Source organism: Jaculus jaculus, chromosome 5 (genome assembly GCF_020740685.1).
Source record: "Jaculus jaculus isolate mJacJac1 chromosome 5, mJacJac1.mat.Y.cur, whole genome shotgun sequence".
Lineage (NCBI taxonomy): Eukaryota > Metazoa > Chordata > Mammalia > Rodentia > Dipodidae > Jaculus > Jaculus jaculus.
The window spans coordinates 80,392,058-80,510,416 of record NC_059106.1 but is presented as its reverse complement, the minus strand read 5'-3'; the positions used below and the strand labels follow the sequence as shown (position 1 = coordinate 80,510,416).

General features: G+C 42.8%; 2 protein-coding genes across 2 annotated transcripts; both read right to left on the bottom strand.

Annotated features, from left to right (window-relative positions):
* Positions 1-14,278: 14,278 nt before the first annotated feature.
* Eif2b3 (eukaryotic translation initiation factor 2B subunit gamma) lies at positions 14,279-115,937 on the bottom strand. Its single transcript, XM_045150152.1, has 12 exons — positions 115,845-115,937; positions 102,551-102,707; positions 95,089-95,234; positions 71,476-71,635; positions 61,081-61,192; positions 53,059-53,148; positions 43,201-43,328; positions 38,094-38,284; positions 35,598-35,675; positions 34,245-34,393; positions 15,184-15,287; positions 14,279-14,431 (listed from the first exon to the last, which is right to left on the bottom strand). The coding sequence occupies exons 2-12, from the start codon at positions 102,696-102,698 to the stop codon at positions 14,379-14,381; spliced, it is 1,359 nt and encodes a 452-aa protein (XP_045006087.1). The 5' UTR covers positions 102,699-102,707; positions 115,845-115,937; the 3' UTR covers positions 14,279-14,378.
* Positions 39,495-41,985, bottom strand: LOC123460789 (histone-lysine N-methyltransferase EZH2-like). Its single transcript, XM_045150151.1, is given in 2 exon segments — positions 39,495-40,787; positions 40,789-41,985. Coding segments are annotated over 2 exon segments (2,256 nt in total). The 5' UTR covers positions 41,979-41,985; the 3' UTR covers positions 39,495-39,721.
* Positions 115,938-118,359: the final 2,422 nt, after the last annotated feature.

The window sequence follows — 118,359 nt, the reverse complement described above, 5'->3', positions numbered from 1 at the left end:
CCTTAAAGCATCAAACCCTGTAGGTCCTAGCCAAAGATTTCTCTCTCATAGGTCCCTCACACCCACTCAAATGCCTTCCAGCCCTGAAGAGCTGTCAGTAATTTCCCACCAGACACACTATGTTGTTCGCGTCTGCCTTTGTGCATGTTGGGGCCTTTGGCTTGGCAGATAATCTTCAAACCTGAGCTTGAGTCAATCACCCCTCTTTTTGAAACCTTCCTTCTTGGCAGATAATTGCTTCTTTGGGATTCTTATTAACAGTCTCTGTATATGTGGTAGTTTTAGTTTCAGGTTTTTTTTTGTTTTTTTTTTTTTGAGGTAAGGTCTTGCTCTAGCCCAGGCTGACCTGGAATTCACTATGCTGTCTCAGGTTGGCCTCAAACTCACTGCAGTCCTCCAACTTCTGCCTCCCAAGTGCAAGGGTTAAAAAAGTGCACCTTTAATGGGCACACCAGGGCCTTCAGCCACTACAAATCCAGATGGCATTTGCTACTTGGCACATTTGGCTTTACATGGATCCTGGAAATCCAGCTCAGGACGTTAGACTTTTCATGCCATTTCCCCAGCACTCCCTTTTTTCTTTTTCTTTCATTTTTTTTTGAGGCAGGGTGTCACTGTACAGCCATGGCCTCTGCCTCTGGGATTTCAGATGCAAGTCATTATACCCGAGCATTCTTGAGGATGCTTCTAAGGTAGGGCCTGCCTACTGAGAAAATCTCTTGTTAATCAGTCTAAAAATGGTAGCCTTTCATCCCAGCACTTGGGAGGCTGAGTGAAAAGTAGGAGGATTGACATGAGTACCAGACCAGCCTGAGACTAACAGTGAATTCCAGGATTCCAGATCAGCTTGGGCTTGGAAAATGGAATGTAAAGGGACACAATATACCTGGTTAGACATCCTCCTGTGCTGCACTTGCCTTTAGGCACACATAATGGAGACCACCAACCAAGCTGATCTTCCTGACAAATAAAGAAGTACTAGGAATCACAGGCCTTACTGCAAAATGCAGGTGTTTTCTGTTATCTAAGAAGTGGGATGACCCCTCTGTACAATGTATCATGACCTTCCTGCACCTCTCTGTTTCTAAATACCTTTGTGATTACATAGCATAGAATGTTTTTTGCTTCAGTTCCACCTATATGATCTATGTAATTAATACCTTGTGACTTCTTATAATAACCCCACCACCCATTTAACATAACTTTATGGTTTAACTCCCATCCTGTTTTTTCTATAAACATCATGTGGTTATTTCCAACAAAAGCTGACACTCCAAACAGTTTGGGGCTGCATCCTGAGATCCTGACCGCTGGGGTGCAGACCTGGTGTGCCAGTCTATCTTCTTTTTTTTTTCAGTCTATCTTCTTTTTCTTTTTTACCCGATAGAATTTTGCCTCACATTCTGTGTGACACTGGACCACATAACAGGCTAGCAAGACCCTACCTCGAAAATCAAAAAACGAAAAGAAAACAAACAAACAACAATAAAGAAATGAGGATGAAAGACAGGCATGGTGGTGCATGCCTTTAATCCCTTTAATCCCAGCACTCAGGAGGCATAGGTAGGAGGATCGCCATGAGTTCAAGGCCACCCAGAAACTACATAGTGAATTCTAGGTCAGCCTGGGCTAGAGCGAGACCCTACCTCAAGAAAAAAAAAAAAAGGGGATGAATAAAATGGGTCTATAATTCCTAGTCTTCCCAATTTAGGATTTGGTGTCCTCTGGCAACCCTAATCTCCAATACAGCATTTTTTTTTTTCCTCAAGAAAATGATTTCCTGAGCACAGGGTTGGAGGTAAAACCATAGACCCCAAGTAATTAACAAGAAAAGGATAGAAAGCAACCTTTAATCCCAGCACTCAGGAGGCAGAGGCAAGAGGATCTCTGGGACTATATAGTGAATTCCAGGTCAGCCTGGACTAGAGTGAGACCCTGCCTTGAAAAAAACAAGAAATAAAGAGGCCACTCTTTCTCTCTACAAGCAGCCTGCTTCCTCTTGCAGAACAGTTTGCTGAAGCTTGGCACGTCTAACTGGATGAGGATGTAGGTTTTCGGTAAGAAATCAGAGGCATTCATTCCCCAAAGAATAACAAAGGAGAAAAGCAACAATTGCCAAGGATTAAATCTAATCACTGATTCATGAGCTAAACAAGTCCAAATCTTTGCCTTTGTTGAACTCTGGAGGTTGCACAGTACCTGTCTTTTCTTCTTTTTTTTGTGTAGCTTTTTTTCTCATTTTTTATTGACATTTTCCATGATTATAAAAAATATCCCATAGTACTATCCTCTCTCCCCCACACTTTCCCCTTTGAAATTCCATTCTCCATCATATCCCCTCCCCATCTCAATCAGTCTCTCTTTTATTTTGATGTCGTGATCTTTCCCTCCTCTTATGATGGTCTTGTGTAGAGTGTCAGGCACTATGAGGTCATGAATATCCAGGCCATTTTATGTCTGGAGGGAGCATGTTGTAAGGAGTCCTACCCTTCTTTGGCTCTTACATGCTTTTTGCCACCTCTTCCACATTAGACCCTGAGCCTTGGAAGATGTGATCGAGATGTTACTCAGTACTTCAGTTACTTCTTTCCAGCACTATGATACCTTCTGAGTCATGCCAAGGTCACTGCCATCTGAAAAGAGAATATTCTCTACCCAAAGTGAGAGTAGCGTTAATATAAGGGTATAAATATTAAGAGAAGTGCTTACTGGGCAGTTTGATAAGCATAGTATATACATTTTTCCAGACATCAGCAGATTTTACAACCCTAGGGCTCATGACTATCCATTTTAAGTTTTTAGTGTCAGGGCTGTATTCCCTCCCATGGAGTGGGCCTCCAGTCCAATTGGAGGGCAATTGGTTTCCACCATGACAGATGTGCCACTATTGTACCTGTTGGCTCATTTGGGCTGGCTGGCCAATTATAAGGCTTGCAGTGTCTACTGTTTGAGTATCTTCACTGGTGGTATCTCTTTCTCCCATTGAACTACATGTAGAATGGCTTCTTCCAGCTTTCTGTCAGCTGGTCTACATGGAGGAGGTTATTAGCTCAGTTCCAGCAGGATTTCTCAGTGGCTTTGCAGCCCAAGTATGTGGAGTCTTCAGCAATAGGGTCTTACCATCTATTCCTGGTGGGAAACCAAGGGCCTTAGCAATGGCCTATAATGTTTTGGGAGCATCAGGGACCTCCCTTCCTTCTTCTTCTTTTAAAGGAGGTTATAGCCTGAAGAGTTCAGAGAACCCAGGGGAAACAACCATTAGTTTGGATATTCATGGGATATTCAGGCATGCTTAGGGAGGAACAAGACAGTAAATGGGAGCAGGTGACAAGATATAAAAGGATACAGCTAGGCGTGGTGGCACATGCCTTTAATCCCAGAATTGGAGGCAGAGGTAGGAGGATTGCCATGAGTTTGAGGCCACTTTGGGACTACATAGTGCATTCCAGGTCAGCCTGAGCTAGAGGAAGAACAAAAATCAAATATATATATATATATATATATTTAAAAGTAGGGTCTTGCACTAGTCCAGGATGACTTGGAATTCACTCTGAGGCTGGCCTTGAAGCTCAGCCTCCCAAGTGCTCGGATTAAAGGCATGCCTGGCTCCTGAATTATTTTTTAACTTAAAAAAAAAAAAACAACACCTCTTTAGGGCTGGAGAGATGGCTTAGCAGTTAAGGTGCTTACCTGTGAAGCCTAAGGATCCATGTTCAATACCCCAATACCCACATAAGCCAACTGCACAAAGTGGTGCATGCATCTGAAGTTCATTTGCAGTGGCTAGAGGTCCTGGCATGCCTGTTCTGTCTCTCTCTCAAATAAGTAAAAAAAAAAAAAATTTTTTTAAAAAGAAAGCAAGAGAGATAGAGGGAGAGAGAATTGGGGCACCAGCGCCTTCGCCACTGAAATCAAACCCTAGACACACCACCTAGTGGACATGTGTGACCTTGAGCTTGCCTCTATTTTGTGCATCTGGCTTACATGGGACCTGGAGAGTTGAACATGGGTCCTTAAGCTTTCGCAGGCAAGCACCTTAACTGCTAAGCCATCTCTCCAGCCCAAAACTTTTTTTCCTTTTCGAGGTATAGCCTCACTCTAGCTCATGCTGAACTGGACATACTCTGTAGTCCCAGGCTGACCTTAAACTCATAGCAATCCTCCTACCTCTGCTTCCTTAGTGCTGATATTAAAGGCATGCACCACCATGCCCAGCAAGAATTATTATTTTTTGGGGGGGTTTTCAAGGTAGGGTCTCACTCTAGCCCAGGCTGACCTAGAATTTACTATGAAGTCTCAGGGTGGCCTTGAACTCACGGCAATCCTCCTACCTCTGCCTCCTGGGTGCTGGGATTAAAGGCATGAGCCACCACGCCTGGTCCAAGAATTATTTTTTTAAAATTTACTCACTGTGTGTGTATACATGCATATATAAAGTTATCTTGCTGCTGCAAAGGAATGCCAGACACATGCACAATGTTTTGTGTCTAATTTACATGGGCTATTTGGTAATTCAACCTGGGAGGGCAGACTTTGCAAGCAAGAGCCTTTCACCACTGAGCTACCTTCTCATTCCTCAAACATCCTATGTAGCTATTTGTGACCTTGAACTTCTGACCCTTCTCCCTCCACCTCCCACATGATGGAATTATAGTCATGTGCCACCATGCCCAACAACGTCTGAATCTTTCATTTGCTGGCTATGAGATCTTGGGCAAGTCACATAATCTTCATAGAGTTAAAAAAATTTTTTTTTTGAGACAAGAACCTCATGTATCCCACGCTGGCCTCAAACTCCCTATGTATCAGAAGATGACCCCGAATTTATCCTTCTGCCTCTACTTCCTAAATACAGGTATGAACTAGTATCCTGTCTATGTAGTACTGGGGATAAAATGCAGGGCTTTGTGCATGCTAGGCAAGCACTCTTCCCAAGCCCCTGACAAAAGACTCAATGATACTATATGTTGATTGCTGAGGAACAAGGCCAGGCAAGAGATGGCACACACTCACATGCACTGTGTTCAGGAATGGGATCAGTGTGGCTTAAGTATTCATGTGAGAATTAAAGGGAGTCAAGACAGGACTGCTTTTTCTGGTATTTCCCAAATTTTCTTATTTGTCATATCATGCTTTTTTGCTGGCCTCTGTTATCTGAATCAGGCAGAATCAATGACCATGATATATGGAGGAGAGGCCCTGGACAGCTCATTATGTTTTAGGGCCAAGCCTGATATGTGTCCCATCCCTGTAGGCATCTTCAGAGCAATAGCATCCATCAAGTTTGGAGCCTGCTAGACATCAGTGAAAGGCCCTTAACTTGAGCACAGGGGAAGAGTTGAGGAACCAGAGCAGCACCTTCTAATTTTCCACAGAAGAAGGAACCCTGATGGAATACCTCTGGGTGGTGCTCAGGCCAAGGACAGCAATCCTGGTCTCCAACACAATGTGTTCTGCCCAGCCTCTTTTCCTCAGGGTCAGCTCCATCACAGCTGAGCTTTCTAGACCCTCTATCTGGGTGGTCCTTTTTTTTTTTTTGCCTGTATGTTTCTATGCAAGTCCCTCAGAGACATTTAACTATTTAATGTCTCATTTTTGTTTGTAGAAAAGGGGTCTTCCTAAGTTACCCAAGCTGATTTGCAACTTCTCAGCTCAAGCCATCCTCTCACTTCAAGTGCTGGGATTCCAAGTATCTAGCTTACATTCAACCACTTAGAGGGAAGCACATAAAGGCTTGGTTTATGTATCTCCTTAGGGATAGAGAAATAATTTCCAGAGAAATTACTCCTGCAATTTTCTGGAAATAGAAACAACTTATAAATAAGGCTGTGCAGGCCACTAGGATTGCTTCTGGGGCTAGTTTCAACACAATTTTCCTTCCTCTCCACTGGAGATGGGAATGCAGCAAAGGATGGGGAAGACATTCAGCATTTGGCCTTAGGAAAGAACTTGCAGGGCCATGTTAGTAATGTTGTTTAGAGAGCACTTGCCAGTAGATAGGCATGAAATGCTGAGGAAGGGGGTTCCTGCAGTAGTAGCCTTGAACTTTTTTGGTCTGAACTGGCAAGCTCTGAGAAGGTATTTCCGTTTTTCCCTTTAAAAAATTATTTATTTGCAAGGAGAGAAAGAGAGAGAGAGAGGGGGGGGGGGGAGGGAGGGAGGGAGGGAGGGAGGGAGAGAGGGAGAGAAATTGAATGAGAAGGTATATGGGTGTGCCACGGCCTCTACGTGCTGCAAACAAACTCCAGATACATGTGATTCTTTGTACATCTGGCTTTACGTGGGTACCAAGGAATTGAACCCTGGTTGTTACTCTTTGCAGGCAAGTGCCTTAACCACTAAACCATCTTCCCAGCTCTTCTTTTTTCTTTTTGAGAGGGTCTTGCTCTAGCCCAGACTGACCTGGAATTCACGATATAGTCTCAGGCTGGCCTCAAACTCACAGTGATCCTGCTACCTCTGCCTGGCTTTTTTTTTTTTTTTTTTTTAACATCTTCTCAGAGACCTCCTTGAATTGGCACTGAAGGCTGTTTTGATCTTTTCTTCCTTCACCTTCTTCTTCAAGCCATCTCTGGAAATAGCAGGGCAGACTCTATTAAAACTCTTCAGCCTTTCTGGCTGGCCATTCAGGTGCTCACTACATTGTAGCTATAACCCCTCTGCATCTACCCAGCAATAGGAAATAAAAACTATTTCTGGGGCTAAGCGTGGTGGCACATGCCTTTAATCCCTGCACTTGGGAGGCAGAGGTAGGAGGATCGCTGTTCAAGGCTACCCTGAGACTACATAGTGAATTCCAGGTCAGCCTGAGCTATATTGAGACCCAACCTTGAAAAACAAAAACAAACACAAAAAACCCCCAAACAAACAAACCAACAACAACAAAACTGCTTCTACCAGCTAGTAGACAAATCAAGCATGGAGAAGAAAAGTCAAATCATGTTGAACATCCAGCAGTGGCTAGGACAATGGCTACAGTGTCCTGAGCTGGGGCCCGCTCCTAGCTCAGCAAGGAATTCCTCTGGGGAGTCCTACCTTATTTGCTCTAGGTTCCTTCTTCCCTTAGTGCAAGGGTGGTGTGATGGAGTAGGCAGGGGAGACCTTAAATAATTTCCCCTCCTCTTCACCCTACTTTTCCGCCAAACCTATCCAGCTTTGTTCCCTTCTTGTGGTCAAAAAACACCTTTTGAGCCGGGCATGGTGGTGCATGCCTTTAATCCCAGCACTCAAGAGGCAGAGGTAGGAGGATTGCCGTGAGTTCGAGGCCACCCTGAGACTCCATAGTGAATTCCAGGTCAGCCTGGGCTGGAGTAAGACCCTACCTTGAAAAACCAAAAAAAAAAAAAAAAAAAAAAAAAAAAAAAAAAAAAAAAAATCAACAAAAAACACCTTTTTGGGGCTGGGCATGGTGATGCACATCTTTAATTCCAGCACTTGGAAGATAAAGGTAGGAGGATCACTGTGAGTTTGAGGACACTCTGAGACTACATAGTTAATTCCAGGTCAGCCTGGGCCAGAATGAGACCCTACCTTGAGAAACCAAAATAAAATTACTCAATCCGGACTGGTGAGATGGCTTCATAGTTAAGGCACTTGTCTGCAAAGCCAAAGAACCAACATTCAATTCCCCAGGACCCACATAAGCCAGATACACAAGGTGGCACATGCATGTGGAGTTCATTTGTAGCAGCCAAAGGCCCTAGCGTGCTCATTCTCTCTCTTACTTGCCTCTTTTGCTTTCCCTCTCAAAATAATACTAGCACCCAATGAGCAGGACATGGTGACACGTACCTTTAATCCCAGCAGCACCCAGGAGGTTAAAGTAAGAGGATCACTATGAGAGGCCAACCTGAAACTACATAGTGAATTGCAGTTCAGCCTGGGCTAGAGAAACCCTTCCTCGAAAAACCCAAAAGGGCTGGAGAGATGGCTTAACGGCTAAGGCACCTGCCTGCAAACCAAAGGACCCAGTTTCAAATTCCCCAGGACCCACGTAAGCCAGATATACATGGCATATGCATCTGAGTTTGTTTGCAGTGGCTGGATGCCCCAGTGTGCCTGTTTGCTCTCTCTCTTTCAAATGAATAAAATAAAGTATTTTTAAAAGGAAAAAGAAACAGAAAGACATCTGGACTGATGACATAGGTGTCTGAAAAAAAAAAAAAAAGCAGGGCTGGAGAGATGGCTTAGTGGTTAAGCGCTTGCCTGTGAAGCCTAAGGACCCCGGTTCAAGGCTCAGTTCCCCAGGTCCCACGTTAGCCAGATGCACAAGGGGGTGCACGCGTCTGGAGTTCGTTTGCAGAGGCTGGAAGCCCTGGCACGCCCATTCTCTCCCTCTCCCTCTATCTGTCTTTCTCTCTGTGTCTGTCACTCTCAAATAAATTAAAAAAAAAAAAATGAACAAAACAAAAAAAAAAAAGCAAACAAACCACACACACACACACACACACACACACACACACACACACACACACAAACCCAGTACTTGGGAGGCTAAGGCAGGGGATCAATGTGAGTTTGAGGCTAACTTGGACTACAGAGTGAATTCTAGGTCAGCCTGGGCTATAGTGAGACCCTACCTAAAAAACAAAACAAAACAAAACCCCATATTACAAAGGCCACACCTTCTTCTCCCCCGGCTTAGGACACTCTCTAGCACCCCTCGGGCCCCACAGTTTGTTTTTCTGGGACAAGGGTTTCACGTAGCCCAGGCTGGCCTCAAACTTGCTATGAAGCTGAGGATGACCTTGAACTTCTGATCACCCTGTCTCTACCTGCCACCTCCCAAGTGCTAGAATTATAGGTGTGAACCACCACCCCTGGCAAGGACCCCTGTAAATTTAATTTCAGTTCCAAAGGGGACCATATTGGGCACAACATTATCTAGCTTTATCCCCATCTCTCCCTCAGTCCTATTGGTTCAACCACTCAGCTTCTGGCTGATTAGGGCAAACTTTTAGGAACCTTGTCTGAATCACTGGGAGGAATACGGAGCCAAAGCTCCCAAGAAGGCTGGTGAAGGTGGAGCTCCCCCAGGCTAGGAATGCTCAGCTAGTCTCTCACAAGTTCAATGAGAACAACGCTAAGATCAGGCAAGATTACTTAAGTTAACTTGAGAGCCTTGAGATTTCTGAAGCAACTTAGAAACTAGTATTTCAAACCATTCTTTATAATTACTGCCACCCACAGTGAGGACATCAAGAGAAACCTTTACTTTGATAATTCTAGGAGGTGAAATCTTACCCCAGGAATCACTTTTATCTTCCACCAAACACCTGCAGGTTGTAAAAGCAGTGCAGAGAAGACAAGAGCACAGAGCATGGGTGGCAACTGGAAGGTAGCTAGGACTCCAGAAGGGCTGTGAATATATAGAAATCTGATTCTTCAACAACCTGAAGCAGGAGTGTCTATATAATTAGGACATAAAGAAGTACAGCTGGAGAAGAGTCAGGAAGAATTCCAAACCTTCAATACTGGCTCCTGGCTCTTCTTTACCACACTAAGCAGACCCCAATAGTGTGGTAGAAAGCTCTGAGAAAGGTCATAAAACCTGAGAATGGAAATGGCTTGGCTCAGATCATGGTCTTAAGATTATGGGTCTTGTTTCCATGAAAACCTGGTGGGGACAGGTTTGTTTGTGACCCAGGGGCTTCCTTTTGCTTGCCCTAAGCGCCTTTAAAGGTTAATAGTTGAGTTGGAGAAATGGGCTAGAGACTGGAATATGAATGGCTGGGTGAAGACAGGAAGGCAGCAGGTGCTGCAGTGAACACTGGGCTTATGCTCAGGGGTGGCACTGCCAGCTGCTAGGGCTGTGTGTCTAGAAAGCCTGGTTAGGGCAGGGGGACTGAAGTACTTCTATGTCCTTATATGTTTTATTTTTTAGGTTTTTTTTTTGAGGTAGGGTCTCACTCTAGCGCAGGCTGACCTGGATCTCACTCTGAAATCTCAGGCTGGCCTCAAACTCACAGAGATCCTCCTACCTTTGCCTTCCAAATGCTGGGATTAAAAGCATGCACCACCATTGTTGGCTTCTTTGTCCTTCTAAATGGGAAATACTTTTTTTTGGGGGGGGTGGTGGTATTGAGGTAGGGTTTCACTCTAGCCCAAGCTGACCTGGAATTCACTATGTAGTCTCAGGGTGGCCTTGAACTCACTGCAATCCTACCTCTGCATGGCGAGTACTGGGATTAAAGGCTTGTGCTGAAGGAAAACACCCCAGCAGGGGGTCCCCCACGCTCTGCCCGGATATGGCGACACCCCAAATCACTCACGAGAAGCGGTCTTGATGCAAACTGCAAGAGGATTTTATTCCAAGCGCGCTGGGGCCCACAGTCGTACACCTCACAGGGGTAGAGGACTGCAGAGCCCCGAATGCAGGAACAGGACAGTTTTTATAGGGTTTCTAACAAAGCCTGTGCATTAGACCAATCATTTTTTAATATCAGGAGCCCGCAGGGTGTTAGCCAGTCAGTTTGTGCCACCCCATAATTTCTGAGCCAATTAGTTTAATTTGTTCAAGCCCCTCGTGGACCAATCAGTCTCTTATGACCTTGGTGGTCAGCATTTGCGCAGGTCCTTGGGTGGGAGTAGCAGAGTGTGGTACCAGTCTCCTATGACCTTGGAGGTCAGCCTTTGCACAATTCCTTAGGTGGGGGTAGCAGAGTATGGTATCAGCCTCCTATGACCTTGGTGGTCTGAGGCAGGCTGCTACAGCTTATGGTGTGAGCTACTAAGCCTTACAGTGTGGGCTATTAAGGCTTATAGTGTAAGGCGTATAGTGCAGGCTATTTACAGAAACCAAATAAGTGGTTCACTTCATTACTCATTTCCCATCCTTGAGGGCTATCTCATGCCCTTTTTACCTAGTTTTATATTAGGAGCGGGCTCTGATATAATGAGAAGAGGGATTCTTCACTTGCTTCCAACAGAGAGTAAAGCCTGGGGTTTGAGGTATGCAGGGAGCCCGCTTAAGCTCCCCTTGGAGCGTGATAGTATTTCTGAGCTTCTGAATTCTTGGGCCTTTCAGTGCTACCACATCCGGCTTTTTTTTTTAAAGATTTATTTTCATTTATTTATTTGGGACAGAGAGAGGGGTGGGAGGGAGAGAGAGAAAGAATGGGTGTGCCAGGGCCTCTAGCCACTGCAAACAAACTCCAGATGCATGTGCTACCATGTGCATCTGGCTTATGTGAGACCTGGAGAATCGAACCTGGGTCCCTAAGACTTCGCAAACAAGTGCTTAACTGCTAAACCATTTCTCTAGCCTGGAGATACTTTTTTTTTTTTTTCTGAGATAGGGTCTTGCTGTAGTCCAGGCTGACCTAGAATTCACTATGTTGTCTAGGGTAGCCTCGAACTCACAGCAATTCTCCCAACTCTGTCTCCCAAGTGCTGGGATTAAAAGGCGTGCGCCACCATGCCCGGCTTAGGAGATACTTTTTTTAAAAAAATGTTTTATTTATTTGAGAGGCACATATAGAGAGAATGGGCACACCATGGCCTCTAGCCACTGCAAACAAACTCCAGACACATGCGCCACTTTGTGCAGCTGGCTTCTGTGGGTACTGGGAAATTGAACCTGGGTCCTTAGGCTTTGCAGGCAAGCTCCTTAAGCTATCTCTCCAGCCCCCTTCTTTTTTGTTTTTTTTTCAAGGTAGGATCTTGCTCTAGCCTACCACTCCAAACTGAAAAAGTAGAGACTGATTAAGAAGGGGAAGGGATATGATAGACAGTGGAGTGTCAAAGGGGAAAGTAGGGGGAGGGAGAAAATTACCATGGGATATTGTTTATAATTGTGGAAGTTGACAATAAAAAAAGAAAAGAATCACTGGCCAGGCATGGTGGTGCATGCATTTAATCCTGGCACTGGGGAGGCAGAGGTAGGAGGATGGTGGTGAGTTTGAGGCCACCCTGAGAATACATAGTGAATTCCTGGTCAGTCAGGGCTAGAGTGAGATCCTGCCTTAAAAAACCACCCACCCACCACACAAGAATCATTGAGCCGGGCATGGTGGCTCAAGCCTTTAATTCCAACACTCAGGAGGCAGAGGTAGGAGTATCACTGTGAGTTCCAGGCCACCCTGAGACTACACAGTAGATTACAGGTCAGCCTGGGCTACAGCAAGACCCTACCCTGAAAGGGTAGGCAAAGCCTAATAACTTGGGTTCCATTCCCTAGTACCCACAAAAGCCAGACGCACCAAGTGGTACATGCATCTGGAGTTCATTTGCAGAAGTTGGAGGTCCTGGCATGCCCATTCTCTCTCTTTCTTCTCTGCTTCTCTCACTGCATGCAAATAAATAAGACACAAAAAGTATATAAAAAACTGAGTGTGGTGGCACACTCCCTTAATCCCAGCAATTGGGAGGCAGAGGTAGGAGGATCACCGTGAGTTCGAGGCCACCCTGAGAATAGAGTGAGTTCCAGATCAGCCTGGGAAAACACACACACACACACACACACACACACACACACACACACACACACACACGATATTTTTGGGCTGGACAGATCGCTTAGCAGTTAAGGTGCTCATCTGCAAAGCCAAAGGACCCAGGTTCAATTTGTCAGGACCCACATAAGCCAGATGCACAGGTGGTACATGCATCTGGGGTTCATTTGCAGTAGCAGGAGGGCCTGGCACACTCATTCCCTCTCATCTTATCTGCATCTTTCTCTCTCTCAAGTAAATAAATAAAAATTAAAATAAAAAAAATTTTTAGGGCTGGAGAGATGGCTTAGTGGTTACGGTGCTTGCCTACGAAGCCCAAGGATCCAGGTTTGACTCCCTAGAACCTACATAAACCAGATGCACAAAGTGACACATGCACAAAGGGGCAAGTTTAATTGCAGTCGCTAGAGGCCCTGGCATACCAATTCTTTCTCTCATAAAAAACTTTTTTTTTTTCCCAAGGTAGCGTCTCACTCTAGCCCAGGCTGACCTGGAATTCACTATGTAGTCTCAGGGTGCCTCGATCTCATGGTGATCCTCCTACCTCTGCCTCCCGAGCGCTGGGATCAAAGGCATGTGCCACCATGCCTGGCTATAATAAAACTTATTTTTAGGAGGTGGAGAGATGACTCATTAGTAAAGGTATTTGCCTGCAAAGCCTAATGACCTGGGTTTGATTCTCCAGTACCCACATAAAGCCAGAAGCACAAAGTGGTACATGTGTCTGGAGTTTGTTTGCAGTGGATAGAGGACCTGGTACACCTATACTTTCTCTCTGTATCTCTCTGCTTGCAAATAAAAATTTAAAAATTTATTTATTTATTTGCAAGCAGAGGGAGACAGAGAAAATGGGTGTGCCAGGGCCTCTGCCACTGCAAACAAACTTCAGATTGTATACACCACATTGTGCATCTGTCTTTACATGGGTACTGGGAAGTGGAATCAGGGTCATTAAGCTTTGCAAGTAAGCGCCTTAGCTGCTGAGCCATTTCTCTAGCCCAGAAGATGATATTTTTATTTATTTGAGAGAGAGAGAGAAAGAGGCAGAGAGAGAATAGGCGCACCAGGGCCTCCAGCCACTACAAATGAACTTCAGATGCATGCGCACCTGTGCATTTAGCTTAAATGGGTCCTGGGGAATCGAACCTGGGTCCTTTGCCTTTGCAGGCAAGTGCCTTTAACCACTAAGCCATCTCTCAAGCCCTTTTATTTTTTATTGTTATTATTATTATTTTTTTAAATATGTTTTTATTCATTTTTCATTTATTTATTTGAGAGTGACAGACACAGAAAGAAAGACAGATAGAGGGAGAGAGAGAGAATGGGTGCGCCAGGGCTTCCAGCCTCTGCAAACGAACTCCAGACGCATGCGCCCCCTTGTGCATCTGGCTAACGTGGGTCCTGGGGAATCGAGCCTCGAACCAGGGTCCTTAGGCTTCACAGGCAAGTGCTTAACTGCTAAGCCATCTCTCCAGCCTATTGTTATTATTTTTATGTATAAGATAATTCTTTATATGGATTGGCCAGCCAGAAAGTAGCTCTCATAGGAACTTTACAACTGGACAGCTGCTTCTCCAGCCTGTTAACTTTGGTATACAAAAGCTAGGACACTGTATTCTGTTCCCTACACTTGATCTCTCAACAGTCTTTACTACATAACCCATGAACACACATGGTGTATACCTGGAGCCCAGTGACATGGGGCCTGGGACTGCTTCATAAATCCCCAGCATGCCTTTGGAAGTCCATTTCTCTCCCCCGCCCGCCAAGGCTGAGGTATGTACCCAAGGCCTTGCACATGCTAGGCAAGCACTCTACCACTGAGCTTCACCCCCAGCCTGGAAGTCCTTTATTGAAAAATAAATACAGAGTCAAACAGGTGGTCCAGCCAACATCTGGAAGGAAGGGGTCAAACTTGTTCAGAATTCAGATCTCCATGAGCTGGTCATTTCCCACAATCACCTCATTGATTCGTTTAGCTAAAAAATAAAAATAAACAAGGTTTTCAGAGACTTGGCAGCGAAATATGTCATTTCAAATCTCATTGTGTATTGGAGAGATGGCTCAGTGGTTAAAGGCACTTGGTTAAAGACCCTGATGGGTCAGCATGGGCTAGAGGGAGACCCTACCTTGAAAAACAAAGCAAAATAAAACAAACAAACAAACAGAAACAGCCCAATGACCCAGATTCAATTCCTCGGTAACCACTAAAGCCAGATGTACTAAGTGGCACATGTATCTGGAGTTTGTTTTCAGTGGCAGAAAGCCATGGGATATCCATACTCACTTTATCTCTCTCTTAAATTGATTTTTTCTTTGCAAGCAAATAGGTGGGGGTGAGGGGGATGAGAATGGCATGCTAGGGCCTCTAACTGCTGTAAACAAATTCCAGATGCATGTGCCACTTTGTACATCTGGCTTTACATGGACACTGGAGATTTGAACTTGGGTCATTTGGCTTAATTGCTGAGCCATCCCTCCAATCTACTTTCTTTCTCAAATAAATGTGGTCTCTCAAAGAAAAAGAAAAAAAAAAAACAGGCATGGTGGCACATGCCTTTAATCCTAGCACTCAGTAGGCAGACACTTAGGAGGATAGCTGTGAGTTCAAGGCCATCCTAGGATGACATAGTGAATTCTAGGTCAGCATGGGCTACAGCAAGGCCCTACCTCAAAGCAAACAAATAGAAAAGAATAGCATCAGTGACTGTAATTTGGATTATTGTTTTACCTTTGGCGTCAATCCTCTGACCACTTCCAATCAAACAGTCCTTGATGTCTGCACCTTTCTCAATCACAGCATTATTGCAGATAACACTGCCCTGAATGTTGCACCTGTAATACAGTAGCCAAGTTAGTGTGCTTTCATCACCAAACTATTGGATGGGGGCTTAGGCTAAGAACTGCTGTTCAGTTCTATTTTTGTTATTGTTGTTGTTTTTCTGAGGTAGATTCTCACTCTAGCCCAGGCCAACCTGGAACTCATTTTGTAGCCCCAGGGTGGTCTTGAACTCATGGTGCTCATTCTACCTCAGCCTCCCCAGTGCTATGGCTAAAGATGTGTGCCACTACACCCAGCTTCTATTCATTAAAAGACAGGATGAAGGACTGGAGAGATGGCTTTGTGGTTAAGGCGCTTGCCTGTGAAGCCAAAGGACCCAGGTTTAATTTCCCAGGATCCATGTAAGTCAGATGCACAAGGTGGTGCATACATCTGGAGTTCATTTGCAGTGGCTGGAGGCCCTGGCATGCCTATTCTCTCTCTCAAATAAATTAATAAAAAAAATTAAAGCTGGAAGCGGTGGCGCATGCCTTTAATCCCAGCACTAGGGAGGCAGAGGTAGGAGAACCGCCATGTGTCTGAGGACACCCTGAGAATGTCTATAATGTATTCCAGGTCAGCCTGGACAAGAGCAAGACACTACCTTGGGGTGGGGGGGAAATACACACACACACACACACACACACACACACATATATGTATATATATAGAGGGGGGGAGGAATGAGGCCTGGAGGGTTGGCTCAGCATTTCAGCATTTAAGGAACTTGCTTGCAAAGCCTAACAACCTGAGTTTGATTCCCCAGGACCCACATAAAGCCATATGCACAAAGTGGTGCATGTATCTGGAATTCATTTGCAGTGGCTAGAAACTCTTGTATGCACCCATTCTTTCTCTTTCTAAATAAATTACTAAAATTTTTGAGGTAGGAGTCTCACTCTCTAGTCCAGGTTGACCTGAAATTTATTATGTAGTCTCAAGGTGGCCTCAAACTCATGGCAATCCTCCTGGCTCTAAAAAAATATATTTTTTAAAAGATGGAATGAAGCCAGGCATGGTGGCACACACCTTTAATTCCAGCACTCAGGCGGCAGAGGTAGGTGGATCACCGTGAGTTTGAGTTGAGAATACATAGTGAATTCCAGGACAGCCTGAGCTAGAGTGAGACCCTGCCTCGAAAAAACAAAAACAAAAACAAAATGATGGGGCATGGTGGTACACACTTTTTTTTTTTTTTTTTTTTTTTGTGGTAGGGTATCACTCTAGTTCAGGCTGACCTGGAATTCACTCTGAGGTCTCAGGATGGCCTTGAACTCACAGTGATCCTCCTGCCTCTGTTTGGGAGTGTTGGGATTAAAGACATGAGCCACCACACTGGCTGTTGCACACTTTTAATCTCAGCACTTGGGAGGCAGAGATAGGAGGATTGCTGGGTTCAAGGACAGCCTTGTTGTAGTACCAGGTCAGCCTGGGCTAGGGTAAAATCCTACTTTGAAAGCTGCCTTCTTAACAAAACAAAACAAAACAAAACAAAACAAAACAAAACAAAACAAAACAATCAAAACAAAACAAAACAAAACAAAACAAAAAAATGATGGAATGGTGGACCAAGGGAGGAGTTGGCTTTGGCTTTGGAGAATTCCAGAGTTGGGACATGCTCTCATAACCATCTTTCTCCAAGGCCTGAAGAGATTTTCAAAAAAATTTTATTTACTTTATTTTGTGTGTGGTATTAGGGATTGAACCCAGGACCTTGTACATGTGAGGCAAGCACTTTATCACTTGCCACTAAGCTATATCCCCAGCCCAAGTTTTTTTTAATCTTTTTTTCCTTTTTAATATTTGCATTTATTGGCAAGCAGAGAGATATAAAGAAAAGAGAGACAGAACAGATGTGCCAGGATCTCCAGCCACTGCAAATGAGCTCTGAACTCCAGATTCATGTGCTTCTTTGTGCACCTGGCTTTATATGGACTTCTAGCCACTGCAAAGGAATTCCCAATGAATGTGTCACTTTGTGTACCTGGCTCCACAAGGGTACTAGGGAATCAAACTCGGGTCATAAGGCTTTGTAGGCAAGTACCATAACTGCTGAGCAATCTCTATGCCCTTTTTTCTTTTTCTTTAAATACAGTTTTTATTTTTGTTTTTTGAAATTTATTTTTTATTTTTATTTTATTTTGTTTGTTTGTTTGTTTTTTTGAGGTAGGGTTTCACTCTAGCTCAGGCTGACCTGCATTTCACTCTGTATTCTCAGGGTGGCCTCGAACTCATGACAATCCTCCTACCTCTGCCTCCCGAGCGCTGGGATTAAAGGTGTGTGCCATCACACCTGGCTTGAAATTTATTTTTATTGGCACTTTCCAAAATTGTAAACAATATCCCATGGTAATTCCCTCCCTCCCCGACTTTCCCCTTTGAAACTACACTCTCCATCATATCCCCCCCACTCAATCCATTTCTCCTTTATTTTGATGTCATGATTTTTTCTTACTATTATGATGGTCTTGTGTAGGTAGTGTCAGGCACTGTGAGGTCATGGATATTCCAAGCAAATGGAAATAAGAAGTAACAGGTGTAACTATACTTATATTGGATAAAATAGACTTCAAACCAAAAGTAATAAAAAAAAGACAAAGAAAGCCACTTCTTAGTTATAAGGGAACAATCCAACAAGAGGATATCATAATCATTAATCTTCATGCACCACACACAGGTGTACCACAATTCCTAAAACAAAACCTACTTGACAAAAAACAGAAATAAACACCAACACCATCATAGTTGGGGACTTCAATACTCCACTATCAGCAATAGATTGATCATCCAAATGAAAATTAACAGGGAAGTACGAGAGTGCAACAACATCACAGATCAATTAGACCTAATGGACATCTACAGAACATTCTACCCAAAATCCACAGATTACACATTCTTCTCAGCAGCCCATGGAACCTTCTCTAAAATAGATCATATACTGGGTCATAAAGCCTGCCTCCATATATTTAGGAGGATTGACATAATTTCCTGCGTGATATCAGATCACAATGCTGTACTATTAGAAATTAAGAACAAGCTGGGCGTGGTAGCTCATGCCTTTAATTCTAGCACTAGGGAGGCAGAGATAGGAATATTGCCATGAGTTCGAGGCCACCCTGAGAAAACATAGTGTATTCCAGGTCAGCCTGAGCTAGAGTGAGACCCTACCTTGAAAAACTGGGGAAAAAAAAAAAAAAGAAATTAAGTACAAAAGAAGCGCCAGGAACCAACTCCTAGAAACTGAACAACACACTCTTAAACAATAAATGGGTAGTGGGCAAAATAAAAAATAAAACTGCAAAATTTCTAGAAATGAGTGACAATAAGACACAATGAAGTCGGCCCTCAGGAAAATTCATTGTACTAAATGCCTTTGTAACAAAGCCAAAGAAATCCCAAATCAATAACCTAACCATCCACCTAAAGGCATTGGAAAAACAAGAAGTATCCAACCCAAAAAGCTCTAGATGGAAAGAAATTATTAAAACAAGAGCAGAAATTAATGAATTGGAAACTAAGAAAACAATTAAGAAAATTGATCAAAGAGTTAGTTCTTTGAAAAATTAAACAAGATTGATAAACCCCAGGCCAATTTGAACAAGAGAAAAAAAGAGACAACTTTAATTAACAAAATTAGAAATGAAAAAGGAGAGATCACAACAGACATAAGTAAAATTGGGAGAACCATCAGGACTTACTTCAAAAACCTCTTCTCCACAAAACTGGTTAATATGGAGGAACTGGATAAATTCCTAGACACATACCACCTACCAAAGCTAACCTCAAGCAATTAATCTCCTAAACAAACCTATCACAAGCACCATGATTGAAAGGGTAATCAAAAACCTCCCTAAAAAGAAGAGTCCAGGACCAGATGTCTTCTCAGCTGAATTCTATCAGACCTTCATGGAAGAACTAAAACCAATTTTTCTCAAATTGAGCCACACAATCGGAGAACAAGAAAAGCTTGGGCTGGAGAAATGGCTTAGTGGTTAAGCGCTTGCCTGTGAAGCCTAAGGACCCTGGTTCGAGGCTCGGTTCCCCAGGTCCCACATTAGCCAGATGCACAAGGGGGCGCATGCGTCTGGAGTTCGTTTGCAGAGGCTGGAAGCCCTGGCGCTCTCTCCCTCTCTCTGTCTTTCTCTCTGTGTCTGTCGCTCTCAAGTAAATAAATAAATAAGTAAAAATGAAAAAAAAAAAAAAAAGAAAAGCTCTCCAACTCCTTCTATGAAACTAGTATCATCCTAATACCAAAAACTAGGCAGAAATGCCACAAGAAAACTACAGACCTATTTCCCTGATGAACTTAGATGCAAAGACCCTAAACAAAATCCTTGCAAACTGAATTCAACAACACATTAAAAGCATTATCCACCTTGGTCAAGTCAGCTTCATCCCAGGAATGCAGGCATAGTTAAACATATGGAAATCTGTCAATGTAATATACCACATACATAAGCTTAAACATAAAAACCACATGATCATTTTGATAGATGCAGAAAAGGCCTTTGACAAAATACAACATCACTTCATGATAAAACATTGGAGAGAATAGGCATGGACGGTTTATATCTCAACATAATAAAGGCAGTATATAAAGCTCCTAAAGCCCAAATAATAATTAATGGGGAGAGACTGAAGGAATTCCTACTAAGATCAGGAACAAGACAGGGGTGTCCACTACACCTCTGCTCTTCAACATAGTACTGGAAGTCCTAGCTCAAGCAATAAAACAGGAGAAAGAAATTAAAGGGATAAAGGAAGAAGTTAAGTTAGCCCTATTTGCAGACAACATGATTTTATATACAAGTGACCCAAAAACTTCCATCTCAAAACTCTTAAAAAGTGATTAACTCCTGCAGTAAAGTAGCAGGATACAAAGTCAATGCACAAAAATCAGTAGCCTTTCTATATGCAAAAGACAAAGATACAAAGAAAGAAATAAGTGACACTGTCCCATTTTCAATAGCATCAAAAAAAAAAAAAAAACCTTGGAATAATATTAACCAAGGAGGTGAAAGACCTTTACAATGAAAACATAAAAACACTCAAGAAAGAAATTGAGGAGGACTTGAGAAAATGGAAAGACCTCCCATGCTCCTGAATAGGCAGAATTAACATTGTGAAAATGGCAATCTTACCAAAAGCAATATGTAGATTTAATGCAATACCAATAAAAACTCTAACATCTTTCTTCACAGAGATAGAAAAAATGATCTCAAAATTCATATGGGATGGCAGAAGGCCTTGGATATCCAAGCATATCCTCAAGCCGGGCGTGGTGGCGCACGCCTTTAATCCCAGCACTCGGGAGGCAGAGGTAGGAGGATCGCCAAGAGTTCAAGGCCATCCTGAGACTACATAGTGAATTCCAGGTCAGCCTGAGCCAGAGTGAGACCCTACCTCAAAAAAAAAAACAACAAAAAAAACAAAACAAAAAAAAAACAAAACCAAGCATATCCTCAGCCAACGAAATACCACTGGAGGCATCACTGTACTTGATCTAAAGCTATATAGAACAAAGCCATTATAATAAAAATAACATAGTACAGGCATAAAAACTGGGTTATAGACCAATAGAACAGAATCAAGGACGCGGACTTTGGGTCAAGTAACTATAGCTACTTGATTATTTGACAAAGGCCCTAACGATGTAGACCAGAAAAAAGAGCATCTTCAACAAATAGTGCTGGACAAACTGGATAACCATATGCAGGAAAATGAAACTCAATCCACACATTTTGCCATGCACAAAAATCACGTCCAAATGGATCAAAGACCTCCATATAAGACCAGAAACTGCTACAACTGGAAGAACAAAATAGGAGGAACTTTCCATGATATAGGAGTGGGAAAAGACTTCCTGAACAAAACCCCAGTAGCTTAGGAAATTAAACAATCACTCAATCATTGGGATCTCAGGAAGCTGAAAAGGTTTTCCACAGACAAACATACAACAAGCAGAGCCAATAGATTACCCACAGAATAGGAGAAAATTTTTTGCCAGATATATGTCAGACAGAGATCTAATTTCTAGAATCTACAAAGAACTCAAAAACCTAAACCATAAAAAGTCAAACAACCCACTCACAAGATGGGTCAGAGAACTACACAGGGAGTTTTCAGAGGAAGAAATACAAATGGCAAACACACACTTAAATGCTCAACATCCCTAATCATTAGGGAAATGCAAATTAAAATAACTTTGAGATTCTATCTTACCCCAGTAAGGATAGCAAACATTAAGCTGGTTGGGGGCTTGCTTCTGTTCTTAGCTTAAAAAAAAAAAAATCTCATGATAACAATTGCTGGTGAGGTTGTGGAGAAATGGGAACCCTCATTCACTATTGGTGGGAATGTAAGCTGGTACAACCACTATGGAAAGCAATATGGAGACTCCTAAAAAGGATGACTATGGAGGTACCAACAGACCCAGTTATTCCCTTACTGGGCATTTACCCTAAAAGCTTCAAACCTCAGCTCAGAGATATTTGCTCAACCATGGTTATAGCTGCTCAATTCATAATAGCTAAGAGCTGGAATCAACCCAGATGTCTATCATTAGATGAATGGATAACTAAGATATAGAAATGGTACCATAAAAATCCTACATCTTGGGCTAGACAGATGGCTTAATGGTTAAGGCACTTGCCTGCAAAGCCAAAGGACCTAGGTTCAATTTCCCAGGACTCATGTAAGCCAGATGCACAAGATGGCATATGCATGTGGAATTCTTTTGCAGCAGCTTGAGGCTCTGGCATGCCTATTCTCTCTCTGTCTATCTCCCCTCACCCCTGCTTCTTTCTCTCAGTCACAAATAAATAAATAAATAAATGAATAAATAAAATATAAAAAAAAAATCCTACATCTTAAGCCAGGCGTGGCAGCACACACCTTTAATCCCAGCACTTGGGAGGTAGAGGTAGGAGGATCGCCGGGAGTTCGAGGCCACGCTGAGACTCCAAAGTGAATTCCAGGTCAGCCTGGGCTAGAGTGAAACCCTACCTTGAAAAACAAAAAACAAAAATCCTACATCTTGAAAGACATACTAAAAAGTTGAAACTTCATCAGGTGCTTAGAGAGAACACCTGAATCATCCCTTGGAGAGGGGATGATAAAGGCTATCTTCAATCTTCTCTTGTTTTCTCACCCCCTTCTTTCTCTTCTCTCTCTCTCTCTCTCTCTCTCTCTCTTTTTCTTCATTTATTTATTTGAGACAGAGAGGTAGATAGAAAGAGAGAATGGGCACACCAGGGCCTCCAGCCACTACAAATGAACCCCAGATGCATGTGCCCCCTTATGCATCTGGCTTACGTGGGTCCTAAGGAATTGAACCAGGGTCCTTAGGCTTTACAGGCAAATGCCTTAACTGCTAAGCCATTTTCCCAGCCCTCTCTTTCTTTTATATTACCTATATTTTTCCCTTGGCACTGACCTGTAACACCCAGTTCCAGCATGTAGGTAATCACCCACAATGAGCTGTCAATCAGAGAGATCTACAAGGCTTCCCATAAGAAGACAGAATTCTGTCAGAGTACTTGATGACCCACCAAAGGTTAATGGTAAAACCCTACTGCCAAAGACACCATATGCTGTTGGGGTAGAACACAGAGTGATCTGGCTAGAAAATGGAAAAGAGTCAATCCCCAGAGAGTTAGCTTGTCTAATGCCAGAAGGTGTTACATGAGCTACTGGGGGAAAATGACCAACATTTGTCTAAGCAACTCGTGGTCTAAACTACTCAGCAGCAATCAACCTGACATGATGCTCACACAAGTGCAATAGTGGCACACAGTGAATTATCAACTGCTCTTGATTTGGCTAACGGATCTGCTCAGTGGAACGGAACCCACACCTGGAACGGGGAGAAAAGTCAGAACCATATCCAAAAGTGAGTCCACTCTCCAATATCAAGCTCCCACCAATAGTGGGTTACAACACGGCCTACACCTATTAAATTCTCTGTAAAGATGCACATGGTGGTGCATGTGTCTTGAGTTTGTTTGCAGTGGCTAGAGACCCTGGCATGTCCATTCTTACTCTATTTCTCTCTTTCCCTCTCTCTGTCTCAAATAAATAAATAAAATCAGAAAAAAATTCTCTGTAAAATAATAATGGGTAACAACTTTATCTTGCACTGACCTCATTTTCTATTGGAGAATTTGCTTCTCTTTTTCAGATGGACGCAGAACCTGAGGGAGAGAATTAGCCCGTCATACCTCACCAGGGCACAAGCTGAAGCCATAGACTTGGAGGGGAAATGAGCAAGAGTGCTGCTTTCTTGGTGAATCTGGTATCAGCACAAGGGTGAAGGAGATAGACACAGAGAACACTCAACTCCTACCAAATCAGATATCCAGAGAGACAGAGAGTCCCAAGACCTTGTCACTGAAACAGACCTAAAATGAACCCAACATGGCTCAGGGAAATTTGTGGAAGAGGGGGCAGAAAGATTGTTAGAGCCATAAGATGGGTCATTATGCACAGAGACATTGCCTCTCCCCCATAACTGACGGCCATCCCTACAATGCAAGACCCATAATCCCCATGGGGGGACGACAGGGAGAAGGCTAACGATGGTACCATCCACAGTATATTTTTTGGCTAGGCATGGTGGTACATCCTTGATCCCAGCACTCAGGAGAGGTAGAGTTCAAGGCTAGCTCGAGACTACATATTGCATTCTAGGTCAGCCTGGGCTAGAGCAATACCCTACCATGATTAAAAAAACAAAAAAACAAAAACAACACTTGGGAGGCAGAGGAGAGTTAGGAGGATCACCAAGAGTTTGAGGCCACCCTGAGACTACACAGTGAATTCCAGGTTAGACTGGGATAGAGTGAGACTCTACTTCAAAAAAAAACAACATAAACAACAACAACAACAAATATATATATATATATATATATATATATATATATATATATATTTTTTTTTTTTTTCCCATTTATTTGCAAGCAGAGAGAGACAGAGAAAGAATGGGTCTGCCAGGGCTTCAAGCCACTGCAAATGACCTCCAGATGCATGCACCATTTTGTACATCTGGCTTTATGTGGGTACTGGGGAACGGAATCTTGGTCATTAGACTTTGCAGGCAAGCACCTTAACTGCTGAGCCATCTCTCCAGCCCTTTTAAAGCATTTTTATGTCTATTTATTTTTAAAATTTTATTTATTTATTTGTGAGCAAAGAGAGATGGAGAGAAGAGAGACAGACACATTGACAATGGGCATGCCAGGGCCTCTAGCCACTGCAAACAAACTCCAGACGCATGTGCCCCTTGTGCATCTGGCTTACGTGGGTCCTAGGGAAATAAACCTGGGTCCTTTGGCTTTGCAGGCAAACGCCTTAACTGCTAAGCAATCTCTCTAGCTCTAAAATATTTTTATTTATTTATTTGAGACAGAGGCAGACAGTGAGAGGGAGAGAGAGCGAGTCAGTGAGCATAGGTGTGCCAGATCCTCTGCTATTGCAAATGAATTCCAAATGCATGCTCAACTTTGTGCATGTGGCTTTATGTGGCTACTGGGAATTGAACCCAGCCATCATACTTCGTAAGCAAGCACCTTAACCTCTGAGCCATTGCTCCAGCCCATGAAGCTCTTTTCTGATGACGTACATCAAATGCTCTCCAGTATCACTGCAGTTTTTATGAATCACTTGTGATAGCAAGGTTTGGGGTACTTAGGAAAGAAACTAACACAATAAAGCTTCCTCCCCCCAACTTTTTTCTTAGACAGCATCTTCTGTAGCATAGGCTAGCTTCCAACTCCCTCTGTAGCCGAGAATGACCCTTGGTGCTAGGATTATAGTCATGTCACCATGCCTGGTTTAGTAGTGCTAGGAACTGGACCCAGTGCTCTATGCAGGTACTCTGTCAACTGAACTGTAGTCCTAGCCCCAGCACAGCTCTCTTCAATCAAGAAAGTTCAGGGACTACAGAGATGGCTTAGCAGGTAAGTCATTTGCCTGCAAAATCAAAGAACCCAGGTTTGATTCCCCAGAACTCATGTAAGTCAGTTGCACAAGATGGCACATGTGTCTGGAGTTCATTTGCAGCAGCTGTTGGACCTGGTGCACCCATATTCATATTCTCTCAAATAAATAAGTAAATGTTGTGCAAGCATGAGGGTCTGATTCAGAGTTGGATTACCCAGCACTTAAAAACAAACAAAAAAACAAAAGTCGCATGTTTTCTCTTATATGTGGAACCTCATTACAAATGTTCAGACCTGTGTGTGAGTTGAAGTAAAACTTGGTAGCAGAGGCCAGTAAACTAGAAAAAGCCTATAAGGGAGGAAGGAGAGGGGTGGCCTTAAGGGGATGTTACTGTATATATATAAGTAGATGGACAGATTACTGCAGATAGAATGGCCTAAGGAGGTCAGAGAAAGAGACTGAGTAAAAGGAATGTGGGTGAGGGGTAATCAAAATCCAGGATATTGTGAATTAGGCACATGATAAACTTTTTTTTTTTTTTTGATAATGGCACACCCTAAAGCCATAGACTAGAAAAATTTCAGTGCCAGGGATAGAATTATCTTCCAGTAAGTTGTTGGCCAGGGAGATTCTTGATGCCCCCAAGTTATTACAGGCTATTGCCAAGGCTCTTGGTTTCCCACCAGGAATAGATGAGAAGACCCTACTGCTGAAGACTCCACATACTGGGGCTGCAAGGTCACTGAGAAATCAAACTGGGGCTGAGCTAAAAACCTTCTCTTGGTAGACCAGCTGACAGGAAGTTGGAAACAGCTGCACTACATGAAGCCCTATGGGAGACAGAAGCCATCAGTGGTGAAAACAGCAGACACTGTAAATCTCAAGTTTGGCTAGCCAGGCCAAGCGAGCCAATGGGAGCAATAGTGGTATGTGTGATATGGGGGAAACCAAATGCTCTCTAATTGGACTGGAGGCTTATTCCATGGGAAGGAATACATGCCTGGTACTGAAAACCTACTCAAAAGCCTATGGTGGGGGAGGTCATGAGCATTAGGAGTGTAATGCCTGCTCTTGTCTGGCTACATGCATATGTTTTGCTCACCAAACTGCCCTGTAAGCACTTTGCTTAATATTCACACCCATATATTAATGTTACTCTACTTTTGGTTAGAGAAGCTTCTCTTTTCAAATGGTGGTGACCACTGGGATGACCCAAAAGGCACCATAGTGTTGAGAAGACGTGATGAAGGAATGTTCCGCACTAAACATCTCTTATCACACCTTCCAAGGCTCAGGGTCCATGTGGAATAGGTGGCAGAAAGAATGTAAGAATTGAAGGAAGGGTAGGACTGCTTACAATCCCATCAACTAGACAGAAATTGACCTTGTATCCATGACCTCACAGTGCCTAGCACTATTTTCATAAGACCCTCAAAATAGGAGGAAAAGATGATGACATCAAACTAAAAGAAACTAATGGAGGGGGGGTGATATGATGGAGTGTAGATCTGTGAAAAGGAAAGTGAGGGAAGGAATTATCATGGTTTACTTTCTTTAAGGATGGCAACTGTCAATAAAAAGGAAAAAATAAATATTTTATTTATTTTTTTGAGAAGAGAGAGCACACGTGCACATGCCAGGGCCTCTAGCCACTGCAAACAAACTCCAGATGCACAAGCCATGGCAAGTGCGTCACCCGTGGAGCCAGCACCCCAGCTGCAGAACAACTGTGCTTCTTTGGCTAGGTGTAGCACTCTGTACTATGCAATGGCACATTACTTGACAAAGAAGACTGACTGAGGAAATAAGGGTGCCATCAAATTGTCTTATCCTGACTTTAAAAATTTGTCTGGCATGCTGGCAAAATGGCTCAGCAGTTAAAGGCCCTTGTTTACAAAGTCTGTTGAGCTACAAGTGAAAAGACACAGTGTGGAAAAGGAAAAGCTGAGTGTGGTGGAATATGCCTGCTAACCCTAACACTTGGGAGGGAGAAAAGGAGGACTGGGCTGGAGAGAGAGCTTAGCCATTAAGGCACTTGCCTGTGAAGTCTAAGAACTCATGTTTGAATCTCCTGGCCCCACTAAGCCAATGCACAGTAACACAAGTGTGCAATGTTTCACATGCACACAAGGAGGTGCACATGTCTGGAGTTTGTTTGCGGCAGCTGGAGGCCCCTGGAACATCCATTCTCTCTCTCTCAAATAAATATCTATAAAAAAAAAACAAAGAGGAGGATGAAGAGCTCAAAGTCAACTAGGTGTGGTGGCAGACACCTTTAATCCCAGCAGAGGCAGAGGTAGGAGGATCACTGTGAGTTAGGGGCCAGCCTGAGACTATACAGTGAATTCCAGGTCAGCCTGGGCTATAGCTTAAAAAACCCAACCAACCAAACAAACACAAACAAGAGCTCAAAGTCATCATTGGCTACACAGTGAATTCAAGGCCAAACAACACTATATGAGACCATGCCTCAAAACAACAACAATAGCAACCCCCACACCCAAAGTACTGGGGATATAGCTTAGAGGTAGAACTCTTGCCTAGCATGTGTAAAACCTTGGATTTAATCCTTATTACTACAAAAAAGCACATATGTTTGGGTTGGAGACATGGCTTAGCTGTTAAGGACCTTGCTTGTGAAGCCTAAAAACCAGGTTTGATTACCCAGTACCCACGTAAGCCAGATGTACAAGGTGGTGCATGTTTTTGGAGTTTGCAGAAGTTAGAGATTATAGCATGCACATTCTCTCTATATCTGTCTCTTTCTCTCATTATATATATATATATATATATATATATATATATATTTTTTTTTTTTTTTTTTTTTTTTTTTTTTCCCCAAGGTAAGGAGGTCTCACTCAGGCTGACCTGGATTTCACTCTGTAGTCTCAGGGTGGCCTCGAACTCACAGCAATCCTCCTACCTCTGCCTCCCCAGTGCTGGGATTAAAGGCATGGGCCCCTCCCTCCCACCTTCCATTTTTACATGCATTAAGGGTTTATTAAGATTGCAAACTGGTAAAACATAGGTTCAATATTGAAAATATAGTTTGGAGGTTTGTATCAGTCACTTTCTTGTTGCAGAAACAGACAATTGACTTCACACCTCGTCCCCCTGCCCCACCAGGTAGGGTCTCACTGGAGCTCAGGTTGACCTGGAATTCACCATGTAGTCTCAGGGTGGCCTCAAACTCATGATGATCCTTTTAACTCTGCCTCAGTGCTGGGATTACAGGCATGTGCCACCACGCCCAGCCTTCACATTTTAACACCATCAAGGAGGAAGTAGTGATTCAAGGCAGTGGTGTCTCAACTGTAAACCTCCATAGGGCCACCTGCACTAATTACCTTTCTTAAATGTACCACCATAAATTAAAACTAAGTGACCCCAAAATCATGGGGAAAAGTTAATGTGGCAAGCAAAATGTCTGATCTTATCATGTTAATTTGGAGACTTGGGTAATCTCCCATAGCCTTCCTAACCATTAACCTGGTGTGGGCTACTTACAGTTTTCTTTCTTCCTCTCTTCTTTTAGTATTTTTTTTTCAAGGTAGGGTCTCAGTCTAGTTTAAGCTGACATGGAATTCACTATGTAGTCTCAGACTGGCCTCAGACTCACTGCTATCTTTCTACCTCTGCTTCCTGAGTGCTAGGATTAAGGGTCTGTGCCACCATAGCCAGTTACTAACAGCTTAAAAAAAAAAAATATATATATATATATGTATATATTAGTATATACTAATATAAATAATATATATATTATAAATATAAAAATATATATATTAGTATTTATTTGAGAGAGAGAAAGAGGCAGAGAGAGAGGATGGGTGCACCAAGGCCTCCAGCCACTGCAAATGAACTCCAGATGCATGCGCCCCTTTGTGCATCTGGCTTACATGGGTCCTGGAGAATTGAACCGGGATCCTTTGGCTTTACAGGCAAATGCCTTAACTGCTAGCTATCTCTCCAGACCACCAACAGCTTTTTTAAAAAAATATTTTATTTATTTACTTATTTATTTGAGAGACAGAGAAAGAGGCAGATGAGAGAGACAACATGCATACTAGGGCCTCTAGCCACTGCAAATGAACTCCAGACACATACACCACCTCATGCATTGGGCTTATGTGGGTATTAGGCAACTGAACTTGGGTCCTTAGGCTTCACAGGCAAGTGCCTTAACCGTTGAGGCATCTCTCCAGCCCTATCAACAGCTTTATATTAACTTTTTTTTTTTTTGGTTTTTCAAGGTAGGGTCTCACTCTAGCCCAGGCTGACCTGGAATTCACTGTGCAATCTAAGGGTGGCCTCGAACTCATAGTGATCCTCCTAGCTCTGCCTCTTGAGTGCTGGAATTAAAGGTGTGTGTCATCATGCCCAGCCTATATTAACTTTTTTAGTTGGAAAAGCAGCAGCAGCTTTATAAATCTTTTTGCTATTTCCCCAGACAGCCACCTTTGGAGATCATCTAACATTATGCTTTCTTCAAAACAGCAACTGGACAAATTAATATAGGTAAGATATAAACTCACTCAAGGACTGCAGAGATGGCTCTGTGGTTAAGGCATTTGTCTGAAAAGCCTAAGGACCTGGGTTCGATTCCCCAGTGCCCATGTAAAGCCATATGCACAAAGTGGTATGTGTATTTGGAGTTCGTTTGTGGTATCTAAAGGCCCTAGCATGCCCATTTGTTTCTTTCTCTCTTTCTCCAATAAATATTTAAAAAAAAAGAAACTTATATACCCATCAGCAATTACTGAAGTCAAAAGGAACATTGCAAGCTGGGCATGGTGGCGCATGCCTTTAATCTCAGCACTTGGGAGGCAGAGGTAGGAGGATTGCCATGAGTTTGAGACCACCTGAGACTCTACAGTGAATTCCAAGTCAGCCTGAGTTAAAGGGAGATCCTATGTCGAAAAATCAAAAAAAAAAAAAAAAAAAAAAAAGAACATTGTGGCTAGTTCACTCCTGGGACATTCATGTAACAGGCATACCCACAGGCTTGGGTCCCTCTGGGTATTAGTATCCAATTCTGAGAGTGATATAGAGACTACTCTTGCCTGGCACCTTGAGTTCCTATCTTTTAGATTTAACTGTCAGACCTATATGTCTAATCATACTCCTGATAAAACAAGGAAAGTCCAAACAATGAAATAACTTGAGATATGAAAATCCCAGTACAACAATATATGAGGCAAACACAAAAAATCAAGGCAACAGGGCTGGAGAGATGGCTTAGCGGTTAAGTGCTTGCCTGAAAAGCCTAAGGGCCCTGGTTCGAGACTTGATTCCCCAGGACCCACATTAGCCAGATGCACAAGGGGGCGCACACATCTGGAGTTCGTTTGCAGTGGCTGGAGGCCCTGGCGCACCCATTCTCTGTCTCTCTCTATCTGCCTCTTTCTCTCTGTGTCTGTTGCTCTCAAATAAATAAAAATAAACAAAAAAATTAAAAAACAATCAAGGCAACAAAATCTCTCCTAAAATCATGAATCCCAACAGTAATGACCTCCAGTGAGACTGACTAAGATGGTATACCAGACTGAGAATGCAAAAGAAGGGCACTATGTTCAAAGAAGAAAACAAACTCCTAAAGGAATCCCATGAGAATACAGGAAAACAACTAAACAAAATAGGAAGGTTGGAGCAAGATACGAATAAGAACACAGAATACTAGAAATGAAAAACAGTTAAGTCAAATAAACAACAACCAGCCAGAAGCCGGGCATGGTGGTGCACGCCTTTAATCCCAGCACTCAGGAGGCGGAGGTAGGAGGATCGCTGTGAGTTCAAGGCCACCCTGAGAATACAGAGTGAATTCCAGGTCAGCCTGGGTTAGAGTGAGACTCTACTTCAAAAACAACAACAAAATGAAACAAAAAACTAGCCAGGTGTGGTGGTGCATGCCTTTAATCCCAGCACTTGGGAGGTAGAGGTAGAAGGATTGCCATGAGTTTCAGGACACCTTGAGACTACATAGTGAATTCCATGTTAGCCTGGGCTAGAGTAAGACCCTACCTTAAAAAACAAACAGGGATGGAGAGATGGCTTAGTGGTTGAGCACTTGCCTGTGAAACCTAAAGACCCCGGTTTGAGACTAGCTTCCCCAGGACCCATGTTAGCCAGATGCACAAGGGGTGCATGCATCTGGAGTTCGTTTGCAGTGGCTGGAAGCCCTGGTGCACCCATTCTCTCTCAGTCTCTCTCTTTGCCTCTTTCTCTATCACTCTTAAATGAACAAATAAAAATAAACAAAAAAATTAAAACCAAACAAACAAAACTCCACAGAAAGTCTCAACAATAGGATGCATCAAGGAGAAGAGCATGAAGTTAAGGTGGAGGATTTGGAACATTTCAACAAGGAGGAAGATAAATTAAGAATGTATGAGGGCCTATACTCACTCTTTCTCTGCCTCTCTCACATACATATATACATACATCATACATAGATTAGCTGGACATACACAAAGGCCGCCTGGGCTATATGACACCCTGACTCAAAAAATAATAGCCAGGGCTGGAGAAATGGCTTAGTGGTTAAGGCGCTTGCCTGTGAAGCCTAAGGACCCAGGTTCAATTCTCTAGTACCCATGTAAGCCAGAGGCACAAGGTGGTGCATGCATCTGGAGTTGGTTTGCAGTAGCTGAAGGCCTTGGCACATCCATTCTCTCTTAAATAAATAAATGGACAGACAGACAGATAGATAGAATAATAGCTAGACTGAAGAGTTGGTTCAGTGGTTAAAGGTACCTGCATCAGGGGTGGTGGTATGTGACTTTAATCCCAGCACTTGGAAGGTTGAAGTAGGAGGACCACTCTGAGTTTGAGGCCACCCTGAGGCTACAGAGTGAATTCCAGGTCAGCTTGGGATAGAGTGAGACCCTACCTCAAAAAAAAAAAAAAAGCCGGGGGGGGGGGTGGCTGAGTGCTCAAAAAGCTGGGTATGGTGGTGCATGCCTTTAATCCCAGCACTCAGGAAGCTGAGGTATAAGGTATGAAGAATGCTGTTTGAGGTCACTCTGAAATTACATAGTAAACTAACTCAGTTAAAAAAAAAAAAGTATGAGAAGGAATTTTAAGATATTCAAGACACTATGAAGAGACCAGATTCAGGGCTGGAGAGATGGCTTAGCAGTTAAGGCATTTGCCTGCAAAGCCAAAGGACCTAAGTTCGATTCCCCAGGACCCACATAAGCCAGATGCACAAGGTGGTGCATGTGTCTGGAATTTGTTTGCAGTGGCTGGAGGCCCTGGCACACCCCATTATCTCTCTGACTCTTTCTCTCTCTCTCTCAAAAAAAAAAAAAAAAAAAAAAAAACAACAAATTTTGGGCTGGAGAGATGACTCAGGGGTTGAAGGCACTTGCTTACAAAGCCTACTATTATAGGTTTGATTGATTCCCTACTACCCATGTGTGGTGGTTTGATTCAGGTATCCCCTATAAACTTAGGTGTTCTGAATGCTAGGTTCCCAGCTGATAGAGATTTGGGAACTAATGCCTCCTGGAGGCAGTGTATTGCTGTGGCTTATGGGTATTATAGCCAGTTTCCCCTTATCAGTGTTTGGCACACTCTCCTGTTCCTGTTGTCCACCTGATGTTGGCCAGGAGGTGATGTCCACCCTCTGCTCATGCCATCATTTCCCCCTGCCATTATGGAGTGTCCCCTTGAGTCTGTGCCTTGCAGACCTGTAAGTACAGCTTGATGGACTATTCTGTCAGAGTTGAGAGACCTGAATGCAGTAATGGGATGTGAGGTCTGGTTTATGAGGGTGAAAATAGCCTTGCTTGGATTGGGCTAGAAACAGCTTGTGTTATTTTCTTTTGCAAAATAAACCAGAGCAAATGTCCTAATGAGATTTATTGCAGCAGAGATTTCTATATTAGAGAAGATAGCAAGCACACATAAAATCATTTAAACTGCCTGGAGAGATGGATTAGCGGTGAAAGACTTGTTTGCAAAGCCTGACTGCCTCAGTTTGATTCCTCAGAACCCATATAAAGCCAGATGCACCAAATGATGCATGCACCTAGCATTCATTTGCAGTGGCTGGAGGTCCTGGCATGCTCATTCTTTGTCTCTCTTCTCTCTCTCTCTCTCTCTACTTGCAAATAAACAAAATAAAAATATTTTAAAAATATTTGTGCCAGGCGTGGTGGTGCATGCCTTTAATTCCAGCACTCAGGAGGATCGCCATGAGTTTGAAGTCACCCTGAGACTTCAAAGTGAATTCTAGGTCAGCTTAGGCTAGAGTGATGAGACCCTAGCTCAAAATAACAACAAAAACCAAAAAAAAAAACCAAAAAAAAAAGTAAAATATTTTGAAGAGATTCACACACACACACACACACACACACACACACACACACACACACAGAGAGAGAGAGGGAGAGAGAGAGGGAGAGGGAGAGGGAGAGGGAGAGGGAGAGGGAGAGGGAGAGGGAGGGAGAGGGAGAGGGAGAGGGAGAGGGAGAGGGAGAGGGAGAGGGAGAGGGAGAGGGAGAGGGAGAGGGAGAGGGAGAGGGAGAGGGAGAGGGAGAGGGAGAGGGAGAGGGAGAGGGAGAGGGAGAGGGAGAGGGAGAGGGAGAGGGAGAGGGAGAGGGAGAGGGAGAGGGAGAGGGAGAGGGAGAGGGAGAGGGAGAGGGAGAGGGAGAGGGAGAGGGAGAGGGAGAGGGAGAGGGAGAGGGAGAGAGAGAGAAAGGGCACATTTGCCCTTGCAAACGAATTATAAATGTATGCACCATTTTATCCATCTAGCTTTACACAGGTACTAGGGAATCAAACCCAGGCCACCAACTTTACAAGCAAGTACCTTTAACTGCTAAGCCATCTTATGGGTCCCCTTTTCTTTGTCCATCCTCATCAAGAGGATTCCCAGACAAAAGAAGGCAGTTTTTCCTAGGATAACAGTCATAAGTATGAGAATGCTCTAAGAGTTCAGACCATTATGGAAGGGCCTAGGTGCTGTGCTTCTTTCTTTTCTCTTTCTTCCCTTCCCCAAGGTGAGCAAGTATACACAAAAAGAGACATACCCTTCTTCTACAGTGACTGAGTTCATGAGAAGGCAATTGTTAATTGTCGCTCTATCTCTAATGAGACAGGATGACCCAATGACTGAGCGCTTAATGGATGACTTCTCTCCAACTTGTGTATCTGGCCCAATGAGGCTGTCAACTCCAACCTGCAAAAGGCAAACAGAAAACCTTGTCTATTCACCTCACCCAACTATAAATCACCCCATATCCTTTGAGTTGGTGTCTAATGAGATCTTTTTAAAAAATATATTTTATTTATTTATTTGAGAAAGAGAGAGGGGGGTGGGAGGGAGAGAATGGGCATGCCAGGGCCTCCAGCCACTACAAATGAACTCCAGATGAATGTGCCCCTTTGTGCATCTGGCTTACATGGATCCTGGAGAACAGAACAGGGGTCCTTAGGCTTCACAGACAAACACCTTAACCACTAAGCCATCTCTTCCATCCTAATGAAATCTTTTTTCTTTTTTTAAAAATATTTACTTATTTATTTGAGAGAGAGAAAGAGGCAGATAGAAAACTGGCATGCCAGGGCCTCCTAGCCACTGCAAACAAATTCCAGATGCATGCCTACCTTGTGCATCTGGCTTTATGTGGGAATGGAACCAGGCGAGCAGGCTTAGCAAGCAAGCACTTTTAACCACTGATCCATCTCCCAAGCACTAATGAGATCTCTTATAGAAACACTTCACCAAGAGGGCCCAACCTCTGAGACCAACTTCCAGCCTTCAGTGATGCACAGTTAGTCCCCTAAACAAAGACAGAGGCACACTCAAGCACTTGTATGCTTTTTCTTTTTTTGGGGGGGGGTACTGGAAATTGGAGCCCAGGACTTCATATCTACTAGGCTAGTACTTTACCACTGAGGTACATCTTCAGGCCCCTTCCTTCTCCTCTCCCTCTCCTCTCCTCTCCTCTCCTCTCCTCTCCTCTCCTCTCCTCTCCTCTCCTCTCCTCTCCTCTCCTCTCCTCTCCTCTCCTCTCCTCTCCTCTCCTCTCCTCTCCTCTTCTCTTCCCTTTCCTTCCTTCTCTCTCTCTTTCTTTCACCAGCTGGGTGTGGTGGCACATGCCTTTAATCCCAGCACTTGGGAGGTAGAGGTAGGAAGATCACCATAAGTTTGAGGTGACCCTGAGACTACATAGTAAAATCTAGGTCAGCCTGGGCTAGAGAGAGAGACCCTACTTCAAAAATACACACACACACACACACACAAAATTGGTGGGATTTCCTTGGGGCTAAGGTGGTTCAGCGTTCATGGGTTCCAATCCAGATTCTCAAGGATAAGTCCCAGTGCCCCCACACAAAACAAATGCCCTATCCCTATCCTGTTTATATTAGCTAGCACTTACCAAGTGTTTGCTGACAATCTGGGCTGATGAATTCACTGTTGCTTCTTCAGGACAAAGAACAGACAGCAACTTGGGAACCTTGAGGAACGAAATTTGGCTAGTAAGGACCAGATAAACACCTTGGGTAGAACCCAAAGTCCAGTTAGGAATGTGGGGAATTCTTAACCATAGCTTTGTGCCTGGTGAGGAAAAGGAGGTTGCTTTAGTTCCTCTAGGACCAAGACTGTTTACACAGCAGCTTTTAGATGGCCTTATCTCCTGATGAAATCAGCTTTAAGATATGCCTATAATCCTTCAAGGGAAAGGAGGCCAGTTGGGGGCAAGGAATACCATGCGTAGTGCCAGTCTGTCATTTTAAATTCTGGCTTGCCTCCTGGATTACTATAGCCAGGTGAAAACAGGAGTAATGTTAGACAAATTCCACAACCAGAGAAGATCCTGAGAATAAATACATGTCCTTTATTAGCCCAAGGAAAATATGAAAGGAAGTTCACATGCTCTTCTCAGATCAGAACTGAAAAACAGGCTTAAGATTTGAAGGAATCTGCTTATGGCCTATCAGGAAAGCACAGAGTATACATCTGTGATTCTCCATCATAAATAACACTGTCAAGACCATTGTGTGTGGTACAACACTAGATGACAGGCTTTGCCAGCATTGGTTACACTAACATGTGAATATTAATCTCTCAGTTCCAGCTAAGAGATCTCCTCTATGACATACCAACCAAGGTCCTGTGGGCCTGTCAACTGCAAGGCCCTGCTCACACTTCAGAGAAACTCTTCCAGCCTCAGTCTATCCGTAAACCTGCTTCCACACCAGAATGACAGACTCTAGTCCTGAGTAAACATGGGATACACTGTGCTTTCTCATAGTACTCTGCTTTGGGATCTTCTTGGGTTTATATCCAATCCGGCTTAAGGTCTGGGACTGAACGAAGCTACACTCATTACCTGGTATGGGTCCTGAACATTCCAGAGCCAGGTTTCATTAGCAAAATCTCAGTATCTTTTATAACATTCTTCACCTTACCCTACCCAAGTCTGTACTTCCCAGTAACAGTTTCCAAAGTTCTATAAGGAACAATGTCAATGCCAATCTTCCCAATTATCCTTAAGTGCCACTTTAGTTATAGTGCCCATGATTATCTATGCTATTCCCACCTCAATGCTAATAAGTATTTCATTTACTGGTTTCATCATCCCTCCCCCCTCTGCATAATACAATAAATAGCTCTGCTAAACCCTCAGTCTCTTAACTGCTACCCTCTCTACCTACTTCCTTCACTAAACTCTGGCTTACCTATGAACGTAGTACTTTCTCTCTCTCTCTCTCTTTCTTTCTTCCTTCCTTCCTTCCTTCCTTCCTTCCTTCCTTCCTTCCTTCCTTCCTTCTTCTTCTTTCTTTCTTTCTTTCTTTCTTTCTTTCTTCCTTTCCTTCTTCTTTTTTTGTTTTTCGAAGTAGGGTCTCACTCTGGTCCAGGTTGACCTGGAATTAACTCTGTAGTCTCAGGGTGGCCTTGAATTCATGGCGATTCTCCTACCTCTGCCTCCCGAGTGCTGGGACTAAAGGCGTGCGCCACCATGCCTGGCTAGAAAGTAGTACTTTTTCTATTCACTCTTTATATCACAACTTTTAGGTATAGAAGGAAAAGGATGGTTCTTCTTGGGTGCTGGTTCCAGATAATTCTCTCATAGGCTCTATCTTCTGTTCCCCATCCCCATCTCAGGTACCTGAGGTTAATTTTGAACTCCTGCCTCTACTTCAAGCATACACTATCATACCAGGTTTATGAAGGGCTTTGTGCATAATAGGAAGCACTTGACCAACTGAGCTAAATTCTCAGACCAGTTTCTTTACCTTCTTGAGAAAGTCTCCTCTGTGTGTCTATGCTTACTTCATCAAACAAATGATTACACAGTATTTACCTGCCTTTTCCCCTCCCTGAGACAGCTATGTAGCTCAGACTGGACTCCAACTCAAAATTCTCCTGCCCCAGTTTCCTCCCAAGTGCTGGGATTACAGGTTTGAGACACCATGCCCAGCTGTTTAGTTTTTTGTTTTTTTTTTTTTTTTTTTACTTAGAATAGCCCAGGCTGGCTTGGAATTTGGTATGTGGTTCAGACTGGCCTCTAATTTGCAGCCTCCTGAGGTTTGGGATTAGAGGTATATGCCACTAAGTGTAGTTTTATTTGTTTGTTTATGAAGTAAGTATAGTCCTATGCTAAACAAAATAGGAATAAGTTGCTGCACCTAGAGGTCAGAAGTTAGCCTTCGTATAGATCTTAGCCTTTACTTGGAGACACCAAGGAGACCAGGCCTTCTACTTTCCTTGTTGTTTTACCCAAATGGTCTCTTCATATTCTAGGTCTTGCCCAGCCTTGGGAGTAAGAAGGATTATTTATGAACAAGTCACTATGTACCTGATAAAGACATAAGACAGTCTGTTATTAAGCATAAGCTCCATGCTGCTTCTTCTAAACCCATCTTCTCACCTGTCTGTTTGCTTCCATGTAGAGTCCCAATGTGTTCACTCGAGAGCAGAGCCCCTCTTTCATGATGTGGACATAGCAGCGCACCTGGGATCTGGACAGGTTTTCCCAATTGTCTCCTCGACAGGCATTCCAGCAGGCATCATAGGGAGCCAAGGTCAGTGTATTGTCTTCTTTCATAAAGCTGTAAATATCTTCAGAGCAAACACCCAAGCCAAACAAGTTAATGAGAAAGAAATGGCAGAGGAGGCACAGACTGTCATGTTTTGTTGGTTTGTTTTCAGTTTTTCTTTTCTTTTTTAAAAATATTTTATTTATTTATTTATTTGACAGAGAAAGAGAGGAAGAGAGAATCAGCGCGCCAGGGCTTCCAGCCACTGCAAACAAACTCCAGATGCGTGCACCCCCTTGTTCATCTGGCTAACGTGGGTCCTGGGGAATTGAACCTGTGTCCTTTGGCTTTGCAGGCAAGCACCTTAATCACTAAGCCGTCCCTTCAGCCCTGTTTTCAGTTTTTTCCAGATAGGGTTTCACTTTAGCCCACAGCTGACCTGGAACTCACTTTGTAGTCCCAGACCGGCCTCCAACTCATAGTAATGCTTCTAGCTCTGCCTCCCGAATGCTGGGATTAAAGGTGTGTGCTATCATGCTTGGCGTCAGTCAAGTTCTGAAAAAGGGTACAGCTTACATTTTCCCCTTGGCACTTGACATGGAAGCATGGATCCTGGGGAAATCCCACTTCAAATGAAGAGACTAAACGTTATTAAAAGAGAAATGTAAGATGGATGTGGTGGGTCATGCCTTTACTCCCAGCACTAGGGAGGCAGAGATAGGAGAATCACCATGAGTTTGAGGCTACCCTGAGACTACAGAGTGAATTCCAGGACAGCCTGGACTAGAGTGAGAGCCTACCTCAAAAAAAACAAAATAAATAAATAAATAAATGAAATAAAAATTAATAAATACAAGAGCAATATTTTTTTCTGTATGTTGAAATAATGCAAGCATTATAAAAATACTATAAGCCCATCCTGAGACTGCACAGTGAATTAATTCCAGGACAGCCTGGGTTAGAGTGAGACTCTATCCCAAAATACAAACAAACAAAAAACCCAAAAAACTGTAAGCACTATAAAATGCTCAAGTGGTCCTTAAGTCAAGTTTAATCAGTAATAAAGCACTACTATGAAACGTAAAATAGATGAGCATTGTAAGTGATGAAATAACACCAGCAAGCAACTGGGCTTAGTGTTGGTTTTGCGCTTCTAGTCTCTAATATCATCATGGACTGCGGTGTTATGACAGAAAGACCATGCTGCTTTAATAGCCAGAGCAGCTGGACTGCAGTTTTCAACTCTCTCAATAGCTCTTTCAGGTCTTTTTTTTTTTTTTTTTGAAGTTCAAGTATTCTTTATTCAAAGATGAAAAATGTACCATACTGCATTATTGCAAAAATTCACTGGTACAAAAAAACACTTTTGCAGTTGGTGAAAAGGCAATAAAAAGTTGATTTTTAAACTCACTACTATAAATTATTGTTACAGTACTTTGCAGATTCAGAATTTCAAACTGCATTTTCGTTTTCTAAATTGCCCACAGTACTCGAGGTTCCTGAAGCTAAGGCAGCTGTTTCAGAGGAGAGGGAGGAGGTAGCGGATGTCAAGGATTTCCATTTCTCTTTCGATACCCACATACTTCAGGGTATCAGCCTGGCTGTATCTGTAGTCAAAAAACAGCTCTTCACCAGTTTGGATGGCTCTCTTCGCAAAGATGCCTATCCTGTGGTCACCGTTAACCATCATAACTTTTGCATAGCAGTTTGGATTTACTGAATGATTTGCAAAACGAATTTTGTTACCCTTTCGGGTTGCATCCACCACAAAATCATTGTTCAGGTTGAACAGAAAGCTGCACATATATTTATCATACACTTTCCCTCTCCTGTCTGCTTCATCTTGAGAAATGATCTCTCCGCAGTATTCCGAGATGAATTCATTTTTCTGTACAGGATCTTTGATAAAAATCCCCCAGCCTGCCACATCAGATGGTGCCAGCAATAAATGCTTTTTTGACCCCCTCTGAATACTACAGTTCTTGCAGGACACATTTTTACTATCCCAATGGTCAGCAGCTCCACATGTGAGACAGAGGTCACATTCTCGGACAGCCAGGTAGCACGGGCACTGCTTGGTGTTGCACTGTGCTTTGCATCGACATCCAGGAAAGCAGTTTTGACACTCTGAACTACATTGACAAAACTTTTCACAAAAATTTTGTGCTATCACACAAGGGCACAAACTGTCACAAGGCTGCCGTGGATGGTCACAGGGTTGATAGTTGTAAACATGGTTAGAGGAGCCGTCCTTTTTCAGCTGTATCTTTCTGCAGTGTGCAGCCCACAACCGGTGTTTCCTCTTCTTCTTTCTTGGAGGTGTATCCACGTCTTCAGCCGGAGCGGGTGCAATGATACTGGACTCTTTGACTCTAAATTCGTACACCTGTCTGCAGGTCTTGGTCCCAATTAACCTAGCAATGGCACAGAAGTTATCATAGTAAGTGCCAATGAGGACTCTGAACATGGAGGCTTCGGCCCCACTCCACTCCACGTTCTCTGGAGGCTCCGTATTTGGTTTCATCTTGACTGGTGTTTGACAACGAGAATTTGCTTCGGAAGAGCTGGAAGTTTCATCTTTCTTCTTCTTCTTTATCATTGTTCTCTCCGCCAGTTTCCATCCCTGCTTCTCTGTCACTGTCTGTATCCTTTGACTCCAGCACATTGATGGTGGGGGTGCTGGGTCGGCTGCTGTTATTTGGAAGCTGCCCTCTTCTGTGGCCCCCAGAACGCTTGGGTGGTGTCTTGACCCGCTCTGCAGTGAGGGCAGCTGCAAATTCCTTTGCCCCTTCCAAATGCTGATAACACTGTGGTCCACAGGGTTTGTTGTCCAGAGCAGTTTCTGTGTTCTTCCGCTTGTATGTATTGGGGGTTGCATGGAAGGGATGTAGGAAGCAGTCATACTTAAAACATCGCCGACAGAACAGCGTATGAAATGAATGCAAGCTTTGCTCCCTCTGAACAGACTTAGCATTTGGTCCATCTATGTTGGGGGTACATTCAGGAGGAAGTGCACTTGGGAGCTGCTGCTCTGTCAGCTCTTTGTATTTTTCTTTTAGCTCTTCTGCTGTACCCTTATCTGGAAACATAGAGGAAATGGCTTCAAAAATTTTATCAGAAGGAAATTTCCGAGGTGGGCGACTTTCTTTATCATCCTGACTATCCTCTAGATCTTTCTGTTTCTCTTTTCTTTCATCAGGGTCATCTCCATCATCGTCATCATCATCATCATTGTATTGACCAAGAGCATTCACCAACTCCACAAATATTTCATCGTTTATAAATCCACATTCTCTATCTCCATGTACTTTTCCATCATAATTTTTTATTAGTTCTTCAATAAAAGTACCATCCTGGTCTAAAACTTCATCCCCCATATAAGGAATATTATGTAAAACAGTTTCATCTTCCACCATAAAATTCTGTTGCAGAGGAGACCACGAATACATTATGGGCACGGAAGCAACTGCATTCAGGGTCTTTAATGGAATGACTTGTGTTGGAAAATCCAAATCACTGGGCACTGAACACTCCCTAGTCCTGCGCAATGAGCTCACAGAAGTCATGATGTGCACAGGCTGTATCCTTCGCTGCTTCCATTCTTGGTTTAAGATTTCAGTTCTTTCCATAATTTTCTGACGATTGGAACTAAACATAATCTTTACTTCATCAGCTCGTCTGAACCTCTTGAGCTGTCTCATTCGCATGTATTCTGATTTTACATGCTTCCGCCAACAAACCGGTCCTTTCTCAGATTTCTTCCCAGTCTGGCCCATGATTATTCTTCGTCCTGCGCGCCAGCCCGCGCCGCCCCCGCGCGCCCCCGCCACCGCCTGTCTTTTTTGTTTTTAATAAATTAAAAAAAAAATTTATGGAGTATATGGAGTCTTCAGAGTGACAGAAGCAGAGAGAGAGAGAGAGAGAGAGAGAGAGAGAGAATGGGCACACTAGGGCCTCCAGCCACTGCAAACGAACTCCAGATGCGTGTGCCCCCTTGTGCATCTGGCTAATGTGGGTCCTGGGGAATTGAGCTTCAAACCAGGGTCCTTAGGCTTCACAGGCAAGCGCTTAACCACTAAGCCATATCTCCAGCCCTCAGGTCTTTTATTTTGTGATAAAACCAAGAAGACTGAGCAATATGCCTCAGGTCACAGAGGCAATGCTCCTAAGAGGCAGAGTCATTATTTCAAACCCAGGTCTGCCTGTTGCCAAGTTTATAATCTTAATCATGATGCTATAATGCTGGTTTTTTGAGATAGGGTCTTACCTAGCCCAGGCTGACCTCAAACTCTTGGTGATCCTCCTACCTCTGCCTCCCAAGTGCTAGGATTAAAGGCATGTGCTACCATGCCTGACTTTCTTTTCTTCTTTTAGTTGTTTGAAGCAGGATTTCACTGTAGCTCAGTCTGACCTGGAATTCATTCTGTAGTCTCACAGTGGCTTTGAACTCATGGCAATCCTCCTACCTCTTGCTCCTGAGTGCTGGGATTAAAGGCATGTGCCACCATACCTGGCTTCATAAATATTTTTTTCAGAGCCTCTATGAGACCAGGATTAGAACAGGCATAAAAGTGTATGAGGGCATATAAGATTTCAGATTTATACCCTAGAGTGGAGACAAGTGTGGTTGGTCTCTGGTTGGATTATAATTATATACTTCTTTACTTTCCACCCTTTGACAGAAAAGTATAATTTTAATCAAGAGTAGTTGCTGAGGGGCTGGATGGATGATTTAGTGGTTAAGACGTTTGCCTGCAAAGCCAAAGGACACAGGTTTAATTCCCCAGGACCTACATTAGCCAGATACACAAGGTGGCGCATGCAACTGGACTTCCTTTGCAGTGGCTGGAGGCCCTGGCACCCATTCTCTCTCTCCCTCTTTCTCTGTCAAATAAATAAATAAATAAACATATTTTTAAAAAGGCACCTTGGGATGGCTTAAACTGCCCAGCCACTCTCTAAAGGTGCTTCTACCCCTGCCCCCTTTATTGCACCAACCTAAGGATTTCAGCTCCTTTTTCTTTAGATCCTCCTCTTTTTCTTCTCGCCCTTGTCGTGGGGAAGCTGTGGAAAACTGTTTTCTTACTAGGTATGGAATCAGTTCACTCCGGATAGAAGTGATTGACCTAGAAAGAAGGAGTGACGGAATATGAAAAACTGAGGAACCTGATTGGATCCCATTGGGATCAGAAACTCTTTGCATCTAAGGAAAAGGCAAAGAAAGACCAGAATTCTCTTTATAAGCTAAGACTAGAAATTCGGGAAGTGTACTGAATATGAGAATTTATCCTCTTGGTCAAGACAGAAAATTGCCTTTCATAAAGTCCCATGTACATGGTATGTGTGTACATACATACATGTATATATAAGTATACATCATGTATATAAGTATTATATAATATGGTACTCTCCTCATTGTTTGTTGGCAACAGTTCATGGTTTTATTTTTTCATTTTATTTTATTTTTTGTTGTTTTTTGAGGTAGCGTCTAACTCTAGCCCAGGCTGACCTAGAATTCACTATGGAGCCTCAGGGTGGCCTCAAACTCATGGCAATTGTCCTACCTCTGTCTCTCAAGGGCTGCAATTAAAGGCGTGCACCACTATACTCAGCATCATGTTTTTTTATGGTGTGTTTGTTCATGTGTGGAGTGCAGGTATGTGTGTGTTATAGAGTGTGTGTGAGGCCAGAGGACAACACTGGGTGTCAATCTTTGCTTTCTACTTTGTTCTAAGTTTCCTCTTGCTGTTCACTACTGTATATGCAACGCTAATTGGCCTGTGAGATTTTAGGGGATTCTCCTGCCTCTGTCTCCCATCTTACCATAGAGGTGCACTGGGATTACAGACACCTGCTACAGCAAGCATCCAGCTTCATGTGGGCTTTGGGGATCTGAACTCATGTTCTCATGCTGTGCAGCAAGTACTTTACCCATTGAGCCATTTCTCCAGGCCCAGAATACTCTTTTATTTTATTGAGACAGGGTCTCATTATCCCAGGCTACCTTGAACTTTCTTTTTCTTGGTTTTGTTTTTCATTTTTCAAGGTAGGGTCTCACGCTAGTTCAGGCTGACCTGGAATTCACTATGTAGACCTAGGGTAGGCTCAAACTCATGGTGATCCTCCTACCTCTGCCTCCCAAGTGCTGGGATTGAAGGTGTGCGCCACCACACTGGGCCTCTTTTTCTGTAATTTTTTTTTTTTACATATTTATGAGAGAGAGAGAGAGAAAGATAGAGAGAATAAGAATGGGCCAGGACCTCTAGCTGCCTTTTTTCTCTCAAATAAATAAATAAAAACATTTTTGAAATGGTTTTTATTTATTTTGACCCAGTTTCATACTGTAGCCCAGACTGGCCTTTAACAAGTCTCCTGAATGCTGAGATTACAGGTTTGAGCCACCATGCCTGGATCCATGTGTCTGGAGTTTGCAGCGGCCCTGGCGTACCCACTCTGTTTTTTTTCTCTCTAGATGGCTTAGTGGTTGAGGCACTTGCTTGAAAAACCAAAGGACCCAGTTTTGACTCTCCAGATCCCACATAACCAAATGTACAAGGTGGTGCATGCATTTGGAATTAATTTGTACTGTGCCCATTCTCTTTTTCCCTACCTGTTTTTCTCTCTCTCAAAAAAAAAAAAAAAAAAAAAAATATATATATATATATATATATATATATATTTAAAGTCCTACAACAAAGTTAACTTCAATTTACTTTGGTATAATCATATTGGTTTAGCTCAGCAGAAGTTGAGATCAAAGATAAATGTAGGCCAGGTATCGTGATGCATGCCTTTAATCCCAGCAGAGGAAGGAGAATTGCTGTGATTTTGAGGCTACCCTGAGACTACATAGTGAATTCCAGGTCAGCCTGAGCAAGAGAGAAACTGTACCTCAAAAAAGAAAAAAAAAAAAAAAAAAAAAAGATAAATGTAGAAGAACTCCCAGATAGGAAAACGAAAATGCGTTCTATTTTTGAATCATCTACAAAGGAATAGTAAACAACCATGGTGAACTTTGGTACTCTCCTTCATTTGGTCTTCTTTGGTCCCGATAAGCACACTGCTTTCTGGTATGTATCAAGGCAGGATGGTGGTATGAAGAGGAATCTTTTTTTTTTTTTTTAATTTTTTTTTGTCTATTATTTATTTATTTATTTGAGAGTGACAGACACAGGGAGAAAGACAGATAGAGGGAGAGAGAGAGAATGGGCGCGCCAGGGCTTCCAGCCACTGCAAACGAACTCCAGACGCGTGCGCCCCCTTGTGCATCTGGCTAACGTGGGACCTGGGGAACCGAGCCTCGAACCAGGGTCCTTAGGCTTCACAGGCAAGTGCTTAACCACTAAGCCATCTCTCCAGCCCAAGAGGAATCTTTTTTTAAAAAAATATTTATTTGCAAGCAGAGAGAAATAGAAGAGAGACAGAGACAGAGCAAGAAAGAGACAAAGGATGGTCCCGCCAGGGCCTCTAGCTGCTACAAATGAACTCCAGATACATGTACCTTGTACATCTGGCTTTACATGGATACTAAGAAATCAAACCTGGGTCATTAGGCTTTACAGGTAAATGCCTTAACCTCTGAGCCATCTCTCTAGCCCTGAAGAAGAATCTTTTAACAGGGGAAGAAGGGACCTGATCTTTACTACAGTGAATATGCTTTTCATTTTTACTTAGCAAAGGAAATGATAGCAGATAAGTGAGACTAGTGTAAGTTTTTCAATTTTATTTCTTATACCATGATCTTATTAAAAATTTAAATCACAGCTGGACTTGGTGGTGCATGCCTTTAATCCCAGCACTTGGGAGGCAGAGGTAGGAAGATCCTCCTGAGGCTACCCTGAGACTACATAGTGAATTCCAGGTCAGCCTGACCTAGAATGAGACCCTACCTCAAGAAAATTTTTTAAAACACTAATTAATTTAATTAGCTCTTATTAAGCATCTATTATATGTCAGTCATGCGCTATGCTTTGTTTCTGACTTCAAGGAATTATTAATTTAACGGGCAGCAGCAGTGGTATCTTTTCAAATTGAAGGTGTAGGGAGATGAAGATGATCAGGCAGGCAGGAGGGCCAGATTGTGGAAGTGTCCTTTGGTAGGTGGTCTAAGTCTGGACTGACAAATCAAGCAGGAATGGGTTACAGTATGGGCAGCACTATAAACCTGATGCTTATTTCCCTCTCTTTACTCCAGCCCCCCACTAAACAGAAGCTTGGCATACAGATGTGGGACCACAAAGGTACAGAGTAGGAAAGAAGGCAAGACAGAAGCAGAGGCTGAGGAGGATTAAAGGAAAATTATGAACCCTGGAGCTACACAGTTCATGGTTTTTATTCTTTTAAAAGGATCAAATCAAACATCTGAAAATTTCTGTGTAAGCTGGGAGTTGTTGCAATGAATTTCAATGTGATGTTTTTTCTCTTGATCCTTTGACAGAGATTAAAAATTTCCATATGAATACAAAGAATGAAACAACACTTACACTGAGCTCTTTCTCTCCCTTTTCAATGCTCCACACCATTGTGGGTAGCAAATATTCTTTGGCCCTCTCTGCTGGGAAACAAATCAGTTCCTTTTGAAGAAGTGACAAAGCCTAGTCAGCTGGAGGATTTCATGACAATGCTGTTTACATTACAGACCAAACAGAACTGTTACTACAACAGGCAAGCAAACAAGCCTTGACACATGGCCCCACCAGCAGATGCTCAAGGGGATCAGTGATCTGAAGAGAGGAGGCAAGCAATACTGCCAGGTCTAGCACTCCTCTCGGACTAGGAGGCAGGAATGGTTAAATATATCTTCCACTGCACCACTAAGCCTCCTAGTTGAGAGGAGACAGTTTAAAGATATGATAAGAAGTGGTATAAGGCTACTGTGAACATCCTGACCTTGGGCTTTTTAAAGGCTACTAGCTGGATACAGTAGTCTAACACTGGCTAACCTTTTATTCTTTCCTTAAAAAAAAAACAACAAAACAGTATTTATTTACTGAGGTGTGGTGATGCATACCTATAATCCCAGTATTTGGGAGACAGAGGTAGGAGGATTGCTGTGAGTTTGAGGACACCCTGGGACTCCATAGTGAATTCCAGGTCAGCCTGGGCTAGCGTGAAACCCTACCTTGAAAAACAAAACAAGACAACAACAACAAAAGACCACAAAAAGAAGTATTTATTTATTTATTTGTAAGCAGAGAGAGAAATGGTCATGCCAGGGCTGTGTGCTACTGCAAACTACAGATGTATACAGCACTTTGTGTATCTGGCTTTACATGTGGGGAACTGAATTCAGGCTGTTAGGCTTTGCAAGCAAGAACCTTTAACCACAGAGCCATCTATCCAGGCCATCTTCCTTTTTTCTTGGCTGAGATAGCCTAAACTAAGCTAAAAAGCATGGGGGACCCTTCTGTCTCCGGCACCCCCCATTCAAGATGGGTGTGGCTCAGTGGTAAAGTACTACTGGCCTCAGTCTCCTGATTCTCCTGTCTCTGCTGGCTGAGTGCTGAATTCCAAGTGTTAGACAATGTTCCTAGCCAAGAAGATTAATCTTGAAAGTGAGGTAGAGGTTTTTTTGTTTTTTTTTTTTCTTCCAGGTAGGGTCTTGCTCTAGCCTAGGCTAACCTGGAATTCACTATATAGTCTCAAGGTGGCCTCAAATTCATGACAATTCTCCTACCTCTGCCTCCTGAGTGCTGGGATTAAAGGCATGTGCCACCATGCCCAGCTAAAGTTCTTTATTATTGGGCTGGAGAGATGGCTTAGTGGTTAAGCACTTGCCTGTGAAGCCTAAGGACCCCGGTTCGAGGCTTGATTCCCCAAGACCCACGTTAGCCAGATACACAAGGGAGCGCACACGTCTGGAGTTCATTTGCAGTGGCTGGAAGCCCTGGCGTGCCCATTCTCTCTCTCTCTATCTGCCTCTTTCTGTCGGCCACTCTTAAATAAATAAATAAAAATGAAAAAAAAATTAAAGTTCTTTATTATTATTATTATTATCATCATTATTAACAAGATGTTTCGTATTTTTTATACCATGTGTTGGTACTCTCTTTTCCCTCGTTCCTGCCCCTATTCCACTGGGGATGCTCCTCAGTGGAGTTGCAGGCATTCCATATGGAGTTATAGTTTATGCATTATACAGTTTATGTGGGAGGATTAGTCAGTTATTTTGGGGGTGAAGGAATGCCTCTGGGCATGTCTCAACCTGTGAACAATCTTTCTACCCCCTCTTTCGCAAAATTCCCTGAGCTGTGGTGGGTGAGTTTTAAGCCTACTTCAGTGATGAGCTCTTAACCTCTGGATCTTAACCTCTGGTAGGTGTTGAGTATCCTCAGGGTCTGTCTCCTACACCCTGGTGCTGATTATCAGGAACAGCATGGAAGCAGCAATCTTGCATGTCTCCCCATTCCTATGTGGATTTAGCTGTGGCTTGGTTGAAGTGTGAGGGGCAGTTTATCTCCTACCAGTCTTGCTACCTTTACATGCCCGCTGTGCACAACCTCTGGCCCACAATCCCCCCCCCCCGCTTTTTTTTAAAGGTAGGGTCTCACTCTATCCCAGGCTGACCTGGAATTCACTCTGTATTCTCAGGGTGGCCTCAAACTCACAGAGATCCTCCTATCTCTGCCTTCCAAGTGCTGGGATTAAAGGTGTGCGCCACTATTCCCGGAACTCACAATCCTATTTAATAACACTAGGAAATCACTGGTGTTTTGTTTTTATGGGGGAGTAGGGGTGGGAAGAGGTGTGACAAATGGTAATGAAATATTTTTTCTTGAATCTTTTTTTTTTGTTTCCTTTCAAGGTAGGGTCTCGCTCTAGCCCAGGCTGACCTGAAATTTACTATGGAGTCTCAGGGTGGCCTTGAACTCACAGTGATCCTCCTACTTCTGCCTCCTGAGTGCTGGGATTAAAGGCATATGCTACCATGCCTAGCTGAAATAACATTTAAAAAATATTTTAGGGCTGGAAAAATGGCTCAGTGGTTAAGGTGTTTGCCTGCGAAGCCAAAGGACCCAGGTTTGATTCCACAGGAATCACATAAGCCAGATGTACAAGGGCACATCTGGAGTTCATTTGTACTAGCTAGAGGCCCTGGTGTGCCCATTCTCTCTCTCTCTCTCTGTCTTTTCTGTCTCTCTTTCTCTCTGCTTGCAAATAAATAAATAAAAATTTTAAAATATTTTATTTATTTGAGAGAGAAAGAGACAGAGTACAGAGAGAAAGGGCCTCCAGCCTCTGCAAACGAAAACCAACTCCAGATACATGGACCACCTTGTGTATCTGGCTTACATGGGTATTGGGGAATCAAGCTGGGGTGCTTAGGCTTCACAGGCAAGTGCCTTAACCACTAAGCCATCTTTCTAGCCCGGTAATGAAAAATTGTTAAAGGAGATACACATTAAAGACTTTAGGAATGCATATAATACTTGCAGATAAACCAGGCATGGTGGCACACTCCTTTAATCCTAGCACTCGAGAGGCTGTGACAGGAGGATCTCTCTGAGTTTGAGGCCAGCCTGAGACTATATAGTGAGTTCTAGGTTAGTCTGGGCTAGAGCAAGACCATACCCCCAACAAACAAATAAATAAACAAACAAACAAAAGCTTGCAAGTGAAACTACATCAGAATAATTTACTTGGTGTGATGGTTCATGCCTAGAGTTCCAGCTACTCAGGAAGCTGAGGCAGGTGGATCACATGAACCCATCAATTCAACACCAGCTTAGGCAACACAGTAAAACAGTGACTTGCTGGCTGGGCATGGTGGCACAAGCCTTTAATCCCAGCACTCAGGAGGCAGAGGTGGGTAGACTGATGTGAATTTGAGGCCACCCTGAGACTACATAGTGAATTCCAGGTCAGCCTGGACTAGAGAGTGAGACCCAACCTCAAAAAGTGTCAGGCTTGGTGGTTCATGCCTTTAATCCCAGCACTCAGGAGGCTGAGGGAGGAAGATCACTGTGAGTTAGAGGCCACCCTGAGACTACAGAGTGAATTCCAGGTCAGCCTGAGCTAGAGTGAGATACTATCTTGAAAAAAAATATTGTGGAAACAATCTATTATAAAGCTCAGGCTGAACTTCCATGTGGGCAGATAAAGGAAGCCACCTGTCATCCACCTCTGGCCTCTGGACATCTGACATGGAACATCTGCATCTATACACATGTGCATACACCACACACACACACATATTCTACATACTATACTGATAGCCCATAATAACAGGTTTATTATAAACATTGCCTTTCCTGTAAGAGTAGGAAAGATCATATTAGGCAAAGAGGAAAAATCCTCTTTCCCTTTAATATTCATATTTATATGTGTGTATATATATATGTGTGTGTGTGTGTGTGTGTGTGTGTGTATTCATCAGCCAAGGATATAGTTACCTTTTTTCTTTTCTTGTTTTTTTTTTTTTCACTCTAGCCCAGGCTGACCTAGAATTCATTATGGAGTCTCAGGGTCGCCTCAAGCTCATGAAGATCCTCCTACCTCTGCCTCCTGAGTGCTGGGATTAAAGGCCTGTGCCGCCATGCCTGGCTCTTTTCTTTTTTTGAGGCAAGCCCAACAGACTGGCATTTTTTTTTCCCTTCAAGGTAGGCTGATTTTTCTTTTTTCCTTTTTTTTCTTTCTTTTTAAATGAAAGAGAGTGAGAGAGAAAGAATTGGGTTGCCAGGGCCTCCAGCCACTGTATTCGAACTCCAAATGCATGAGCCATTTTATGCCCATGTGCAACCTTGTATAAGTGTCACCTTGATCTGGGGAGTTGAACCTGGGTCCTTAGGCTTTACAGGCAAGCATCTTTAACTGTTAAGCTGTCTCTCCAGCCCGAGTTTGCTTTTTTCTGAGGGAGCAGATTGTGGGAGACTGAACCCAGGGACTCATGCATAATAGGCATGTACCCTACCACTGAGGTATATTCCCATCCTTCTTTTTACTTTTATTTTGAGATAGCATCTCATTAAATTGCAAAGGCTATCCTTAAACTGGCTCTGTAGGCCAGGAAGGTCTTAAACCTGCAACCCTCTAATTTATAGGCCTGTTCCTCCAAGGCTCAACTCAGCTGCAGCATTATAACTAAATTCCCAGGCTGGAGAGATGGCTTAGTGGTTAAGGTGCTTGCCTGCAAAAACAAAGGACCCAGGTTTGATTCCCCAGGACCCAAGTAGGTCAGATGTACAAGGTGGTGCATGCATTTGGAATTCATTTGCAGTGGCTGAAGGCCATGGTGCACCCATTCTCTCTCTTTCTCTCTCACTCTCAAGTAATTAAATAAAAATTTAAAAAACAGAAACAAAAAACAAACAAAAAAAAACTAAGACCTCTTGCCCAAGTTGCTCTGAGGGAAGCTGCTGCTATGGTGCCTACTTTCTAGTTTGCTAGTGCTGCTGAAGGCAGAAACTCATTCAGAACCCATCAAGGGAAAATAGCTCTTCCTATTCTTCTTTATTTTTTTGAAGCAGGGTCTTATTCTAGCTCAGGCTGACCTGGAGCTCATTCTATAGCTTAGGCTGTTCTGGAACTCATAGCAATTTTCCTACTTCAACCTCCAGAGGGCTGGGATTGAAAGCGTACACTACCTTGTCAAGCTCCTGTTGTTTCTTTCTTTCTTTTTTTTTTATTTTGAGATAGGGTATCTCTCTAGCCCAAGCTGATCTGGAATTTACTCTGCAGTCTTAGGCCTCAAATTCATAGCAATCTTCCTACCTGTCTCTTGAAAACGTGTGTACCACCGTGCCTGGCTGTTGTTCCTATATTTTTTTCTTTGAGGTAGGATCTTGCTCTAGTCCAGGCTGATTTGGAATTTACTTAGTAGTCTCAGGGTGGCCTCAAACTCACAGATGTCCTCCCATGAGATAGGATTACAGGCGTGCCCCCACCATACCTGGATGTTGTTCCTGTTCTTTTATCTTAATTTTTTATTTACTTACTTATTTGAGAGAGAGAGAATGGGTGCAACAAGGCCTCTAGCCACTGCAAACAAACTCCAGATGCATGTGCCACCTTGTGCATCGGGCTTACGTGGTGTTGTAGTCAGGTCTGCATTGCTGGCAGAAATCACCTGACCAAGAGCAGCTTGCAGGGTAGGGGTGGGGGTTGATCTTGGCTTACAGGCTCGAGGGGAAGCTCCATGGTGGCTCCTATTGCAAGTTTTATAAAGATATTTTACTGATTATTTGAAGGTCTTGAAAATATAAGCAGGGACTCTTTGGTATAGGCAGAGTAACACTATGTAGATAATACCATTTATTTCTGAAACAAAAGTGAGAAACAAGTGTGATATTTTATATAAAATAATATCACATAAGCCAGATGCACAGATGCATCTGGAGTTCATTTGCAGTGGCTAGAGGCCTTTGTGTGCCCAGAAAAAAAAATGATAACCAAAATTAAGAAGGTATAGTTCAGTGGTAACACTAGCCTAGCATGCACAAAGCCCTAACTTCTAGCCCCAGCCCTGCAGGAAAAAAGAGCTCAAGACTATTAAGTAAGTCACATTAAAAACTAAAAACTGTAGGCTTATAATAAAACAACAATAAAGGGCTGGGAAAATGGCTTAGTGGTTAAGGCATTTGCCTATGAAGCCTAAGGACTGGGGTTTCATTCCCTAGGACCCAAGTAAACCAGATGCACAAGGGGGTACATGAATCTGGAGTCTGTTTGCAACAGCTGGAGGTCCTGGTGTGCCCATTCTCTCTTTCTCTCTGCCTCTTCCTCTCTCTCTCTCTCTCAAATAAATAAATAAGTAAATATTTTTAAACAAACAATAAAAACATTAAAGAAGAAAAATGACAAAACAAGCAACTAAAAAGCCCCAAGCTGTATGCTTCACTCTACCTCCCTCTTTCTTACCTATTTTCCATTAGAAAATCCACAACATATTTCTTCAAGCAGTAGAAATGAGCATCCACGAGGCCTGTATGGAAACGTATTCTAGGGTACCTGTAAAAGAACAGGAAAGAAGCAGCTCATAATCAGGTCATGTAGGCTCCATCATCAGGTAGTAGGGATTTGGAAGTTGAGAAGGTTCAGAACCATGCAGTCTACACCTTAATCTGGGGAGATCAGGATAGTGGGTGCTATTTTAATCTTACCATATAAATGCATAAGACCCCTTCCTAGAACCCCTACCTCATACTCTTGGACTTCTGGGCTTCCAAAGAAACTTGATGAGAAATTAAATCACTGATAATCCACTTTGTATTCTATCACAAACACCTTCCCATAAAGCTTTATTTTTTTTCCCCTGGTATTTTTAGGCAAGGTCTCACTCTAGTCCAGGCTGGCCTAAAACTCATGGTGAGCCTCCCTTCTTAGCTTCCCAAGTGTTGGGATTAAAGTGCAAGAGACCTTGCTCAGATTTTTTCACAGTGTAGGGTTGGCTGGTCTGGAATTTCCTATGTAGCCCAGGCTGGCCTTGAGGTCACAGCAGCTCCTTCTGCCTCTACCTCCAGAGTGCTGGGATTACAGGTATGAGCCACTAAACCTGGCCTTCTTCCTCTTTTTCTTTTTTGGTTTTTGGAGTTAGGGTCTTGCTCTAGAGCCCAGGCTAATTAGAAATTCACTGTGTAGTCTCAGGCTGTCCCCGAACTCTTGGTGATCCTCCTACCTCTGCCTCACAAGTGCTGGGATTAAAGGCATGAGCCACCATGCCCAGCTTCTTCTTCTTTTTCTTCTTCTCTCTCTTTTTTTTTTTTTTTTTTTCTGGGGTAGGGTCTCACTCTAGTCCAGGCTGACCTAGAATTCACTATGTAGTTTCAGGGTTGCCTCAAAATCATAGCAATCCTCCTACCTCTGCTGGGATTGAAGGCATGTACCACCATACCCGGCATGGCTTCTTCTTTTTAATTTTAAAATATTTTTGTATTTTCGTTTATTTAACACAGAGAGAGACAGAGAAAGGAAAGAGAACTCCAGACACATGCTCTACTTTGTGCATCTGGCTTTATGTGGGTACTGGGGAACTGAATCCAGACTGGCAAGCTTTGCAAGCAAGTGTCTTTAACTTCTGAGCCATCTACCCAGCTCATTGGTCTTCATTTTAAATTTTGTTTGTGCTGAGTATCATGGTGCTCGCCTTTAATCCCAGCACTCCAGAGGCAAAGGTAGGAAATGGCTGTGAGTTCGAGGCCAACCTGGAACTACAGTGTGAGTTCCAAGTCAGCTTGGGCTACAGTGAGACCCTATCTCAAAAATATATAAGTAAATAAATTGGGTGGCTGGAGAGATGGCTTAGCAGTTAAGGCACTTGCCTGTAAAGCTAAGGACCCATGGTCAATTCTCCAGATCCTAAGCCACATGCACAAAGGTGAGGCAAACACAAGGCTCCATAAGCCCACTAGGTGGCACAAGCATCTGGAGTTCGATTACAGTGGCTGAGGCCCTGGTGTGCCAATTCTCTCTCCCTCTCTCTCTAAAATAAAATAAAATAAAATTTTGTTTGTTTGTTGCATGGCTGATATTTAGGTCTTCATGTGTGGGAGTACGGGTAGGCATGTGCCATGGTGTGTATCATGAAAGTTGGAGGACAAATTTAGGGTGCTGATTGATTGTCAACTTCCAGCTCCTTTAAGATAGGTTCTCAAATTATTCACTGCTGCATTCTTCCAGGTTAGTTGGCCAGGGGCATATTCACTTGTCTCCACCTTCCCACTCCCACCCCATAGGTTGGCATTACAAATGCCTGCCACATCATCTAGCTTTTCCAACTTGGGTATTTTATCTAATTAAAAAAAAACACTTTTATTTTTATTTGTTTATTTGAGAGAGAAAGAGACAGATAGAGAAAGAATGGGTGTGCCAGGGCCTCCTGCCACTGTAAACAAACTCCAGATGTATGTGCCACCATTTGTTGTATCTGGCTTATGTGGTTCCTGGGGAGTCAAATCTAGATTCTTTGGCTTTGCAGGCAAGCGACTTAACCACTAAGCCATCTCTCCAGCCCACTTATCTTTTTTTGTTACTTTAAAATATTTATTTATTTGCAAGGAAAGAGAGACAAACACAGAGAGAGAGAGAGAGACAGTAAGAGACAGACAGAATGGGTGCACCAGGTTTTTTTTTTGCCACTGCAAATGAACTCCAGATGCATACACCACTTTCTGACTTGATGCGGGTAATGAAGAAATGAACCTGGGTCATCAGGCTTTGCAAACAAATGCCTTTGGCCACTGAGCCATCTTTCCAGTCCCAATATAAATTTTCTGTTATTGTTTCAAGGTAAGGTTTTGCTCTAGCCCAGGCTGACCTACAATTTACTATGTAGTCTCAGGGTGGCCTCAAACTCATGGTAATTCTCCTACCTTTGCCTTCCGAGAGCAATAAATAATATATGCCCGCCTTTGATCCCAGCACTCGGGAGGCAGAGGTAGGAAGACTGATGTAAGTTTGAGGCCAACCTGGAACTACAGTGTGAGTTCCAGGTGAGCTTGGGCTAGAGTGAAACCCTACCTGGAAAGTACATTAAAAAAAAGGAGACACTTGGGAGGCAGAGGTAGGAGGATCACCATGAATTCGAGGCCACCCTGAGCCGTAGTAAATTCCAGGTCAGCCAGGGCTAGAATGAGACCCTACCTCGAAAAACAACAACAAGCTGGGCGTGGTGGCACACACCTTTAATTCCAGCACTCGGGAGGAAGAGGTAAGAGGATCGTCATGAGTTCGAGGCCACCCTGAGAATACATAGTGAATTCCAGGTCAGTCTGAGCTAGAGTAAGACCCTACCTCAAAATACCAACCAACAAAACAAACAAAAAACCCACAACAAAAAAGTGATATTTGAGTCTTGAAAGAAAAGCAGTTCTTTTTGTTGTTGTTGTTTTTTCTGTGGGTAATCAATAGTTTTCTTTTCTTTCTTTCTTTCTTTTTTAATTTTTTAATTTTATTTATTTATTTATTTGAGAGTGACAGACACAGAGAGAAAGACAGATAGAGGGAGAGAGAGAGAATGGGCACGCCAGGGCCTCCAGCCTCAGCAAACGAACTCCAGACGCGTGTGCCCCCTTGTGCATCTGGCTAATGTGGGACCTGGGGAACCGAGCCTCGAACTGGGGTCCTTAGGCTTCACAGGCAAGCACTTAACCGCTAAGCCATCTCTCCAGCCCATCTTTCTTTCTTTTTTTTTTTTTTTAAGAAAAGCAGTTCTTTTTGAGTGAAGGAACACTAAGAATGGTGAAAGTAAAAGGATAGAGGCATTAAAAGAAATGTGAAGGCTAGAGAGATGACTCAGAAGTTAAAGAGTGCTTCCTGTGAAAGCCTGAGTGCCAGAGATTATTGAATTTGATTCCTTAGAACTCATGTAAGTAGCTGGGTGTGGCACTCTATAACCCCAGCCCTGTGGGCAGCAGAGAACAGAGAATTGCTAGGCCTTATGAAAATGGCCTAGTTTAATGTTTACTTGAGCATGAAGAAAAGTTTTAAAACCTGGCAGCATCTATACCAAAGATGGTTTAGAATGCTCACCCCACATGTACAGAATCAGTGAAAATGAAAAAAATCTCAGGCTCAAAGAATCAATGGGTGTGCAATGGAGACCTCTGCACATGTCACATCTGCATGTAGATGTGCACACACCACACACATGCCAAAAATGCAATGCCAAAGCCAAGTGTAGTAGCAAAAGCCTACAATCCAAATACAAGCACTCAGGAGGCTGACGCAGGGGGACTGTCATGAGTTTGAGGCCAGCCTGGGCTGTTATAGGCCAGCTAGAGCTACACAGCAAGACCTATGGCTTCAGGGAATGATGTAAGAAGGATAAGAGAGAGGAGTTTAAGCAAAGATACCATTCAGTTTGTGTTAGAAAATTTCTTTCTCCAGAGTCTGTTAAGTGTCCTTGGTTTATGCTACCTAAGCTGGCGGTGAGGGTGTTCCATTCCTATAGAGGGATATGCTTATAGCTGTGTACTATCTTACCTATTCATGGTTTCAGCTTTTTTTGTTTTGTTTTTTGAAGGTAGGGTTTTAGCCCAGAGTGACCTAAAATTCACTCTGTATTTCTAGGCTGGCCTCAAACTCACAGTAATTCTTTCTCTGTGTCTTGAGTGCTAGGATTAAAGGTGTTGTTTATTAACCAGTAGCTGTTCCCATTATTTCTCAGAAGATAAAGGAGAAGGGCTGGGGATGTAGCTAAGTTGATAGAGTGCTTATTTATCACACATGAAAGCCTGAGTTCAATTCTCAGCACCATATAAACTAGGTGTGGAAGTCCATTTCAGAAGTAGAGGTACTAGGAGGATCAAGAGTTCAAGGCCTGTCTGGACTACAAAGTGAGACCCGTTTCAAAAACCAAACAACAAAAATGCAGTGTAAGCCTTTTCTCCCTGTTTCCTGGCCACCACGATGTGAACTGCTCTGCCACACCCTCTAGATCAGAAGAAAATTTTGAAACCACAAGAACAAATTGATAGGAAAGGGAAAAATATTTTGATAATTTGTACTGGTTGGAAAGAAAAGCACAAAATAATGTTTAATGGTTCCTACCTTAATTTGGAAGCACTTGAGAATCTTTCAGGACAAACTCTGATTAAGGCACTTAAAACTCTAGCTGCTAAAAAGAAGTGGCTGCAGGTAAGTGAAAGGATAGCTTTGTAACCTAAGACTCCATTTGGCTAAGCTATACTCCTCTTTCCTAACTAGGTACTTAGCAACTTGAGACCCCCACCCCCACCTACATTGAGCTGCTCTGAACAATACAATGATTCTGCTTCTCCCTAACAATTCTCATTTCCAAACATGCCCCCAACATAACTGGGAACTACTAGAGGCAGGGGGCTGATCCAGCCTGAACTGGTTTGGGATGCATGGAGAAAGGCAAATTGCTGAGTGAACTTTTGGGAGGAAATCCATTTGCCATCTTATGTCTACATATGACTTTTCATGCATATGACTGAAATCAGATGAATCATGGAAAAGAGCATGCACTGTGAACAGAGACCTACATAACTTAAAGCTGTCCATCAAAACAGAAAACCATCCATGTTTTATCCCTTACCAACCAACTCCTCCTGGACCCTATAAAAAGAAGCCCTAAACAATAACTGAAGCTCTTGGGCACTAAAGCTCAAGCAGCCTTCTGTTCCAGTCAAGTGTATCCTGCCCTACCTCTTTAAATTAAACTTCTAGCCCTTTACAATTTGTGTGTACTTTTTAATTCTTTGAATAAGACCCTAAGAATATGAAAACATCCAGTTCAGATAAGACCTTTGGTAACAGTGATATCAGAGAATTTCCTGTCCTCTAGGCAGCCATAGAGAGCAGATTTCCGTTTTGGCTATATGAAACTCTCTCTCAAAAGAAAAAGAAAAAAAAAACAAAACAAAACAGGAGGCTGGGTGTGGTGGCACAGGCCTTTAATCCCAGCACTTGGGAGGCAGAGGTAGGAGGATCGCAGTGAGTTTGAGACCACCCTGAGACTACATAGTGAGTTCCAGGTCAGCCTGAAACCTCAAAACAACCAAAAAAAAAAAAAGGTAAAACCGAGGGCTTTGTGCATACTAGGCAAACTTTATCAACTGAGCTACATCTTCAAATCTCATCCAATTTTTGTTTCTTTGTTTTTTGAGGTAGGGTCTCACTCTAACCCAGGCTGACCTGGACCTTACTCTGTAGCCTCAGGCTGACCTCAAACCATGGTGATCTTCCTACCTCTGTCTTCCAAGTGCTGAGATTAAAGATTGTGCCACCATGCCTGGTTCTTTTTTGTTAATTTGCATGCAGAGACACACAGAGAGAATGGGCACACCAGGGCCTCTTGCTGCTACAAATGAATTCCAGATGCATAATGCCACTTTGTGTGCCTGGCTTCACATGAATACTAGGGAATTGAATGTACGGTGATTGGCTTTGCAAGCAAGCACCTTAATTGCTAAGCCATCTCTCTAGCCCACCTTCTTTTTAATACAACAAAAGTAGGCACCTGAGCTGGAGAAATGGCTTAGTGGTTAAGGTACTTGCCTGTAAAGCCTAAGGACTCATGTTTCACTCTCCAGATCCCATAAGGTGGTACATGTGTTTGGAGTTTGTTTGCAGTGGCTAGAGACCCTGACATGCCCATTCTCTTTCTCTCATAAATAAATAAATAAAATAAACAAGCCAGATGCACAAAAGTGAGGCAAGTGGAAGGTCACACATGTCCACTAGGTGGCAGAAGCATCCAGAGTTTATTTCAATGGCTGAGGACCTGGCATGCCAATTCTCTCTCTCTCTATGGTGCTGTTAAAAAAAAAAAGTAGACACCCATCATATTTTATATATATATATATATATATACATGTATATACACACACACATATATATACATATATATATATCCAGCCCTCTGAGGAGGAAAAACCCAGACAAAAACATGAAGAAACTGGGCAATCTTATTCTATACAGAAGTAGAAGGGATATATTCAAGGGACTGGAATGTGATAATTATGGTGTTCTGCATGTTTTTTAAATTTGATGAAGGACTTACATGTGTTAAAAAGAATCACCCTCAAATTTTCACAGGTAAATTGGCATGGTGGCACATACCTTTAATCCTAGTACTTAGAAGGCAAAGGTAGGAAGATCGCCATGAGTTCAAGGCCAAGGCCACCCTGAGAGTACATACTGATTTCAGGTCAGCCTCAGCTAGAGTGAGAACCTACCTCAAAAAAAAATAAAAAATAAAAAAAAAAGAGGCGGGTGTGGTGGTGCACGCCTTTAGTCCCAGCATTCGAGAGGCAGAAGTAGGAGGACTGCCATGAGTTCAAGGCCACCTTGAGACTCCATAGTGAATTCCAGGTCAGCGTGGGCTACAGTGAGACCCTCCCTTGAAAAACAAAACAAACAAACAAAAAATCATAGATAACATATGAGAACTGTGCTTGCCAAGGGACTATGGAGAGGAGAAATTAGGGAGTTCTGTTTAGTGAGATAAGTTTTATATTTTATCTTATTTTTTTTTTCAAGGTAGGGTCTCATTCTAGCCCAGACTGACCCAGCACTCTGTAGTCCCAGGCTGGCCTTGAACTTACAATGATCCTCCTACCTCTGCCTCCCAATTGCTGGGATTAAAGGCATGAACCACCATACCTGACTAGTTTCACATTTTCAAGATAGCAAAGTTCTGGCCAGTTAGTCATTTGCTTGTAAAACCTGCTAGCCTGGGATCGATTTCCCAGTACCCATTTAATGACAGAAGCACAAAGTGGCATATACATCTGGAGTTTGTTCACAGTCCTGACATGCCCATTCTCAATTTCTAAAATAGGTACATAAAAATATTAAAAAAGATATAATAAAAAAGTGACTATTTTACTACAAGAATACCATTTAACAATAGTTAAGATAGAAAGTTCTATGCTATGAGGAGCTGAGAACATAGCTCAGTGATACATTGCTTGGCTAGTATATGAAAGTTCTAGGCTATGTGCTTTCTTCTTTTTAACCACTACTATTATTATTATTATTTGTTTTTTCAAGGTAGGGTCTCACTCTAGCCCAGGCTGACCTGGAATTCACTATGAAGTCTCAGGGTGGCCTTGAACTCACAGCAATCCTCCTACCTCTGCCTCCCAAGTGCTGGGATTAAAGGCATGCGCCACCACACCCAGCTTACCACATTTTTAAAAAGAAGGTTCTAAAATAGTACTATAAAGGCAGTCTTGTTCTCCTCATAGCTGTTTTGCCCTACTCTTATGCAGGACTTGGTTCTACCTTGTTAAGAAAAGACTCAGGGAAAGCTAAGCTTGAGCAGTAAAGGCCTGTCTCATGGGGAAAACATTCACATACTTTTGTCAATTTCACACAGTATAATCTAGCTCTCATTCCTCTTTCCCATGGTGGGTGGTTTTATTTTGTTTTAAGGCAAGGAGAACTGCCAAGAAGACAATCCCTAGAGCTTACTTCTGCAGGATGGATCCCTTAATGATCAGTTCTTCATCCAAGTCTGCTTCATTAGCCATAAAGAGCAATCTTTTTCCTGTGCTGTCCACTCCAATGAAGTCACGCTGCTCCACTGAATCATACAAAAGAAAGAAAATCAAATAAAGCCATTTCTCTCAGTTGCATGCTAAATCAGGGGACAGGGTAACGACTCACATTGCTCTTAGAACCACATACAGGACAGTGATAGAAGAATAACAAATGTTAACATAGCACATACTACAATGTTTAAAACAGAGTCAAAAACATTTTTTTGCAAGGTAGTGTTTCACTCTATCCCAGGCTGACCTAGCATTCACTCTGTAGTCCCAGGCTGGTCTCGAACTCACAATGATCCTACCTCTGCCTTCTGAGTGCTGGGATTAAAGGCGTGTGCCACCATGCCCACCATATATGTATATATATATGTGTGTGTATATACATACATACATACATACATACATACATACATACGTGTGTGTGTGTGTGTGTGTGTGTGTGTGTGTGTGTGTGTATATATATATATATATATATATATATATATATTTTTTTTTTTTTTTTTTTCCGAGGTAGGGTCCCACTGTATCCCAGGCTGACCTGGAATTCACTCTGTAGTCTCAGGGTGGCCTCAAACTCACAGCAATCCTCCTACCTCTGCCTCCCGAGTGCTGGGATTAAAGGCATGTGCCACCACGCCTGGCCAAAATATATTTTATAATGATCTAAAGGATATTATTAGCTAGTAAAATTTGAGGAAGGCATATAGGCTGCATAATATAATTTCCTGTTTTAGGAGACTATTTTATTTCAGGGTGGGATGTTATGTATACATACATACATATATATATACGTTTGCATGTGTGTATATGTATTTAAAGGTAAAAGGGAAATCAGTTTCAAGTTATTTTCAAATAGTTCCAAAAATAATATAATTTTACAAATAATATACTGCCTATGCATACTATATATACTAAATATGTACTGTAAGGACAGGGAGAATTATGGGAAATCTAGGTAAAGGATACAAAGGTTCACTGTGCTATTCTTTTTTAAAAATATTTTATTTTTATTTATTTATTTGAGAGAGTGAGATATAGAAACCAACAGGTAGAGAGAGAGACAGAGAATGGGTGCACCAGGGCCTCCAGCCACTGCAAATGAACTCCAGATGCATACACCCCCTTGTGCATCTGGCTTAGGGGGTCCTGGGGAGTTGAACTGGGGTCCTTTGGCTTTGTAGGCAAGCGCCTTAACTGCTAAGCCATCTCTCCACCCCTCACTGTGCTATTCTTATAATCAGTCTATAAATACAAAATTATTCCAAAAATAAAAAAGTTAACTTGGGTTGGAGAGATGGCTTAGTACTTAAGGCGCTTGCCTACAAAGTCAAAAGTCCTAGGTTCAATCCCCCAGGACCCACTTAAGCCAGATACACAAGGTGATGCATACATGTGGAATTTGTTTGCAGCAGCTGAAGGCCCTTTTTCTCTATCTGACCCCCCCCCCAAAAAAAAAAAAAAAACAGGCATTGCAGTGTATATCTGTAGCTAGTACCTGGGAGGCCAAGATAGAACAAATTCAAAGTCAGCTTAAGAAGTTAAGGAAGCTTGGGTAACTAGAGCAGTTGTCTAGTATGCATGAGGCCCTCAGTTTGCTCCCCAGCAATGACAGGAAATAAAAAAAGAGCGACAAACTGTTTAGTCAAATCTACTACATGGTAAAGAAAGTACAGCACAGAATTCTCTTTGAAAATAATAACCTAGGTTTTGATAAGCTAAGTCTGCTCAATGTGGAAGATATTATTTAAGGTTATCCAAATTCATTTGGCACTGATTATAAGTTTGCTATGCAAGAATTTTTGTGCTATCAATGGAGCATTGAAAAAAAAACTACTTTATTTACTTGAGAGAAAAAGAGGCAGACAAAGAGTTAATTGAACTCCAGACACATGTGCCACTTTGTGCATCTGGCTTTACATGGTACTGGGGAACTGAACACAGGCCGTCAGGCTTTGCAAGTAAGTGCCTTTAACCACTGAGCCACCTCTCCAGCCCAACACACAGAATTTAACAGAAGTTCTCTGGAAGATAGTTATGTTACATGTTACCATGTTATTGCTCTTTGCTGTGCTATTTCTTTTCCCCAACCAGATTATAAATGCCTCCAAGACAAGCTTATGATTTTTGTTTTTTTTTTAATTTTTATTTTTTAATTTTTTTTTTTTTTGAGGTAGGGTCTCACTCCAGCCCAGGCTGACCTGGAATTCACTAAGTAATCTCAGGGTGGCCTTGAGCGATCCACCTACCTCTGCCTCCCAAGTGCTGAGATTAAAGGCGTATGCCACCACGCCCGGCTAAATTTATGATATTTTATATTTCCTATAACATGTAGTATAGTGTTAGGCGCTTGATAATATATGCTATTAACAACTATACAGTGTTTAGGCCTTAAAGAGACATGTTTACATAGAAGCAGATAACATAATGACTAGAGAACAAAGCTTCTAAAGCCAGATCACCTGGGCATGAATCTCAGCTTAGTCATGTAGTAGCTTATATATGTCAGTACACATATAAAGAACCCTTCTTTTCCTCAGTTTAATCTGTAAAATGGGGACAATAATGTTTACTTCACATGTATGTTATGAGAACTGAATAGATGAGTTAATATTTATAAAGAATTTATAACAGTATTACTAACTAAATCATTAAAATGTTAAAAATGAAACAAAATACACATTCTCATTTGATATAGCAATTAAAATATTGCTTTTGAGCCGGGCGTGGTGGCGCACGCCTTTAATCCCAGCACTTGGGAGGCAGAGGTAGGAGGATCGCCATGAGTTCAAGGCTACCCTGAGACTACAGAGTTAATTCCAGGTCAGCCTGGACCAGAATGAGACCCTACCTCGAAAAACAAAAAAAAAAAAAAAACATTGCTTTTAACATCTTACAAAGAAACTGAAAATATAGATATAGTGTTATCTGTAAAGATTAATTTGTCTACTGTTTTATTTTTGGAGATTACAATAGGCTGTCCTGAGCACATTATGTAGTCCAAAATTGGCCTTAAATGCTCAATCCTCCTGCTTCAGCTTCCTAACTGCTTGGCTTATAGGTTTGTACCACCACATCTGGCTCAGTTTCTCTCTCTCTCTCTCTCTCTCTCTCTCTCTCTCTCTCTCGATAGGGTTTCCCTCTAGCCCAGGATGACCTGGAATTCACTATGCAGTCTCGGGGTGGCCTCAAACTCATGGCAATCCTCCTACCTCTGCGCTGGGATTAAAGGTGTGTACACCATGCCCAGCAAGATAGAGTAACCTTGGCTAGACTTGTATTCATGATCATCCTACCATCCCGCCTCAGCTTTCAGCCTTCAGAAGAGATGGGAATACATTACAGGTATGTGCCACCATGCCTGGCTAGCTGTCTCTCACTCACAGACAATGGCTACTCTACAACTGAAAATGCTGTAGCTGCCTGTTTATCCAACTGTATTACACAAAGTTCTGAGGCCTGCAAGCCCATCAATCAGATGGTGTCTGCTCATACTATCTTAAACAATGTGTGAATCTGAATAGGGAAAAATTATACTCTCCTTTCCCATAACCCAAATTAATGAAATCCAAAAGAAAAGCAAATAAAATTTGAAACTAAAATTTCGAAGAGAATTTCAAATGCCACATAACAGCTCTGACATATATCATCCACCCATCCATTAAATGGAAATAAGAATATAACAGAGTTATGGGCTAGTCACTTAACAAAGAAATACAGAGATGTTATTTTTGGATCTGATTTGTGCTGCTTACCCTATCCAAGTCCTTAGACTCACAAAAACCTTGAATCACTTGAATGTCCTGGGAGCAATAATTTCTGGTCAGCTAAGTTGCATGTTAGCCATATTTTTTTCTCTCTCAGGCTTTCCTCCTTGTATTGTAGCTACCATAGTAACTGATCTTAGAATGAGATAGAAACCTGGAAAGGTTTCTTTTCTTTCTTTCTTTTTTTTTTTTTTTTTTTTTTGAGATAGGGTCTCACTCTAGTCCAGACTGACCTGGAAACACTATGTAGTCTCAGGGTGGCCTCGAACTCATGGTGATCTTCCTACCTCTGCCTCCCAAGTGCTGGGATTAAAGGTGTGTGCCACCATGCCCGGCTGGAAAGGTTTCTTTCTCTTATGCTTTACCAAAGTGAATTCTACTTGGGAACAAATAGGTAATTTCAGAATGTCTATTCAAATGTGATGGCCAATTTATATTGTGAACTTGATTAGCTCAAGAATCAAGTACAAATTTGAGGCCAACCTGGGGCTACACAGAGTAAGTTCCAGGTCAACCTTGGCTAGAGGAAGAGCCTACCTTTAACCCATCCTTCCAAAACAAACAAACAAAATTAGGGGACTGAAGAGTTAGCTCAGCGGTTAAGGTGTTTACAAAACCAAAGGATCCTGGTTCGACTCTTCAGGACCCATGTAAGCCAGATGCACAAGGGGGCACATATATCTGGAGTTCACTGGCAGTAGCTGGAGGGCCTGACATGCCCATTCTCTCTCTCTTAAGTAAATAAAACATATTTTTAAAAAAGCAGCAGCTGCCACCACCGCTGCCAGGTGTTGTGGCGCACACCTTTAATCCCAGCACTTGGGATGCAGAGGTAGGAGGATCTCTGTGAGTTTGAAGCCACCCTGTGACTACAGAGTGAATTCCAGGTCAGCCTGGGATAGAGTGAGACCCTACCTTGAAAAACCAAAAGAGACAAAAACAAATAAAATTAAATATAGAACATGCCTCTTAGGCAAGTCTAAGAGCAAATTCAGGAAGGATTAACTGAGGGGGGCAGATCTTCCTGAGAGTGGGCAGAGGTTCTGGTGGCAACCTATTTATAAGGAGATTCTGCTGTGGGAGTGGCTTAGTGGCTAATAGTGCTTGCTCCACACCCCTCTGCCTGCAGTTCAGAAGGTGGTACAGGCTTCTGTAATTCAAATGTGCCTATGGCTATGGGGGCAGTCAGGAGAATCCCAAAGTTCGTGGGCCAGCTAGCCTGGCCTTCGCAGTGGCAATACAACAAGGAACCTGTGGGTGGAAGGTAAGGACCAGCATCCTGTGATTGTCCTCTGACCTTCACATGTGTACCATGCATGGCACATGTGCACCCATATACACACACCATCATCATAATACATACACACACACACACAAATAAATAAATAAATAGTTCCAGAAAAAAGTGTGCATTATGGCCTGTCTGCCCTTTTTACCTGCTGCTGTGGCTTTATTGATGCCATCTTTGAGGATATAGGAACCCAGATTCTACAGCCTTCCAACACAGACTGAAGACCAACAGCTCTCCAGGGAATCATCCAGGTTTTCAGAGCCATACTGGGAATACTGAAACATCTAGCCTCATGGACTGAGCAGCTACCAGATTCTCTAGCTTGCATCAATTATTGTTGGATTGCCCATCATATATTGTAAATCAATCTAATAAATTCCCCTTATGATATATATTCTTTGATTGGTTTGTTACTCTAGAGAACCCTGACCAATATACTTAAGAAAGACTACATGAGGGATGGAGAGATGGCTTAGTGGTTAAGGCACTTGCCTGTCAAGCCAATGGACCCAGGTCAGCCAGATGAACAAGGTGGCACATACATCTGGAGTTTGTTTGCAGTAGCTAAAGGCCCTGGTGTGCCCATTCTTTCTCTATCTACCTCTTTCTCTCTCAAATTAAAAAAAAATTATAATAATAATAATTTTTAAAAAAGACTACATGAGCCAGGCGTGGTGGCGCACACCTTTAATCCCAGCACTCCGGAGGCAGAGGAGGATCACCATGAGTTCAAGGCCACCCTGACACTACCTAGTAAATTCCAGGTCAGCCTGGACTAGAGCGAGACCCTACCTCGGGAGGGGGGGGGGGGAACATGGCTTTATTGTTTAAGGAGCTTGCTTGTGAACCTATATTTGATTTCCTAAGACCCATGTAAGCCAGATGTGCAAGGTGGTACATGTGTTGGGAGTTTGTTTGCAGTGGCTGGAGGCCCTGGTTTGCCCATTCTTTCTCTTGCAAATAAATAAATAAATTATTTAATAGTAAAAAATATTTTTTTTTAAAAAAGGAGTAACAGTTGTCCCCCTGTATTTGGCCCGTTATGTATTCCCTATCTTTGAATGTAGGTTGTTCTAGCAATTTTCTATGCCAGAGTAAAAGTGATGAGATGTTACTATTATGGTTAGGTTGCATAAGATTCTGGCTTCTATCTTTCTAGATGATTCTTTCCCTTGCTGACTTTGATGAAGCAAGTTATGTTAAGAGTTCCAAATGATAATGAGAGCAGCCTCTGGCCAACAGCTGGCTAGGAACAGATGCTCTCATTCCAATATCCTTAGGAATTCTAATTCTGTCAACAACCAAGTGAAGTTGGTAAGAAATCTTTTTCCAGTTGAGCTTTCAGATGAGATCCTGTTTACCTAGTTGGCAATCTGACTGCAGTCTTTTTTTAAAATTTTTTTTTGGTTTTCCGGGGTAGGGTCTTGCTGTAGCCCAGGCTGACCTGGAACTTATGATGCAGTCTTAGGGGGCCTTGAACTCACAGCGACCCTCCTCTTACCTCTGCACCATCATGCCCAACTTTGACTGAAGTCTTATATTCTCAATGAGAGGATAGCTAAAACAGTGTCTGGATACCTGACCCACAGTGCTGTTTTCAAAGTGTTAAATTGGTGACAATTTTTAAAAACTAATAGATTACTAATAACTTAGCTGACATCTTGTAAGGCACTCAGGAGAAAGCTAGCTTCTTTTAGGCATTTTCAATTTGGGACAGAAGACCAAAGAGGGAACCAAAGGATGCCACCCAGTCTTGGCAGGAATGGAAATTATATCTGCTCAAAATTCATCCATTACAGCTGCAGTGCTCCCTGCTGCCCTCAGTCTAGCACACTACCCAGATGGGCTGGCCTTCAGGATCTGCCCTTTAAATCTACAAACCAGCTGGGCGTAGCGGTGTATGCCTTTAATCCTAGCACTTAGGAGCAGAGGTAGGAGGATCACTGTGAGTTTGACATAAGAATTCATTTTCAGGCTGAAGGGATGGCTTAGCAGTTAAGACACTTGCCTACAAAGCCAAAGGATCTAGGTTTGATTCCCCAGGACCCACGTAAGCCAGATGCACAAGGTGGTGCATGAGTCTGGAGTTCATTTGCAGTAGCTGAAGGCCCTGGCGGACCCATTCTCTTGTTCTCTCTCAAATAAAATAAATAAATAAGAATTTATTTTCTTTTTCAAGGGAGGGTCTCCCTCTAGCCCAGGCTGACTTGAAAACCACTATGTAATCTCAGGGTGGCCTCGAACTCATGGTGATCCTCCTACCACTGCCTTCCAAGTGCTGGGATTAAAGGCGTGCGTCACCATGCTCGGCTAAGAATCCATTTTCAATCAATTTATAAAGGCTTGTCCATGCTCTCTGAACTCTGTCTCTGCTTACTGTCCTGTGATCTCTGCTAGGATATACACGAGTCTGGCTTCCCCTCCACACAGCCAAGAGAGCGGAGTACTGTTTCTTGGTCTGGGTAACTTTTCTACTTGCATTTGCTTTATACTGGGGTAATTTCTCATTTTAATTCCTTTGGTCTCTGAATCTACCACATGTGTAGTTCCCTTATATACTAGATCTACCATGCGGGTATCTCTTCTAAACTCTTAGGCCTACTACTTGTTTTACTTCTCTAAACTCAAGGCAACCATGGGTGCAATTCTCCTTACTACCTATTTTTCACTGCCTGGCACTTTCTCTCTTATTCTTAAACTATTTCCACTTCTAACTTTCTTCCATGGGAAGGCTCAAGAAGGATGCTGTGCTTTCTGTGGGGATCCAAACTCCAGTCCTCAAGCATGCAAAGCAGCACTTTACCCACTTAGCCATCTCTCCACCCCCAAAACTTGTAATCAAAGTTTAAGTACATTTTTTGTTTTCTTTTTTCTTTTTTTTTTTCTTTTGGTTTTTCGAGGTAGGGTCTCGCTGTAGTCCAGGCTGATCTGGAACTCTCAGTGATCATCCTACCTCTCTGTCTCCTGAGTGCTGGGATTAAAGGCATGTGCCACCATGCCTAGCTCTTAAATACATTTAAAAAAAAGTATTTTAAAAATTATTTATTTTCAAGTGGGGATGATATGGGTGTGCTCGGGCCTCTTGTCACTGCAAACAAACTCCAAATAAATGCACCATCTGGCTTTATGTGAGTACTAAAGAATCAAACCCAGATGTCAGTGTTTGTAAACAAGCACCTAGAACCAACTACCTACAGATCCTGAAGGACAGGTACACATGTATTTAATTATTTGAGTCTTAAATAGAATGCAAATAATTTTAAATTTATCTTTCTATACAAAGAGTATTATAGAATCTAGTTAATAGTTGTAAGTTGTATGAAAATTGTCAATTACACTGAGCCAACTCTCCAGCCCCAAAATTTATAATCAGCTGGGCGTGGTGTTGCACGCTTTTAATCCCAGCACTTGGGAAGCAGAGGTAAGAGGATTGCTGTGAGTTTGTGCACGCTTTTAATCCCAGCACTTGGGAGGCGGAGGTAGGAGGATTGCTGTGAGTTTGATACCCCCCTGAGACTATGTAGTGAATTCTAGGTTAGCCTGAGCCAGAGGGAGATCCCACTTTAAAAAAATATTGTTTATAATTATGGAAGTTATCAATAATAAAAAAAAAAAAACCCTCAAACAAGAGCTAGAGAGATGGCTCAGCAATTAAGAGTACCCTTTAGGGTGGATAATGCTGGCCAGAAACTGTGGATTTTTACAAGAAAATTTCAGTACCAGGGATGGGTTACCTTCCAGTGAGTTGTTGGTCAAGGAGGCCTGATGCCCCTAAAACATTACAGGCTACTGCCAAGGCTCTTGGTTGTCCACCAGAACTAGATAGACCCTACTGCTGAAGATCCCACATTCTTAGGTTGCAGGTCACTGAGAAATCAAGCTGGAGCTGAACTGGAAGCCTCCTGCCTGTTGACTAGCTATGAGGATGCTGGAAAGACCTATGTACACTGTTGGAGAAGAAAAACCAGCAGTGGACCCTGCAAGCTTCATGGCTGGCCAGCTAGGCTAAATGCAACTTTTTTTTTTTTTTTGGTTTTTCAAGGTACGGTCTCACTCTGGTCCAGGCTGACCTGGAATTAACTCTGTCATCTCAGGGTGGCCTTGAACTCATGGCAATCCTCCTACCTCTGCCTCCCGAGTGTTGGGATTAAAGGCATGTGCCACCACCCCTGGCTAATGTACCAACTTTTTTTGCAAATGGTGAAATGGTAACTTGCCTGTTATGAGGGAAACTAATTGCTGTGTGGAAAACCAGCTGCTCCTTGACTGGATTTGAGTGTCACAGCAGAGAATCCATGCTTGGTACTGAAAACCTAGTCAAAAGCCTATATCCAGGAAAAAAAAAAGTCCATTCCTCTGGGGGGAAACTATTGCTGCTGTCTGACTAAATGGATATATTACGCCCACCAAACTGCCCTCTAAATATCTGTTTATGCCCATATATTAATGATACTTTTACTTTTGGTTAGAGAAACTTCTCTTTTCAGATGGTGGTGACTACTAGGGAGACTCAAGACTCATTATAATACTGAAAGGTAGTGAAAGCAGCATGTTCAGCATTAAATGAGATGTCTCTACCACACCCTTCAAGGTTCAGGGACCACTGTGGAAGAGGTGGTAGAAAGAATTTAACAGCCAAAGGAAGGGCAAGAGTGCTTTGCAATATTGTCTTTAAAATGACCATAGCATTCATGACTTCACAGTGGATGATGCTACTTATGTAAGATCTGCATAACAGGAGGGGACAATGATATCAAAATAAAAGAGACTAGTTGGAAAGAAGGTATCAAAATAAAAGAGAGACTTGTTATGCTTGTTATGAGAAAGGGTGTAGGGGAGGAGGAAAAGGAAGGGCGGTAGGAAGAAATTATGATCATGATATGTTGTGTTTGTATAGAGATTCCTTTTTTTTTTTTTTTTTTTTGGTTTTTCGAGGTAGGGTTTCACTGTAGCCCAGGCTGACCTGGAATCCACTACGTAATCTCAGGGGGGCCTCGAAGTCATGGTGATCCTCCTATCTCTGCTTCCCAAGTGCTGGGATTAAAGGCATGTGCCACTATGACCAGCTTGTATGAAGATTCTTAATAAAAAGTTTTTAAAAAATAGCTGTAAGCATGTTAACATCAGAGACTGTCTTATTTGAGTTTGTCATGACCTCCTAGCACAGTATCTGCAATGCATATCAAGTTACTTATAAATGTTTCTTAACTGAAATTACAGATGATAATAACTATAAAATCCAGCAAGCTCCAATCTTCCTTACCTGTTTTTTTTTTCCCCTTTTGACCTGGAACTGGTTCTAAGCTATCTTGGCCTTTTCTCATTAACATGGCAAGTGATGCATCATAAGCTCTGAACAGGTCCACAACTTCATGTAAAGCAACATCTGTTATCAGATCACAGCTCAGCACAAGCAGATCTGTCTGTCAAATGAAGAAAGATAAAGTCAATATCACAAACAACAAGAGCGTATACAAGACATTTATAAGACAAACACATGGCAGCTTAGAAATGTGGAAACTAGATAATATTTTCAAAACTTAAAAAAATGGGACTGGAGAGATTGCTTAGGGGTTAAGGTGCTTGCCTACAACACCAAAGGACTTGGGTTTGATTTCCCAGGACCCATGTAAGCCAGATGCACAAGGTGATGCATGCATCTGAAATTTGTTTGCAGTGGCTAGAGACCCTGGCGGTCCCTACCCCCGTTTTCTCTCTCTCTCAAATAAATAAATAAAATAAAATAAAACATAAAAACTACATATACCAGCCAAGCATGGTGGTGCACACCTTTAATCCCAGCACTTGGGAGGCAAAGGTAGGAGGATCATTGTGAATTAGAGGCCACCCTGAAACTACATAGTGAATTCCAGGTCAGCCTGAGCTAGAGTGAGACCCATACCTCAAAAACAACAACAAAAAAAAACCAAAACAACAACGTGGGCTGGAGATATGGCTTAATGGTCAAGCACTTGCCTGTGAAGCCTAAGGACCCAGGTTCAAGGCTCGATTCCCCAGGACCCACATGAGCCAGGGCACACACATCTGGAGTTCGTTTGCAGTGGCTGGAGGCCCTGGCGTGCCCATTCTCTCTCTTTATCTGCCTCTCTCTCTCTTTTTCTCTCTCTCAGATAAATAAATAAAAATGAACAAAAAATTTAAAAAAACAACAACACTGTCTTAATGAAACTGTGATGGGGGAGGTTTGGAAATTTCTGCTGTCCCTTATACAGTCCTGAGACACCTTTGGCACACAGATTTCTAAGGAATAGTCTAAAAATTATCACACTGTTTATTTCTATGACTTTGGAATAAAAATACCTTTATAAACTGGATGTGGTAGCACATGCCTTTAATTTCAGCACTCAGGAGGCAGAGGTAGGAGGATTGCTGTGAGTTCAAGGCCACCCTGAGACTCCATAGTGAATTCCAGGTCAGCCTGAGCTGGAGTGAGACCCTACCTCGAAAAACCAACCAACCAAACAAACAAAAAAAACCTTTATAAAACAGTAATTTTACCACAGTATTAGGAAATAGGGTGAATATAATTTAATACCTCTGGGATGGAAAGATAGCTCAGAGTTAAACATGCTTGCTTGCAAAGCCTGACAGCCCAGGTTTAATTCCCCACATAATGCCTGATGCACAAAGCAGTGCATGCATTTAGAGTACATTTGCAGTGGCAATAGGTTCTGGTACACTTTTTCTCTCTCTCTCTACTTGCAAATAAATAATAAATTTAAGAAAACTTATCCTTTACTAATTATATTCCAGGTATCAAATAATTACAATACTACCTCAAGCACACACAAAGCATCTGTTAAATCTTTTTTTTTTTTTTTTTTTTTTTTTTGGTGTGTGTAAAAGAGAGAACTGGTGCACCAGGGTCTCCAGCCACTACAATCAAACTCCAGATGGGCATGCTACCTTGTGCACATCATGTGCTACCTTGCGCGCTTGTGCATTTGGCTTACATAAGAACTGGAGAGTCAAACATGGGTCTTATGCTTCGCAGGCAAGCACGTTAACCACTAAGCAATCTCTCCAGCCCCCATTAAATTTCGAGGGAGAGTGTCGCTCTAGTGAAGGCCAAGCTGGAATTCACTATGTAGTTTCAGGGTGGCCTTGAACTCATGGCAATCCTACCTCTGCCTCCCAAATGCTGGGATTAAAGACATGCACCACCACACTTGGCCTTTAAAAAATTAGTTATTTGTTTATTTGAGAGAGAGTGTATATACAAGAGCCTCTTATTGCTGAAAATGAACTCCAGAAGCATGTGCCACTTTGTGGGTCTGGCTTTACACAGAACACTAGGGAATAGAAGCCAGGCTGGCAGACTTTGCAAGCAAGTACCTTTAAAACTGTTGAGCCATCTCCCCAGCCCCCATACAAATAGTGCTATTATTAATGATATTAGTCTGTGCTTTTTTAAAAATTAATTAATTAATTAATTTGAGAGCGACAGACACAGAGAGAAAGACAGATAGAGGGAGAGAGAATGGGCGCGCCAGGGCTTCCAGCCTCTGCAAACGAACTCCAGATACGTGCGTCCCCTTGTGCATCTGGCTAACGTGGGACCTGGGGAACCGAGCCTCGAACTGGGGTCCTTAGGCTTCGCAGGCAAGCGCTTAACCGCTAAGCCATCTCTCCAGCCCAGTCTGTACTTTAAAAAAAAAAAATCAATTTAATAATCTAAGACAGAGAGAGAGAAAAAAAGGGCACGCGAGGGCCTCCAGCCACTGCAAATAAACTCCAGACCCCAAGCACCACTTTGTACAACTGGCTTACATGGGTACTGGAGAATCAAACTTAGGTCCTTAGGCTTCATAGGCAAGCACCTTAACTGCTAAGCCATCTCTCCAGCTCAAGTCTATATTTTTTTATTGAGTGTGTGTATATGTTGTAATATGTGTATGTGCATGGGTGTAAAAGCATGTGGAAGCCAGAGATGAATGTTAGGTGTCTTCCTCAATCTTTTGTCACCTTATCTTTTAATACAAGGTCTTCACTGAATCTGAAGCTCACTAATTTGGCTAAACTAACTAGCTAACAAGCAACCCAGAGATCCTCTTGTCTCCTCCAACACTGGTAGCTTTGGGTTGATAAACACATGCTGCAGTGCTTGGCTATAACATGAGTGCTGGTGATCCTCATGCTTGCATAGCACACACTTTTACCTCAGTCCTGGTCTATGGATAAGAAACGTGAGCGGGCTAGAGAGATGGCTTAGCGGTTAAGCGCTTGCCTATGAAGCCTAAGGACCCCGGTTCGAGGCTCGACTCCCCAGGACCCACGTTAGCCAGATGCACAAGGGGGCGCACGCGTCTGGAGTTCGTTTGCAGTGGCTGGAAGCCCTGGCACGCCCATTCTCTCCCTCCCTCCCACCCTCCCTCCCTCTCTCTCTATCTGCCTCTTTCTCTCTCTCTCTCTCTTCACTCTTAAATAAATAAAAACGAACAAATTGTTTAAAAAAAAAAAAAGAAACGTGAGCCCTATTACCACACTGATTGATATACTCTAAGCATTTAGTAATTAGTGAGTAAGCTTCTGAGGGTGAAGCTTGGTGTAGAGTAAGTGCTTATCATATGAGAGGCTCCAGGTTCAATCTCTACCACCAAAACAAACAATACAAAAAACTGATGAACAAAGTAAATCAATTAAGAAAATATTTGCCTCTGGTTTCAGACAATAGAAAAAAAAAAAAGAAAATATTTGCTCTGGCAGGGCATGGTAGCACATGCCTTTAATCCCAGCACTTGGGAGGCAGAGTTAGGAGGACTGCCATGAGTTCGAGGCCACCCTGAGATTACATAGTGAATTCCAGGTCAGCCTGGGCTACAGTGAAATCCTACCTCGAAAAACAAAACCAAAAAAAATTGTCATAGAAGGCTAGGGATGTAGCTCTGCTGTTTGAATGCCTACCTAGTATGTATAAAGCCCTGGGTTCAATCCCCAGCACTACATAAACTGGGGATGGTGGAACATGCCAGTAATACTAGAGCTTGTGAGGTAGAAGCAGGGAGATCAGAAGTTCAAAGTTGAGCTATAGAGATGTCTTAGCAATTAAGGCTCTTGTCTGCAAAGCCAAAGGACTTGGGTTCAATTTCCCAGAACCCATGTAAATCAGATGCACATGGGAGCGCATGTGTCTGAAGTGGAGGCCCTGGCACCCATTTTTTTTTTCTCTCTCTTTACATGCATATTTTTTTCTCTCTCTCAAATAAACAAATGAAAATAAAATTTAAAAAAATTTTAAAGTTCAAGTTGAGGCTGGAGATTGCCTAGTGGTTAAGGTGCTTGCCTGCAAAGCCTAAGAACCTGGGTTTGAGTCCTTATTACCCATGTAAAGCCAGATACACAAGGTGGCACATGTGTCTGGAGTTCATTTGCAATGGCTGGAGGACGTATTGTGCCCAATCTCTCTATATGTATATCTGCCTCTTTCTCTCTAATAAATAAATTAAATTAAAATACACTTAAAGAAAGAGTTCAGGGGCTGGAGGGATGGCTTAGCAGTTAAAGTGTTTAGCTTCAAAGCCAAAGGACCTAGATTTGATTCCCAGGACCCACATAATCCAGATGCACAAGGGGGCACACATGTCTGGAGTTCACGCCCATTCTCTCTCTCTCTCCCTCTTTCTGTCAAAAAAAGTTGAGGGCTGGAGAGATGGCACAGTGGTTAAGGCTTGAAAAAACAAAAAAAAGCAACAAAATTGTTTAAAGGCAAAACAATACAAAATAAAAACAAAACCGAAATTAAAATTTGGATCCTTTTTACTATTTTCTTTAAGGCTCTATATCTTCCCCTTCCCTACTCCCCCATAAGGTATCTGTAGCCCAGGCTGACCTGGAGTTCACTATGTAGTCTCAGGCTGGCCTTAAACTTACAGCAATCCTCCTACCTCTGCCTCCCCAATGCTGGGATTAAAGCCATGTGCCACCACACCCCACAAGGCTCTAAAGCAATTACTTTCTTGTTGCTGTGAACAAATATACAACCAGAAGCAATTGTTTTATATTTTATTTTTATCCATTTCTTTATCTGAGGAGGGGGAGAGAAGCAGAGAGAAAGAGAAAGAATGGATGCACAAGTGAACTCCAGACGCATGCATCACCATGTGCATCTGGCTTACATGGGTCCTGGGGAATTGAACCTGGGTCCTTTGGCTTTGTAGGCAAAAAGTTTTAAACACTAAACCATCTCCCCAGCCCCCAACCAGAAGCAATTTATGAAAGAATAGTGGGTGGTGAGGGAACATATCCCACCAGAATTAGGAAGCAGACAGGAAGAAGTAGATATGAGCTACAAAACTTCAAGGATTGTTCCTAGTTACCTACTTCCTCTAGCAAGGCTCCACCTCCTAAAGGCTCCAAAACTTTCCTGAACACCAACATTAGCTGCAGACCAAATAATTCAAACACTTCAGTCTAAGGAGGGCATTTTACATTCAAACCACAACAGGCGCTCTTGTTTATTATTCCTTTTTTTAAAATTTTATTTTATTTTATTTTGGGTTTTTTTCCCCCCCAAGGTAGGGTCTTTCTCGGCCAGGCTGACCTGGAATTCACTATGCAGTCTCAGGGTGGCCTCGAACTCATGGCAATCCTCCTACCTCTGCCTCCCGAGTGCTGGGATTACAGGCATGCATGTCAACACACCTGGCTTTAATTAAATTATTATTATTATTATTTGTTTTTGTTTTTCATGGTAGGGTTTCACTCTAGCCTAGGCTGACCTGGAATTCACCATGTAATCTCAGGGTGGCCTCAAACTCATAGTAATCCTCCTACCTCTACTTTCCCAGTGCTGGGATTAAAGGCATGCATCACCACACCTGGATACTTATTTATTTAAAAAAATTGGTCATTTTTATTTATTTATTTGAGAGTGACAGAGAGAGAAAGAGGCAGAGAAAGAGAAAGTGAGAGAGAATGGGCACACCAGGGCTTCCAGCCACTGTGAACGAACTCCAGACACATGCGCCCCCTTGTGCATCTGGCTATTGTGGGTCCTGAGGAATTGAGCCTCAAACCGGGATACTTAGGATTCACAGGCAAGCGCTTAACTGCTAAGCCATCTCTCCAGCCCATACTTTGTATTTTTTCAATATTTAATTTATTTGAGAGAGAGAGAATGGGCGCTCCTGGGCCTCCAACTATTGCAAATGAACTCCAGACGCATGTGCCACCTTGCGCATCTGGCTTATGTGGGTCCTGAGGAATTGAACCAAGGTCCTTTGGCTTTGTAGCCAAGCACCTTAACAGGTAAGCCATCTCTCCAGCCCTATTTATTTATTTTTATTTATTTATTTTTTTTTTTTTGAGGTAGGATCTTACTCTAGCTCAGAATGACCTGAAATTCATTATGTAATCTCAGCGTGGCTTCAAACTCACATCCGTCCTCCTACCTCTGCCTCCTGAGTGCTGGAAATAAAGGCGTGTGCCACCACCCCCGGTCTCTTTTTTCTTTTTTTTGGATACAGAAATCTCATGTAGCCAGACTCGCCTTGAACTCACTATGTAGTTGATGATAGCTTTGAACTCATGATCCTGCCTCAGCCTCTTAAGGACTGGGAATATGCCCAGTGACTCAACCTCTAGAATAAAAAGTCTTCTATAAGTATCATCTTTTTGGGAAAATTCTAAGCCTACAACTTACATTCAGGAACCATCAAACATTAACAAGTCAGACCACATACATCAAGTATGCAATTTGGAACATGATTTTTTTTTGGGGGGGGCAATACAGGGACTGAACATACAGCCTCACATATGTTAAGCAAAAGCTACACTACTGAGCTATACTCCTAGCTGAAGCAGATTTCTTATAATGCTGAGAAAGGTAGGGATACTACTGGTCACTATGAAAGCTGTGCATACAACTGTCAGTACGACAGTATCGGAGTTGTTCCACTGCATCAAAATGAAGTCAATGTGCTGAGGAAGAATAAAAATGTCTTCAATTTTCCTAATTTTCTTTTTTAAAAGATTTTTTTTTTAATTTATTAGAGACAGAGAGTGAGTGAAAATGGGTGCTCCAGGGCCTCTAGCCACTGCAAACGAATTCCAGATGCATGTGTTGCCATGTGCATCTGGCTTATGTGGGACCTGGAGAATCGAACCTAGGTCACAGGCAAATGCTTTAACCAGTAAGCTATCTCTCCAGCCCCCTTCCTAATTTTCTTTAAAAAGATGATAGATTTTGTAAGTTGACTGTTGCAGGGTTGAGTGAGTGTGCCTCAAGTAAAGAAAATAACCATAGGCTGGAAAGATAGCTTAGCAATTAAGGCACTTGCCTGCAAAGCCAAATAACCCAGGTTCAATTCTCCAGGTTCCACATAAGCCAGATGCACAAGGTGGCACATATGTTTGAAGTTTGTTTGCAGTGGCTGGAGGCCCTGGCATTCCCCATTCCCCCACTTCATCTGACCCCTTCAAAAATAAATAAAAAGAAAAAAGAAAGAAAATGACCTTGATGCAGATGTATCTGAAGTGGTGACAAAGATGTCTTGGAAAACAAATGCTATTCTAATTCAATCTCTGCAAAAATGTTTAAATCTGTCAGTACTGTAAATGCTGAACAAGTTTTGCATAATTGTGAACAGGCCTGTAGGCTCAGTTCTCTTTTTAGATGACTTTTTGTCCAACCGAAACAGACCCTCTCCCTTCAACGTGTGGTTACCATCTGTTCTCAGTGTGAAAAGAAAAGCATCAGTCTGACAGAGAAGGGCCCATAACACAGAGATGCCTCTTCCTGATTTTGACCCAGAGAATATCCCATCTAGAACCAACACATTCTCATCCTATTTATAACTCCTACCACTTCCAAAGGAACGTCTTAGCTGTCTCATCAATGAATTCATTTCAAAAGCTGGAAATCCTAGAAGAAAAAAGGCTAAAAGGAAAATTAAATCTTTATACCTTCCTAATACTATTTTACTTTACATTTTATAAAAGTTGGAACAGAAAGAAATGACCAATGTTGCAGTTTTCATTCTGAAAATACATGCTCACCTTCAGCTCCTTGTGTTTGAAGGGATCAACTGTTTTCTAATACCAACAGTAACCCTCTTGTGCAAAAACTGTCTTCCTCCATGAACTCCCTATTCACTATTCCAACAGTCTTCATTATGCCTCATCCTATATTTGCTCTTCTAGAGAAGCCAGGGTAGGGGTAAGGGCAAAAAGCACAGCTCCGAAGGATAATAAACGTGTACCTTGTTGGCAATACACAAACATACAAGGTCTCCAAAGGAAGGCAGTACTTGAGCATTTAGGAAGAAATCAAGACACCCAGGAATTCAAAACATAAACTGCTGCCAGTTAGTGTTGACTAAAGCAAACAAATTAAGCTCAGAAAATCCAATTACTCTGCCACAGCAAAGCCCAGAAATCTCTCATTACAAGAACATTTTCAATTAAGCCAAAACTACTGAGCAAAACTAGAGGGAACAACCCCCCCCACACACACCTGCCAAGTTAAATCAGAAAATCAGATGAATGTGTATGGTAGTAGTGGATAGAGGCAGCTGCTGGGAATAGCTTCTTTCCTTTTCCTGGCAGCTGATCTGTGGCAGATTATTACAAATAACACAATCTGACAAACAATTCTTACAAGAGAAAAAGTTTCTTACAAAAGAAAAACACTCCCCTGGAAAAAACTGTCAGGGCATGGTCAACCACCATGCTTTTACCCACTCACCACTTCCACAAAGCTATATGACCCAAATCACTACTCTACTCCATCCCTGCCCATAAGAACTAATGAATTCAGCTACTTGATGTGACAACAAATTGTCACATTTACATTTTCCTATGTGGTCCAACTCAATCTAATCTTCATAAGTAGTGTGTGAGCTTTAAAAAACTCCATGAACATGGGCTGGAGAGATGGCTTAGCAGTTAAGCGCTTGCCTGTGAAGCCTAAGGACCCTGGTTTGAGGCTCGATTCCCCAGGTGCCATGTTAGCCAGATGCACAAGGGGTGCACGTGTCTGGAGTTCATTTGCAGTGGATGAAGGCCCTGGCACGCCCATTCTCTCTCTCTATCTGCCTCTTTCTCTCCCTGTTGCTCTCAAATAAATAAATAAAAATGAACAACAAAAAACCTCCATGAACAATTAATTGTAATGGAAACTAGTTTAGTTTTGGCTAAAAAGTCTTAGAAAAAAATTGGTTTGCAGTCTCTGAAGTGCATATAGTAAGGGCTGACTGTCACATTGTTTTCACTAAGACTAGGGCTGCAGGTACAGGAAAGACTAGCTCTCTAATAAATGTGACAGCTCAGGGCTAACTATCCTTTTTTTTTTTTTTCTTTTTTCTTTTTTAGCTCAATCATAGGGTCATTGCAGTCCAGAACTGTTGAAGTGAGCAATCTTGCCATAGTACAGGACTGAAATTCTCCTTTCCTACCCAGTCCCTGCCCCCAACATCTCACTGGCCCTCCTCTTTTCTCTACTACACTGTCTTAGCTCAGGTCTCAAAATCTTTCCCCTGTTCTCTCACTCTAATTTTCATGCATTTTAATTTATACTCCAAGTTTCACTGCTTTTATCATTTCCCTAAATACCCTAAAACAGTGTTTTTGAAACATAAACAAGTTGAAGTTTGAGGCCACCCCGAGACTACATAGTGAATTCCAAGTCAGCCTGGGCTAGAGTGAGGTGCTACCTTGAAAAAGAAAATAATAATAATAAAATAAATAAATAAATAAGCTGGCAATAGTAGAAAGCTTCTGATTGCACAAAAAATTAATTTCAGGGCTGGAGAGACGGCTTAGTGGTTAAGGCACATGCCTACAAAGCCTAAGGACCTATATTCAATTCTCTAGGACCCACATAAGCCAAATGCCCATGGTGATGCATGAATCTGGAGTTTGTCTGCAGTGGCTAGAAGGCCTGGTGCGCCCATTATCCCGCTCTGTTTCTAATAAATAAATAAATAAATAAATAATTTTTAAATCATAATTGTAAAAAAATTAATTCCAAATAAAATAAATAATGAATCCACAGTGTTTGTGGCAGTCTCCCACATGCTTGGGCTGCAAGGTCACTGAGGAATCCTGCTGGAACTGAGCTAAAAACCTACTCCATGTAGACTAGTTGGCAGAAAGCTGGAAAAAAAAAAAAAAACTACACTGCATGCAGCTCCATGGGACAGAGTGAATTCACCAGTGGAGACAAAAAACAGTGGACATTGCAAGCCTTAAATCTGGCCACCCAGGCCAAATGAAGCAACAGGTACAATAGTGGCATGTCTGTTATAGGGAAAACCAACTGCTCTCTAATTGGACTGGATGTCTGTTCCACTTGAGAGAATACATGCCTGATGTAGAATATCTATGACAGGGGGAAGTCATGATGCTTAGGGGGTATAACATCTGCTGGTCTGTGCCTAAATGTGCATATTATGCTTACCAAACTGGTAAGCACTTTTGCATAATGTTCATACCCATATATTATGCTACTCTGATTTTTGGTTACAGAAGCTTCTCTTTTCAGATGACAGTGACCTTGGGATGACTCAGAAGGCACCATGGTGCTGAGAAGTAACAGAGGAGTGCTCAGCACTGAAATATCTCTAACACACCTTCTAAGGCTCAGGGTACATTGTGGAAGAGGTGGCAGAAAGAAACAGCCAAAGGAAGGACTCCTTACAATGTGCTCCTCCAGACACAAAATGGCCTGGATATCCATGACCTCACAGTGCCTGACACCACCTACACAAGACCATAATAATAGAAGCAAAAAGTGGGGCATGATGGCACATGCCTTTAATCCCCGCACTTAGGAGGGAGAGGTAGGAGGACTGCCATGAGTTTTAGGCCATCCTGAGACTACATATTTAATTCCAGGTCAGCCTGGACCAGAGTGAGACCCTACCTCAAAATCCCCCCACCAAAAAAAATAGGAGCAAAAGATGATGACATCAAAATAAAGAGACAGCACTTGGGAGGCAGAGGTAGGAGGATCGCCATGAGTTCAAGGCCACCCTGAGACTACAGAGTTAATTCCAGGTCAGCCTAGACCAGAGTGAGATCCTACCTCAAAAAAAAAAAAAATTAAAATAAAAAATTTTAAAAAATAATAAATAAAGAGAGACCGAGAAGGGGAGAGGAAATGAGAGTGGAGTTTCAAAGGGGAAAGTGGGGGGAGGGAGGGAATTACCACAGGATATTGTTTATAATCATGGAAGTTGTCAATAAAAAAAAATTACAGTCCACAAGAGAGAAGCACCATATCACATTTAAAGGCAAATACATCAGATTTCTCAGAAGGAAGTCTTAAATGCCAGGAGGGCATGGAATGATGTATTTCAAGTTCTGAAAAAAAGGAACTACCAACCAAGATATCTAGCAAGGCTGTCCTTCACAGTTGAAGGAGAAATAAAGACCTTCCACAACAAAGATAAATTAATGGATTTTGTGACCACTGGAATGGAATTGCAAAAGTTGCTTAAGGGTGTCTTACATCCAGAGGAGAAAAACTTTGACAAAGCGCCATCATTAAAACATGTGAATAGGGCTGGGCATGGTGGCACATGCCTTTAATCCCAGCACTTGGGAGGAAGAGGTAGAAGGATTGCTGTGAGTTCAAGGCCACCCTGAGACTCCATAGTGAATTTCAGATCAGGCTGGGCTACAGTGAGACCCTATCTCAAAAATAAATAAATAAATAACAACAACAACACAACAAAACCACATGTGAATAGGGCTGGAGAGATGGCTTAGTGGTTAAGGCATTTGCCTGTAAAGCCAAAGGACCCAGGTTCCATTCCCCAAGACCCACGTAAGCCAGATGCACAAGTAGCAAATACGTCTAGAGTTTGTATGCAGTGGTTACAGGTCCTGGGGTGCCCATTCTCTTTCTGTCTCCTCTTTCTCTTTCTCTGCTTGAAAACAAACAAATAAACTTAAAAAACAAAACAAAACCATGTGGATAAACTGGGTGTGGTGGTGCACACCTTTAATCCCAGCACCTTGGAGGCAGAGATAGTAGGATCTCTGAGTTAAAGGCTAGTCTGGAAGTACAGAGTGAGTTCCAGGTCATCCTGGACTAGAGAAGGACGCTAGCTTGAAAAATTTAAAAAAATAAAATAAAAAGTGATAAATTCTAAAGAAAATATAGATCTACCTGAGAGAGAGAGAGAGAGTGGGGGGGGAGCATCAAATTACCACTATAGTAAACAATTCAAGAGAAGAGTAAATGAACAGCAAAGTACATTCACAACTACCAGAAGAAAACCAGCAAAAAGGACAGGACCAAATACATAACATATGCAGCCTGAATGTAAATAATTAGGAGGACACAGACTGGCTGATGGGAAGGACCCAACAAAACATTGTAAGAGACACATCTCACCCGTGTGGACATAAAACTGGAAGGATGAAAAATAAAATTCCAAGCAACTGGGATCCAAAAACTAGCAGGAGGAGATAGATTAACCAAACAGTCTTAATATGTGTTAAAGAAAGGTTACTACATGTTAACATGGGGAGCAATCTGTCACAGTATGATAAGTATATGTGCAACAAGTGGGGGAGCCATATACAAGGATTGACAACTGCACTGCAACAAGTTTCTACCACAAAGCAAGCGGAGTAGTCTTTGCCATCGCTCCATCTCAGGAGACGCCTAATGCATCAAAAAATTTCAGAGTCGTGCATGGTGGTGCACGTCTTTAATCCCAGCACTCGGGAGGCAGAGGGAGGAGTATCGCCATAAATTCAAGGCTACCCTGAGACTACTGAGTGAATTCCAGGTCAGCCTAAGCTAGAGTAAGAACCCACCCCTCGAAAAAACAAAAAACAAAACAAAACAAAAAGATCTTTCATCCAAAGGACCTGAAAGTCAGATACTTAGTCACACCTGGCCTACAAGTTTATGAATGATTTTTTCTTTAGTCATCAGACAAATCAATACAATGAAATTACCAAAACATGTGAGAGTTTGAAGGTGTATGTGGGTAGAACCTGTTTGGAATACAATCTGGGGGTTCCTCCAACCATATGATCCAGTTATTCCATTTCTAGGTGTGTATCAGGAAACAGATGTAAACTTCTGTTTATTAAGGAACTTCACAGTAACTACAATGTGAAATCAGCCTAAGTGCCAGTCAATAAATGACTGTTAGAGATTATGGTACATATGCTACGGTGTCCAGCTGTTAAGAATGAGATTCTATGAGCGGGCGTGGTGGCTCACGCCTTTAATCCCAGCACTGGGGAGGCAGAGGTAGGAGGCTCAGCGTGAGTTCAAGGCCACCCTGAGATGACAGAGTGAATTCCAGGCCAGCCTGGACTAGTGTGAGACCCTACCTCAAAAAACCAAAAAAAAAAAAAAAAAAAAAAAAAAAGAATGAGGGTTCTGTCAGTGTCATGAATACAGAGTCAGAAGATGCTGCTTTCACATACGGGAACAAGATGGTTTCAAAGTAGAAGCACTAAAAGGGCCGAAGGGAAGCAGGAAGAGGTTTCAAGGGTGGTGGGCATGATCAATGCACCATATATTCCTGAATTGAAATTCACTATTTGTACAATTGTTACAATAAATATGAAGAAATGAAAAAACAACAACATGTTTGTGGCAGTCTCACCCATGTTGCATTAATTTTACTGCAGCCTTGGTTCTGAACACACAACATGAGCACTTTGCACTGGGCATGTTGTCATACCATGCAGTACCAATGAATACTGCCCGAAACACCTGCTCAGATTTGAGAATGTTGTATGTTATAAATTGCAGTGTTTTTACTGCTCTTAGAGAAATATAATGGTTTAATTATGGTAAACCAAAACTTGATATTTTCCTGCTGCCATTCCTCAGCATGTAAGTATCTAATCAGTGGGCGATGGATGAAGCTCAGTTGGTAGAGTGCCTGCCTAGCATGAATGAAGTCCTGTGTTCTATCCAAACACTACATAAAACCAAGTATGGTGGCACATACCTGTAATCCCAGGACTTGGGAGGTAGATACAGGAGTTCAGGGTCAACCTTGGCTACATGGCAAATTCAAAGCCAGACTGAGCTATACTAGACTCTGCCTCATAAAACAAACAGCCTGGCATGATGGCTTACCTGTAATCCCAGCACTTTGGTAGGTAGAAAAGAAAAAGGAGGAAAAGGAAGGCTGGAGAGATGGCTCAGCAGTTAAAGAAGCTTGCTTGCAAAGCCTACCACCTGGGTGTGATTCCCTAGTACCCCAAGCAAAGCCAGATGCACAAAGTGGTACTTGAGTTTGGAATTTGTTTACAGCATCAACAGGCCTTGCTGCACTTTTTAATTCTTTTTCCAGCCTTCAAACTACCTACATTTCTTTCCTCCTTCTTTCCCTTTCTCCCTCCTTCCTCCATTTAGTCTTGGGTGGTCTGGAACTCACTAGACCAGGCTGCTTTCAAACCTGCAGTGACCTCCCTGTCTCCTTCCCTAAGTACCAGAATAATAAGAAAATCAGAGAAAAGAGGTTATAGGGTTACTATAGGGTCTGCAAATCGTGAATGTTAGGGCTACTTAGAAAGGAAGAACTTGGACTCAGGAATTAAGCTTAACCACAGAGCTGGCAAGTTTTCTGACTATTCAATGAAATACAGGACTATAGAAGTCCTGCGCACAGACCAAAATCCCAGCAAGCAGCAAGCTGAGACGGTCAGATGAGAAAAAGTTCAAGCTTGGGGCTGGGATTTAGCTCAGTGGATGAACACTTTCCTAGCAACCTAGCAAGCACAAAGCCCTGGGTTCAGTCCTTAGCACCAAAAAATAAAAAATAAAAAAAATCAAGCTTGTGGAGATATATGGTTAGTACCATCAAGCAAAGCTTTAGGGAAAGTGGGGAAGAGGAGGGAAGTATCATAGTTTATTGTCTATAAGTATAGAAGTTGTCAATAAAAAATAAAAAAATTTTGAAAAGCAAAATGTTACTGAGATTTGACCAAGGGGAGGAAATAAAAAGCAATAATAATAAAATGACTTAAAACCATCTACATCTAACTTGGTTCTGTCATAATGCCTGGAATGTTCACTATCCCATGAGCCATGTCAAAAGAAAGCACCATCAGGGATATACTGAGGCCCTCCTGGCAACCACAGCCCACCAAAGCAGTCACAAGAAAGTAAGTTACCACTTAATCTTTAGGCAAGCTGAGACCAAGCTCTCAGATCTTTCTTTGAACAAACTATACTTATTCTTTCCAGATAAAAATCTGACAAAAACAAAACCTTGGGCAAAAGGAAAGATTCCAGGAAAGACTGACAGAGATTTGTAATTTGATAAGGACATCAAACACTCAAATGAAAATAACTACATTTAGCTTTTTAACATCTAAAAATAGAATGTTTGCTCAATCTTTCTAATAAGCTGTCTTCAGAATGGGGATTTTATCAATTTTTCTTTGTTGTAGCATGTTAGCTCTTTCATAAGACATGTAACAATAGCACTTTTGCTAGATCAAAGGAGTTAAATAATTAGACTTCTAACACCTATCCCTATTTTCTGGGTTGTGAAACTGAGGCACAGGGTAAGTGAGGTTTGCCTGAGGCCAGCCAGTCTCAACTCTGACATTTCTAAATTAAGGGAAGCAATATGAGAACCCGCAATATAAGATAGGTGCTTTAAACACAGGCTACAGTACTCTTACAGAGTTACTATAGTTAGGTCCCTTAAATGTACTTCACTAATCTGCTCTCAGAATACTTATCCTAAGGAATACCCATATTCTATTTTGTTTTATTTTTAAAAAATATTTATTTATTTATTCATGTATTAGAGAGAGGGAGAGAGTATGGGCACATGAGGGCCTCTAGCCATGGCTGCAAATGAACCCCAATACACCCCATACACCACCATGTGCATCTGGCTTATGTGGGTTCCGGAAAGTCAAACCTAGTTCCTTAGGATTTGTAGGTAAGCGCCTTAACTGCTAAGCCATCTCTCCAGCCCCCACTTTTTTGGGGGGAGGGTTCGAGGTAGGGTCTCACTCTAGCCTAGGATGACCTGGAATTCACTATGTAGTCCCAAGGTGGCCTCACACTCACGGCGATCCTCCTACCTCTGCCTCCCAAGTGCTGGAATTAAAGGTGTGCACCACCTCGCCTGGCTTGCCCCCCCCTCATTTTTATTAAAATAAAGATAGAGCTGAACAGATGGCTTGTTGGTTAAGGCACTCACCCCTAAAGCCAAAGAACCCAGGTTCAAATCCCCAGGACCCACATAAGCCAGATGCACAAGGGGGAGCATGCATCTGGAGTTCATTTGCAGCAGCTGAAACACACGGCGGGCCCATTCTCTCCCTTTCTCTGTCTCTCTCAAGCAAATAAAATAAATTTGAAAAATAAAAATTGAAATTTACATAATCCCTTCCTACCAACTTCCTTTGTTCCTTCTTTCCAACCCCTCATCACTGAGCTTCCTTTCCTACTATTCTCTCTTCTACTTTAATGCTCTTTTTGTTGTTTTGCTATCATCCACACAAACCTGTTGATGGGCCCATTATTATGAAGGTCTTGTGCAGGTAATGACAGCCACTGTGAGGTCACGGCTAATCACCTTTTCTGAGGAAGGGCCTCTTTCATTGGTCTGGAGCACACCAATTAGGCTAGATTGGCTGGCTAGTGAGCCCCAGGGGTCCACCTGTCTCCACCTTCCCAGTGTGAAGATTACAAACATGTGCAAAGACTCTTGGCTTTTTTACATGCATTTGGGGGATTGAACTCAGGTCCTCATGCTTGCATGGCAAACACTTTAATGACTGAGCTAGCTTTATCCCAGCCCTTTCTTAGTATAGTTCAGAGAAATAAAGATCTTTGTAAAAGTATAGGGCTAGAGTGATGGCTTAGCAATTAGGTGCTTATCTATAAAGCCTAACAACCAGGGCTCAAGTTCCCAGAACCCACATAAAGCCAAATGCACAAATTGACACATGCATCTTGAATTCATTTACAGTGGCTGCAGGCCCTGGCATGCCCATTCTCTCATGTGCTCTGTCACTCTCTGCTTGAAAATAAATAAATGGGGCTGGAGAGATGGCACTTGCCTACCAGGTTTGATTCCCCAGTACCCATCCATGTAAGCCAGATACACAAGGTGGTGCATGCATCTGGAGTGTGTTTGCAGTGGCTAGAGGCCCTGGTGCATACATTCTTTCTCTCTACCTGCCTTTCTTTTTCTCTATCTGCCTCTCTTTCCCAAATAAATAAATAGTAACGAAAACAAATAAATAATGTAAAACTTTAGATGTATACGGTTACCCTAAGTGAGGTCTTCCGATCACATAATACAGAGTTTAAAACATCCTCTTATATTTCAGCTTTGCAGTAATTCCTCACTTGGTAAAATATAGAGTCTTCAATGCCGCCCCCCCCCCCAATTCTTTTTTAAAATTTATTTTCGTTATTTGAGAGAGAGAGAAAAGAAAGGTAGATAGAGAGAATTGGCACGCCAGGTCCTTCAACCATGACAAACAAACTCCAGAAGCACGTGCCACCTGTGCATCTTGCTTACATGGGTCCTGGGGAATTGATTCTGGGTTCTTTTGGTTTCGCAGGCAAGCTCCTTAACCGCCAAGCCATCCCTCCAGATCCTACAAATGTTTTTTAAAAGATTTATTCTATCCTATTCCCACTAGGAATGTTTATCTTTCCTTACATGCCTACTATTACATATTCTTATTCTTTCTTCTTTATTTGTGTGAGAGAAAGAAACAGACAGACACAGAGAGGCAGGCAGGGAGAAAGACAGAATGATTATAGGCATACCAGGACCTCCTTCCACTGGGAGGCTTTGCAAACAAGTACCTTTAACTGCTGAGCCAACTCTCCAGTGCAAATTCCTACTCTTTCTGCAAGACTCAATTCACAAATCACATGCACATGCATGACGCTTTCCTAATAAGCAAATCCACACAATGTTTTTTGCTGTTCTTCTATAGGGTACCTGCTACTCTCCTCACTTTTCCTTATTTTTAAAAATTTTTTAATTTTTATCTTTTGGCTTTTCAAGGTAGGGTCTCACTCTAGCCCAGGCTGACCTGGAATTCACTATGGAGTCTCAGGGTGGCCTCGAACTCATGACAATCCTCCTACCTCTGCCGCCTGAGTGCTGGGATTAAAGGCGTGCACCACCACGCCTGGCTTCACTTTTCCTTATTATGCCTCTCACCCCTTCACTACTGCACTCTATAAAAATACAATTTTGGGGCTGGAGGGATGACTTAGCAGTTAGGGCACATGCCTGCGAAGCCTAAGGACACAAAATTGATTCTCCAGGTCCCATGTAACCCAGATACAGATGGTGGCGCGAGCATCTGGAGATCATTTGCAGTAGCTGGAGGCCCTGGCACGACTGATCTCTCTCTTTCTCATTAGTAAATAGATTTTTAAAAATAATGAGTTTTAAAAATACAATTTTTCAGGCTGGAGAGATGGCTTAGCGGTTAAGCGCTTGTCTGTGAAGCCTAAGGACCCCAGTTCGAGGCTTGATTCTCCAGGACCCACGTCAGCCAGATGCACAAGGGGGTGCGCATGTCTGGAGTTCCTTTGCAGTGGCTGTAAGCCCTGGCGCGTCCATTCTCTCTCTCTCTCTCTGCCTCTTTCTGTCTCTGTCACTCTCAAATAAATAAATAAAAATGAACAAAAAAATTTAGAAATACAATTTTGGGGTTGGAGAGATGGTTTAGAGGTAAAGGCACTACCTGCAAAGCCTAAAGACTCACATTCAACTCTCCAGGTCCCACATAAGCAGACACACAAAGTGACACAAGTGCACAAGGGAGCGCACCCATCTGGAGTTTGATTGCCATGGCTGAGACCCTGGTATGCTAATTCTCTCACTTGCATTAAAAAACAAAAAAAAAAGAGGCCAATCTGTTGGGCTTGCCTCAAACACAAGAACAAAAGGTACAATTTTCACTGAGACATAGGCCATCTGGCTGTTCTTCCACACATTAACCTTTTACTCAATGCATTTACTGAGACTTTAGCACCTAATTCATAGTAATAGACAGTGGGGCTACAGGTGGTACAGATAACTGCTTAGTAGCACAGGGAGCTGTCGAAGAAGTGTGTCTTTCTTTTGTTTGAGCTTGGTATTAAAAAAGCAATTCTGAGCTGGGTGTGGTGGCACACACCTTTAATTCCAGCACTCGGGAGGCAGAGAGAGGTAGGAGGATAGCCTTGAGTTTGAGGCCACCCTGAGATTACATAGTGAATTCCAGGTCAGCCTGGGCCAGAGTGAGACTCTGAAATAAATAAATAAGCAATTCTGGGGTGAAGAGGTAGCTCAGTGGTTAAAGGCACTTGCTTGCCTAAGGACTCAGGTTCAATTCTCTAGTACCCACATAAAGCCAGATGCACAAGGTGGCACATGCGTCTGGAGTTCATTTGCAGTGGCTAGAGGCCCAGGTGCACCCATTCTCTTTATCTCCTCCTTTTTCTCTCTGAAATAAATATATACATAAAATATTAAAAATTTTTTTTTAAATTTATTTATTTGAGGGCTGGAGAGATGGCTTAGCGGTTAAGCGCTTGCCTGTGAAGCCTAAGGACTCTGGTTCGAGGCTCGGTTCCCCAGGTCCCACATGAGCCAGATGCCCAAGGGGGCGCACGCGTCTGGAGTTTGTTTGCAGAGGCTGGAAGCCCTGGCGTGCCCATTCTCTCTCTCTCCCTCTATGTGTCCTTCTGTGTCTGTCGCTCTCAAATAAATAAATTAAAAAAAAAAAAAAAAAGAATATGGGAGTCTTTTAAAAAAAAATTAGAATCCAGGAGTGGTGGTGCATGCCTTTAATCCCAGCACTCGGGAGGCAGAGGTAGGAGGATTATCATGAGTTCAAGGCCACCCTGAGATTACATAGTGAATTCCAGGTCAGCCTGAGCTACAGCAAGATCCTACCTCTAAAAACCAAACAAATTAAAACAAACAAACAAAACTAAATACACACACACACACACACACACACACATATTTTAATTTAAAAAGAGTTGGACTCCTTTCAGATAATAGTAAAATGAAATATAGGAATGTAACACACAAAAGAAAAGAAGCAAAGTCCCTAGATGATCGCTCTGTGGCAGACCCAGAGAACAATTACAAGATGGAACACAATTCTTTCTCTATGTGATTTTCATTCTCTCTCTCTCAAATAAATAAATAAATAAAGCAAAAACAAAAGTGCTTAAGAAGGGCTGGAGAGATGTCTTAGCAACTAAGGCACTTGCTTGTGAAGCCTAAGGACCCAGGTTTGATTCCCCAATACCCATGTAAGCCTGATGCACAAGGTGGAAAACGTGTCTGGAGTTTGTTTGCAGTGGATAGAAACCCTGGTGCGCCCATTCTCTATGAGATTTTTCATTCTCTCTCTCAAGTAAATAAATAAAGTAAAAAAAAAAAAAAAAGAATGGAGCTGCATGTAGTGGTGCACACCTTTAATCCCAGCACTAAGGAGGCAAAGGCAAAGGGATTGCCATGAGTTAGAAGCCACCAGGAGACTACATAGTGAATTCCAGGTCAGCTTGGGCTACAGTGAGAACCTACCTTGAAAAAAACAAACAAAGAAACACACAAACAAACAAAAAAAGATGGAACAGAAGGGATGAATCCCAGGAGGGTTCTCTCACAGGAAAAGAAACAATATTATCATGGGATAATTTATGTTTTAAACATGTTTCAGGGCTGGAGAGATGGCTTAGTTATTAAGGCATTTGCCTGCGAAGCCAAAGGAACCTGGTTCTCTAGGACCCACGTAAGCCAGATGCACAAGGGGGTTCATGCATCTGTAGTTCATTTGCAGTGGCTAGAGGCCCTGTCACACCCATTCTTTCTCTCTGCCTTTCTCTCAAATAAATAAACAAAGATGAAATATTAAAAAAAAAACATGTTTCAGACTGCTGTTCCTTTTAGAAAGACTAAATTAGAATTTAGAAAGAATTAATTAGTGATAAACACAGAAATCTTGGGGCTGGAGACTTGGCTTAGTGGTTAAGGCACTTGCATGTGAAGCCAAAGGACCTAGGTTCAATTCCCCAGGACCCATGTAAGCCAGATATACAAGGGGTGCATGTATCTGGAGTTCGTTTGCTAGAGGCCCTGGTGCGGCCAATCTCTGTCTGTCTTTCTTTTCTCTATCTCTCTCACTGCTTGCAAATAAGTAAAATAAAATAAAATTTAAAAGAAACCACAGAAGGCTGCAGAGATGGCTTAGCGGCTAAGCACTTGCCTGTGAAGCCTAAGGACCCCTGTTTGAGGCTTGATTCCCCGGGACCCACGTTAGCCAGATGCACAAGGGGGTGCACGTGTCTGGAATTCGTTTTCAGTGGCTGGAGGCCCTGGTATGCCCATTCTCTCTCTCTTTCTTTCTCTCTATCTGCCTCTTTCTCTGTCTGTCACTCTCAAATAAATAAATAAAAATGAACAACAAAAAAAAAGAAACCACAGAAATCTAATCAACTTTAAAATAACTTGGATCACCAGCTGCCTGGCTGGAGGAGGCGTCACTGGGGGCAGATCATGTAATCCAGCCCAAACTGTGTGGTGGCACACACTTTAATCCCAGCACTTAGGAGACAGAGGTAGGACGATCACTGTGAGTTCAAGGCCGCCCTGAGATACATAATGAGTTCCAGGTCAGCTTGAGCTAGAGTAAGACCCTACCTCAAAGAAACAAAACCAAACAAAAAACAACGGAGCCATGCATGGTGGTGCATGCCTTTAATCCCAGTGCTCTAGAGGCAAAGGTAGGAGAATCGTCATGAGTTCGAGGCCACCCTGAGACTACATAGTGAATTCCAGGTCAGTCTGAGCTAGAGTGAAACCCTACCTTGGAAAACAAAACAAAACAAAACACAAAGGTGTACTTGGGGGAAGATCTGAATTCCAGCTCTAAGGTATGCACAATAGTTTGAGCTCTGGTGGTGTTTGTGTCTGATGCTTTGCTTTTTGGTGTTTGCTAACTGGTGGTGGTTTCGCTCTGCTTTGATCTGTGAAAGGGGGCCAGTTTCTTTCCCACAGATGGAACTGTAAGCTGCCTGAAGTAAATCCCTTCCTCCCATATACTGTGTTTGGTTAGATATTCATCTCAGCATTGTGGAGCTAACTACAACAATAAGCAAGATCCTGTCTCAAAAATAATCAAAAAAGTCCAAACATGGGCTGGAGAGATGGCTTAGCGGTTAAGCGCTTGCCTGCGAAGCCTAAGGACCCCAGTTCAAGGCTTGATTCCCCAGGACCCATGTAAGCCAGAGACATAAGGTGGCACATGCATCTGGAGCTCATTTGCAGTGGCTGGAGGCCCTGGAGTGCCCATTCTCTACCTGCCTGTTTCTCCTTTGTCACTATCAAATAAGTAAATAAAAAAATTTAAAAAACAGCATGTGCCACCACACCCGGCTAATAAATAAATAAATATCAAACATTTATTGAACAGTTTATTTTAAAAGATAATATTTTATTGATATTAAATTATTAATTACATAGTAGATTTTTAAAAGGAAAGTGCAATATCAGTACACCATATGGCTTACCTAAAAAACACCTTCATGTCAGGCATGATGGCACATACATGCCTTTAATACCAGCACTTGGGAAGCTAAGGTAGGAGACTAGCTGTAAGTTCAAGGCCAGGCTGGAGGTACAGAGTGAGTTCTAGGCCATCCTGGATACAGTAAGATCCTACTTTATTAAACAAAAACACACAAACAAAAAAAAAAGACTTTATAATTAATTTAATAAAAATTATGATATAAACTGGGCGTGGTGGCTCACATATTTAATTAATCCCAGCAGTCAGGAGGCAGAAGTAGGAGGATTACCAAGAGTTTGAGGCCACCCTGAGACTACAGAGTGCATTTCAGAGCAGCCTGGGCTAGAGGAAGATCCTACCTCAAAAAAAAAGAGAGAAAAAAAAAGTCTAGTAGTAGGGGTTGAAGAGATACCTCACCGGTTAAAGGCACTTGCTTATAAAACCTGCTGAAGCCAGGCGTGGTGGCACACGCCTTTAATCCCCCCAGCATTTGGGAGGCAGGGGTAGGAGGACTGCCATGAGTTCAAGGCCACCCTGAGACTACCTAGTGAATTTCAGGTCAGCCTGGGTTAGAGTGAGATCCTACTTCAAAAAGAAAAAACAAAATACATACACACAAAAACCCAAGAAGTAGTAATATATTTGGGTATGGCAGGAAGATTGCTGATAGTTCAAGTCCAGCCTGAGTTACACAGTAAAACCATGTCTCCAAGACAACCCTGAGACTAAACAGTGAGCTAAAATAAGACCCTACCTCAAAAAGAGAGAGAAAGAGAGAGAGAAAGAGAATATATTAAATAGTGTGATAGTGCATGTCTGTAATTCCAGTACTTGGGAAGTGGAGGTAGGAGAGTTAGGAGTGTTTAAGATCATCCTCAGCTATATAGATGGTTTGTTTTGAAAACTTTAAAGCTTTGAAAAACAAGTATTATTAATAATATCCAGTAACAATTAAGGTCAAGAAATAGATTTTTTAGAGGGCTGGAGAGATTGCTCAGGGGTTAAGGCACTTGCCTGCGAAACCTAACAACCTGGGTTCAATTCCCCAGTACCCACATAAAGCCAGATGCACAAAGTAGTGCATACATCTGGAGTTTGTTTGCAGCAGCTAGAGGCCCTGGCACATCCATTCTTGATCTGTCTCTCTCTGCTTGCAAATAAGTAAATAAAAGTATTTTATTTGTTTTTGTTTTTTTGAGGTAGGGTCTTGCTGCAACCCAGGCTGACCTAGAACTCACTTTATAGTCCCAGGGTGGCCTCAAACTTAAGGCTATCTTCCTGCCTCTGCCTCCAAAGTACTGGATTAAAGACATGTGACACCATACCCAGCTAAAAATATTTTAAAAATAAAAAATAAAGCTTTTTTTACCGTAAGTTTTGGATATATGAAGCGTAGAGAATCTGCAGTTCCCATGTCAGCCTCATCAGGAATGCACACAATATCTAGCTTCATTTTCATCTTGAATTCTGCACAAAGAGCCTTTTGAATATCTTTGGTTGTAATCACAATGACTTCTACAGGATGAAAGAAAAGAGAACAAAATGCAAAAAAATCATTCATTTGGACAATTTCACTATTTCAGTTAGATGTGGTCTGTTTCTAGGTATAATAATAATTCCTGGATGAGGTGGGACGTGCCTATAATCCCAACACGTGGCAGGTGAAGGCAGCCTCGAAGATCAGGAGTACTTCTGACTACATACTGAGTTTGACACCAACCTCACCACCCCTACCAAAACAATAACTGCTATTATTAAGCCTTTTCAATGTGTTTCAGGAATATTCCTCAACTAATTATTGCAACAATCTCACTTTGAAAATAAGAACCCTCAGGCTAGGGAATTGGCTCAGTGGCTGAAGTTACTTGCTTGCAAAGCCCACCAGCCCAGGTTCAATTCCCCAGTACCCATGTAAAGCCAGGTGAACAAAGTGGTACAAGCATCTGGAATTGTCTGCATCAGCAAGAGGAGCTGGAGTGCCCATTCTCTTTCTCTCTCTCTGCCTATCTCTCAATATTTAGAACCTTATAATGTGGTGACTCATGCCTTTTATCAGGAGAGGCTAAGGTAGGAGGATCATTTTAAGTTTGAGCCCTGGAGTGTCCATTCTCTCTCCTCTATCTCTTTCTCTCTAATAAACAAATAAATAATTTTAAAATAAGATATTTTGGGGCCTTTACCCCCTCCTACCTACCTTTTCATGTACAGTTCTCTATACCTTCCTCCTCATTCACTCTTCAAAAAAATTTTTTTAATTTATTTGAGAGAGGGGGAAAATGGGTACAGAGAATGAAAATGGGTGCACCAGGGTCTCCGGCCACTCCAAACTCCAGATGCATGCACCACCTTGTGCATCTGGCTTACATGGGTCCTGGGGAATTGAACCTAAGTCATTAAGCTTCACAGGCAAGTACTTAACCGTTAAACCATCTTTCTAGTCCCCCTTTCCTTCTCTTAATAATAAAGTCTCTCAGCCAGGCGTGGTGGTGCACGCCTTTAACCCCAGCATTCAGGAGGCAGAAGTAGGAGGATCGGTGTGAGTTCAAGGCCACCCTAAGACTACATAGTGAATTCTAGGTCAGCCTAAGCCAGTGCGAGATCCTACTTTGAAAAACCAAAAATAAACAAAGTCTCTCTAAACCTTAAAAAAAAAGATATTTTTAAATATGAAGCTTATTACAGTACATACACATACTCTTTCATCTAAAATTGGACTCTAAAAAGATAATCTCTAAAACATTTTTTTTCAGCAACTATTGAACTATATGCTTACATTACCATCTTCAACCACATCCCATTACTCTTCCTAGATTTTGTTTTTCTGTTTGCTTTCTTTTTCTTATTTTGGTATAAAAAATATATATATTTGGAGCTGGGCATGGTAGTGTATGCCTTTAATCCCAGTACTCAGGAGGCAGAGGTAAAAGGATTAGGATTGCCATGAGTTCAAGGCCAGCCTGAGATTACATAGTGAATTCCAGGTCAGCCTGGACTATAGTGAAACACTATCTCCAAAAACCAAAAAACAGAGCCGGGCGTTGTGGGGCATGGCTTTAATCCCAGCACTCGGGAGGCAGAGGTAGGAGGATCGCCATGAGTTCGAGGCCACCCTGAGACGACATAGTGAATTCCAGGTCAGCCTGAGCCAGAGTGAGACCCTACCTCGGAAAAAAAAAAAAAAAAAAAAAAACCAACCCAGGCCCATATATATGGGTGGGGGGCTGAAGAGATGTCTTAGCGGTTAAGGCACCTGCCTGAGAAGACTAAGGACCCATGTTCGATTCCCCAGAACCCAGGTAAGCCAGATACACAGATGGCACATATGTTTGGAGTTTGTTTGCAGTGGCTGGAGGCTCTGGAGTGCCCTTTCTCTTCCGGCTCTGCCTCTCTCTCTCTCAAATAAATAAATAGAAATAAATTAAAAGATTTTATTAAGCCAGGAGTGGTGGCGCATGCCTTTAATCCCAGCACTCAGAAGGCAGAGGTAGGAGGATTGCCATGAGTTCAAGGCCACCCTGAGATGACAGAGTTAATTCCAGGTCAGCCTGGACCAGAGTGAGACTCTAACTCGAAAAACCAAAAAAAAAAAAAAGATTTTATTAAAAATTTATTTGAGAAAGGGGGAGAGAGAGAATGAGAATCCATGAATGCACCAGGGCTTCTTGCCACTGCCAATAAACTACAGGTGTATGTACCACTTTGTGCATCTGTCTTTATGTGGGTACTGGGGAACTGAACCTAGGCCATCAGGCTTTGCAAGCAAGTGCCTTTAAATGCTGAGCCATCTCACCAGCCCAGCTTTTTTTCCTTAATTTTATTATTTATTTGCAAACAGAGAGAAAAAGAATTGGTGTGCCAGGGCCTCCTGCCACTGCAAACCAACTTTAGATGCATGCACTACCTTGTGCATATGGCTTTATGTAAGTGGGTACTTGAGAACTGAAGCCAGGCCTTCAAGCTTTGCAAGCAAGCATCTTTTACCACTGAGCCATTTTTCCAGCCCCAGGATGTTTTTCTTTTTCTTGTCCTTTTATTTTTAAACTTTTTTAAATATGAAAAGAATGTATATTGATCATAATCTCATCTTTTCTTTTCTTTTTTTTTCGAGGTAGGGTCTCACTCTAGTCCAGGCTGACCTGGAATTCACGATTTATTCTCAGGGTGGCCTCGAACTCACAGTGATCCTCCTACCTCTGCCTCCTGAGTGCTGGGATTAAAGGCATGTACCAGCACGCCCGGCATAATCTCATTTTATTACCTTCTCTTGTGTCCCTTCTTTCCCCCCCTTACATTGAACCATCCTTTTTTCCTCAACAAAATCCTTCTTCTGTTTTAATCTCTTTTTGGTTGTTCAAGGTACACTCTCACTCTAGCCCAGACTGACCTGGAATTCACTCTGTAGTCCCAGACTGGCCTTGAACTCAGAGATCCTCCTACCTCTGCCTCTTGGGTACTAGGACTAAAAGCATGTGCTAATCATATCCAGCAAACTATTTTATTTTATTTTTTCCCAGCTTGAAACATTTTTTATTTACTTATTTGAGAGAGTGTAAGAGAAAGAAGCAGAGAGAGAGAGAGAGAGAGAGAAAGGCAGATGAGAGACAGAATGGTCGTGCCAGGGCCTCTAGTTGCAACAAATGACCTATATATACATGCATGTGCCACCTAGAGTGTCTGGCTTATATAGGTACTAGGGAATTGAACCAGGGTCCTTTGCAGGCAAGTGCCGTAACTGCTAAGACGTCTCTCTAGCCCCTACTTGCTGTTTTTGTCTATTTGTTTCCCTGCCATGTTCTATTTGTTTTGCTTCTTCACCTGCCTACAAGGGCAAGAAAAAGTCCCTCCTCTTTGAGCTCTTTGTTTAGCGCCAAATATCTACATCTGGGTCTGGGGACAACATTTTGTCCAGAAATTCTGGGCTCATGATGGCCCCCACCTACAAACATGAGGAAGAATGCTGGAGAATCCTTGGCAAGTAGAGGCAAAAGCCACTAAGACCTCCAGGGAAATCAACTAAAAAAGGCCAACCCAACCCATGTGGATGTAGAATTATGATAACCAGTTAAACACACACATAGCAGGGGAGGAGAGAGGGGAGAGAGAAAGAAGAAGGAAGGAGGGAGAGAGGGAAAGAGAGAAAGGAAGGAAGGAAAGAGAGAGAAAGAGAGTGAGAGTGAGCAAGCGAGCAAACAAGAAAGAAAGAAGAGGTAGGGAGAAACAGAGAGAGAGAGAGAGCAACACCAAGATAAGGACGGAGCTCAGCCCTTACAGCTGCAAGGTTATCATACAGACAGCCACCCAGCTCAGCACCTGAGGTAAGAAGCTGAATTCAGAGTGGCTGAGAAGGCATTCTAAGCATGTGGACAACACTGGGACTATAGACACAGCTCACTTTGTTGAGAAAGTCCCGCTGGGAGCACAGCTCATCCAGGTAGCTGAGGAGTCCTGGATCTGAGTACAACACTTCGTCTTCCTGCTGCTCCTCAGATTTGTCCTTTTCCATCTGTCCATTGTTCTCTCCTGTTGTAGAGAGCAAACATTCCTGAAGCCAGTGAGTGACATTCGAGTCCTCATAGTTGGCTTCAGGCAGGATCTCCGCTGGTGTCTTGGAGTCTGGGGGGTCTTTTGTGTTTGGGCTCTGGGAGTAGGCAGAATGGTTGTCAGGGCCACTCTTCACAGAGGTGTACACTGGCTTCTAGATGACCTCAGGGGCTGGAGACCTTGGAGGATCCTGCCTCAGTGGTACTGCAGGAGGCTGGCACTGGGAGCCACTCATGTTTTCCAAGTCTATCTTCTCCTCATGTTCAAACCATGATCCTGTTGGCCATCTCATGGTACTTCATCTGCTCAGAGGTATTTGTGAGCTTCCATTCCCGCAAACCCCTCCACAAGCCTTCCTCCACCTTCATGCTGGGATTCCAGCGAGCAAGGGTACAAAGATGAGGAAGCAGGAGATTATTTACACATCAGAAGTCTGCAGGAGGTGATTTCAGGCCAAGACTTTATTCTTCTGCCAGTTTCAGAAATTCTTATAGATGCTACTAGGCTATATGAATTGTTTTGAGGTATGCTGGCCTCAGAGTTGGTCAGGACACCTTTTCCATAAATGAAGGTGAGCTTGGTGGGGGGAAGTCTCTACATCCAGGTTCTCTGGTTGCTGTGGGTAGCCACAGCAGCAGAAAGAGTTGACTGTGCTCACAGCACGTGCTGTCAAGTGTCAGGTGCCGGAGTGCTCCAGACCCCCACAAAGAATGAGTGAGTGATGTTCACATTTGGCAGAGGCTGTGCAGGACTTCTTACTGTTTGACATGTTTGTTGTTCAGAGGCATAGCTGCACCCACGCCAAAGATGCCACCTCCTGGCACCATTGATATCCCTAAAAAGGTGACAGTATGAGAGGGTTCCCTGAAGATACACCTGCAGTCATTAGGGGTGCTCTGGCTGCTCCCAGAATAACTGCAATGTTGGTTGGGCAGAGTTGGGAGCAAGGACAGGACTGTGAATTGAGACATGGAGGTTCCATGACTCATCTTCACTTTCAGTCCTATGGCAGAGGATACATGCTATGCAGTGCTGAGCAGTGTTTCTGCAGCCTCAACCTGGAATTAACTATGTATTCTCAGGGTGGCCTGAACTCACGGTGATCCTCCTACCTCTGCCTCCTGAGTGCTAGGATTAAAGGTGTGCACTACCATGCCCGGCTTCAAACTTTATTTTTTTTATGGTTTATATTTATTTACTTATTTTGGTTGAGAGAGATTATGGGTGAACCAGGGTCTTTTGCTACTGCAAATGAACTCCAGAAGCATGTGCACCTAACTCTATGTGAGTACTGGCAAACAGAACCTTGGCTGGCCAGCTTTGAAAGCAAGAACTTTTAATGACTGAGCCAAATCACCATCCCCCTCTACTATTGTGATGTTTTGTGTGTTTGTATGTGTGTGACCCACTGGCTTTAATTAGCTTGCATGAGCATTGCTGGGGGGTTATTTACTAGAGCATGTACAATTTACTAGCTACTACATCACTGAAGAAAATATCTCCTAGTCACACAACCACTATTAACTTCTAATAACTCCTCAGGGAGAGATGGGGAACCTCATGGCCGCTTCCACCATCCATGACAGAATGTTAATGGGCCAGTATTGGGCAGGTCTTTAAAAGGTATTTATTTTATTTTTTGCTTTTTTTTTTTCAAGGCAGGGTCTTGCTCTAGCCCAGGCTGACCTGGAATTCACTATGTAGTTTCAGGGTGGCCTCAAACTCAGTGATCCTCCTACCCCAACCTCCTGAGTGCTGAAATTAAAGGTGTGCACCACGTCTGGCTAAAAAGTATTTTTAAAATACTTTATTTATTTATTTTGGTTTTTCAAGGGAGGGTCGCACTCTACCCCAGGATAACCTGGAAATCACTATGTAGTCTCAGGGTAGCCTCGAACTCATGGCAATGCTCTTACCTCTGCCTCTTGAGCGCTGGGATTAAAGGCATGCGCCACCACACCCAGCATAAAATATTTTATGTATTTAAGAGAGTGGCTGATAGAGAGAATGGGTGCACTTGGGCCTCCAGTCATTGCAAACAAACTCTAGACGTATGTGTCACCTTTGTGCTGGCTTATTTGGGTACTGGGGAATTGAACCTGGGTCCTTAGGCTTTGCAAGCAAGTACCTTAACTGCTAAACCATCTTTCCTGCCCCTAAAATGTATTTCTTCCAGTGTGGTGGTACACACCCTTAATCCCAACACCTGGGAGGCTGAGGTAGCATGAACATTGTGGGTTTGAGGCCACCCTAAGCTACATAGTGAATTCCAGGTCAGTCTGGGATAGAATGAAACCCTACTTCCAAAAAAACTAAAAATCACTGGGTGTGGTGGTGCACGTCTTTAATCCCAGCACTCGGGAGGCAGAGGTAGGAGGATTGCTGTGAGTTCGAGGCCACCCCAAGACTACATAGTGAATTCCAGGTCAGCCGGAGCTAGTGTAAAGCCTTACCTTGAAAAACCAAATTAAAAAAAAAAAAAATCAATCAATAAAAAAAGTAAAGAGACTTGTTCTTTTGTTCTATTAGACTTTAAGATTCTAGAAGTCAGGGCCTAACTGTTTTTAAATTTATTTATTTTTATTTATTTATTGGACAGAGAGAAAGAGAGGGAGGGAGGGAGAGGAAGGAGGGAGAGGGGAGGGAGAGGGAGAAGAGAATGGGTATGCACAAACGAACTCTAGACACATGTGCCCCCTTGTGTATCTGGCTTATGTGGGTCCTAGGGAATCGAACCTGGGTCCTTTGGCTTTACAAACAAACATCTTAACTGCTAAGCCATCCCTCCAGCCCTTTTTCTTTTTTTGGTTTTTCAAGGTAGGGTTTCAATCTAGCCCAGGCTGACCTAGAATTCACTATGCAGTCTCAGGATGGCCTCAAACTCAAGATCCTCTTACCTCTGCCTCCTGAGTGCTCAGATTAAATAAAGGTGTGTGCCATCATGCCTGGATAATTTCAATTTTCTACTCCCATGCTTAATATAAATAGATTCTCAGCAAGCACTGCTGATTAGACACTTAGCTTTCACATCTCTGTGTGAATGTTACAAGGCTCATCTGAGATCACTGTGGAGAGCCAGTCTACAACAGTAATTCTTAGCATACTCATGTCAACATTCTCCATGAAGCAAAAGAGTACTACTATGTCCCTAACTTAAAGAAGCCAATCTCAAACAAACTTTTAAGTCCCAGTCTTCCATCATTCATCCTCTTTCATCCTCGTAATGCTGACAAATCTTTGGGATCAAGCTTACTACAAGTTTTACGAGTGCATCTCTTGTCATAGCTTACCTTCAAATCCAACACGCTCAAGCAGGTTCAATGGGTACCAAATTAAAGGTTTGTTCCCAACTGGAAGCAGAGGTTTAGGAATGCTGGAAGTCAAGTCTGTCATGCGAGATCCCCCACCAACAGCCATCACTACTGCTTGAAATTCCATCTTTATAAGCTGTAAGCACAGGATGAAAAAATTTCAGAAAAAAATGTATCAAAAATCAAAGAACACCTAATACTAATTTTTTTTTTTTTCAAGGTAGAGTCTCACTCTTGCCCAGGCTGACCTGGAATTTACTATGTAGTCACAGGGTGGTCTTAACTCACTGCGATACCACCACTGCCTCCCGAGTGCTGGGATTATAGGCGTGCACCACCACACTTTTTTTGAGGTAGGGTTTCACTCTAGCCTAGTCTGACCTAGAATTTACTATGTAGTCTAAGGGTAGCCTCAAACTCATGTCGATCCTCCTACCTCTACCTCCCAAGTCCTGGGATTTAAAGCTGTGCATCACCACGCCTAGCTAATTCATTTTTATTTGTTACTGATATTTATGTCAAATGCTTTACTTCCAATTTTAATTGTCTGAGTAAGAAATATTCTTTACCTGAACTATAAACATCATCTTTGTCACCTTCTCCAATCTACACAGACTTTCATACCATCCTTGTTAAAAGAGAGAATATAAATAAAGAAAAAAACCCTGCCCTTTCCCTGAAGTTGTTTCTGATTGAGAGAACACAAACTTAGTAAGTTACAAAATATTCTCATAGGCCATGGAAGGGATGTATCAATACAGGAGAATAGAGTGAAAAGAATACATACGTCTTCCAAGACACTAAGGAAGGTTTCTTAGGAAGGTAGTGCTAGAGCTCATTTCTGAAGCAAAAGTTTACCAACTGGATTTTTGACAGGTGAATTAAAAAAAAAAACAAAAAAACATTATTTATTTATTAGAGGTGGGAGAAAGAGAGAGAATGGGCATGCCAGGGCCTCTAGCCACTGCCAACGAACTCCAGATGCATGTGCCACCATGTGCATTTCACTTATGTGGGATCTGGAGTCCTGGGTCCTTAGGCTTCTCTGGCAAATGCCTTATCTACTAAGCCAGCTCTCCAGCCCAACAGGTGAATTCTTATTTCTTGAAAACATTTAAAGGAAAAAAAGAAAATTCTGGCCATGTGTGGTGGTACATGCCTTTAATCCCAGTATTCAGAAGGCAGAGGTAGGAGGACGCTGTGAGTTCAAGGACACCCCGAGACTACCAAATGAATTCCAGGTCAGCTGGGGTTAGCAAGACCCTACCTCAAAAAACCAAAAACAACAAAACTCTATATACTGGCTACCACAGAGGTTCAGTGGAAGGTCATAAATCCTTTCTGATGAAAACTGAGAGTATTCTTTGACTTACCAAACATTATGTCACCATTCATTAAAAATATTAAATGGGGCTGGAGAGATGGCTTAGCCCTTAAGGCACCTGCCTGTGAAGCCTAAGGACCCTGGTTCAATTCTCCAGGACCCACGTAAGCCAGATGCACATGGTGGAGCATGCATCTGGAGATTGTTTGCAGTGGCTGGAGGTCCCATTCTCATTCTTTCATTCTCTCTCTCACAAACAAAATATGTAAAAATTTAAAAAAATAAGCTGAGCGTGGAGGTGCATAACTTTCATCCCAGCACTCGGGAGGCAGAGGTAGGAGGATTGCTGAGAGTTCGAGGACACCCTGAGACTACATAGTGAATTCCAGGTCAGCCTGAGCTGCAGTGAGACTTACCTCAAAAAAAAAAAAAAAAAATTAATTAAAAAAATAAAAGTATTAAATGAACCATGTGTAGTTAACACTTTTAACTCCAGCAATTGGAAGGCGGAGGTGGGAGGATTGCCTTTGCCTTGACTTTGAGGCCACCCTGAGACTTCACAGAGCATTCCAGGTCAAAGCCTATTGGCCCAAGTTTGACTCTCCAGTACCCATGTAAAGCCACTTACTCTCAGGAAGTGACTCTGGCACACCCATACATATACACAGGGAGAAATGTAAACGTTAATTAAAAAAATAAATAAACCTTTAAAACACACACACACACACACACACACACACACACACACACACCAGGGCTGGAGAGATGGCTTAGCATTTAAGGTGCTTGCCTGCAAAGCCTAAGGACCCAGGTTCAATTTCCCAGGACCCACGAAAGCCAGATGCATGGGATGGCACATGAGTTTAGAGTTTATTTGCAGTGACTAGAGGCAGTGGTACACCCATTCTCTCTCTCTCATAAATAAAAAAAATAGAAATAAAATATTACCCCCCCCCAAAAAATCAGAGCTGGATAGCTCAATAGTTAAGACATCTGCTTGTAAACAAAGCCTGATAGCCAGGTTTTGATTACCCAGTACCCACAATTAAGCTAGTTGCACAAACTGGTGCATGCGTCTGGAGTTTGTTTGCAAGAGTCCCTGGAACGTCTATTTTCTCTCTCTCTCTCTCCCCCTTCCTTTCTGCTTGCAAATAAATAATAATGATTAAAAAAAAAGCCAAGTGTGGTGGGGCACACCTTTAATCCCAGCACTTGGGAGGCAGAGGTAGGAGTATTGCCATGAGTTTGAGGCCACCCTGAGACTACAGAGTGAATTTCAGGTCAGCCTGGGCTAGGGTGAGACCCTATCTTGAAAAACAAAACAAAACAAAATGACCCAAGTTCAATTCCTCAGTATCCAGGTAAAGCCAGATGCATTCATTCATTTGCAGTGGATAAAGGCCGTGGTGCATCCATTCTCTCTCTCAAATAAATAAAAATAAAATAATTTTAGCCAGGTGTGGTGGTGCATGCCTTTAATCTCAGCACTTGGGAGGCATAGGTAAGAGGATCACCATGAGTTCAAGGCCACCCTGAGATTACATAGTGAATTCCAGGTTCACTCTGGGATAGAGCAAGACCCTATCTCCAAAAAAAAAAGGCCAAGGCTGGAGAGACGGCTTTAGTGATTAAGGCACTTGCCTGTGAAGCCTAAGGACCCATGCTCAATTCTCCAGGTCCCACATTAGCCAGATGCACATCATGGCACATGTGTCTGGAGTTTATCTGCAGAGGACAGAGGCCCTGGCGTGTCCATTCTCTTTCTCTCTCTCTCTCTCTTCCCCCACCCTCTGTCCCTCTGTATCTAATAATAAATAAATAAAATGATTTAAAAAAAAGTCAAAGGCCTGCTGGGCATGGTGGTGCATGCGTTTTTAATAGCATTTAATCCAAGCCTTTGGGAAGCACAAGTAAAAAGTTGCTGTGAGTTCAAGACAAGCCTGGCACAACAGACTGAATTCCTGGTCAGCCTGGGCTAGAGTGACTCTACTTCAGAAAACCAAACAAGAAATAAAAACAAAAGCTAAAGGGCTGTTTGAGTTCTGTAACTCATAGGAGGTATGACCAGGGACCCGACAGTACTCCCAGAACACTCAGCTTTTAGAAGGCCACCTGGAGGTCATGTTCATGTATGCTAGCACTGGATTACCAAGGTGTTAATTCTAGTGCTACCAATTATTAGATATGCAAACTAGAACAAGCTATATACCTTTTCTATGCCTTGTTTTTTTTTTTCTCATTTTGTAAGATAAGGACAATTATCATTCTTACTTCACTGAGTTATTATTAAGATTAAATGAAGCTAGGCATGGTGGTATACATCTTTAATCCCAACTCTCAGGAGGCTGAGGTAAAAGAACTGCTGTGACTCTGAGGCTAGCCTGGGCTACAAAGTGAGATCTAAGTCATCCAAAGCCAGAGTAAGACCCGGCCTCCAAAATAAAAATTAGGCCAGGTGTGGTGGCATATGCCTTCAATACCAGGAAGAGGTAGGCAGATCATGATGAGTTTGAGACTACATTATAAATTAGAGGTCAGTCTAGACTAGAGGGAGACCCTACCTCAAAAAAAAAAAAAAACAAAAAAAAAACCACAAATAAGCATCAATGACCTATGTTCTATTCCCCAGGATCCACGTAATGCCAGATGCACTACGTGGTGCATGGTGGCCATTTGGAGTTCATTTGCGGGAACTAAAGGCCCTGGTGCAACCATTCTGTCTCTCTGCTTACAAATAAATAAATTAAAATTTAAATAAAAAAGAGCTGACTTGTCGGACTTCCGGTTAAGATGGAGGCGTAGGTACCACTCCAAAGCAGCCTGGGGAGGGGGGGGAGACCAAAAAAAGCTCAGCAAAATACACACTTATACTAAAAAGTGAGGTGTATAGGAAATTAAAACGGCAGCAGAGAAGTAGGAGAGATCCAGATCATTCCAAGCCTGCACAGGCCGGCAAAAGTGGCCACAGCAGGTCTGCCAATCGCAGCGGCGGTGCACCAAAAAGCCACCAGGCTCGACTGGAGCCGCAGGAAAAGCCAGGTGCGGGGAGCTTCCACTCACACCAGCGCTTTCCACAAGAAACGTGAAGGGAGAGCGGCAGTGAACATGGTGGAGCAGATCACAAGGTAAAAGAACACATGCAACAGCGAGAGAACTAGAGCAGCTGTGGCTCCCTCACCTGCCCCACTGCCTGTGCCCAGCTCCAGTGAACAGAACAGTGGTCCGGGGACCTGGCTACGCCAACTTGAGCCAACAGCAGGACCCAAGCAGGAGCAGAGTCTGACAGCAACATAAGCAGCAGCAGCGCCAGCACCGGCAACAGCGGCCCCAGCAGCAGCGGACCCAGTAGCAGATCCAGCAGGAGTGGCAGATCCAGCAGCAGCAGCAGCAGCTTCAGAGGCAGCAGCGACAACAGATCCAGCAGCCCCAGCTTCAGCAGCAGCAGTAGCGGTTCCAGCAGCGGGGGTGCTGATCTGCAGGGCCACAGTTGCCAGGCTCGGTTTGCCCCGCAGGAAAAGCCAGTGCCCAGCTCCAGAAATCAGAACAGCAGCCCAACAACACAGTGAGCAACTTGACTGAGACCAAAAATCATCCAAAAAGTAACTGGGATTGCATCAGGGCAGGGTCTCACTTGGTCACAAGCTGACCTGGATCCCTCAACAGACCAGAAATCTTAACCTCTTTGTTGATAAGAGGATCTGGTTGTTATATTAACTACTCTTGAATAAATACTCGGTGCTGTTTTTGATTGAATGTGTACAGCGTTTAGTTAACTTTTAGAATCTACCTGTATTTTATTCCACTCAGCCTATGTGAATACTCCTATAGCAGGGAAACTCAACCCCTAGGAACACCTTTGTAGATACTCTGAGAGTCTTAAGAGCCACACCTAACACCTTAAGCTCCTACCCTGAAGATATATAACATCAGATCAATTGATACAGCTAAGAATATGTAGCTAGCTAGAATATCAAGCATTAACTTAATCCAAGATGCAAAAATATATACATTATAACACAAGAAACACTAAAAAGCAAGACAATATAAATCCACCTAAAAGTATTAATGCATCAGAAATGACCTCCAGTGAGAACGAGTTAGAGGAAATGCCTGAGAAAGATTTCAAAAGCATGATTGTAAATATGTTCAAAGAAGTCAAAGAACAAATCAAAGGAACCAAAGAGGAAATCAAAGATGCAGGACACCAATTTCATGAAATAAAGAAGGCAATACAAGACATAAATAAGGAAATAGAAATAATAAAGAAAACCCAGTCAGAATTACTAGCAATGAAGAATACAGTTAATGAAATAAAAAACTCTGTAGAAAATTGTACCAGTAGAATGGATGAAGGAGAGGACAGAATATCTAAGCTAGAAGACCAGGTGGCAGATCTAATACAGTCCAACAAAGAGAAAGACAAACTTCTAGAAAAGTATGAGTGGGAATTTCAAGATATTCGGGACACTATGAAAAGATCAAATATAAGAATTCAGGGCATAGTAAGAGGAGAAGAATTCCACTCCAAAGGTATAGTAGGCATCTTAAACAAAATCATAGAAGAAAATTTCCCCCAAATTGGGAAAGAGGTGCCAATGCAGGGGCCATACATATATTATATAAATGGGTTGAAGGACAAAAATCACATGATCATCTCATTAGACGCAGAGAAAGCGTTTGACAAAATCCAACATTCCTTCATGATAAAAGTCCTACAGAGACTGGGAATAGAAGGAACATATCTTAATATAATAAAAGCTATTTATGACAAGCCTACAGCCAACATATTACTGAATGGGGAAAAACTGGAAGCTTTTCCACTAAAATCAGGAACAAGACAAGGGTGTCCACTGTCCCCACTTTTATTTAATATACTACTGGAATCTTAGCCATAGCAATAAGGAAAGGGACACACATAAAAGGGATACAAATTGAAAGGAAGAGATCAAGTTATCATTATTTGCAGATGACATGATTCTATACATAAAGGACCCTAAAGACTCTACTAGCAAACTGTTAGAGCTGATCAAAACCTACAGCCATGTAGCAGGATACAAAATAAATACACAGAAATCAGTAGCCTTCATATATGCTAACAACAAACACACAGAGGATGAAATCAGAGAATCACTCCCATTCACAATTGCATCAAAAAAATAAAATAAAATAAAGTACCTTGGAATAAACCTAACCAAGGCAGTAAAGAATCTCTACAATGAGAACTTTAAAACACTCAAGTGAGAAATTGCAGAAGACACTAGAAAGTGGAGAAACATCCCTTGTTCTGGATTGGAAGAATCAATATTGTGAAAATGGCAATCTTACCTAAAGCAATCTATACATTTAATGCAATCCCTATCAAAATTCCAAAGGCATCCTTCATGGATATAGAAAAAACAATCCAAAAATTCATTTGGAATCACAAAAACCTTGAATATGGCTTAGTGGTTAAAGGCACTTGCTTTTAAAGTCTGCCAGCCCAGATTTGATTCTTTAGTACACACATAAAGCTAGATACACAAAGTGGCATGTGTCTGGAATTGGTATGCAGCAGCAAGAGGCCCCAGTATGCCCATTTTCTCCCTCTCAAATAAGCTTTCATTTTTTAAAAAAATTCTTTTGTTTATTTTTATTTATTTATTTGAGAATAACAGACAGAGAGAGAAGGAAGCAGATAGAGAATAGGTGTGCCAGGGCCTCCAGCGACAGCCACTGCAAACAAACTCCAGATACATGCACCCCCTTGTGCATCTGGCTAACATGGGTCCTGGGGAATTGAGCCTTGAACCGGGGTCCTTACTTAGGCTTCACAGGCAAGTGCTTAACAGCTAAGCCATTTCTCCAGCCCCCCCCCCTTTTTTTAAATGGATGTGCTGCCAAGCGTAGTGGCTCATGCCTTTGATTCCAGCACTCGGGAGGCAGAGGTAGCAGGATCACTGTGAGTTCAAGGCCAACCTAAAACTACATGGGCTAGAGTGAACGCCTACCTTGAAAAATAAAAAAATAAAAAAAGATATGTGCTGCTATGCTGCCCAGACTGAAGTGTAGAGGTTATTTACAGCTATGGATCAGTGCATGTGACCTGGTAGTTTCTATCTAGACATTACTATACTGATGCTGAACCCAGTGTAGACACCTGGTCACTGTGACTCCTGGGCTCCAGTGATCCTCCTACCTTCCACCTTGAGTAGCTGGTACTTCAGATGCACACCGTCATGTCCAGTGGCACTGGACTATTGCAGTGTCCACTGTTGAGTATCTTCACTGGTGATTTCTCCTTGGTTTCCCGCCAGGAATAGATGGTAAGATCCTATTGCTGAAACTATTCTTGCTTCCTAGGTTGTCTTTCTCCTGTGCCTAGTAATCAGTCAACAAATAGAAGACTTAGCTCAACTGAGCTGGAAGACCACTCCCTGTTGACTAGCTGATGTTGGGAAGACCCTAGGCAGCTTGTTAGGGGAGACAAGTCATCAATGGTCCTAACTGGCAGGGGACTCTGCAAATGGTATGGCTGGTGAGCTAGGCCAAATGTGCCAACTGTTACAATGGTGGCATGTTTATTATGGGGAGAACCAACTGCTCACAGAATGGATTTGAGACCCACTCCATGAGAGGGAATTCATGTCAGGTACTGAAAACCTAATCAAAAGCCTATGACTGGGGAGGTCATAAGCCCTAGGAAGGGAAACTACTATTGTCTAGCTAAATGAATTTATAATGTTCATGCTATTTGTTTATGCCCATATATAAATGCTACTCTCACTTTTGGTTACAAAAAGTTCTCTTTCCAAGGCTAATCAAAATCTAAAAGGATACAAATAAATCATATGGAAAACTACTTTTTTGGACAATGGAACACTCAGGAGCCATAGATTGTTGCTAGAAAATTTTCAGTGCCATGGATGGGATACCTTCCAGTGAGTTGTTGGCCAGGGAGGTCCCTGATGCCCCCCAAAACATTACAGGCCATTGCTGAGGCCCTTGGTTTCCCAGCAGGAATAGATGGTAAGATCCTATTGCTGACGACTCCACATACTTGGGCTGCAAGGCCACTGAGAAATCCTGCTGGAACTGAGCTGATAACCTCCTCCATGTAGACCAGCTGACAGAAAGCTGGAAGAAGCCATTCTGCATGCAGTTCAATGGGAGAAAGAGAAATCATCAGTGAAGATACTCAACAGTGGACACTGCAAGCCTTATATTTGGCCAGCCAGGCCAAATGAGCCAACAGGTGCAATAGTGGCATGTCTGTCATGGTGGAAACCAGCTGCCCTCTAATTGGACTGGAGGCCTTCTCCATGGGAGGGAATACATCCCTGATACTGAAAACTTTAAAACAGGTAGTCATGAGCCCTAGGGGTATAACGTCTGCTTGCTGTCTGGCTAAATGTATATACTATGCTTATCAAACTGCTCAGTAAGCACTTCTCTTAATGTTCATACCCTTATATTAATGCTACTCTCACTTTTGGTAGAGGATACTCTTTTCAGATAGCAGTGACCTTGGGATGACTCAGAAGGTATCATGGTGCTAGAAAGAGTGGCAGGAGTGCTCAGTACTGAAATATTTCGATCACATCTTCCAAGGCTCAGGGTTTAATGCAGAAGAGGTGGCAGAAAGAATGTAAGAGCCAAAGGAAGGGTAGGACTCCTTACAATGTGCTCCCCCCAGACACAAAATGGCCTGGATATCCATGACCTCACAGTGCCTGACACTACCTACATAAGACCATCATAATAGGAGGAAAAGATCATGACATCAAAATAAAAGAGAGACTGATTGAGAGGGGGAGGGCATATGATAGAGAATGGAGTTTCAAAGGGGAAAGTGGAAGGAGGGAGGGCATACCATGGGATATTTTTTATAATCATGGAAGTTGTTAATAAAAAAATTTTTGAAAAAAAAAAGTTCTCTTTCTAGAAGGCAGTGACCAATGGGGACACTCAAAACTCACCAAAATCGCGGCTAGGCATGGTGGTACATACCTTTAATCCCAGCACTTGGGAAGCAGAGGTAGGAGGATCGCCATGAGTTCAAGGCCACCCTGAGACTACAGAGTTAATTCCAGGTCAGCCTGGACCAGAGTGAGACCCTACCTTGAAAAATGAAAAAAAAAAAAAAAAAAACTAATCAAAATCCTGACCAAAAAAAAATGACAGTGAAATGTTAGCACTAAGTGAGACATTTCTATCACACACTCCCAGGCTTAGGAACCACTGCAGAAGAGGTAGCAGAATGAAGAGCCAAAGGAAGGGGAGGAGTGTTTTGCAATAATGTCTTCCAGACACAAAGTAACCAAGGAACAAACAAAAAAATTTGCCTGGCGTGGTGGCTTACAACTTCAATCCCAGCACACAAGGCAGAGGTAGGAGAACTGCCTTGAGTTCAAGGCTACTTTGAGACTACATAGTGAATTCCAGGTCAGCATGGGCTAGAGCAAGACTGCCTTGAAAAACAACGAAAACATGGGCTGAAGAGATGGCTTAGCAGTGAAACGCTTGCCTGTGAAGCCTAAGGATCCCGGTTTGATTCCTCAGGACCTACGTAACCCAGATGCACAAGGTAGCACATGCATCTGGAGTTCATTTGTAGTGGCTGGAGGCCCTGGTGTGCCCATTCTCTATCTATCTGCATCTTTCTCTCTATGTCACTCTCAAATAAATAAATAAATAATTTAAAAAATAACAATAGTCTTAAAAAAAATAAACAAAAACAAAGCTGGGCATAGTGGCACATGCCTTTAATCCCAGTACTCGGGAGGCAGAAGTGGAAGGATCACCATGAGTTCAAATCCACTCTGAGACTACATAGTGTATTCCAGGTCACCCTGGACTAGAGTGAAACCTTACCTCAAAAAAAAAAAAAAAAAAAAAAAAAAAAAGACCATGGTACTCATGACCTCACAGTGGCTGATATTACTTACCTACATAAGACCTGCATAATAGGATAATAGGAAGAAAAAAACTGATGACATCAAAATAGGAGACTTGTTGGGAAAGGGGGATTCAGTAGAGGACAGATTCAGGAGAGAGAAAGAGAGAACGCTGGGAGGGGAGTATGGTATATTGTTTTTATGTATGAAGACTGCAATAAAGTTAAGAAAGACTCAGCTGAGGAATCATCAGACCTGGGCTGCAGAGATGGCTTAGTAGCTAAGGCATTTGCCTGCAAAGCCAAAGGACCCATGTTTGACTCCCCACAGAAGCCAGATGCGCAAGGTGGTACACATGTCTGGAGCTTGTCTGCAGCAGCTGAAGGCCCTGGTGCACCCATTCCTTGTATCTGCTTCTTTCTTTTACTCTGTCATAAATTAAAAAAACAAAACAAAACAAAACAAAAAAAAAACAACTCATCAGATCTATGAAGCCACTCTTTACATTTCACACCCCACTGACAGAAGGGACTACTTGCCACTAGCTGTTCCTACTATATTATGTACAGAGTACCCCAACCTTTATAGGCTTCACTGTATGTATTTAAATATCTACCTAAGGGCTGGAGAGATAGCTTAGCAGTTAAGATGCTTGGCTGCCAAGACTGAGGACCCAGGTTTGACTCCCCAGTACCCAGGTAAGCCAGATGCACATGGTGCATGCATCTGTTGTTTATTTGCAATCGCTAGAGGCCCTGGTGTTTTCATTCTCTCAATCTGCCTTTTTCTCTTTAAAAAACAAAACAAAAACAAAAAAACTACTTAAAACTGACATTCTCTTCTTTAAAATAGTTTTTTATTTATTTTTAAGGTTTTTTGTTGTTTATTTTTATTTATTTATTTGAGAGCAACAGACAGAGAGAAAGAGGCAGAGAGAAAGAGAGAGGGAGAGAGAGAGAGAGAATGGGCATGCCAGGGCCTCCAGCCACTGCAAAGGAACTCCAGATGCGTTCGCCCCCTTGTGCATCTGGCTAACATGGGTCCTGGGGAACTGAGCCTTGAACCAGGGTTCTTAGACTTCATAGGCAAGTGCTTAACCACTAAGCCATCTCTCCAGCCCAAAACTGACATTCTTAAATGTATATTAAGAAGTGGGCTGGAGAGATGGCTTAGTGGTTAAGGCATTTGCCTGCAAAGCCAGAGGACCTCGGTTTGATTCCCCAGGACGCACATAAGCCATATGCACAAGGTTGTGCATGTGTCTGGAATTCGTTTGCAATGGCTGGAGGCCCTGGCATGCCTATTTTTTCTCTCTCTGTGTCTGCCTCTCACCCTCTCAAATAAATAAAATTTTTAAAAATCAGAAAAAAGAAGTGATTTCCTTGAAGCAGGGAACTGTATTTTCATCACTGTCTTTCCAGTCAGATGCCAGGTATTAGTTGTGGAATGAGCATCTGTGAACTTCACAACAGTCCATGTAAGAATCAAGCTCAAATATGTACAGAAAGGTTTATATAAAACCCAGATCAGGGGCTGGAGAGATGGCTTGGTGGTTAAGGTGCTTGCCTACAAAGCCTAAGGACCCAAGTTTGTTTCCCCAGAACCCATGTAAGCCAGATGCACAAGGTGGCACTTGTGTCTGGAATTAGTTTGCAGTTGCTGGAGGCTGCGGCACACCCATTCTCCCCCCCCCCCCCATCTCAAGTGTGTCTCCCTCTCTCTCAAATATATTAATAAAATATTTTTTAAAACCAGGTCACTAGGATCTGAAGTTCCTGCTCCCAGTGAATCTCTCAGTTTAAAAATGCACATTAAGGGCTGGGGCAATGGTTCAGTTGGTAAAGTGCTTGCCTTGCAAGCATGAGGACCTGAATTTCATTCCCAGAACCCAAGTGACAAAAAGCCACGCCTGTAATCCCTGCATTGGGGGGCGGGGGGGACACAAGCTAATTCTTGGAGCTTGCCAGCTGGCCAGCCTAATCTATTTGAGAAGTTCAGGACAGGGAGAGACTCTGTCTCAAAAAGGGTAGTGCCTGGGGAAGTACACCCAAAGCTCTCCTTTGGCCTCAATATGTACCTACATACACAAATGCAACTTAAGATTCAAGAACAGGGCTGGAGAGAGAGCTGAGTGGTTAAGCCACTTGTTGGCAAAGCCAAAGGACCCAGGTTATTATTACCCACGTAAGCCAGATGCACAAGGTGGTGCATGCATCTGGAGTTTGCCATTCTCTATCTCTCTCTAATAAATAAAACTACATGGTGAGCCAGGCATGATGGCGCACGCTTTTAATCCCAGCGCTCTGGAGGCAGTGGTAGGAGGATTGCCTTGAGTTCGAGGCCACCCTGAGAGTACATAGTGAATTCCAGGTCAGCCTGAGCTACAGTGAGACTCTGCCTCCAAAAACAAAAAAACAAACAAACAACAAAAACCCACAACAACAAAAAACCTACATGGCGAGTTCCAGGTCAGCACTGGTTAGAGTGAAACCCTATCTCAAAACAACAAAACAAACGAAAGATTCGGGTCTCGCTGGCCTCCTAAACTTTACAGGTGGTGAGGGCATCTCAGTGCCGCGTCCATCAGAGCACAAGCTGTCTTCTCCAGTTGCAAGGAGGTCAAGTCCGACCCCCGGATCGTAACTGGTCCGTCACCCCTCAGCGCTGCCGAGGGCAGGACCTCAGTGTACTCGTATCTCTTCGCCCTGCGTCCAAATAACTCAAAGTGGGACGAAAACAAGACAGTGAACTCAGGGCGGGGGCGGGAAGAGCGCAAGCACGGCTTCAGCGAGGCCAGGTCTCGGGTCTGGAGCTCACTTAATGTGACTTGAGCAGAACCTGCCCGACACCCAAGTTTTCCGCGTGTAGCACAGGTGGCTGAGCGCTCCGTCTCCTTTCTAAACGGAACACTGGGCTCTATGGCAAGATCCCAACGAGCCACCCGAGCACCCCGGCCTGCCCACCTCGGCCCCACTCAGCGAGCGCGCGTTTCTCACGAGAAGAGGGGTCTCCGGCACCCACCGCGCCGCTCGGCCGGCCGGAGAGCCGCGGGGCAGGGCACAAGTCCCGGCTTTACCTCTGCTCCCAGCGCGTGGCCACTGCTCCCACAGCTCCCCACGCCGCCTCGGAGTGACAGGCCAATGGCGCAGGCGCGCGATGACCGAGAAGATCGATGAGACGCGCTGGGCAAACCGACGAGGGAGGGACGAGCGCCGAGCAATAGATGGCAGAGTGCAGGTCGCGCATGCGCAGGGCTAGGGTGGCGCGGTGGGGGTAAGGGTTAGGATTAGCCTGGCAAGACTAACACTGGTCTGTCCACAAGTTTTCTAGGCTACATTCCTTCATGCTAAGACAAGGAACTTTCATTCTTTCTTTTTAAATTAACTTGTTTTATTTATTTGTGAGAAAGAGGCAGATAGAAAGGGCACTTCAGGGCCTTAAGCCACTGTAAAGGAACTCCAGACCCACTTTGTGCATCTGGTTTACGTGGGTCCTGGGAATTGAACCAGGGTTCTTTGGCTTCGTAGGCAAATGCCTTAGCTGCTAAGCCATCCCTACAGCCCTCTTTTCTTTTCCTTTCTCTTTCCTTCCTTCCTTCTTTCTTTCTCTCTTTTCTTCCTTCTTTCTTTCTCCCCCACACCCCTTAGGTAGGGTTCACTCTAACCCAGAATGACCTGGGACTCACCCTGTAGTCCCAGGCTAGCCTCGAACTCATGGCGATTCTATTACCTCTGCCTCCTGAGTGCTGGGATTAAAGGCGTGCACCGCCATGCCAGGCTGACACTTAACAGTGGTTTAAAGACAAAGAGTTGGGTTGAGCTGGGCATGGGTGCACACCTTTAATCCCAGCACTCTGGAGACAGAGGTAGGAGAATTGCTATGAGTTCGAGGCTACCCTGAGACTACATAGTGAAATCCAAGTCAGCCTGAGCTAGAGTAAGACCCTACCTTGAAAAAAAAAAGTTGGATTGAATCTTGGCTAAGAGCTTTTCGAGCAGACTAGCCAGCAAGCACAAAAGCTTTAAGAGACGATGCATGTTCAAAAGACAGCAAGGAGGCTACAGAGAATAAAATAAGCTAAGGGCTAAGTGGATGGTGACAGGTGGTCAGAAAATCAGTGGAGAATTCAAGCAAGTGCCCTTAACCACTGGGCCATCTTCCCAGGCCTTACGGTGGAGAAATCAGATCCATGAACGTTTAGGCTGCAGATGAATTAGAAACCTATGGGAAAGCCAGGTGTGGTGGCACACACCTTTAACCCTAGCACTCGGGAGGTACACACACACACACACACACACACACACACACACACACACACATATACACATATATATACATATACATACATATACATATACATATACATTAAACTTATTTACTAGAGAGAAAGAGTGTGTGTATGGGCATGCCAAGGTCTCCTGTCACTACAAATGATCTTCAGACACACACGCCAGTTTGTGCATCTCACTTTATGTGGACACTGGGGAATCAAACCCATGCCATCAGGCTTTGCATGCAAGAGACTTTAACCGCTTAGTCAGGGAGATTGATTTTTTAAAAATATTTTATTCAGGGCTGGAGAGGTGGCTTAGTGGTTAAGGCGCTTGCCTGCAAAGCCAAAGGATCCCAGTTCAATTCTCCAGGACCCATGTAAGCCAGATGCTCAAGGGGGTGCTTGCATCTGGAGTTCATTTTCAATGACTGGAGGCTCTGGCATACCCATTCTCTCTCACATTCTGCCTCTTTCTCTCTCAAATAAATAAATAAAATATATTTTACAATATTTCACTTGGGGCTGGAGAGATGGCTTAGCGATTAAGTGCTTGTTTGTGAAGCCGAAGGACCCCGGTTTGAGGCTCAATTCCCCAAGACCCACATAAGCCAAATGAACAAGGTGGCACATGCATCTGTAGTTTATATACAGTGCTGAGGCCCTGGAGTGCCCATTCTCTCTCTATGTCTCTTTCTCTCTCTGTCTGTTGCTCTCAAATAAATAAATAAATAAAAATATTTTATTTATTTATTTGCAAGGATAGAGAGAGAGAGAGAGAGAATAGGTGTACCCGGGCCGCTAGCCACTGCAAATGAACTTCAGTTGAATGCAACACTTTGTGCATCTGGCTTTATATAGATACTAGGGAATCAAACCCAGGTGATTAAGCTCTTCAGGCAAGGGCCTTAAATGGCTGAGCCATTTCTCTAGCCCAAGATTTTTATTTTTTTCTTTTGGTTACTTGAGGTAGGGTCTTTCTCTAGCTCAGGTTGACCTGGAATTCACTATATAGTCCCAGGGTGGCCTCAAACTCATGGTGATCCTCCTACCTCTGCCTACCAAGTGCTGGGATTAAAGGCATGCACCACCATGCCTAGATGGGTTTTTTTTTTTTTTTTTAATAGATCAAAGATTATTTTCTTTTCTTTTTTTTTTTTTTGGCTTTTTTTTTTTTTTTGAAGTAGAGTCTCGATCTAATTAAGGCCGACCTAGAATTCACTCTGTAGTCTCAGGCTGGCATTGAACTCATGGCGATCCTCCTACCTCTACCTCCCGGGTGCTGGGATTAAAGGCATGCACCACCATACCCGGCCCAATA

What these genes read in the sequence shown, in the direction of transcription:
- Eif2b3 (XM_045150152.1), bottom strand. Translation starts at nt 102,698, where the DNA reads ATGGAATTTCAAGCAGTAGTGATGGCTGTTGGTGGGGGATCTCGCATG. An exon ending in AAAGGGGAAAAAAAAAACAG is followed by an intron (nt 61,193 to 71,475) that starts GTAAGGAAGATT and finishes TGTATGATTCAG; the next exon opens with TGGAGCAGCGTGACTTCATT. An exon ending in AAGGGATCCATCCTGCAGAA is followed by an intron (nt 53,149 to 61,080) that starts GTAAGCTCTAGG and finishes GTTCTTTTACAG; the next exon opens with GTACCCTAGAATACGTTTCC.